The sequence below is a fragment of the Eurosta solidaginis genome, chromosome 2, assembly GCF_040869045.1.
Source record: "Eurosta solidaginis isolate ZX-2024a chromosome 2, ASM4086904v1, whole genome shotgun sequence".
Lineage (NCBI taxonomy): Eukaryota > Metazoa > Arthropoda > Insecta > Diptera > Tephritidae > Eurosta > Eurosta solidaginis.
This window is the reverse complement of record NC_090320.1, coordinates 19,024,435-19,168,613: the sequence shown is the minus strand read 5'-3', so window position 1 is coordinate 19,168,613 and position 144,179 is coordinate 19,024,435. Positions and strand designations below refer to the sequence as shown.

Sequence of the window (144,179 nt, the reverse complement as noted above, 5' to 3'; positions counted from 1 at the left end):
AGCTATTTTTGATGAGTTGTCTGTAGGATTGTGCACAGTGGTCCGTATCACTCTTAAAATTGATAAGTATATCCGTAGGAGTATTTATAATGTGCAACATTTCAGAATGAAGCGCTTATTATAATGGTTTTCTTTTTCTAATATCGCTATATTTTCTAAATCTGGATAATGTCCCGTGGTCCTACAATGTTGTGTTAAAGCCGTTTTGTTGTCATTAGGGTGGTCGCGATTTTTTAAATTCGATTTGTGAGCGGAAATACTTGTCTTTAATTTTCATTTAGTTGTCCCCACATATACCTTATTGCATACTTGGGACACGTCGCCATTGTATTTGATTTTATAAACTACGTCGGATATCTCGTATTTTTCGATTGTACTTTTTGTGTTGCTATATATATTTTTGCAGAGTATTGTCATATCTAAATGCTATTCTAACTTTTTCTTTGTCATACACATTAATAATGCTTCATTATGCTTGACAAGCCTGGTGCAAAGGTGACTGTCTTATATATTGTATTTGCCTCGTTTTTATTATTTTCTGTTTTAGCGAAGTGATTTTGTATGTATCTGTTCATAAGATGGGTTGGAATGTCATTAACCCAAGTTTTCGCTTAATGATTTCTATATTTTTCCCGTGATATATTTGATAAATTTCTGGCAATGTTTATAATAATTGCTTCACCGTGCTTGGAATAAAAATTTATTAACCTTCCAGACGCAGTCGGTTTTTTATACCACTCGAAGGTTGGGTGGTTATTTTTATTTATTACCAATACATCTAGGAACGGCAATCGTTCATCGCTCTCAACCCAAAGTGTAAATTTTATGAATTTATTGTACGAATTTAAGGTTGCCAGCATGTCTTCTATGGCATCTGTTTTAGCAATAGCAAACAAATCGTCAACGTACTTGGTTAGCAGACACGGCTTGTGTTTATATTCTTCTTCAAACTTTGATAGTAATTCTACCATTACTATATCCACTACTATATTACCAAAAAATTGCGACCAACCTAATGACAACAAAACAGCTTTAACACAACATTGTAGGACCACGGGACACTATCCAGATTTAGAAAATATAGCGATATTAGAAAAAAAAAACCATTATAATAAGCGCTTCATTCTGAAATGTTGCACATTATAAATACTCCTACGGATATACGTATCAATTTTAAGAGTGATACGGACCACTGTGCACAATCCTACAGACAACTCATCAAAAATAGCTACAAGCAAAACTGAGTTTCATTTGTTGTTCGTGGAGGTCGAAATATCGGCAACAATAAATATTGTATATGCAAAATCAAAAACGGTTTTTGAAATTTTGATGTGTGGCCTAGAGCTCGAATAAAACTGTAAATAATTTTCATTAAAAATCTAAATAAACCATTTTAAAGCGCAATCATTTCACTCACAAACTATCTAATTTTTTTCCGATGTTTTCTTGTTATCTCTTCATATATTTTATCCTAAATGTTTTATTTTATTAGTTTAATAATTTATTTATTTTGAATATGCACAGTTTGCTGATCCCGCCTAAATGGAGTTACTAAGTGCCTAAGGTGCTAAAAGTAGACTTCAAATTGGTGAAAAAAAAAATTTAGTTGGCCAATAAATTTGCAAACGTGATACACTTTGATGAACAATATCTCAAAGAGCAAAAAGAGCCTTCAAAAAAATAAAACTATCAGCACTTTCATGTAAAAAAAACTTAAATGCATAACTAATATAAAAATTCTGACACCGGATTCAGATTGAACATTCCGAAGGCATTTAAAAAAGTATTGGCGTACTTCTATACTTTCAAGTACAAATATCTCGAAAATCATAACCAATTTAAAAATTCTGACGCCGGATTCAGATTGAGAAAATTTTTTTTGAAAATAACCATGGTTACACTGTTGCAGGAAGAAAGTTTGTTGAACTATGTAATTTGAAGTAATTGTCACGATAAATTGTACAATTCTCTAACAGTTAGCTAAAAGCGAAAAATGAGGGAAATACTTATTTGTATGTATGGTGTGTGTGATTGCGAGTGGAACAATATCCGATTATTACAACAATACTAGGAGTCACGTCCGATTTCGAAAAAAGGCTATTTTCATTTTCAATTTAATCTAATCAAGAGAAGTTCGGTCTAAATATCTTCAAGAGGTGCAATGTATTTTTTTGTTTTTTAATGATTGATACCTGCGCTTAGGTATTTCGGCATTATTCTCGCTTAGGCTTAAAGCCTTGCTTTATTGATAGACCGAGTAAATTTTGCGAAATGACCAAACTTCTGAGCAAAAATTCCAACAGTAGTCTTTAATAGTCCAATTTTCATTTTTCTGACCACAACCTCAAAAATTATTTCTTGATGTGTGACATATCTGAGCTCATGATATGATTACTGGAAATATTCCAGTATGAGCATTAATTATTACAAAATACATTTCGTAATCGATTACTTCGTGTAAGAACTTTCATCTGTATCAAAAACGTGAGCACAGGATCGATAAGAATTTTGTTCAGATAGTGTTCGCCTATATACTTTTTCACTATTTCAAATGACCACGATGTCAATTGAAGTTATGGTATTAAAGTTAACTCTTTTTTTTTCTCAAGTGGCCATAAGGTCAGTTATTTAGTTTCGCACCTGCACCTTTTAAAATACGTATGTACGAATACTTGTATAAAAGCTCAAGTTTTTTGTTTTTGTGCTGATCTTAAATGGCTGTGATCTTTTCCGGAAATGTTCATAAGGTCAAACGGAAATTTCCTAAATGGCTATTAAGTCAAATTAGGAAAGGTCGTAAAGTCAGTTAACATTACGCGTGGTTATAATGTCAATTGACCTTGCGGGTGTTGATCTTATGTCACCCAAAATGGTCATAAGGTCAAATGAATATTTGAAGTGATCACAAGGCCAATTGGTCGTATGATCATTTTAAGTGGGCATAACGTCAATTGGCCTTTTGGCCTTTGAAATTATGTCACCCCAACGTATTTTCCATATTTCTGTAAAGAATCGGCCTCTTTTGGAAAATGTCGTTCAGAGGTAGCATAAAGTGGTTATAATGTCAACTGACCTTGTGTGTGTTGATCTTATGTCACCCAAAATGGTCATAAGGTCAAACGAAAATTTGAAGTGGTCACAAGGCCAATTGGTCAAACAACCATTTCAAGTGGTCGTGACGTCAGTTGGCCTTTTGACCTTTGACATTATGTCACCCCAACGTGTTTTCCATATTTCTATAAAGAATCGGCCTCTTTTGGAAAATGTCGTTCAGAGGTAGCATAAAGTCGTTGATTTCGTCACGAAAGCGCAAAAAGTTACAAGGACCTTGATTAAAAGTTCAATATTTTCGGAAGCTGGTGCTTGAAGTATAACTGTTTCCTTAACAGAAATTGTCCGATGCCAAGGTGTTAAGTCCAGACGTTATTATTAGCTTAAAAATTGGCAGGGGATTTGTATGCCTTACGGTGATCCATGTTGGAGCCGTGAAGCTTTGAAAATTCGTAGAGAAAACAGAAGAATAGAAATAGTGAAGGGAAGGAAGAGAGGACGTAGGAGAAAAATGAAGAATAAGAAAAGGTGGAGGAGGAGGAGGACAAAGAAGAGGAAGTTGAAGAGAAACGTGGAGATAGTAAGAGAGAAAGAGCAAGCAACAGATACTTCTTGAAATTCTTTTAAAGTTGTGCAAGTCAGCGAAGAGTCTGGGTATGTTTGGTTTGCTAGTGCACCAATAAATTCAATTTCAATTAATAAAATAGAAGTAAACGCAAAAAGCAAATGATATTGCAAATAGCATTAAGGTCGATTTTTTCATAACATTTGTTTGGAATTTCGTAAGTATTTAATGTAGCTAGCAATTTTCATTTGCTCTGCGGTCAAAGTACCACTTAGAATACAATTTTTAAAGTGGAAAATTATTAAGTTTTTCGAGCTCAAGGCCACGCATAAATAAAAACCAAATATTTTATATCTTTCAATAAATATACTTGTTTAATGTTAATCGATATTTCGACCTCAATATGAGATCATCCTCAGGACTGAAAGGATTACAAAACAATAAAAACATCAAAAAGTGCATTTTACGTACATCCTTATAACACAACTTACACTCTTGGCTATGCCTGATCGACTAATTTTAAAAGATTACATATTAAACGAATATAAACAATATAATGTAAACAAATAAATACCGTAAATATAAACAAATTTTGACAAAAACAACCATGTACAAATTTCTCCAACTGTATGTCGCGCTCAGCATACATATATATGTACATATATCAGCTACAGGTAAACTGTTGTTGTCTAACATTATAATACGAATATTGGTGGGACATTAAACTAACAAATTACTCTCAAAGCGCTTTTTTGTTTCTGCTGATTAGCTGCCTATAGGCCGAAACACAATTTTCCGTGTCTTTTTTAAAATTTATCCGTTTGTCGCTCTCTATATTAGCCGTGTTTTTTAACACGCGTATAGTCGTTTACGCTTAAACTTGATATGGACTGCTAATCGACAAACTTTAAATACACCTCTGAAATTGCTGCGCATAAATTTTGTCCTACTAAATTTCAATACGCATTATACTCAGATGTAACTGAAATATGTGTCTTTGTTTCACCCTGTACCCTAATTCTATGTATTCTATCTGTGTCCACAATTCATCGCAACTGATTCAGCTATATGTTATACCCTATGGCCATCAGAGCGTTGCGTCTCCGCTTTTCGGTACACCCTGTTGCTGTAGCTAGTTGTTTAACCACAGCCGCTAGATGGGTCTCCTAAGCATTATCTAAGCGAAGATAGGCGTTTTTTAACAGGCGCAAACGAAACGTATACGCGCGTGTTAAAAAACACGGCTATTGATAATATGAAGCATTTCAAGTATGTATCTCTTGTTATATTGCTTCTCTTGTTGCAAAAGTCTCACATTGTCTAAATCTGGACAATGTCCCGTAGCGCTACAATGATGTGTTAAGGCTGTTTTGTTATCGTTCAAATTATTTCTGTTTTTTATATTCGACTTGTGTCCGGAAATCCTTGTCTTAAGCTTAGATTTAGTTGTCCCCACATATACTTTATTGCATAAGTGGGACCCGTCACCATTGCAATTAATTTGGTATATTACGTTGGATTTCTCGTATTTTTCAATCCTGCTTTTTATGTTGCTGTATATTTGTCGTAGAGTGTTGTCGTACGTGAAAGCTATTTGGAACTTGTCCCAGTCATATATATTTGAGTTCTTCAGTCTGTTGGACAAGCCTGGAATGTATATGGCTGTCTTGAATATTTTCTTGGCATCCTGTCTGATCTCAGTAGTATTCGGTCTAGCGTAAAAAGCTCGTATGTAGCTATTGATTAAAGATAGAGGAAAATCGTTGTCTGTTAATATTTCCTTGATCACGGCAACATTTTCTTCATGGTAACATGCGTCGCTAATAGAGAGAACTTTTCTGACAAAGTTCTTTGCCGTGTTTACTATGATTCTTCTTTCATGCTTGGAATAAAAGTTTATTAATCTCCCAGACGCAGGGGTTTTTTGTACCATTTGAATGTAAGTTTATTGTTATGTCTTATTACCATCGTATCTAAGAATGGTAATTTTCCGTCAACTTCTATCTCTGACGTGAAATTTATAGACCATGTAGCTATTTAGAGTGGCCACCGTTTCTTGGACTTTATCTGTTTTGACGATAGCAAATATATCATCCACATATTTCGTTAACAAACGTGGTTTATGTGGAAAATCTTCCATGAATTTGTTCAGCAATTCCTCCATTACAATATCTGCAATGACTGGCGATGCTGGGGATCCCATAGGCATTCCATAGCGCTGTTCATATATTTTGTCTCTAAATTTAAAATACCTGTTGTCCTTTATGCAGAATCGTACTACCCCAAGAAATAAGTCCTTCGTTAACGAAGTGTGGCTTTTTATCAAATCCCACTTATTCTCAATAATTTTCTTCGCATGGTCTACTGGAAAGCTAGGGAAAAGAGATACCACATCAAAAGAAACTAGACTTTCATCGTCATATATATTTGATGTGGTATCTCTTTTCCCTAGCGTTCCAGTAGACCATGCGATGAAAATTATTGAGAATAAGTGGGATTTGATAAAAAGCCACACTTCGTTAACGAAGGACTTATTTCTTGGGGTAGTACGATTCTGCATAAAGGACAACAGGTATTTTAAATTTAGAGACAAAATATATGAACAGCGCTATGGAATGCCTATGGGATCCCCAGCATCGCCAGTCATATATATATATGACGATGAAAGTCTAGTTTCTTTTGATGTGGTATCTCTTTTCCCTAGCGTTCCAGTAGACCATGCGATGAAAATTATTGAGAATAAGTGGGATTTGATAAAAAGCCACACTTCGTTAACGAAGGACTTATTTCTTGGGGTAGTACGATTCTGCATAAAGGACAACAGGTATTTTAAATTTAGAGACAAAATATATGAACAGCGCTATGGAATGCCTATGGGATCCCCAGCATCGCCAGTCATTGCAGATATTGTAATGGAGGAATTGCTGAACAAATTCATGGAAGATTTTCCACATAAACCACGTTTTTTAACGAAATATGTGGATGATATATTTGCTATCGTCAAAACAGATAAAGTCCAAGAAACGGTGGCCACTCTAAATAGCTACATGGTCTATAAATTTCACGTCAGAGATAGAAGTTGACGGAAAATTACCATTCTTAGATACGATGGTAATAAGACATAACAATAAACTTACATTCAAATGGTACAAAAAACCCACTGCGTCTGGGAGATTAATAAACTTTTATTCCAAGCATGAAAGAAGAATCATAGTAAACACGGCAAAGAACTTTGTCAGAAAAGTTCTCTCTATTAGCGACGCATGTTACCATGAAGAAAATGTTGCCCTGATCAAGGAAATATTAACAGACAACGATTTTCCTCTATCTTTAATCAATACCTACATACGAGCTTTTTACGCTAGACCGAATACTACTGAGATCAGACAGGATGCCAAGAAAATATTCAAGACAGCCACATACATTCCAGGCTTGTCCAACAGACTGAAGAACTCAAATATATATGACCGGCACAAGTTCCAAATAGCTTTCACGTACGACAACACTCTACGACAAATATACAGCAACATGAAAAGCAGGATTGAAAAATACGAGAAATCCAATGTAATATACCAAATTAATTGCAATGGTGACGGGTCCCACTTATGCAATAAAGTATATGTGGGGACAACTAAATCTAAGCTTAAGACAAGGATTTCCGGACACAAGTCGAATATAAAAAACAGAAATAATTTGAACGATAACAAAACAGCCTTAACACATCATTGTAGCGCTACGGGACATTGTCCAGATTTAGACAATGTGAGAATTTTGCAACAAGAGAAGCAATATAACAAGAGATACATACTTGAAATGCTTCATATTATCAATATAGAGAGCGACAAACGGATAAATTTAAAAAAAGACACGGAAAATTGTGCTTCGGCCTATAGGCAGCTAATAAGCAGAAACAAAAAAGCGCTTTTGAGAGTAATTTGTTAGTTTAATGTCCCACCAATATTCGTATTATAATGTTAGACAACAACAGTTTACCTGTAGCTGATATATGTACATATATATGTATGCTGAGCGCGACATACAGTTGGAGAAATTTGTACATGGTTGTTTTTGTCAAAATTTGTTTATATTTACGGTATTTATTTGTTTACATTATATTGTTTATATTCGTTTAATATGTAATCTTTTAAAATTAGTCGATCAGGCACAGCCAAGAGTGTAAGTTGTGTTATAAGGATGTACGTAAAATGCACTTTTTGATGTTTTTATTGTTTTGTAATCTTTTCAGTCCTGAAGATGATCTCAGATTGAGGTCGAAATATCGATTAACATTAAACAAGTATATTTATTGAAAGATATAAAATATTTGGTTTTTATTTATGCGTGGCCTTGAGCTCGAAAAACTTAATAATTTAAATATTGAAGGCCGAAAAACAACAAATAAAGTGGAAAATTTAATAATGAAATTCTTGAAAAAAGAGACAGAAAATAAAAGCGAAAGAAGTGGTTATCAATTCAATTTTCTATTTTTCTCTTCACTTTTACATTTGCATTACAATTCCGCATGTCCGTCAGCTATCTAATGCATTTAAAGGGTCAATGGAGGAAAAACTAAAAAATAATACTGAGCCACTGACAATGCAAGAGGAAAAAATTTGATTATTTTGTTGAAAAGAGCAAAGGAGGTCAGTGGAATTAACTTAGCCTACTTGGGGATGAAGTAAAATAGTGATATGAAATGAATTTAAAACATTTTTGTGAAATTCGGGTGGTTAGCAAAATATGTATGTGTGAACTATAAGTTAAGTCGAGTAGTGTAGGTACTTACTTTATTTAGTAAGATTAAACAGAACTCAAAATAGCAGAGGTGAAGCTTTCCTAAACCTAAAAAAGTGAGAAGCCCTCTACGCCAATCCCGTAATCTCGGTAGTGGGCCGAGTTTTAAACCCATCACCTGAAAAGAATCTCTAAAGGAAACAAACCACAAAATATATTTGGATGTGAAAGACATCGATATAAACATAAGTGCTATATATTTTTTAATACAAAGCGCGCAGCGGGGTATTCGAATGGCTAAGCGGATCGAAGCATCTATCTTAGCATCACAATAAATGCAGGTATATTCGAGTTTAAAGCACATTTTGTTAAGATTATGGTCAAGATCGTTTTTAGAGGCGAAAAAAAGCGAGGAAACCCCGACGAAATCAGATTAAGAAAGACAAAGCTAACTCCCTACAAGATCAGATTAAACAAGACAAAGCTAACTCCCTACAATGTTAAACGCCGACTAGATACATTTTTTATAACAATAGAATATACGCCACAGAACCTAGTGTACATATATATAAAAATCCTGAAAAAAGATCGACAATTTTATTAAGATAAGTCATGATTTTTGTCTGGGCTAGTTGTTGTTGGGATTATGTATGGTAAGGGTTTGGTCGTGTTTGGAATAGCTGATTCAGAATAATGTACTTCGGGACCATGTTGGTATGGCATCCATCAAAACAGTGCAGAAGTTTCAAACCGTTATAGGTTTGTAAAAACGCACAACCCTTTCAAACGGATGCCGGCGCAATTTATAGCTTCTCCAACCCAAGTTTTAACCTCCCCAACCCGTGGCGAATGATGTTTCCATAGCAGTCGAGACTCTGGTGACCCCAAGTTCCTCATAGAACTAGAGGTGGGGCGGGATGGCCGAAAAGGCTCAATGTGGTCATATGATATTGTTCCCGAGATTGTTGGATTTAAGTATACCTTGATGGTGCTTGTTGCAGGATCGTATCGGTTCTATATCCTGCAAAAGACCAAGAACATCGATAACACTCCCCAAAACCTTCGGGGAGTGTCTTTATCGATACAACAACAACATAAAGGCCTGTCATGTAACAGTCAAAAAACGTGGACTGACTTGCAATATTTAAAATGTCTGTCAATTTCATTTATACCTGCGTTTAACAAAATTGTGCTTCACCTAATACGTAAATACGGTCACAAATCTGATTCAACTAATAAGTGTTGAACGCGGAAAAGGGAGTAATAATAAAGTACAACTGTCAACCTTCGCGCTGTTCGGACGTGTTTCTAAGCGCTCGCTTGTATTTTTGCAAATATCAATCATTATTGATTGTTTTTGTTTTACATGAAAAGCTAATCTAAAATTCCGTGTATTTGTGGAAATTGGGTCGATCGCGGTCAACCTAAAGTTCAAAACGCTAAGTGCATTGATTTTTTTCATTTGCAATGTACCGGTGTTTTACTGCTGATCTCGACTATTTGAGTGAAACTAATAGTGCTGTCATAAATTAATCTTAATTAACATTTCATAAATCGATCTTAATTAACATTTATATATGATTACTAGAAGACCCGGCAGACGTTATCCTGCCCTAAATTTGGCCTATCTGCATACATTTTAATAAGCTTTTCCGTCTGACTCTGCCCCCCCCCCCCCCCCCCCCCCTCCTCACTTTTTCCTAATCCTTTTATTCACTCCTCCCTCCGTCTTTTTCGCTTCATCTATCTCTATCTTCATTCTATCTCTTTCTCAATCTCCTTCTCTCTCTTCCCTTCTCTCTTTTCTCTTCTCTGAATTTCTTCTAATTCTTCTGCATCCCTTATTGCCTGCCCCAGAGGGTGGTATGTATTTTATTCCAGTCCCAGTCCCACTGGCCCACGTTTTGGCCTATATCTCGAGACCCTGGTCACCCGGGGGTATCAAAATTACCCTCTACACAACTAAAGACTCTCCTGAATTAAAAAAAATGTCATAGGACCTCTAAATAGCGGCCCCCAGAAACCCCCACCCCAGAAACTACCCCCCACCCCACCATCTCGGCGGGCCTGGTGATGTGCTATACTTAATAACATTCGCCATAATATTTTTAGTGATAAGCAGGTTGGTTAATTAAACACCAAGCAATTACACGGAAGTCTATCCGCACCACCTGAAAATATGAGTGCCACTGCGCATACGTAACGTTTTATTATTACGTATAAACAAATAAAAAAATTTGCAATAAAATAATATTGCGACTATAAATTGATATATACCCTATCCTATCTCTCAAGCTGGAGCAAACTACACACGGGGTGCAAAACAAATTCAAAATCGGTTCAGTAGTTTAGGAGTCCATCGCGGCCAAAAATATTGTGACACGTGTGTTTTATATATTAAAATTTTGTAATAACTATATTTATTTTATTTTTTTGTTATTTTAAACACTTTACCCAAACTTGCTAACTCGCACTTGATTCAAATTTCAAAATAAACCTTATTTTTATTGGCGTATTTCGAAATTGCCACAAGTTTAAAATTATTCTTGCTAAAAAAATTTTTTATTCTATTTATGTATGTACTAGCAGACCCGGCAGACGCTGTTCTGCCCTAAATTTGCATACATTTTAATAAGCTCTTTCCGTCTAACTCTGACCTCGCCCCTCTACACTTTTTCATAATCTTTGTATTCACTCCTCCTTCCGTATTTTTCGCTTCATCTATCTCCATTTTCGGCTCATTCTATCTCTTTCTCAGTCTGCTTCTCTCTTTTCTCTTCTCTCAAGTTTTTCTCATTCTTCTTCATATCTTATTGCCAGTCCCAAAGGGTGGTATGTATTTTGTTCCAGTCCCATTCAGAGTCTCAGTCCCAATCCCACCCTGAGTCTCAGTCTCAGTCTCAGTTCGAATATCACAATGAAAATTAATTTAAAGCTCTTATCAACAGTTTTCATTTGGTACCCATAATACACACACATTCTAGGGTGTCCGGGTCCACGTTTTGGCCTATATATCTCGAGACGCTAGTCACCCAGGGGCATGAAAATTTCCCTATACTAAAGCACTCATCAATAGCTTGCATTTGATATCCATATCCTATAAACACATTCTAGAAGTACCCGGGTCCACGTTTTGACCTATATCTCGCGACCCTAGTCACCCAGGGGTATGCAAATTACCCTCTACTAAAGCACTAATCAACAGCTTTCATTTGTTATCCATATTCTATAAACACATTCCAGGGGTACCGGGGTCCACGTTTTGGCCTATATCTCGAGACCTTAGTCACCCAGGCGTATGGAAATTACCCTCTACTAAAGCACTCATCAACAGTTTTCATTTGATATCCATATTCTATAAACACATTCTAGGGGTACCCGAGTCCACGTTTGGGCCTATATCTCGAAACCCTGTGCGTCCATCCTGAATTTTCTTTGCTATAAACCTCACGGAGCCCGAGACCTATCCAACGAATGCAAAGCCGTGGAAATTGGTTCGTTCGTTCTGGAGTTATAGCGTCAGGAAAAAAACCCGACTTTTTTTATATTATAGATATGCTTTTTTCGGAAAGAAATAGTTATTTGTTTTACAAATATAAAAAGTGACATTTAATTATCAAACTTTCTAATGAATTGAAAATTGTCGATTTGAGTTGTTTCAATGGTTTCCAAAATACAATTTGATTTAAGCGAATAAGAGATCTAATTTTGTTTATGGCATATTTATTAATATTTATTAAAATTACGAGTACCCATTTGTATATATATTTGTTATAAATTTTCCATTGTCATTAGTCAATTAAGTGATTTCGAAGGTATCCAGTAGCTTGCATCCTAACCACTACGTTCACGGGCTTGCCTGCAGGCTGCTAAGTTGCAGAAACGATGAGAATTGCCAGCACAGCCACGATATTGATAACGAACACAACGTCGTCCATCGAAACCCCATCTTACGCCAGCTTATCTACCGCTAACCCCTAACAATGGGGCTTTGGCAATTAGGACGTCCTGGAAGAAGATATTAAAAAATATATAACGAGTTTCATGAGGATCGATTAGTAGTTGCTTACTTGGTGTATTTGGAAATTAAGCTTGTGTCTGATCTAGGAAGAGGCATACAACCATCATGAAGAAAAGGGCAACGAGTTCATGTTGATAACGTCAATAAATTTAGCTTGAGTACTTTGTAAGTTGATATTGAGTTGTAAAAGCTTGAGCTGTGAATAATTTTCAAGTGCTAATCAAGGGGTTTTATGTGCAAATTTTTTTAAGGAAATTTAATTTGCGAATTTATAATATACATTGTTGCAGAAGTTCACATTGTTGAGATTTTTAAACGCTGGCGCAACAAAATCAATTGAATCAATTCAAATAATAAAAAAATTAAAACACCTCTTTTAAATTTTTTATTTTATTATTACAGTGAAACCCCTATATGTAATACTCCTATATTGCTAATAGAAAATGCTCGCAATGTGTTTTGAATTCGAGATCAAAACAAGACAGCCTATAAAGTTTTTGTGATTGTAACAGCATAAGTGTGACAAGAAAAAATTTAAATTTAGGTACATTCGATTATTGAATACAAAAACAAATACGTTTAAACAGCAATATATCAGCACTCTGATGTTTGGGAATGTACCTAGCTTTTTGTAGCAATATAGGAGTATTACATATAAGGTGAAACCTCTCTTGGGTGGACATTCACCTTTGGCCATTTTTTATCCGCCCAAGAGAGGAGCCCACTTAGGCAAGAGAGGTGTCGGCATAGCACAACAACTAGAAGTTTATTAGAGAGCAAATAAGCACTAGGAAGAATTTGGGGCAAGGGGAAGCTTTCAAACGTTATATGGCCGCCGTCATATAAGAAAAGATGGTAACAAAAAAGTGGATGAATTGGGAAAGGAGACAATATCTGCACATGATCAACCAAAAAGGAAAGGTGTGAAACCAAGCGTGGGTTTGCAAGGTGTCAAAAATAATTTCAAATCAACTTTTGAGGTTTAGAACAACCTAGTGGCATATGCCCTAGAAAACGTCTAGTATTTTCCAACAGGACGTACATAGTTATTTCATAGGTTATGGTTTTTGAGGAGGTTTTAATTTGGTCGTCGAATAAACTTCTGGTAAGGCTGTGGACACGTTCTGTTTGTATGAGGTCCTTACGGTCCGGCCAGTTCAACTTAACTTCAGGCAATCCGGCAATTAGGCAATCCTTAGTTTTGAATTACATGAAAGTGATACTTACTGGTGCGCTTTTTAACCTTCGAAATTTTACTAATGCAAATTTCATTTTATGCGAATCACACTATGACACTACTTAAACTAAATTTTTTTCGAACACAAAATCGGTTTTATTCGGAGAGTCCCTTTTTCATTTGGAAAATATGTACATATGTATGCAACCACATATATGATCACACTTTGCCCACTTAAGAGGAGTTTGCGTCCATCCAAAGGAGGTTTTCGATTGATTTGTTATGAAAACAGTTCTCAATGTCCGTCAATAATAGGTTCGCATTTGCTCAGTGGATTTTTTTATCCCATTTTATAGCAAATAACGGTCCGCCTAGAGCATGACCGCCTAGAGGATGACCGCCTAACGAAGGGCAATTTGTTCTTAAAACTGTACCCAAAACTTGGCGCATGAAAAGCTGCCCGTCCAAGAAAGGTGTCCGCCTAATAGAGCTGTACGTTAGGCGAGGCTTCTCTGTACTTGATTACTATTGATCAAATTTTACTTACCACTTCCTCTGTTATGCTTTTTTTATGAAATGAAGCATAAATATTTATATTTTACTATTAAGTTTTTGTTTAATTATTTAAGACGACTGCGTGACCTCTTTTAAAGACTTCTAGTGACCCGATTATGCACGATCGAATAAAGAATGTAGTAAGTCAATCAGTGCGAAATAGTTACACCCCTCTCTCTTTTGATAAAAATGAGAAATAATGCTTTTAAATAGAAACCTCGTCCTAGAAAGGCGTCCTTTCGGAGATAAGACGTGCTGTAACCGCTGGCGTGAAATATTTTATAAATAGTTTTGGAGCCCGAGCGGTCACGCGCCTTCTTCAGGGCAAAATCGAAAATCGCTATACCTGCGAAATAATATATAGACTTTAAATTCGACAGAGACGAAGTGGGGCAGGGGAAGAAGGGGAAATATGAACAGGAATATTAGAGGGAAAGGGAAACGGTGCTCGAATAAACAGAGGAAGGGATTAATAATAGTAACCAATATAAGGAGAGTAGGAGGATGAAGATGAAAGTTAAAAAGGAAAGGTAAAAGAGGAAAAACTAAAGATTAGAAATTGAGAGGGAAATATAGGAGAAGTGAGTGGCAGAAAGAAGAGGGAGATGAAGACAAAGAACTAGCTTGTGTGATAGAGGAGGTGAGATGGAGAACTGTCGAGCTACGCATACAAAAATGTAGGGTATTCCCGACCAAGTATCATACCCTTAATTTGAACTCATATGTCTTTTACCCGCTAGTGTAGGCCTTCCCCCGCAGAAGTCAGAAACCAGATGTTTAGCAGCCGAGGCTCTGGTGACCCTAAGTTCCTCATAAAACTAGGACGGAATGGCCTACAATGTTTAATATGGTCATATTAAATCGTTTCTGTTGTAAATAAGGTTGCCGATGATTTGGTCGGCGACAATGTCAGATATAGCAAGGCGAAAAAACTGGAGAGACCAGGAAGATGGCGGTATATTTTATTAGAAAGCCCATTGATGTGTGGGCCTGGGTCTGTGGTCATTATTGTGCAGTCATCGGCGTAGGAAACGAAAGTGATTCCTTCTGGTGGTGAAGGTAGCTTCTATATGTAGAAGTTAAACAGAAGTGGGAATAGGACACCACCCTGTGGTGCCCCCTATTTAATTCTTCTGGGTTTAAATGTTATGTTCCTGAATTGCATCGATGCTTGGCGACTAGACAGATAATTTGCAGTCCATCTTTTGAGACTTGGAGGAAGGGGGGACCCTTCCAGGTCTTGCAGTAAAGTGCCGTAGTTGACCGTATCAAAAGCTTTTGACAGGTGTAACGCAACGAGTACTGTCCTATGGTGGGGTTTTTCATTAAACGGCAATTTATTTGCGTGTTATTGGCATTTAGCGCGGTGGTAGTGCTTTGTAGTTTTCGAAAGCTATGCTGATGATTGGCAAGACGCAAATTTGCAGTGAAGTAGGGAAATAGAATAGCATCAAGTATCTCGGCTACTGGCGATAGGAGAGATATCGAACAGTAAGAATCTCCTATGTTGGCTCATGTTTCTCATCTTTAATTGCGGAACCACAATGGCCATTTTCCATTTTCCGGGGATGACGAAGGTGGACAGGGACAGGTTAAGGACATGCGCTAGATTATTAAATCCCTCTTTGCCTAGTTTTTTAAACACCGGCATGGCTACGCCGCCTAGGCCCGCTGCTTTAGGTGGTTTAGCATGATGTATTTATGCTTGTGTGCGCGTCTGTTGGCCCGGCGTCTGACTTTGTCAACCGTAGTATGCATTACATATTGTCGGCAAAAAGCAAACAGCGTTCGCGCATTTTTTCGTATTCGACAGTACTTTATCGCCAAAGGCGATGGAGATTTTGTCATTGTGCTTAGTCTGGTTCGATAGGGTCTTCACTGTGGACGATAGCTTACCTACACCAGCAGAGAGGTTACAACTCTTTAAGTGCTCCTCCCATTTCGCCCGATTGTTTTCATCCGCGCCAGCAATTTGATGCGTTGGTTTATATCCCTTATTTGGGGGCCTCGAGGTCGTGCAGTCTTATAAGGTCACGTTCTCTCGCTAGAGTTGCGGCCTCCGCTGGAAAATGTTGCCCGATTTCCGGGATTCTTCAGGCGGGAAAAAAACGAACCGAAGCTGAATCAATGACCTTGTGGAAAGCACACTCCCCTTGACGGGCATCAGTCGGGATAGAGAGGGCAGCAAAACGATTGTCCGTATAAGTTTTGTAATCTTCCCAATTTCTTTTCATGAAGTTAATGAAAGTGCGTTTCTCAATGGTGATAAGTAATGGTGGTAGGTGGTCGGATGCCAATTTCCCGTCGGCTGCCAGTTGGCGTAGTTTACTAGTCCTGCGCTCACGATTGATATATTGACGAACTGTAACACCTTCCTACCATACGAATGCGTTTATCGTGCAGAACGTCGTTTTTTCTATTTGGTCCGCCAAAATCTCGCCCCTGCTCTCCGCCTGTAAGTTAGATCGTGGTGGGCATTAAAGTCTCCTAAGATAACGCGATTATCGCCAGTGAGTAGTGCGCTGATGTCAAGGCAGTCTCCAAAAGGACAACAGGTGACAGGAGGGATGTAGATGTTGATGAATTCTAAATTTACATCGCCTGACCGGACAGATATGTATTGACATCTAGGAAAGTGCCACCGTCCAAGGCAGGAGCTGCATTGGGCAGATATCGCAAACATATATATTCTGTGCTGGCAAACGGTGCAAAAGGTGGTAAGGACTAAGACCCTGTTTCCCTGACCTACTCGAATGCTAGTGTTAAAAATAGGGGGAGAAGACGGGGACAGGGGCTGATGCTCGGCATCGCTACTCACCCTACTACGGAGATCGTAGTTATGGGAAGGATGTATTAGCTGGCGGCGTCGTGGGGCGCGAGCAGCAGTGGGTACTTGCTGTAGCTTGCTGAGCAGCGGAGCTGCTAGAGGGTAGTAGGCGCTGCAGCGCAGGCTACGGGACGCTCTTGGGCGTGAACAGCAAGGAGTCACAAAAGATTTGTAAATGTTAAGAGAACGTAGAGTTTAGCCAAGAACATCCCGTCTGGTGCACCCATCTCTTACAGGGGACACACTGACAAGAATGTGACCGTTCTAAAAATACTCCTTTCCGGCAAACGCAAAACCATTTCTCATTTCAGGAGAATAGGCGTAGTCCCGCTCCAAGTATTGTTTTTAAATAGTGGCACCGCTTTCCGAGGGTTTTCTAAAAAGCTCGATCAGTTGGACATCCAGCGACAACTATTGGCCAAGTAAAATCCTATTTTGGTAAAATATCGACTCTTTAAAGGCCCGGGTTAACTTGCCATATTCATAACGCCCAATTCGTAATCATATTTTCACTTAATCGTAGGTAAATATATATTGGCATCGCTTATTGGTGCCTTAATTTAAAAAATGTCTTCATAAAATAGAAAATACGAAAAATTTCAAAACGAAAAATAAAATCCCCAAAATGTGAATAAATTCGTCAACGCAAAAATTTTATAGATTATGGATATGGCAGAAAACCAAAACCTAATTGGTTGGCTATGGTATCGTTATGACTAAGGTGTTATTCAATGGCTTCAATAACCGATTAGATTGACTTCCATATAAATCGTTGGATCAGCTTTTTTACATGGAGTTTGCCAGGGACTTAAATTAGTCATTTCGCAATTTTGTTTTCATCTCATCATCTATTCACAGACGAGGGAACTTTAAAGTTGTGATAAAATTTTGGCCTCACAACTTAGTTCATTTAAATGCGTCACACTTTCATTGCATACAATAAAAAATATTTATTTACTTAAAATTATTACAATTTATTTCTACATGATATAAGAAAAAAATATCATCACTTCGACTGCTGAGGGGAATATCACCATAACTCAACTGCTGTTTCGAAAACGCCCTATTTCAAAATGTTTCGAAATTAGGCGCTCAGCCGAGTTATTCCAATCAACAATCAATTTATAATAACACAATTCAGTTACATATTGTCTGTTATAAATTTTCGAGCACTGCCATATGTTGTTACATCTATATATGCGCACTGGAAATTGACGTCGCTACACGTGTCTTGTGCCACCGCACAAAGTCGTCCATTCAGAACGCCTGCTGTTCCAGATTCTCCAAACCACTCGTTACGTTTAGTATAAATTATTAGTTTACGTCGTGAATTTGGATAATAACAGTCTTGTATTCGCATGGACTTAGTTTCGAGAAAAGAAGAAGCAGTTCTACTGTATCCAGGTAACGAAACCCATGCACTAATTTTCATCGTTGGGTCCGAAGGTAATTGACCATCGCAAAGTTCTATTTTATCTACTTTTGCATCATTCAGGTCGAAGGGTCTATCCACTTTAACCACAGCTAAATCAGCACAACTTATTTCTGATTGTTGACGATCATAATGTATTACCACCACTTTGCGTCGATGCCCTTCTTCTATGTATATGTCGGTTGCACCAGCTACAATGTCGAATTTGTTTTTAGGTGTAAGATATAAACAACGAGCACTTGTAACCACCGAATTTTCACTAACTATGGAACCAACACATACATAGGCTTCATCTTTAAGTATTGCAACTGTATGTGGGCTACCCTCTATAGTTATATATTCGCCATCTATAATACAAAAATGCCCAGGGCAGTTAATCAGCATAAACAGCATCGCGAGTTGATTTCGTAGTCATTTTTTTTTAATTTAAAACCTTTTCTACCAATTTTAAAGTATAAAGTATACCGAGGTAAATTTTGTGGGCGCTATTTATACCTAATTGAGTTGTGTAAATAAAAAATAAGATTTCAGGCATTTGAAATAACAAAATACATCTAAATTTAAGTTTACACAAGTTCAACCTTGTTATACTCAACGTGCTTTGCATACAGAGTGTACTAACTTCGGTAACATAACGGACATAAACGAATCGAGATAAATATAGAATTCCATATATCAAAATGCTGAGGAGGAAAAACGGAATTGATTTAGCCATGTCCATCCGTCCGTTCGTCTGTCTGTCATTGCACACGTTTGAAATATTGAGAATAAAATATTACACTTTTGTATAGGGGTTCCCGGCGCTCATCTCCCCTCGCTATTAAAAGTGACGGAAATCGGATGGTAACCACGCCCACTTTTTACATATATAACATTTTGGAAAACACATAAAACCTGATTATTTAGTAAATAATTCATCTAGAATGTTAAAATTTGATGTGTGCACTGATACTAAATTCTTGATTTTTTTTTTTTGATGATGGGCGCGGCACCGCCCATTTGTGGTAATATCATTTTAACAAATATTATTAACCATAAATCAAAAATCGTTAAACCTACCATAACAAAATTCGACAGAGAGGTTGCCTTTACTATAAAGAATGCTTTGTAGAAAAATTAAAGAGGTCAGTGAAGGACTACGCCTATTTTATACAAAAGTTTTTTAAAAGGGTCGTACGCTAGAATAATAAGCTATATCTGAGCGAAAAATAGTTTTGTATATATGTATTTTACTTACCAAGTTTATATCTAAGAGGGAATTAGGAGACATTTTTTTTAATGGGCGGTGCCATGCCCCTATTCCGATCAAACTAGACTTCTAGAGCCTCGAAAAAAAACTCCCTCGTAACACATTTCGAAAAAGCAATTCAAACTCACGCTGAGTATATAATATTCGGTTACATCCAAACTTAGACACCTTTACTTGTTTCTTGTTTGTTTTAATTAGCTGAACAAACAGATTTTGCATTATCAAAATAACAAATAAAATGTATTCATTGATATCCTAGCGAAATGAAATAACGCATTTTGCTATGTTTTTTCATAGCAAAATTTCCTTGCAATTGTTTGTGTATTTATGTGTGGGCCAATCCCAAAAAAGGTCCATCACGATTCGAAAATCAAAAGTGGCCAGACTCTATTTCTATCACTTGGGATTAAAGGCGAAATATGTGTGTGATGTCAAAACCAAAAATTTATTCTTTCCCCTCATCGTGGACAGAGAAACATGATTTAAACGAAAGGCTTCATCGGTTTTGCAAATTTCGATGTTTTACTAACAAAATATAACGTCCTTTCTTTATATTGTTGCGCTGTTAGACCCAGATATACATTTTTGCTTTTAATAAAATTTTGTCTAGATTTTTATTTAGTATTAAAACAACTTCGGAAAACAGAGATTTTATAAACTTATCCTGCCCTTATCCTCATTATTTTCCTAGTAAGCAAACCTCGACTTGAAATTAAAAAAGCTTTCAGATGTTAAATAGGTCTGTTTACTAAAATATTTCCGGAAAGTTCGGGTAACATTTCTTATTGGTGTCTAAAATTTGTGAAGTCCATTAGTTGATCCATATAATGACCTATAACTTTATTTCTCTTTAGCCAACGAACAAAACTTATATCTTGTCAGAAAGAGGGCATTTTGCGCTTTCAGCCGTGTATGAACTGTTAATTGATTCCTAGAGTGATGTTAGAGAAATCTTACAAAATATGACGAAAATTGAAATTGTTGTATCTCTTTTTTAATTTATATATACAGAGGATTATCTGAGGAAAATTTAAAATCAGTTCTGATTTCAACATGATATGAACTTTAACGTTTAATGTAGGTTTTTATTGGTTATTGGTGTATTCAACAATTTCATATGAAGACGAAAAGAAAGCATTTTTCTTGTGAATATATTTGTCGACTAGAAACGGTTAAATGGGAATATCTTATCCAAATTTTCATGGATTTATTATGGCCTCTTTAAATTTTGATTTATTTTGTACTTCTTTTCTATTCCCTCCATAAAATTTATCGAAGAATAAACACAGGGAAAGTTATATACCAGTATACGTCTCCGCTTATGGGCGTATTCGAAATTCCAGGTATGCAAATTTTTTTTTGTTTTTTTTTTTTTTTTAATGGACGTTGTGGCAGCGCGCTGCCCTCAAGTGGCCCAATGAAACCAGGCTAATCCTGTTCACGCGATCGATTTATATATATACAATAACTTTTTTTTTTCATTTTGCCGAGTCTTTGATGGGGAGCGGTTTGTCAAGCGTCGCGATCTGAGACTTCTCAGCTACAGAAGAAATTTCATCAGCCAAGCGTAATACTTAAAGAGAACAGAAGCAAACGTATTATACATTAATTAAGAGAGGTAAGAACACTCTTTTTCATAGAAAAAAGGTTGTCCGAGCTATCAAATATGTTTGAGTGAGAGTTATAATCTTGGCATAAACGCCGGAAAGGTTCGTTTTGTTCGAAATTCGTTCTACATTGTTTCAGCAGAAGAGGTTTGAAGTGTCTCGATGTCCGAGAGGGAACGGCAAAGTTCACTTCATTCAGAAGGAATGGGCTCGAAATTGATCCATTTAAAAGTTTTGTCATAAATATTACACCAAGCATTTCCCTTCGTCTAGCAAGAGTTGGAAGATTGATAAGTTTTAATCGATTAGTATAAGGTGGAAGATTAGTTAAAGAGTCCCATTGAAAATTTCTTAAGGCAAATAGTAAAAATTGTTTTTGTATTAATTCGAGACTGTCTGCATGGACTTGATAACGCGGATTCCAAATCATTGAGCCGTATTCTAATATTGGCCTAACTAATGTTGTAAAAAGTGTTTTAGCTATGTAAGGGTCGTTAAATTCTTTTGACCACCGTTTAACAAATGCCAAAATACCTTTGTCTTTATTCACTGTAGCATTAATATGAAGATTGAAACTAAGTTTGGAATCCATCATGACTCCCAAGTCAATAAAATGGTTTACAGTTTCTAGACTATAGTTGTTAATTGTATATGAAGCTGGTGGCGAAACTCTCCGAGAAAAACACATGAATTTACATTTTTTGAGATTGAGCGGCATATAATTTACATTGCACCAGGTAACCAAGTGATTTAAATCCATTTGAAGCAAGGAATGTTCCTCAAGTGAGGCACATGATTTGAAAAGTTTTACATCGTCTGCGTACATCAAGATTTTTGAGTATTTAATTGTACTAGATATATCGTTTATGAACAACAAGAACAGAATCGGACCAAGATGGAAGACCAGAAGAAACATTGATGACCCCAGAAAGTGTATTTTTAAAGATTACTTTTTGCGTACGATAACCAAGATACGAAGAAATCCAACATATAAGACGGGGTTGAAAACCGAGTTGACCGCGCTTATGAATAAGTAATGGGTGTGATACTTTGTCGAAAGCTTTACTGAAATCGGTGTAAATTACATCAGTGTGAAGGCCTTTTCTAAATCCATTAGAAACGTGGGTGGTAAATTCTAGTAAATTGGTGATAGGTGATTTGCCCTTTCAATTATGGGGGAAATAGAGAATGTTAGGTGGTGGGTAATAATAGCCTCAAATAACTCTGGGATAGCGGATAACTTTGCTATGCCCCGGTAGTTTTCCATTAAAGACCTGCTTCCATTTTTATAAAGCGGTATAAGAAAAGATTCCTTCCACATTGTTGGGAAAACTCCATAAATTAAAGACAAATTAAATAAATCTGTTAGCGGCTGATACATGTTTGCAGCATATTTTTTAAGAAAGTGTGTCGGGATCCAGTCTGGGCCGTATGTATATGATACTTTTAAAGTTTAAAAATAAGATAATACATCTTCTGAAGATATAAATGGAGCTCTGATTGAATAACATGAATCAATATGGTATGGGTATTCATTAGGTGAAACCTTGGTCTCAATAGCGTAATTTGATCATCGCTGGAAATATTATCTTTGAATTTCATGGATGATGGAAACCCTTTCACCCTGCGTTTAGAGTTTGCAAATCCATAAAATGCCTTCGGGTTGCAAGTTATATTTCTTTTCATTTTACAAAGATAAGCTTTGTAACACTTTTTGTTCAATTGAAAATACTTGCAGCGTAGAATCGAGTACTGTAAGTAATGGTTATGTAAACCCGTCTTTTTGAACAACTTGAACAATTTTGCTTACTCTACTCGACCTAAGACTTGATGTCTCGCAAGGAATATATTTTCAATATCATATAGTCATCAAGTTCTTATGTCGCGTGCGTAACCGTAGTTAAACATTTTTAAAGGATATTTCAAATTTCGAAAAATTACGCTCATTGGGTCTTTATTTCACCTTCTGTTCTTCCCTTCCTTCATTAATTTTTGCATACTTTCACAAGCATTAAAATTTGTTTTTATTTCTTGTCGCGTCCGAACCTTGTCAAATATATGTACTTAAATTTTTGAGGTACCCATAATTGTTGCTTTAAATATAATAAATAAGTAATGTTCGCTCAGTCCGCAGCTCTTGTTCTCTTCTATGCAGGTTGAAATGCGTGCGGCGCGCCCGTTACCATGGACTTGCCCATTTGTATTTGAAAATATGTTATTAAGTTGACATGTGTACAATGAACGTATTTTTAATGAGTTTTATCTGTTTTGAGACGTGTAAATAAAAAATACGATTTCAAGAATTTGAAATAACAAAAGTACCTCTAAATTTAAGTTAAAGCTACTCTTTTTATACTCAGCGAGCTTTGCACACAGAGTGTGTTAACTTTGGTAACATAACGGGCATAAACGAATCGAGATGAATATAGACTTCCATACATCAAAATGCTGGGGTTGAAAAAAGGAATTGATTTAGCCATGTCCGCCAATCCGTCCATCCATCCGTCCGTCTATCTGTCGGTGCACACGATAACTTGGGTAAATATTGAGAATAAAATATTGCAATTTCGTATATGGGGTCTTTGGCGCGCATCTCCCATCGCTATTAGAAGTTAGGGAAATCGGATGGTAACCACGCCCACTTTTACATATATAACATTTTGGAAAACACATAAAACCTGATTATTTAGTAAATAATTAATCTAGACTGTTAAAGTTTCATGTGTGCACTGATATAAAGATTCTTGATTATTTTATGAAAATGGGCGCGGCACCGCCCACATGTGGTAATTTCAATTTAACAAATATTATTAATCATAATTAAAAACTGTTAAACCTATCGTAACAAAATTCGACAGAGAGGTTGCCATTACTATAAAGAATGCTTCCACGAAAAATGTGTGAAATCGGTGAAGTACCACGCCCATTTTTATATAAAAGATTTTTAAAAGGGTCGTGGACGAATAAAATAAGCTATATCTTTGCAAAACAGAGCTTTGTATCAATGGTGTTTTATTTTGCAAGTGAAATTATAACAAGAAAAAACAAAAAAATTTTAATTTTTGAAAATGGGCTGTGCCACGTCCTTTTATGACCAAACAATTTTATATATTTCGGGAACAATAACTCGAAGAAAAATTAAAGGTTTTTAATGGGCGAAGCCACGCCCCTATTCCGATCAAGCATTACAAAACGTTTCTAGACCTTCAAAAATCCCTCGTAACGAAATTCGAAAAAGTAATTTATCTCAAATGAACTGTAAAGCTCAAACTCATGCTGAGTATATAATATTCGGTTATACCCAAACTTAGACACCCTTACTTGTTTTTGTTTATTTTAGTTCGCTGAACAAACTCTTTAATTTGCTGAATTAGCTCTACCTAAATAACAGAAATGTATTTATTGATATTCTAGCGAAATGCTATACTTTTGAAAACAAAAGTTTCTTTGCAATTGTTTGTTTATTTATAAATACGTGGACGAATCGCAAATAAGGTCCATCCGGAAATCAAAAGCGGTCACACTTTATTTCTATCATTTGGAATAAAAGACCAAATATGTGTATGATATTGAAATCAATTATTTTATTCTTTCCCCTAATCCTGGACAGAGAAACATGATTTCAAGGACAGGCTTCATCGGTTTTGCAAATTTGGATGTTTTACTAATAATATATAACGTCCGTTTGTGTTTAATACAATTTTGTCTAGACTTTTATTATACATTTCATGAAAATGAAATGGTATATTAACTTCGTCACGAATCTCATAATTGTAAGTCCTTAAAGGAAAATAGGTAGACCCACCATTAATTATACCGAAATTATCAGGATGAAGAGCTGAGTTGATTTAGCCATGTCCGCCTGTCCGTCTGTCTGTTTGTTTGTATGGAAGCTGGTCCCTAAAGTTTCGAGATATCTTGATAAAATTTTGTAAGCGGGTATATTTAGGTGTTCGATTAGACATTTGCCAGAACCGGCCGAATCGGACCACTATAGCATATATCTCCCATATAACCGACTTTTCAGAAAAGAGGATTTTTGTCATATCTTCCTTAATTTATCATATTGAAGCTTCAAACTTCACCATATGTTTTCGTATATTGCACATATTACTGTCTGAAAAAAATGATGAAATCGGTCGAATATATAGCATACGTTGAACACTAGGGGTGTACCTGAATGCGAATGGGGAATTATACTCGCGCCGGGTATGTATTCGGATAGGATTGGTACAACTTCCTTTCTATTAAATCAGGTTTTAATTAGCAATAATGACTTATGAACTGCCGATACTCCTTCCGACTTCCGCCCTATAAGTATATTGCCGGCTTTCTCCAAGGCTTTTGAAGCATTAATAGCCGACCAAATCACGAACCACACACAAAATAATCAGCTGCTGTCACCTCTTCAGACTGGTTGTAGGGCCAAGCATGGTTGCACTCACTTTGATGAAAACTTTGTAACTTTACTTTGTCTACTTGATTTTTCTAAGGCATTTGACTCCGTTGACCATCAGTTGCTTTGCGCTAAGCTAAAGGCTTACTTTGGATTTAGTGATGATTCATTGGCATTAATCAACAGCTATTTAACTAGCCGATATCAACGCGTAATGATCGTGTCCAAAATGTCATGCCTTAGCGAAGTAGTCTGCGGTGTACCACAAGGATCAATACTTGGCCTACTGTTATTTAGTTTATTCATCAATGATATTTTTACGTTCTGCGAATTCGTCAGTATGCATACTGATGCGGATGATGTTCAACTTTACCTGTCTAGACGCATTGATGAGGTTGATGATTTGTGTTCGAAACTTAATGCTGACCTTTCATCTATTTCCCTTTGGACTAATAATAACGGGCTGTGCCTCAAACCTAATAACACGTTTGTTCTGCCTATCTCAAAGAGAAAGTTGATTGAGATGAGAATTTCACCTCTCTACATAGGTACCACCTCTCTACATAGGCCCAAATTACGCTAGTGAATAAAATTACGAACTTTGGCCTTGTAATCAACTCAAGTTTAACAAATGTTGATTACGTTAACTTGCCATAGGTAAGGTATATGGTGCCCTGCGGAACTTGCGGCTATCGGCTATGTTTATTCCCTATAACATAAGGCATAAACTGGCTGTTCAGCTAATTCTACCTTATTAGACATACGTTGAATTGATCTACAATAAGCTAGATTCGCACTCTGCTCATAAAATGGGTGTGGCCTTTAACCATATTACACGTTACGCGTATGTATTGCAAAAGTTCGATCATATATCTCGTGTCTCGCTTTTGGGATGTAAAATTTCTGACTATCTTAAAGCCAGGAGCTGCATTTTCTTTTATCGACTAATTCTTAATAAAACGCCACTATACCTTTATATTAAGCTTACCTTCACAAGATCTGCTCGTACAAATGATCTAATCGTACTTACATTTAAATCAGTTTCGTCGACTAAACTAGTTTTCGTAAACACTATACGTACCTAGAATTCTATTCCCAATTCTATAAGAAATAATTTAAGTGTATGCAACTATAAGAATGTTATCTATAACTATTTCTCAGTTAATACTTAAGACATAGGCTGGCCATATATAATTTTATATAATTTTAAAATACCGACATTAAAACTAAATAGCTTTATTTTGAATAAGCCTCCGTTGTATACATACATACTTTTTAATACATGCTTATTAATATTTTGTAATTTTTTAATTTTATACCACTATTAATATTTTCCTGCTTTGTTGTACTATAAAAGATCAATAATCTTGCTATACTAATACTTCTTATCAATAAACATAAACATAAACTAATAATGCCTATATGACACTACTTTGTTTTCGTGTATTTTTTCTTGTATTTTTGCCTCAATTTTTTGTCGCACTCCCTCCTAATACGGTACGTTCCGGAAACAAACACCGTTAACGTAGAAGCCCGACTATCTCGGGAATATCAACATTGATAACACTCCCCAAAACTTTCGCGGAGTATCGTTATTGCTACAAGAACAAGAAAATTCAAAAACAAAGAATCTCAAAACGAAAATCCTGCGGCAATGTAAATGATAATCTTAAGGGATCACCTCTTCATCTTTTTGAATTGATTTCGTACTTTCTTGCAACCAATATGGATGAGTCATCGTTTCTCTGTCAACTTATTACCGATAACGAAATTGCCGTCGTGTTTTGGCTTTGTTATCACCATGTTATGCGTGTTATCGCCGAACCATCGACTAGTTGTTGGTTTCTTATCACTGCTTGTTATCGCCGGGTTATTGATTTTATGTTTGGGATTTATCAGTATCTGATTGATAACAATCGATAGCAAAAAGATAACTTGTCGAAAACCATTCGGTTAAACTCCAATAACAAATCTATAATTTTCGATAACAAACTGATAGCTTTTTTTAACGGTCCAATGCAATTTGTTATGGATTACAAATTGATATCTCATCTTTAGTTGATTACAAACCGATAATGGATAACACGCGCCTAGCTCGTCGATAACAAGCCGATAAGTCATCGATAAATTACATAAACGTTATCAAAGCGATAAAAATAAGTTGAAAGCGGGGTTCAAAGAATTTATATACGGTTTCCGGTTTGGAGACACTGTCAACTTGCTGCCGACATAGGGTCATATTCCAGTCAGCCGTCGATTATAAAAAGAAGGGAAGTTAGATAGATTGTTGTGATGTAATGCACTACGACCTTTGGGTCTATTGTGCCCTCATTCTATTCACAGCAACTTCTCCATGCCAAGCTCCCTGCGGAAATTCAGAGAGTGTATCTAGTGTTAGCGATCCAAGCATCCTTAGTATTCTTTTTGCGACGACATGACATTCGATAAAAATGTGTTCTTTAGCAGAAACGACAGAGGTTATTAGACCATATGCCTACTTTTTGCATTAAGCTTGCAGTGACTTGTGGGTATGTATTTTAAAATTCTTGGGCTGCTTTTTAGGAGGTTAAGCATGGCTATATATCATTTTGAGTTATATCCCTCTATCGGCGCCTTTGCCTGCAAGAGTCCTGAAATTCCACGCCAGTATCGTTCTCAGATTATGGTGTCATCGCCATGTTGTTGTTCTCGTTGTAGCAGTGCTTCACCCCATCCAATAGGTGATGGTTGGTGTCATTGGGGACACATTGCAAGCAGAACATATATTTTGTATGTCGGGCTTGATTCGAAATAGGTAAGAGCTTAACCTTTTACAGTATCCAGATCGAAGTTGAGCTAGATTGACGCGCGTTTCCCTAGGTAGAGTGCGTTCCTCCTCTGCTAGTTCTGGGTATTTTTCGTTGAGTACCGTATTTGCCGGGCAATTCCTGACAGAGGTCCGACGCCTGTTTGTGGATATCGCTGAGAACCTGCTTGTGCTTTTTTGCTTCATACGGCTGTATTTTCAGGTGCTATATTTCCTCGTAATGCTTACGGAGATGACCCCTTAATCCCGTACCTGTTCTGAGGGCGGTATTTTGGCAGGCCTGTGTTTTTTCCAATGAGTAACCTTTGGACCATATCGGGGACGTGTAGCATGCAATCGGCCGACCTGTAAGTGGTAATGAGTGTTTCTCCATCTTTACCCCAAGTGCTGCCGGCAAGAGTTTTGAGGATTTTATTACGGCTCTATGTTTTCTGTACAATTGCGTGCTCTCCAAAATGTTGATCCTGATCGAACGTCACACCCAAGATTTTAGGGTGTAAGACAGTCGGTAGCGTGGTGCCATCGACGTGGATATTCACTTTGGTCGACATTTGGCGCGTCCATGTTGTAAATAAGGTTGCCGATGATTTGGTCGGTGACAATGTCAGGTTTCGCGAGGCGAAAAAACTGGAGAGATCAGGGATATAGCTGTTTATTTTGTTACAAAGCTCATCGATCGGGCGTCAAGATGTGACCTGGCCCTATATGCTATTATTCTATTAAATAAATTGGGTTGTTATTATTTCTCAATTGTCATATACGGCTTTTAATTCGGTCACTAAAAATTTAAATTAGGTCACGCAAGCTTATTAAATTAATAACAGAAATTTTTAAAACATAAATACTTTGCAGGTACATAAATCAGATGCAGAACTTCAATTGTTCCAATTCATTCGATTGTGTTACAAAAGCGCTTAAACATTCACAACAATGTAAAATTATAAAAACAATTAATTTCAAGAATTCGCAAGTCCTAAAAGTTTCACATAAAACCCTTTAATTTAAACTAAATTACTACAACAATTATTAAACACCCAAGCTTCTACAACTCAATATCAACTCACAAACTACTTCAGCTAAATTTTTTAACTCCTTGAACATGAAATTCGTCGGTTTCATCTTCATCGTGGTTGTGCCTCTTCCTGGAGCAGGCACAAGCTCAGTGTCCAAATACACCAGCAAGTGTCTACTAATCAATCCTCATGAAACTCGTTATATGTTTTTTTAATATCTTCTTCCAGGTCGTCCTATTGCCAAATCCCATTGTTAGGGGTAATAGCGGTAGAGGCTGCCAAGCTGGCGTAAGGTGGGGTTTCGATGGACGACGTTGCCTTCGTTATCAATATCGTGGCTGTGCTGGGAATTCGAATCGTTTCTGTGACTTAGCAGCCTCTAGACGAACCTGTGAACGAAGTGGGTAGAGTAACAGCAATCGATACCTTCAACATCAGGGGAACTCAATAGGATATGTGACCACGGATATTTTTATTACAAATACGCAAACACATGAGTTCTTTTTTTTAATAAATAGCAACCGATTTGCAAGCAATTATAAAACGTCTCCTTTATTTGGTTTACATGTAATAATAATCTTTTTAGCTTTGGGAATCAACTTGGTTAGGGTACTCACCATCCAGTTGTAAACGTATGCATAAAACATCGATTGTTGAGGCGTAAATTGGACCTATGTATGTATACGTGCCAGTATCAATGCACGTTTATTTCATACGCAACAGAGTTCATGCATACTCTGTTACTCCCTTTGAACTAATTCTGTATGCATATGGTTGTATTAATGCCGAATGCATACAAAATCACTTTAAAAACATTGTAAGAGGAATTTATTGTGCATATATAATAACAATAACAATAACATTGATATGATGGAAGATTGGGTAACTTGGATTATATGAACCCCAACTACTTATGCATTCAAACCCCACAATTCTGAAAATTGGTTTCACAACAGTTCAGAGGCGGTAAAGCATTCTGAGCCAAACGGTGGGCGATCGTAATTAGTACTCGATATATTTCAAGTTTATTGCTCCAAGTTGCCCAATCTCTAATCAGTTATTCATGGCGTGGAGTTCTTTACGAAAAAAAAAAATTATTTCAAATACATACATGTAAGCTTTGTATTATTCTGTTTATAGGTATATGCGTACGCACCTTATGTAAAGCAACACGACGATACGAAGAAGTGGGAAGAGAATGGAAAAGAAAGGTGCTAGGACAAGTCAATGAGAGGAATACATTTTCTGAGTATATGAAAGTAAGCTGAGCACATGTGAATTGTGTAAATTATAATAAAATCTTCTATTTTAATTTAACATTGAAGTTATTATACTATTAAATATAATTTATTAATGAATACAAGTTGTGAATACTTTGCCGATCGAAATACTTAGTACTGGAAGTAAAAAACTTTAATTGCTGATTCTTCTGTTTTAGCATAGTTGATCACATGTGAATTGTGTAAATTTCAATAAAAACTTCTGCTTTAGATGAATGCAGTGATTACTCCTAAATTTCGACACATATTATAAATCAACAATTTTCTAAGTTTTGGATAAGTGGATAAAGTCAAGATTACAGCTTGAAATTGAATTGGTAGCAGATGAGGATCAAAAGAGTAACACCGTCGCCATCAAATCTCTTACTACTGAAGATGGAAAGAAATATCAGGTACCTCTAAATTATCAAACAGCTAAAAACCACCTCCAACTAAAGCTGGAGACATTGGTGCTTTATCGGTAACCGTATCGGTAACCTTATAACAGCTGATTCGACCAACCTTATGAGAATCAATGCAATCGATTATTGGTGCCGCTAAGGTCGTAACCGTATCGTAGCCAACCAATTGGGTTTTGGTTTACCGTCGTAACGATAAACAGCTGATTACGTTAGGGATACGGATACGGCGATACGACATACGGCACCAATGACTCCGGCTTAACAAAGCTACCAGAATTTCTAAAGGTAAAGAAGACTCTACAAAAACGAGGTCAGTTTAGGAATGTTTGGGTGTCTATGCCACATGAAGTTTTAGCTTTATATGTAGATGAGAGTGGGAATATTATGTTTAAAGATTACACTGGTTTACAGCCAAAACGCACCAGCGACGCCATTATGAAATGCCTATGTAAAATCACCCCCTGATTCCGAAAACCAAGGTTATCTTTAATTCTATGGTAACGTTTTTGAGATATTTACGAATAACCGTTTTTGTTTTTCAAAAAAAAAAAAAAAAAATGGGTCCACTTAATCATATACATATATCTCAAGAACGAATTTATCAATTCCAAAACGGTTTGAAGCTTTTAAAAGTTAAAAAAATTTGTTATAAACTGTGCATACAATACTTTTTGCTAGATTCAAAGATAACGACAAATCATTACGGAATTTTTCAATCTTTTTTGTAAAAATATAAAAAAATTTGTACTTTGCGAGGAAGGATCTCGAAAAATTTTTATTTTTTTGCAGATTTTTTTTCTCTAAGCTCTGTTTTATTACAAAAAACGTAAGTTTTCATAAGCAGTTATAAGCATTCAAATAAATACATCCATATAATAAAACTTAAGTACCCTACAAATAATAGCATATGTGCATATGATTCTGTCTTAACTCTATGATCTTATTTTATAATTGAAAAAGTTATATGTCTTGTTTTGACACTTATTTAGATTAGGATCGGTTTCTCTTATGAGAAACCAACAGTAGTCACCCATCATAGCGACATCCCAGAATCCTTGATACTCACTTTCAATCATTTTCATTTGCTGGTGAAACCTTTCGCCATGCTCGTCACTTTCGTCGCCAAGATTTTGCGGGAAAAAATTTATATGTGAGTGTAGAAAATGAATTTTTAAAGACATATTTACTCCTGAAAGAAAATAAAAAAGTAAATTAGATAAATACATAAGTGACACATTAGTATATAATTTTCTTAGGCTGGATTTATCTTTCAATTCAGAACAAATTTTTTGTTTACATTTTTCTCGTTCTTGTTTGTTCGGAACTGGACGATGAATTCAGATTTAGGGCTATATATTCTCATGTAAATTTAAAAATTTTCATATAAATTTTTTGTTTATTGGGCAGATAGGTTTTAAAATTAACGGAGAAAACGGTCTTAAATATGTTTTTTTATTTACCCATTTCCGCATAGTTTTTGATTAAGTCGTTCACTGTCATCTCGTAGTTAGGACTTTTGTGTTTGCCTAAAACGACCTTTTCAAAATAATCCCACGCTGCTGCCTCCACTGGTGACAATAATTCTTTGAAATGGTTATTGGTCATCATTTTCCTTATTTGCGGTCCCACAAAAATCCCTTGACAAAGTTTTTGATTAGGCCGAGCTTGATGTGGAGCGGAGGCAGAATTATTGTTTCCTTCTTTATAAGTGGGAAGTATTTTATATTATCCACCCCAACTTGAAACTCGATTCGTCCTGGCCAATACTTTATTATGTAGTGGTCTTGATGAGCTCGGCCATCCCATTTGCATAGAAAGCAACAGTATTTTGTGTATCCACTTTGTAGACCACATAACATTCCAACGACTTTAAGATAGGCACATTTTTTTCAATCATGTTCTTCGTATTTCATTAATTTTAGCAATTTTTGCATTATCTCATACGTTTCCTTCGTATCTACTGCATGCGCGATCGGGATAGATGGCTTTTGGTTGCCAATATGCAATAATACGGCCTTTAAACTTAATTTATTGCCGTCTATGAACAATCGCCACTCTTTTGAATCATATGGTTCACCAACTGTTTGAATAGACCAGCAATGTCTTTGCAGTAACAAACACTGTCCTCCTTCGTATAGTACTTGGAAAATTGTTCGTAACGAGTTCTATAATATGTTACCTTAACATCGAATGAAACAAATTTAAATTCTTGCATACGAGAGGCGTGTAGTTCGACCTTTTTCTTGGACAATTCCAAATCCCTTATCCAATCATTGAGTTGTGCTTGTGACAAAAGTTTCTTTCGTTTTCCGTTTGAAATCCAGTACAACATGATGTCGCGTAATCAGATACTGCCGTTGCCAATGAAACTGGAACCGGAACTAAAGGCAAATTTGATTCTGGCAATGTAGCTTATGTTGAATATAGTTTTGGTAATGACAATGTAGATACGCTCGCATAGGTTACTTTTCTTGACTTTCCAACTCCAAGTACTTTTGTACTACAAATATAGCAGTCCGTTGAATGGCAAGTTGGTTCCCGCCACTTCATTGGTGTAATAAATTTCATATGTCGCCTAAATAGATAGTTTCAGAAATTAGTCAATAAAAAAAAAATAAATGTAAGGCGCGATAACCTCCGAAGAGATCTAAGGCTGAGATTCTCTCCCAATTTGCATCGTGCTCCTCTTGATTTACCCTACAAATTGGCCGGACGGGACCTACATGTTTTATGCCGACTCCGAACGGCATCTGCAAGGCAGATGAGTTTTCACTGAGAGCTTTTCATGGCAGAAATACACTCGGAGCGCTTGCCAAACACTGCCGATGGGCGACCCCGCTTAGAAAACATTTTTTTCTAATTGAAAAACCTTATTTCTAAAATTTTGATGTTGCTTTGACCAGGGTGTGAACCCAGGGCATACGGTGTGGTAGGCGAAGCACGCTACCATCACACCACGGTGGCGTCAGAAATTAGTCAGCTATGCATTAAAAGGGAGCAAATTCCTAATTTTTACAACGCACCTTTTTGTTCCGGTTTCCGAAAAAATCAATTCGACTCGACATGTGGTGCACACAGTATACGGTGTCCATGGTTTTTAGGCTTAATTCCAAAATACTTATAGTATGTAACTTTCAAAGGATTTGAAAACACACGTCGCATCCTTTTAACGATAAATTGACCGCAGATGAAGCAGAACATATCTGAATCATTTGTACACTCAAACTCTCACGCCCTTTTATTCATATTATATTTTGAAGTAAATGACGGGTTATATCCTGCAATTATAAACTGAACAGTATCCGGCGAGCCTTGCAGATATTATGAAGGAACAAGGCGCATGTACTGTTATTTATACTTAGATCATATAAATTTAAGCCTACCTAGACAAAAAGGTTCCCTAGTTCCACAAAGAAAACGCTACCTGCCTTAAATGTACCTGGTTTTGAGAAAATGACACTAACAGTTTTTTGTATCTAATAAACCTTCGAAAATCTACCTGCTAACCAACTTATATACCAATACTAACACATATGTACCAAGAGGGTACTTAAGTATTAAATGGATATATTTATTTGAATGCTTATAACTTTTGTATTAGATCATCGATTTTGTTGAATGAAAGCTTATTTTTTTTGTAATAAAACAGAGCTTAGAGAGAGAAAAAAGGATCTGCAAAAAAATAAAAAGTTTTCGAGATTTGAAAAAATCCGTAATGATTGTTTGTTATCTTTGAATCTAGCAAAAAGTATTGTATGCACAGATTATAGCAAATTGTATTACCTTTTAAAAGCTTTAAACCTTTTGGAATTGCTGAATTCGTTCTTGAGATATATATGATTAAGTGGACCCAATTTTTTTATTGGAAAAAACCGTTATTCGTAAGTATCTCAAAAACGTTACCATAGAATTAAAAATAACTTCGATTTTCGGAATCAGGGGGTGATTTTACATAGGAATTTCATAATGACGTCTCTGTTGCCGGAATTTGTGATCCAGTGTTATTAAACAGCCCAAGCTTCTACAACTGAATATCAACTCACAAACTACTTCAGCTAAATTTTTTAACTCCTTCAACATGAAATTCATCGCCGTCTTCTTCATCGTGGTTGTATGGCTCTTCCTGGAGTAGGCACAAGCTCAGTATCCAAATACACCAAGTAAGTGTCTACTAATCGATCCTCATGAAACTCGTTATACATTTCTTTAATATCTTCTTCCAGGACGTCCTAATTGCCAAAGCCCCATTATTAGGGGTAATAGTGATAGAGGCTGCCAAGCTGGCGTAAGGTGGGGTTTCTATGGACGCCGTTGCGTTTGTTATCAATATCGTGGCTGTGCTGGCAATTCGAATCGTTTCTGCAACTTAGCAGCCTGTAGGCGAACCTGTGAACAAAGTGGGTAGAGTGACAGCAATCGATACCTTCAAAATCAGGGGAACTCAATAGGATATGTGACCACGGAAATTTTAATTACAAATATGTAAACATATGAGTACGTTTTTTAATAAATATTAATCGATTTGCAAGCAATTATAAAATGTCTCCTTTATTTGGCTTTAAGTTATAATAAGCTTTGGGAATCAACTTGGTTAGGGTGCTCACCATCCAGTTGGAAATGTATGCATAAAACATCGATAGTTGAGGCATGAATTGGACCCTATGTATGTATGCGTGCCAGTATCAATAAACGTTTATTTCTTATTAACACGTGTAGTTTCTCATTGATCATGCATACTCTATTATTCCCTTTATACTAATTCTGTATGCATGTGGTTGTATTAATGCCGTATGTATACAAAATCTCTTTAAAAACATTGCAAAAGGAATTTATTGTACATATATAATAACAATAACATTAATGTGATGGAAGATGGGGCAACATGAGGCCATTAACTTGGATTATATGAACCCAACTATGCACCCAACATTCTGAAAATTGGCTTCACAACAGTTCAACGGCGGTAAATCATTCTGAGCCAAACGGTGGGCGAACGTAATTAGTACTCGATATATTTCAAAAACACAAGGAAAGCTAGACGTCGAAAAGCTTAAATCACAACAGACTGCCAATGATTTCGCAACTCGACTCTCATACCTGCTCTCTGAGAGCACAACTCATCCTGAAGGAATACAGGAGCAGTGGGAGCATATCTCCAAAGCACTTCGTACTGCCGCCGAGGAAAAAATTGGTTACCGGCGGCCACGAAAAAACAACTGGTACGATGAAGAATGCCGCGTTGCAACCGAAAGAAAAGACGCTGCTTACAGGGCTACGTTAAAAGCGAGCGCGACAAGAGGAGTGTGTGAACGCTATCGTGAGTTGAAAAGGGAAGCGAGACGCCTTTTCAGGAAGAAAAAGCAGAAGCAGAAAGGCTTGAGTGCGAGGAGCTTGAGCTGCTAGCCACCAGGAATAACGCCCGAAAGTTCTACCAAAAAATACGGCGACAGACGGAAGGTTTTAGGACAGGGGCAAACTCCTGGAGGAATGAAAACGGCGACCTTGTAACTGATGTCCAGAGAGTGCTTAGATTATGTAGGGAATACTTCTCTGCTCTCCTAAATGGAGGCAGCAATTCACCGCGCAGAGATGAAGAACCCGATCCCGCAATCGATGATGATGGAATATATGTCCCCCGCCAGATTATGACGAAGTTAAAATAGCAATAACCAGATTGAAAAACAACAAGGCCGTGGGCGCTGATGGATTGCCTGCGGAGCTATTCAAGTTCGGTGGCGAGGAGTTGGTAAGACGCATGCAGCTTCTTTGCCCAGTCCACAAAAAGGGGGATAGTGCAAAATGCACCAACTATCGTGGAATCAGCCTTCTTGATATCGCATATGAGGTCCTTTCAAGTGTATTGTGCGAAAGATTGAAGCCCACTATAAAGGTTCATTGCACGTCGCAACGCACTCCACATAACACGTATTTGTTGTTTAAGTTCTTGTTCTTTTATTTATCAAAGCTTTTGTATAATAAATGTTCTTCATTTATTTGTATACTTCTTTATTTAGTTTTATTTCTAGTTTGTATTTAGTTTGATTTTAACTTTTTCACTTAATTCGTGTTTTACTTGTGTCGTCCAAAGTTTTTTTAAATGAATATCCAGAGCCGAATTGCTCTGTGTTCAAGTTGTTCCACACCCGTGGGTAGACAACGGGTGTTGCAGCAACTTGAACACAGGGTGACATTTTATTATGTATTAAGGCTCTCTTACATCATCCTTTTTGGGGAAAAGAAGAATTGACAAAGTGATCAATTTTGTCACATTCTTCTTTGGCCAAAAACTTATAAAAATTGTTGCGAACAAAGGAATATATATTTATATTAGGGTATACCTCCCCTTTTTAATTCGTTGGTTCGGAACCATTTTTATTAATAATTGAAAAAAGATTTTATACATCAAATAGTTAAATTTTGGTTACATTTTAATAGTTCATTGTAACTTAAATAAAAGGTATAAATATTAATAATATTTTGATTTACGACAAAATATGTTGAATGTTTTTTTTTATAAATATTTGTGCTTTACATATTCAATTTAAAGTTTTACATTTTGTATTATATATTAAGTATGTATTTTTGTGTTACGGACAATTTTATAAACAATTTTTTTTTTTGAATATACAAAATTTGTGTTATTTTCTCTTATTGCTTTTTGTTGTTTTAACAGTTTTTAAGCCTTCGTGGCTGCTTAAATGCTAGTAAGTAAATTTTGGATTTGTTTTTTAATCAAATTTAAAGTAAACGAATTGGAGTAATGTTAATTTACTTTACTTAGGCGGTTTTTATGTACTACTTTTTCTTTGTTTTTAACTTCATCGAAAATAGTTACGTTGGGTTCGTTAATTTTAGTTATAATAAACGGTCCTTGATAAATATTTTCGTGCTTATGATGTGGTTCTTTTTGTAAAAGTATTTTATATCCGATTTTTACAATTAGAGGTCGTGCCGTTTTACCGTACAGATTTTTACTTTGTAATTTATTTTTATTAATTATATTTTGTGCGTTTTCTGCATCCTAAACTTAACTTCTTTGGCATAGTTTTCGATGTTATAAATTGGGTAAATTTTTTCTTTTGTTAATTCATTAGGCAAAGTTGCCTTTTTCCCAAAGACTAACTCGTAAGGTGAAAATTGATTGTCGAAAACTGTGCTACTCGTAGTATTGTGTAGGAAAGTAAAGTATTTTAAATAAACATCCCAATCAGAAAAGGTGTCTTTTAAATATGCACGTAAGTATTCATTAAAAACTCTATGATTACGTTCAATCGTGCCAACAGTTTCATGATGGTATACAGTTGAAAAATTATGTTGAATATTTAAAAGCTTTGTTAATTCTTCGAATAATTCATTTTTAAATTCAGTACCTAAATGTGATTTTATGGCATTCATTGTGCCGTAAGTTAAAACGAATCCTTCAAAAATAGCTGAATCGATTGTTTTTGCCGATTTGTCTGGTACAGCGACTGTTACCAGGTATTTAGTCATGTCGCAAATCATGGTAAGTGCGAACTTGTTACCATATTTGGACTCAGGTAGGGGTCCTATTGTGTCAATTACTAGTATATCGAATGGTTTACAAGGAGTTGGTGTTAAAACAAGTTTTTCTTTTGTTTTAGGTTTAACCTTGTTTAAAAGACAATCATTGCAATTTTTGATAAAAATAAAAAAAAATAACACAAGTCATGTTCTTCCAATAAAATTTTGTTCGCAATTTTGAGTAAAGTCTTTTCATTCCGCAATGTCCACCAGAAATGGGATCATTATGGTAAATTTTCATTAGTTTTAATTTTGTATATTCATCTGTTACTGTCTCCACTGGATCTGTTAATATAATTTCTAATGATTTTAAAATTTTATTTCCAATATTTTTGAAATTTGTAATAGTATAATGTTCGAACATAATATCGTTTTTAGACCACTCAATTTTCTTAATTTTGCGTTTGCCTGCTTCTGATTCAAGCCTCGAAAATAATTTCTCTAAAGTCATTATTTCGTTAACAAGCTCAAAACTAAGTAACTCGAGTTTCTTATGTTTAATATCCGCAAAAATTCTTAAACTTGTTGTTTTATTACTTTTATCGTGCGTAATTGCAAATCTTATTCGTGGAACTTTTTTCGAAAAATGAAAATTTGTCGTAGACATGTAAAGTAAGTTGTTTTTCATCGTTTTTGTCTGTTTTCCTATGTAAATTTTTGTCGTTTGCCTTTTTTGTCATGGCTCTTGTCTGTACTGCCAAAATTTGTTTGTTAACTTCTTTAATCTCATCGATTGTTATACGCGATAGTGCATCAGCACAAACGTTTGATTTACCTTTTATATATACAATAGTAAAGTTATATTCAGATAGTTCCAGTCGTATTCTTGAAAGTTTTGAAGATGGGTCTTTCATATTGAATAAGTTTACTAGAGGTCTATGGTCTGATTTTACAATGAAATGGGTGCTATAAACGTATGGTCGAAATTGCTTGATTGCAAAGTAAATAGCTAAAATCTCTAATTCTATAATGGGTTTTTTCTGTTCGGCTTTACTAAATGCTTTAGAAGCGAAACAAATTGGTAAATCACTACCTTGTTGTTCTTGACTCAAAATAGCGTCACATCCAGTTGTGGAAGCATCAACTGTAATAATGAATTGTTTAGTAAAATCTGGATATTGAAGTAATTTTGGTGAAAGTAACGCTGCTTTCAAAGATAAAAATGACCTTTCGCACTCAACATCCCTTACAAATTCAACTCTTTTTCTGCTTAATCGGTTTAGAGGCGCTGCCAGAGACGCAAAATTAGGTATAAACCGTCTGTAATAGTTTGCAAACGCGACGAATCGTCGTACCGCGTCTTTATCAGTCGGTTTTGTATACTTTTTAATTGCATTTATTTTAGAGTCGTCTGGCAACAAACCTTTGGCTGAACATTTATGACCTAAAAATGTAACTTCTGGTCGTACAAAGTTGCATTTATTTGGGTTAAGTTTGAGATTAAAAGACCTACAAGTATCGAAAACTTTTGAAAGATTTTTAATGTGGTGTGCTTCACTACAACCTATGAAGATAATATCGTCGACGTACAAAAATGCGTCATTGGGTGGTATACCCGAAAAATCTATTGTCATCATTCGTGAGAATGAATTTGGTGCTATATTTAAGCCGAATGGAAGCACTTTCCATCTAAATGCGCCACGGTCAGTGCTGAAAGACGTAATGTCACGAGAGTCAGGATGCAAAGGGATTTGATGAAATCCTGAAAAAAGATCTAATGTGGAAAAATATTTTGCTCTACCAAGATTGTCTAAAATATCGTCAACTCTAGCTAGTGGGAATTTATCAGCAATGAGTTTTTTGTTTACTGCGCGAAAATCTACTCACATACGATAAGCTTGTTGACCATTTGTATCTTTCTTTGGGACTACAATCAAAGGACTATTGTAATTCGAATAACTGGGATCAATCAAATCATTGTCTAACAATTTATTTACTTGGCGATTTATTTCTTCGCGTTGAGAGTATGGCAATCTATAGTTTTTAACATATACCGGTTCGTTGTCTGTCAGTCTTAATTTTTGCTCGTAAAAGTTATTTAAAGTCATTTTGTCCGTGTCAAGAGCGAAAATGTCGGCATAATCTATGCAAAGGTCAATTAATTTACTATGAGCATGTTGAGGTATTTGATTTTTTAAAATCGAAGTTAGTTTTTTCGTACGTTTGTCTTCTGTTTTTGTCTTGTTAATTGTATAAACATTGTAGTTTGAAAGTTTTTCTGTCCGAATACTTTTTCTTTTTACGTACTTTACATCATCCGTGGTATTAATGACTTTGATTATTGGGTTACTGGAATTAACAATGCACCTAGCTGTGAAAACACCTTTTTCAATTTCCTGCGAGTCCACGAAAAGTGGTTCGGGTGAATCCCCTAAATCAAAAAGTCTGAATATTTCACATCTTGGTGGAATGATACAACTGTCGCTTTCTGTTCCGTGTAGGATTGGTATCGCGACTTTTTCATTACCTACCCAAAAGGAAATACTGTTTCTTTCATAATTAATAATGCATTTGTTAATTTTCAGAAAATCTTTACCTAATATGCCATCGGATGGAATATTAAAGTCTTCATTTACTACATGTAAAGTATGTTTAATAGAAAAGTTAGAAAAATTTTAATTTACTGTAATTTTACCTAAAGTCGAAACTGAATTTGAAGTGACACCGGTAATGTTAATAATGTCGTTCGTATTTAAGGAAATATTTCTGTCTAAAGAAATTTCCGCTTGAGTGTCTACTAGGAAAGAACCAAATTTTTGTGACTCGTTAAGTTGTAATTCAATGAAATATGAGTAATTTAAATTTAAACAATAGATGGCTATAGGTGAGGGAAGTTCGCTTACTCGCTTAATTCGTCCTCCTCAGTGTTTGCTCCTGAGGGGCGCTGGCGTTTAAAGCGCGAACGTTTGCGTTTCTACCTCTACCGTTGGATGATCTAGAATTGTTACCTCTATTGTTACCGCTGTTTGCATTTGAATTGGAATTTGGACGTATATTATTATTGTTGTTATTTTGGTATCTATTTCTGTTATCATAGCGATATCTCTGATTATTGTTACCGTTATAGTTACTATTATATGAAAATGAACTATTATTTCTATAACCAGTATAGCCGCGGTTTGGGTAAAAACCTCGATAACTACCACGTGAATTTCTGAATGTACTGTTACCACGTGATCGAAAAGCTAGAACCTGATGTTCAGTTACTTCGTTGTTTTGTTCTACAATTAATTTTGCTACTACGTCTTTCGGATCTGTAAATACCGTTGAGGCTAAAATGGTTTTTACTAAATTGGATTTTGCATTTAATCGACACACGTTAATAGTTTGTTCGACTGACATTTCATGGGCTTTCGTTTGAGTGATCCCTTCAATAATAAGAGACCGCTCAAGTGAGTCAGCTATATGTTCAACTTGTTTGGCAAAATCTGTATAATTGTTACCGCTAACGTGCAACGCTGCAATTCTCCCTGCTACAACTTTCGAGTTGTCTGGTTTGATCCTATTACGTAGAGCTGTTTTAATATCATTGACTGAAGTTACTTGTGTTGGTAGTGCTTCACGGGCTTTACCCTCTAATTTTGATTTTAAGAACGAACGCTATAAAAGTATCATTTAAGTCTGCAGTAGCGAATTGTTCCAATAATGCAATTTTGTCTATAAAAGAATCAAGTGCTAGAGGATCACCACTGTAGTTTTCTCTAATTGAATTAGCACATGTGCTAATAAAAATTCTCTTTTCCTCAAGTGTTGCCATGATTTGATCGTTAAGATCTGAAGCTGGATTAGAAGGTGAGGCAACGTTTGTACTAATTGGATCGCTAAGATCTGATTCTAAATTAGAAGAAGTTGAAGTTAATTTTTCACTATTTGAGTCGTTAAGATTTGAATGTAAATTAGGAGTTAAATTTTTAATGGAAGAATTTTCGAAGCCTGGAAAATCTGTTGACAAAGAAAATCTATTTTCCTGTTTGGTGACTTTATCGGTCGAAGATGAAGTTAAACTTTCGTAGCTTGAGGCTGATTTATCTGAATCGGATTCTGAATCTGAAGTTGTTTGCACTTGCTTACCACTTCTAAGGTTGTACATATGAAATTATCAGAATAGCACAGATAATTCAGTTCAAACTATGAAATTAATGAAGTATTTATTTGAATGTCTGAATTTATATTTAAGCTGAAATATTGAGCAAAAAGAAAAAAAAAATTGTAAAATTGAACTGATTTATAGGTGAATAGTCGCTAAAGAAATATTTAACAATTTATTTGAAGAATTAGTGAAAACTGCATTATACTTGTATAGAAAAATCTTTAAGAAGTAATTGAATTTAAACTTTGCACAAAAGTATATAGGTTAGTTGGTAAAAATCTCAAAATTGTTGTAACTTGTTCAAAAGATCCATTTATATTCACGCTTTGTTAAAAAAAGTTGTATATTTTCACGGACGCACCGCTTTATAAAAAAATCTCACTTGGCTTTTCACGGGACCTCCGTTTATATCAAAACAAATTTTAATTGGTTTTTAACGGAACCACCGCATGTATTAAAAAAAATTAATTGGTTTTTTCGAAAACCACCGTAATATCAAAATCCAAAATTTACACGTTACAACAGTCTTATATGGTGAAAATTAATATTATGTTGGAAAATGGGCGTATCTAAAAAAAATCCCTTTTACATGTAGCAAATAAAAGTCTAAAAAAAATGGAAAATCCGAAATTTGAAATTTTAAATAGGTTTGTGAAATGAATTGCAAATTCGAAGAATGGAAACTTGTAAATATGTGAATTTGTAAAATAGATTGATGAATTTTTAATTTAGAATTTTGAAAACATGAAAAATTTGAAGAAATTGGTGAAAACGTTGAAATTTATAAAATGCTTCGAAAATTTAAAAATTGTTGGAAACTGAAATAGTTAAACTGTGAACGCACCATATCGCATCACTTTATCGTTTTAGTAAAAAATCCAAAATGTATATATATTGTAACGCACCGCATAAAAGAAATTTTCTGTTTTCTATACATACATATATGTTTTATAAAAAACACGTAGGCAAAAATTTATTAATACATATATATATTATACTTATGACTGCTTCTGCTCCAACCGTAAATGCCTTCGCTGCCGACGGTAGTTGCTGCTGCTGGGATTTGCTGTTGATGTTCGCCGCTGCTGGTGTTCGCTGCCGCTGGCGGTGGTACAGTTTATAATGCCGTTATTGGAGTGGTGTGGGTTTTCGCATGCCGTTATTATATATGTTAGTTAAATAATTGGAAATTTTGAAGAAAGTAGAATTTATGTACAAGTTATTTTTATTAACTCCGTAGTTTTAGACAATTTGTTGCATTAGAAAATAGTACTTTGTAGACATTTTGTTATTTCCGAAGTTTAAAATTGTAAAATTGTATATTTTTATTATTTCCGCATTTTTGGTTTTTAGAAAATTGTTGTATTAAAAGACCATCACGGTCGCCATATAAAGGTTCATTGTATGAACCTTCGAAAAATGGACGTGCGCTTGCACGTCGCAACGCACTCCACATAACACGTATTTGTTGTTTAAGTTCTTGTTCTTTTATTTATCAAAGTTTTTGTATAATAAATGTTCTTCATTTATTTGTACACTTTACTTAGTTTTATTTCTAGTTTGTATTTAGTTTGGTTTTAACTTTTTCACTTAATTCGTGTTTTACTTGTGTCGTCCAAAGTTTTTTTAAATGAATATCCAGAGCCGAATTGCTCTGTGTTCAAGTTGTTCCACACCCGTGGGTAGATAACGGGTGTTGCAGCAACTTGAACACAGGGTGACATTTTATTATTTATTAAGGCTCTGTTACACCACCGTGAACCGGCTGATTGGACCTTATCAGTGCGGCTTCAGACCTGGTAAATCTACCATCGACCAGATTTTCACAATGCGCCAAATCTTGGAGAAAACCCGTGAAAAGAGAATCGACACACACCTCTTCGTCGACTTTAAAGCTGCCTTCGACAGCACGAAAAGGAGCTGCCTATATGCCGCTATGTCTGAATTTGGTTTCCCCGCAAAACTTATACGGCTGTGCAAAATGACCTTGAGCAACACCATCAGCTCAGTCAGAATTGGGAAGGACCTCTCCGAGCCGTTCGAAACTAAACGAGGTTTCAGACAGGGTGACCCCCTATCGTGCGATTTCTTTAATATGACGCTGGAGAAAATTATACTAGCTGCAGAACTTAACCGCACTGGAACAATATACTATAAAAGCGTGCAATTACTGGCATATGCTGATGACATTGATATCATCGGCCTAACACCCGCGCTGTTAGTTCTGCTTACTCCAAACTGGAAAAAGAAGCGGTAAAGATGGGTTTGATGATGAATGAGGACAAAACGAAGTACCTGCTGTCATCGAGCAAAGAGTCAGCGCATATGCGCCTTGGCAACCACGCTACTGTTGGCAGCCATAATTTCGAAATAGTAAAAGACTTCGTTTATTTGGGAACCAGCATCAACACTAGCAACAATATCAGCACTGAAATCCAGCGAAGAATCAATCTTGCCAATAAATGCTACTTTGTACTAGGTGGGCAATTGAAAAGTAAAGTTCTCTCTCGGCGAACGAAAATCATACTCTACAAGTCACTTATCGTACCCGTCCTGCTATATGGGGCAGAAGCATGGACCATGACAACAGCAGATGAAGCGGCTTTGGGAGTGTTCGAGAGAAAAGTTCTTCGAAAGATTTGTGGACCTCTACGCGTTGGCGATGGCGAGTACCGAAGAAGATTTAATGATGAGCTGTACGAGCTATACGCAGACATCAACATAGTCCAGCGAATTAAAACGCAGCGGCTGCGCTGGCTAGGCCATGTTATGCGAATGAAAGATGATGCTCCGGCCAAGAAAGTGTTTCTATCGGAACCCGCCTATGGAAGCAGAGGTAGAGGGCGGCCCCACTCCGTTGGAAGGACCAGGTGGAAAACGATTTTTTTTTGTATAAGTAAATATGTTTAGAATTCAACAAATTTGAATCTTACGTACTTTTTCATGTATTTAGCATGCATTCGTCCTGTGTGCATACAATTTATTTCAACTGGGCAGTTTTCTGTGCTCTATGTGAATATAAGAGAAAGGGCATCCGACTCCTTTGAATTTATCCTCAACCTGCGAGTAGTTGCAAGACTTTTTGCTTAGGCAGCACTATGTAGTAGGGTAAAATTTATCAGAGTTATGCTAAGCATAACGATCTCATTGAGAAGTACTTGTAACCGGTAGAAGTTACCATTAATATTAGTACACCGACTGTTATCAAACGAATAATTTTTTTAGTTTTAGTCAGCAGAACCTCATTAGACATTGAAAGCATTAGCTAGAGTCCGTCAAACGGATTGCTCTGGTTAGAATCGTTTGAATTGCTTTCACAATACCTTCTTTAGCGTCGAATGCGTATATTAATACTTGGTCTTATGTTTAGAACTAAATAGCATCCGCATATTGACCGATAAATCTAGGGATCTCACTGTGAAGGTGTTCAATATTTACCCAGTTTGAATTCAACAATGCTTAGATGGATAGAGCGCGTGTGACTGGCGTCGCTCTTAATTGTCTTGAACTATTTTCGTGTCCCTGGCCAAAAGAGAAAGATGCTATAAATCAAATTGAAGACGGAGTAGCATGAAAGGCGAAATTTCGCTGGCTACTTGCGGTATGGTGATGCAGAAAGCGAGACTGTTGTGACCAATTCTAAGCTAGATCTCTTTCATTGCTGATCGCTTGCGTTTCAAGACGCTTTGCTCAGTGGGAGTCCTGAAGAGTGCCTGAACATTAATTCTTCGGCAACTCTGAGGATATTGGAATGAGATTCAAGGGATTAATGAATATAACATATGGTTCTATCGTTTCGCAACTTTTCCAATACAATTGTCGGCCTCATCTAGTCGGGAAGCATTTTGTTACAGGCTTTTGTCATATTTAGCAGTCTACTCACTTGCGAGCACAAGTTCCTTGTAGAAGGAGGGCGAAAGATACGAAAAAAGGTTGAAAGTAAGAAGAGAAGGGGCGTTGTATCTCCGGGGGAAATTAAGACCGACTTCTCTACCAAATTGCTTCGTGCTTCTTTTTTTTTGAAATTTTACAAGAATTGGCAGGATGAGCTTACCTAGTCCTAGTTTCTGTTAACCAATCACTTTTTCGCCAAAAGCTTTTCATGGCCGAAATACACTTGGAGTGTTTCTGAAGTAGATTCATGTTATTTTTTTCAGTGATGGAATTCACGACTTCAGGTATGGGAGGCGCGCACGCTACCACTATACCGCGGCGACCGCCAGAAGGATTGAAGTGGTTTCACCAATTAGCACACCAGATAGATAAACTACGATCTTAAATGCGTAGGTAGGGAGCGTAGCATGTATAAATATATGCTCCAATTTACTATCATTACCAACAACAGTCTCCAAAACCTTCGGAAAGTGTCTTTATCGCTACTAAAACATTAAAGAGTACGAACTTCTGATCAATATACGGTTAGTGATCCAACTTTTGCGAGGTAAAGAAAAAAATATCTTAGATCGCTGTCTAATTTATTTAAGGTTTATATCACTTGTCCTGAACATATCGTTTCAATATCGCTACAATTTTCTTAGTGAGATTCCTTGTGTTGTAGCCCTACAAAAATTAAATAAATTTTTGTTAGGTGAACTTGCATGACCCTAAAATCTATATTCCCTCACGATCTTGGGGCTCAAAGTTCGGACATAAAGGTCAGACTTTATGAGCCAGAATCTTGTTAATAGTCTAATGAAAAATTGATTTCATAATACGTACATAAGTGCAATCTATCACATACTAGCAGCTGGCGCTGAGTATCAATGATATCTGTCCTTAAACTTAATTGTTGTGGATTAGTGCTGGATTTCCTTAGATGTTTGCTGGCGGGAAACTTTTTTTCTATTCTTGATACATCTTTTGCCTTCCTAAAGAAGAACTCATTTGTCTAGTACTACTGTTCACAGAACATAAGTAGGCTAATAGGAAATATATGCAGTTTAATCTAAACAACAGCCTAGATATTTGAATGATTGTGGTTTTTTTTTTGGGAGGAAGTCGGTTTCGGCTTAATGCCTTCTCCTGTGTCCTTTTCACTTAGGTTATAGAAAACATAAAAATGAAAGAACAATGTTCTCGTCAAATTCAAATACCTACTTCGGTTATGTTCATTGATTACTTAACAATGGATGACTTACATCTTCGTTGTTGTACTTGTTGTATTAACGATAAAGACATTCCCCGTAGGTTTTTGGATGTTATCGATGTTTGTGGTCCTTTTGCGGCTGCAGTTTCGGTACGTTACGGTAAAAAGTACCATTGAGGTACCAGCCCAACCATCTCGGGAACGATTAACATGACCACATTAAACCTTCTAGGTCATACCGCCGCCCCCTCCCCCTCCACTAATTCCACGAGGAACTTGGAATCGCCAGAGCCTCGCCTGCTAATCCCCTTTCACCTTCGACCTTCGACTTTGTGACCTGTGACTCGTATTACCATGTAGGATATCTAAATCCACTATCTCTCCACGCACAATTGACCGTTATTGTCCAATTTCCCATAATATGGTTTGTTTTAACCTAGTTCACCTAGTTCCAAGGAAGCCACTGAAGAAGAATGTACACTTAAAACTATAACACAGAGTTTTAAACTTTATTTTTAATATACATATGTATCACGATGGCATATCTACTTACGTTTGTCAGAGTTCCGAATAATTAATTAGACGCACGCTAGTTTATTTAATGTTAAATGAAGAAAGTATTATTATTAGAAATAATGAATATACACTTTAATGTAATTTAAGTGAATTATGATTTTGTTAAATACGACGTTTCGTTCTGAAGGTTCGAGACAGACTGCTTCGTCTCGCTCATTTCATTTCTCTCCTCAAATCGTCTTTTTTACTTAGTTAGAGTTGCCATGTCGGCTGACAATTCGGCCTTTCCTGACTCCAAATCGACCTCGATTTGATCAGGGTCGTCGTCGTCGTCGTATTCGTCGAGCTCGGGTGCACTGTGACACCAGGGCTTTATTTTGTCGGTACTAAATATTGAGCAGAATTTGCGATTTGTTATTTTTATACCAGGAATATCTTCTATGAGGTATCGGTCGTTTCCCAAGCTTCGGGTAATAACGTATGGACCGCGAAACTTGGGTTCCAGCTTTCTCGATTCGCCAGTTGCTGCTGGCTCGTTCTCAATAACAACGAGGTTACCTTCAGTGTATGTTGTCGGAGTACGGTGCTTATCGTCGAACCTACGTTTCCATTTCTCTCGTTCGTGGTTAATATTTTCAAGGGCTTGTTGCCGTTTTTCGTCGATTGGTAGCGGATTCGGATTATCGGTTGTATCGTGAATAGCTGCAATTAGCTTATTTTGTACGATATCGCGGAGACGAAAATTAAAAATTAGTTCGTTCGGCGAATAACCTGACGTATCGTTGCGCTGTGAGTTGACTGACCATTGCACGTTTCGTAGATGACAATCCCACTCTTTCGGTTTATCGGTCGATGTTCGAAGATAATTTAATATGGTTTGGTTAGCTCGCTCAACCTGGCCGTTGGCGCGAGGTGTACGTACGGCGTTTTTAATATGTTGGATCGAATTTTTTTCACAAAACTGTTCGAATTGCTTCGAGGTAAAACATGTACCTCTATCGGTGATGATTTTGACAGGCAGTCCAAAGTAGCTTGTCATATCGTTTAGTGCGTTGATTACCGCGGTGGTTTTCGTATTGCGTACTGGCTTCACTACCAGGTATTTGGAAAAACTATCGGATATTGCCAGAACGTAGCAATTTCCACGATTACTTTTGACGAAAGGTCCTAAGTGATCGACGTGAAGGATCCGAAATGGCATGGGATCAGGTTCACTATAATGCAGCCTACCTTCAGCCACACCGTGACGAGATTTGTTGTAGCAACAATCTGGACATGCTGCTAAATAATCTTTAACGTATTTGCGGATTTTAGGAAACCAAAAATGTGTCGAAATTCGTTGGATCGTTTTGTCGAGTGCAAAATGTCCCATTTCGTCATGGCAAGAATGCACTACTCTCCAACGAACTGATTTTGGTACAACGAATCGTAACCCATCTTTCGTACGGCGATATAATCGATGATCCTTAATTTCGTAGTCTTGTCGAATTTGGGCGTCTTGATCTGTTTTCTTCTCTTGCTTAAGTACTGATACTATCGATGATAACGTTGGGTCTTGCAACTGCATTGTCAAGAGCCAGTCTTCGGATGAAGTATTAACTTTCATTACCAACCCAGCCGGTTCTACGTCGTTTGGTGGCTGATCTGGTGCGCGACTCAAAGCATCGACATGAGCCATACGTGTGCCTTGGCGATGAATTATATCGAAATCAAATTCTAAAAGTTTCATCCACCAACGCGCGATACGAGATTTTAATTCTTTATTAGTTTTGACTTTAGCTATGGCAGAACAGTCCGTTACTAGTCGAAAATGCTTGCCTAGTACATACATTCGAAAGCGTTCGAGGGATTCGACTACGGCGAGTACCTCGAGTTCGTACGCATGATAATTACTTTCTGCACTCGTGCAATGCCTACTAAAATAAAATACTGGTTTCCACGTTTTATTGTCGTTTGACTGAAGTAGCACACCGGCAAGGCCAACACTACATGCGTCGGTGTGTACTTCATGCTCGGCCATCCTATCGTACAACGCGAGAATTGGAGCGTTGCTTAAACGTTCGATCAAGGTTTCGAATGCTTCTTGTTGTTCACGACCCCATACAAAAGATTCGTTTGATTTCGCGAGAAGTTTCGTTATTGGTTTCGAAATTAGCGCGTATTCCGGTACGAATTTCCGGAAGAACCCAGTTAAACCCAAAAATCGTCTAGTTTCCGTTATACTAGATGGTACTTTAAAGTTTTTGATAGCGATTATTTTCTTTTCTCCCGGTTTTATACCATTTTTATTTATTACGTGGCCTAAATAGTGTATTTCTTTAGCCAGATAATTACATTTTGAAAAACGTAGTGTTAAACCATTTTCTCGTAAGATATTTAAGAATTTTGTAAGACGTGATAAACCTTCTTTAACCGTTTTACTTGGAATTATGACGTCATCCAAGTATACGAGTATTTCACCCGCTCTCATTTTCGCAATTATTTTATTCATTACTTGTTGGAATACAGAAGGCGCATTTACCAGGCCAAATGGCATTCTATTGTATTCATAGTGACCATCCGTAGTCACGAAAGCAGTAAACTTTTTCGCACACTCTTCGATTTCTATTTGGTGATATCCCATCCGTAAGTCCAATGTCGTAAAATAACTATTTCCCGATAGTTGTGCGAAATATTCGTCGATTATTGGCATGGGATATGGTTGTTTCACCGTAACTTTATTTAGCGCTCTATAGTCCACGCATAATCGCGATTCCCCATTGGCTTTTTCAACTAACACGACCGGTGACGCGTAAGGTGATTCCGAATGACGAATTATTCGATTTGTTAATAGTTCAGATACAATATCAGATACTATTTTACGTTTAGCGAACGGCACTCTATATGGCTTTAAAGTTATTGGCTTATCGTTGGTTAATTCGATATTCATTTTCGAGACTGTGCATGTACCTAGGTCGGATACAGACTCAGAAAATATATCGCGGTTTGCTTCAATAATAGCTTTCAATTCCGATCGTTCATTCGTTGAGATATTCGACACGTTCTCTAATTTCTCGAAACTACACTTGTTGTTTTCTATAACCAGCCTATTTTTGTTATTACAAAACACATCTCTTCCGAGGAGTACATCTTCATCAATGTGATCATCGTTAACCACTAATAATACGGCTTGGTTATGATTTTTGTCAATTTCAAGTACAACTGAAATGTTTGCTTTACACATATATTCGCCTCCTGCGAATCCTCTTAAGACGCGTTTACATTCTACAAGTTTGCCCACTTTTTCGGCTATAGAATGACGGATTAGCGAACACGTACTACCAGAGTCGATGATAGCTTTTGTTTCGAAATCGTTTACTTTGATTACTTTTGTCAAGTTTGTATCTTGAATTACATCATTTATTTTATTCACCGTCGTATTTGGTTTAGGTTTTGCTTTCGCTTGTTTACAGTTTATTGCTTTATGACCTGTACGTTTACAAGTCTCACATCTTTCGACACGTTGTGGTTCTGAACAATTTATTGAAATATGTCCCGTTTTTAAACAATTATAGCATTTAACCGATTTAGGTGTTTCGCGTTCACCTACTTTAGCGTTTGCTGGTATTTCACGTTCACCAACATTTTTCGTTTGGCTTTTGGACGTAGCCGTATATTCGTCGATTTTCTGTTTATAGTTCAGCGGTTCGTATTTTATGTTATTGTACACCGAATAATTTTGAATATCGCGTAGCAACTTATTGCAATTTTCGTAATCGTTCGAGATCTTTTTACGGAGATCATGGTCGTTAATGCCGTTTATTATGTACCGCGCGATAGCAAATTCAGGAATTCCTCCTTTTGTACCCATCGACAACATTTTGTAATAATAGTCTTGCGGAGATTCGTTACGTTGGCGACGCGTTCGTCCCAATTTTATGTGTATATCCGCGACGTTTTCAACGGTTGCAAAATCAATACAAAATTTCGCGACGAATTCCGACCACGATTTAAAAATATTTTGACAATCAACCCAATATTTCGCATGCCCTTTTAATTTTTGCTGTACGGCGAATAATAACACTTGGTCACTCCACTGATATGCAGTACGTAGCATTTCGATTCTTCTTATAAATTGATTTGCACTTAGTGATGTTTCATTTGACGGGTCGAATTCGGGTAGAAGTGCTATCACTTCATTCACATTACTATACGGATTTTGTCGTATATTTACATTTGAAAATGGATGATTTTGTTGCATATGAGCATGAACACTATTCGACTGCATATTGCTTCTTATATTCGGTTCATTATAAAATCGCGTTTGCATGAAATTTTCGTCATAACACAACTGAGCATGCCCATTATAAACAGACATGGGTGGCATATAATTTAGATTGTGAATATTCTCACTATTCCAATAAGAATGCTCGTTGACTTGCATATACGGGTGCACGTCATTTGCTATTGATATATACGGTGGTTGAATATTTGTACTCATTCGCGATGAATGTGCGTGTGTATATGATACACTAATTGGCGGCACGCACGTAAGCGGTACCGAAACAAACGAATTTATGCAACTTGTAATTTGTTCGGACTGTGGTGACGAACCAACCGACGGACGAAATTCAGATACTACTTGAGTGCTTTTGCTTTGCGTTGGCATTTCACACTCACGTTGCGTTACACTCACTTGCAAATCGGTAATTGTTTTTTCTAATTCATTTATTCTTTGCATTAGCATCGTTTCATTTGCACTCATAAATGTATCATTTGCGTTCGCGTTCGCGGTTTTGTTTACATTTTCATATTCTTCGAGTCGTTCGATTAAAGTGTGTTTTTTTCCCGTCTTTGCAATTCCGCGCTCGCGACATCTGTTGCGCAGATCATTAACTGTCATACTACGAAAGTTCATGTTTTTGTCTAATTAGAAATTGAAAATGCGAGTTCAGCTTTTACGAGTTGAGAAGTTTTGCGATGTTTTAAAATGGTTGAAACGACGCTCTTGCATACAACATAAACACATATATGTTTTAGTATAGGAATATTTTCGCTATCCCTTTCGTTTTTATGATGAAACTCTAAAGTCGTAGAATTTTCAATTTAACCGACCGTTCGTTGCAAACTCGACGCGTTGCACGTTCGTATGTACATATAGACGCATGTACATTTATGTGTGTATGTATACTACCGTTTCTTTTAGTTTTTTTCGTGTTTTGCAATTTCACAATTTCGACGCAATTTTTCTACTTCGTTGTACGTTTTTCGACACGGTTGGACTTTTTTCCTCGTACATATGTACATATATGACCATTTACTATGCACGCTTTCGTTTTTCAATGCATTTTATCATTAACACAACACTTCCTTTTATTGTTGCAAAGATTTTTCACATTTGTTATAATATGCTCGAATTATTATTAACGCGACAAACCTTATGTGGCATAGGTTTCGCACACTTCTGATATTATCACGATGGCATATCTACTTACGTTTGTCAGAGTTCCGAATAATTAATTAGACGCACGCTAGTTTATTTAATGTTAAATGAAGAAAGTATTATTATTAGAAATAATGAATATACACTTTAATGTAATTTAAGTGAATTATGATTTTGTTAAATACGACGTTTCGTTCTGAAGGTTCGAGACAGACTGCTTCGTCTCGCTCATTTCATTTCTCTCCTCAAATCGTCTTTTTTACTTAGTTAGAGTTGCCATGTCGGCTGACATATGTATAAAATTATTTACGAAATACAAGCACGTTGACACAGTGCACGAGAGCAAAAGCGATTTGTATTTCCACCGCAACCCTCGTAGGTAAAAGCTAAACATCGCTTGGAGGTTGGATTGTACGCCCATCTGGTGCACGGAAAGCATCCTGGACCAGCTTTACCTGCATCAGCTGGATTGGTGCATGCAGCATTAGCTAAAAAAATAAATCGAAACAATTTACATAAAATAATTTGACATATTTACCAATTAAATTAGTTTATTTACCTAGTGGCCGACATGGCTGCGCGTATGTTCTTGAACTGAAGACAATGCAGATGAATGCAAATACTAAAAACAATTTTTTCCAAGACATCATAATCATGCTGCTCTGAGACTAAAAATTTTAAAAACAAATACTGTAAAAATCCAAACCAATGTTACTAAGCCTTCATAAGCGCACCTAAAATTATATCCACACTATTAGGAATAAACTACATACAGAGTGTATGTGCCTAAATGGTGAATAACAAGTAAAGGCAGGCCCGGCTAGAGAGGAGGGGGAATGAGGGGATTTCCCTCGGGCCCGGGGTTTCTCAGGGGTCCCACGATTTATAGGTACTAAGACATTTTTTTTTGTATTCAGGAGAGTCTTTAGTTGTTCCATGTGCAAATTTTAAGCTGAATTTCAAAAGCAACGAATATTGATAATGATTTTTTGCCTGGGCTTGAGGAGACAATAAAAACATCACACAAAAATGTACATATGTTTACATGAATCCGAAATCGTAAAGTTTTCGTGGTGACACTGATGAAAGTTCATCTTCAAAAAGTCTTCCAACTATACCATCAATTCTGTATCAAAGTCCAGATTATTTAAGCGACTTCGACATCGGTACCGTGAAAAATGAGTTTTTGCGATCTGAAGAAGTCAACGAAATAATTCGTCGAGGTCATCAGATATGTCCTGCTATTTTTCCACGTGATCGTCATGACGAGGCATTTCCTACCTCTTTGTTTAACAGAATCTTGCCAAATGAAGAGAAAATGGAGGGTGACTGCTTGGTGTGGAGTGAGAGTAGCAATGCTTTTTATTACCTACCATGTCGTCTGTTAAGCACCAATACTTTAAATCGAGCTAAAATTTGTTGTCCTGGCTGATATTCGAAACTCCAGGTATGCAAGAAGCTATACGGTAAACTGCCATCACACGAAAATACTCAAGATCACATTAAATGTTATATTCAATGGCGATCTTTACAAAATCTAATTCAAAAGTAGGCTACAACTGATACACTTATCAATAAACAGATAATCACTGAAACTCAAAGGTGGAAAAAAATTTTATATAAAATTTTGGACAATATTTTATTTTTGGGTGAAAGAGGCCTAGCTTTCAAAGACGAAAGTATACATCTTGGTGAAAGGAACAATGGAAATTTTTTGGGCATCTAAGATCTCATAAACCATTATGATCCCATACTTAGAGATCATTTGGAGAAAGTTAGGATTTCACAACAGCAGCATGAACGTTTACAAGTTCACTATCTTTCCCCAGACATTCAGAATGCAAGAAAGCTAAGAATTTTGCTATTATCGTTGATGCTATGTCTGATGCTAGTCACGTTGACTACGTTCATTTTGCGCTAACTCCATTTCAATTCGAAAGCAAAAAATTTTGCAATTCAAGAACGGTTTTTGGCTTTCGTGAGTTGTAACCAAAAAACGGGTCAGAAAATCGCTGATCTAACTTGCCATACTCTAGGTAAAAATGAAATCACATTAAAAGATTGTCGTGCACAAGGGTATGATAACGGCGCCAATATGAAAGGAGCTTACAACGGAGCACTACGTCACATTCTCGACAAAAATTCGAATGCTGATTACTCGCCTTGTGCAACCCGCAGTCTCAATTTATGTGGTGTTGATGCTGCAGGCTATTGTACGGCTGCAATTACTTTCTTCGGAGTTGTACAAAAATGTTTCACTATTTTCAGCAGCAGTCCCCAACGATGATGGGACATCCTCAAAAAAAATGTACCGAGCCCTCTTCATAGTCTTTCAGACAAAAGCAAAATTTGACTGTGCAAGCATTCGGAGATATTACCGGCATTCTCAAGTACATCAACAAGTTCGAATGTATCTTGCTGTCCTCAATTTGGTTCAAAATACTGACTACTATTAATGAAAGAAACGTGGTCCTCCAAGCTAGAGACGCCACCATAGACGTTGAGGTCCGACATCTAGATACCTTATTAGTTGATTTGAAGTTGATCAGGAACCAATCTGAAACAATTTTAATCGAATGCGTTACAGTTGCTGCTCAATTGAACATCTCGCCAAAGTTTGCGAACATTCGAAAAAGACGTTCTGAAGATAATTTAAATGAGATGATTATGGATGATTCAGAGTCTGATTTTAAAAACAATACATTTCTGGTGATCGTTGATTCGGTAGTGACTGGCATTACTGAACGATTTGCAGCTTTGAGAAATTTGAGCGAGACGTTTTCCTTTTTGTGGCAATTGGAAGACATGGATGAAACTACGGTTCGGGCGAGCGCAGCAAAATTTGTCCAAAGATACAAGTCGAACATTTCTGAAAGCTTAGAATGCGAAATAGTTCACTTGAAGCACTTTTACGAAGCAAATTTTTATAAAAGTCTGTCACCATTTGAATTGCTAAAAGCCGTCACTGTAGCTAGTGGAAAATGTTCCTTCAGCGTCCTTTCAAGAATCAAAAACTTTCATAGATCGTGTTCATCTCAAGAGCGAGTTTCAGGACTTGCCACGCTTTGTGTTGAATCCATTTTCGCAAGACTGTTAAATTTTGATAGAGAGTGTATTTATACGAGGCTTGTTGTTATATTTCATTGGAGTATGGTTTTACGTGGCGGCCCCAAGCCCAACGCACAACCCGCTCAGCGGGGGTGAAAATATTACTTGGCATGTTTATATAGCGAGTCGCTTGCTCCAAGACAGACGCCCGCTTGCAGCCGCACCTAGAGAGGTACAGACGCTGCCGATGAGATCTCCCTCCGCTAGCCCTTAAACCGATTATGTCCGAGTGGCCTAGCCAGGTTGTCGCCTGGATGTTTAGCGGCTACCCAGAGGATACTTGGCCGCAAGCGACCGGCAGTAGTGATCTGCTTGAACCGCATGCAAAAGAATCGCTCTGGCCATTCCCAGGTGAATGGCGGTCAGAAGCTTTCCCCACTTTCGTGGACTTCTACACACGGCTCCACCCTCCAAGCGTTTCTATCGGAACCCGCCTATGGAAGCAGAGGTAGAGGGCGGCCCCCACTCCGTTGGAAGGACCAGGTGGAAAACGATTTAAACTCCCTTGGTGTGACCAATTGGCGCCGGCTGGCAGAGAGAAGGAGCGACTGGCGCGCCTTGTTGGACGGCCATAACCGTTTAGACGGTTAAGCGCCAATTAAGTAAGTAAGTATTATTGTAAATAATTTTGCAGCGAAAACGCCACTCTTTAATATCCGAAACTTCGATATTGAATAATTAAAATTTATAATCGTCATTAAATTTATCAGAAATCTATTAAAATGTTACCAAATAACTACTTAGAAAAGATTATTTGAAGCAGTATGTGGCTGTTAAAAGAGAATTTTATTTCTACGTTACAATAAAACAGTATAAATAGTAAATATTCTGTGTTAATTTTATTTTCAGCCTTAGTCCAAAAATCATTTAGTTGATGAGGCAAAAATTTTTTTTGATGTAGTCCATCAATAATGATTAATGAAAGAGAGGTCATTAATTCAACTTCATCAAATGTATTAGTGGATTTTTTATAGGGGGCCCGTAAATTGTTTAGTCCCGGGCCCGGATTTTCTCTCTAAGGCCCTGAGTAAAGGTGTCTAAGTTCGGGTGTAACCGAACATTATATACTCAGCATGAGCTTCAATTGTACATTTCATTTCAGATAAATTACTTTTCTACATAACACGTGGCACCGCCCGTTTAAAAAAAATGTCTCCCCATTTCCTTTTACAATAAAACTTGATAAGTGAAATATTAATATGATTCAAAACTATTTTTTGCTAAGCTATAGCTTATTATTCTAATCTACGAACCTTTTAAACTTATTTTGTATCTAATTGCCGCGGTCTTTAACCGATCCCGGCCATTTTTACTAGAAATCTTTTCTGCTATAAGGAAAATATGTGTACAAAATTTCATTACGATCCGTTAATTTTTCTTCGAGTTATGGCTCCCGAAACATTGAAAATTGCTTTGTTATAAAAGGGGCGGTGCCACGCCCAGTTTTAAAAAATTTCAAGTTTTTCCTATTTATTGTTATAAATCCATTTGGGAAATGAAATACCATTGAAATAGAGCTCTTTTTTGCAAAGATATAGCTTATTTGATTCGTCCACGACCCCTTTAAAATTCTTTTATATAAAAGTAGGCGTGGTCTTTACCCGATATCGGTAATTTTTCTTCAAAGCATTCCTTATAGTAAAGGCAACCTCTCTGCCGCATTTTGTTACGATACGTTTAACGATTTTTGATTTATGATTAATTTTATTTGTAAAATTTACTTTATCACAAGTGGGCGGTGTCACGCCCATTTTAAAAATAATTTTTGCACTTTTATCAAGAGTCTCAGTATCAGTCCACACGTCAAATTTCAACTTTCTAGGTGTATTATTTAATAAATAAAAAGGTTTTTCCAAAATGCTATATACATAAAAAGTAGGCGTGGTTATCATCCGATTTCGCTCATTTTCAAAACCAATCTATCCTGGGTCCAGATAAGCTCGTGTACCAAATTTGGTGAAGATATCTCAATATTTACTCAAGTTATCGTGTGAACGGACAGACGGAAGGACGGACAGACAGACGGACGGACGAACATGGCTCAATCAAATTTTTTTTCGATACTGATGATTTTGGTATATGGAAGTCTATATCTATCTCGATTCCTTTATACATGTACAACCAACCGTTACCCAATCAAAGTTAATATACTCTGTGTGCAAAGCACTCTGAGTATAAAAAGGAATAGAAACAAAAAGGCAATTCTTAGAGACCAATTGTAAAGCGAGCAACGGGACATTCATATGGCTGAGTAGCTAAAGGCATCTGCACTGGTATGAATGTTGGAGATTCGAGTTCAATGCTCAGCTCCCGAAAAGCTAGCTGATGAAAAAGTGAAATTCAGAAACATGTCCTAGTAACTATCGCTGTTTGTAAACCTTACGATTTTTCTCTAATATTAAAGATTTGTGTTTTTGTGGATTTGTGAATTTTTAATATTCATTGTTACAAAAGTTCACATTGTTGAGATATTTTAAACGCTGGCGCAACAAAATCGACTGCATTGAATCAATTCAAATCATATAAAAAATTAAAACACCTCTTTTAAGTTTTGATTTTATTATTACAGTGAAACCTCTCTTGGGTGGACATTCACCTTTGGCCATTTGTTATTCATCCAAGAGAGGAGTCCGCTTAAGTAAGAGAGGTGTCGGCATAGCACAAGAACTAGAAGTGCATTAGAGAGCAAATAAGCACTTGGAAGAATTTGGGACAAGGGTTACAAACGTTATAGAGCCGACGTCGACTGCACCACCTTTTGTTTCGAGTGTCCTCTGTGACTAAATACTAACCGCGACGCCAGCGTCAACGCGTCGCCAACGAGCGAAATACTAATCGCGACAGCCAGCGCAATGCCAACGGCAGCAGAGCGTCATCAACGAGCGTCCTCAGTGACCACATACAGCCACGACAGCCAACGCAGCGACGAACGCCAGCGTCCCATAACCACGCGCTAACCGGACCGGGTGGACCGTTAGCCAATACAAAAGCATAGTAATAACAACGCATGGCTGAACGATACAAGGTGGCAGCATGGAACAGCTGATTATAAACTTTTTTATCTGATACATCAACTTCCGGCGCAGTACGATTTTGACATTTGTCCATCGAATTTACAAAAACAAAGTACATGGAACTTTTATTTATGTTAGTAGGTATGACACCATGCTGCCACCTTGTATCTTTCCGCCATGTAACAACGTAAGCAAGCGCGCCAGCAGGAACGCCAACGGGACTCGGGTGGACCGTTACCCACCAGGCCACGCCGACACCGAATACCAATAACGTTGAATAAAATTTAACTTAAAAGAAGTTTTACATATAATTTAGTTGTAAATAAATAAAGATAAATAAAGTACGACTTGGAAAAGACCCCACAGTATATATTTATTGTACGGAACCCTGGACACGGCGAGTATACCCCAGCAATTTATTAAGAAGCATCGGGGCTCAAGGAAAGCTTCGTTACAATATGATCAACCAAAAAGAAAAGGTGTGAAACGAAGCGTGGATTTGCAAGGTGTCAAAAATAATTTCAAATCAAGTTTTGAGGTTTAGAAAAACCTAGTGGCATAGGCCCTAGAAAACGTCTAGTATTTTCCAACAGGACGTACATAGCATGTAGTTTCTATGAGGTCTTTACGGACCGACCAGTTCAACTTAACTTAACTTCAGGCAATCCGGCAATCCTTAGTTTTCATTTACATGAAAGTGATACTTAGTGGTACGCTTTTTAAACTTCGAAATTTTACTAATGCAAATTTCATTTTATGCGCATCACACTATGACACTACTTAAACTACATTTTTTTCGAGCACAAAATCGGTTTTATTCGGAGATCCCCATTTTTCATTTGGAAAATATATACATATATATGTAACCACATATATGATCACACTTTGTCTGCTTACGAGGAGTTTGCGTCCATCCAAGACAGGTCTTCGATTGATTTGTTATGAAAACAGTTCTCAATGTCCGCCAATAATAGGTTCGCATCCGCTCAGTGGAGTTTTTTCATCCCATTTTATAGCAAATAACGGTCCGCATCCGGCCTAGAGGATGAGGGCCTAACGAAGGGCAATTTGCTCTAAAAATTGTACCTAAAACTTAGCGCATGAAAAACTGGCCGTCCAAGAAAGGTGTCCGCCTAATAGAGCTATACGTTAGGCGACGCTTCTATGTACTTGATTACTATTGAATACATTTTACTTACCACTTCCTCTATTATGCTTTTTTTAATCGTAACATTCAAGAACAGCTTTAACAGCTTTTGGAAAGGAATAATGTTATATGAAATGAAGCACTTGAATAAATATTTATATTTTACTATACAGTTTTTGCTAATTATTTAAGACGAATGCGTGACCTTATTTAAAGGCTTCTAGTGACCTGATTATGCACGATCGAATAAAGAATGTGTAAGCCAATCAGTGCGAAATAGTTACATCCTTCCTCATTTTGATACAAATGAGAAATAGTGCTTTTAAATAGAAACCTCAGACAAGGCGTCCTTTCGGAGATAAGACGTGCTGTGCTCGCTCGCGTGAAATATTTTTGGAAGTGTGAGCGGTCACGCGCCTTCTTCAGGGAAAAATCGAAAATCGCTATACCTGCGAAATAATATATTGTAACGAATCTACTGCAAATACTCTTATTTGCAACCTTCTGCTAAGTTCGAATCACTAAACTGTTGAATAAATAACTCCAATATTTAATAATGCAAAATCACAATAACACTGATTGTCGCGCCTTCACTGTTGCTGCCTTTTTATACTCTGTGATTTCTCATTCGCATCTTCTAGGCGCTTCCATTTCCAGAATCTACTAGTTGGCCATCAGCTGTAAAATTACTACGTTTTTAGCTTCTCATATGCGCGTGTATGTGTGAACACAATTATAATTGCATACTTTTGGGAGCATCTCAGAGAAGATATCTGCATGTGTTTGTATGTGTAAGCGACACTTGCACAATCATTGCATACTTTCGCGAGTATCTCAGATTTATGCATGTGGTTGTGCGTTGCTTCTCCGCTGCGTGTATGTACATATGTATAGACATAATGATTGAATTATTGATGTGCATATAAGTCACTGCTTAGCATCGGCTTAGAGATGATAGCATCCCTTAGTGCTGCTAATATTTGTTACAATATAGAGACTTTAAATTCGACCGAGACGAATTGGGGCAGGGGAAAAAGGGGAAATAGGAATGAATATAAAAATAAAAATAATAACAATATAACAGGAATATGAGAGGGAAAGGAAAAAGCTGATCGAATAAACAGAGGAAGGAATTAATAATAGTAACCAAACTATGGAGAGTAGGAGTGTGAAGAAACGGAAGACGAAGATTAAAGTTAAAAAGAAAAGGTAAAGGAGGAAAAACTAAAGATTATAAGTTTAGAGAGAAATATAGGAAGAAGTGAGTGTCAGAAAGAGGAGGAATATGAGGACAGAAAAGTAGCTTGAGTGAGAGAGGAGGTAAGACGGAGAGCTGTCGAGCTACGCAGACAAAAATGTTGGGTATTCCTGACCAAGCTTCATACCCTTAATTTGAACGCATATGTGTTTTAACCGCGAGTGTAGTTCTTCCTCCCGCAGAAGTCAGAAACCTGTTTTTTTTAGCAGCCGAGGCTCTGGTGACCCTAAGTTCCTCACAAAACTAGGGCGGAATGGATTAGGATGTTTAATGTGGTCATATTAAATCGTTTCTTTTATGAGTTAACCGGGGATTGCCCGTATCGCTTTAAATGTATGGAAACATTTATTTCAAGCAATTTTTCATTTTATAATTTTTTTAATAATTTGGGAAAAATTTAAACAACGTGACATCAGGACGGACAAGGCGACAGCTGTTTCGATTATACCCTGTAAAGCCTTTCTGTTGTAAATAAGGTCGCCGATGATTTGGTCGGTGACAATGTCAGATATCTCAAGGCGAAAAAACTGGAGAAACTAGGGAGATAGCTGTTTATTTTATTAGAAAGCTCATCGATGTGTGGGCCTGGGTCTGTGGCAATTATTGTGCAGTCATCGAGGTAGGAAACGAAAGTGACTTCTTCTGGTGGTGAATCTAGCTTCGATATGTAGAAGTTAAACCGAAGTGGGATAGGATACCACCCTGTGGTACCCCCTGTTTAATTCTTCTGGGTTTAAATGTTATGTTCCTGAATTGCATCGATGCTTGCCGACCAGACAGATAACTTGCAGCCCAACTTTTGAGACTTGGAGGAAGTGAGGACCCTTTCAGGTCTTGCAGTAAAGTGCTGTTGTTGACCGTATCAAAAGCTTTTGACAGGTCTAACGCAACGAGTACTGTCCTATGGTGGGGTTTTTCATTTAATCCGCAATTTATTTGCGTGTTAATGGCGTTTAGCGCGGTGGTGGTGATGTAGTTTTCAAAGCCATGGTGATGATTTGCAAGACGCAAACTTGCATTGAAATAGGGAAGCAGAATGGCTCCAAGTGTCTTGGCTACTGGCGATAGCAGAGATATCGAACAATAAGAGTCTCCTATGTTAGATGGTTCCTCGGGATTTAATAGCGGAACCACCATGGCCATTTTCCATTTTTCGGGGATGACGAAGGTGGACAGGGACAGGTTAAAGACATGCGCTAGATAACTAAATCCCTCTTTGCCTAGTTTTTAAGCACCCGCATGGCTATATCGCCTGGGCCTACTGCTTTGATGTATTTATGCTTGTGTGCGCGTCTGTTGGCTCGCTTTCCAACCATAGAATGCATTACAATTGTCCTCAAAAAGCGTTACCGGATTTTTTCGTATTTGACGGAACTTTATCGCCCAAGGCGATGGAGATTTTGTCATTGTGCTTAGTCGGGTTCGATAGGGATTTCACTGTGGACGGTAGCTTACCTACACCAGCAGAGAGGTTACAACTCTTTAAGTGCTCCTCCCATTTCGCCCACTTGTGTTCATTTACTAGCATTCTGATGCGTTGGTTTATATCCCTTATTTGGGGATCGCCGGGTCGTGCTGTCTTATAAGGTCACGTTCTCTCGCTAAAGTTGCGGCCTCCGCTGGAAAATATGGCCCGTTTTCCGGGATGTTTCAGGCGGGAATAAAACGAGCCGAAGCTCCTTGTGGGAAGCACATTCCCCTTGATGGGCATCAGTCAGGATAGGGAGGGCAGCAAAACGATTGTCAGTATAAGTTTTGTAATCTTCCCACTTTATTTTCATAAAGTTAAGGAAAGTGCGTTTCTCAATGGTGATAAAGACAGCAGATCTCTCGAGCGAAAGGAGTATGGGTAGGTGGCCGGATGCCAATGTTACCAGTTGGCGCAGTTTACTAGTCCTGCGCTCACGATTGATATATCTGACGAACTGTGGCACCTTCCTACCATACGAATGCCTTTATCGTGAAGAACGTCGTTCATTCTATTTGGTCCGCCAACATCTCGCCTGTGCTATCCGCCTGTAAGTTAGATCGTGGTGGGCATTGAAATCGCCTAAAATAACGCGATTATCGCCAGTGAGTAGTGCGCTGATGTTAGGGCAGTATCCACGGAGGCAACAGGTGACGGGAGGGATGTAGATGTTGATGATTTCTAAATTTACATCGCCTGACCGGACAGATATGCCTTGACGTTCCAGTACAAAGTTCCAGTGGCCGATGTCGGGATCAAATAGATTATATTGCACTGAGTCGTGGGTGATAAACGCGAGACCGCCTCCATTTCCGCTGTCGCGATTGTGGACGTTATACCCAGGCAGGTCTACAAAGGAGATCTTGCCGTGAGTTTAGTCTCTTGGATCGCAGTAATGCGGATGTTATGCCGATTCATAAAATCAACTATCTCCGTGTCCTTCCCAGTTAACTCATTACAGTTTAACTGTAATATTCAGAAGTGCAACGGACAAGACGTCGTCACTCTGGGGGTAAGTGACGGTTGACTTCGCTTGAGTTGAGGGAGGCCAGGGCGCAAGTGCTGTTGTGGCACTGGGACTGGAAGTCTCTGGATAAGCATTGGAGTACCCGGTGTGGTTGGGTATGCGACCTGTCAGCATGGCGCGATGAAGCTCGTCGGGGGGGTTGCCGTCGCTGAGACCAGTAAATCTAGGAAAGTGCCACCGTCCAAGGCAGGAGCTGCATTGGGCAGATATCGCAAACATATATATTATGTGCTGGCAAACGGTGCAAAAGGTGGTATGAACTAAGAGTCTATTTCCCTGACCTACTCGAATGCTAGTGTCGGAAATAGGGGGAGGAGAAGACGGGGACAGGAGCTGCTGCTCGGCATTTCTACCCACTCTACTACGGAGATTGTAGTTATGAGTAGGAGCGGCCGTATGAGCAGCGGAGCTACTAGAGAGTAGTAGGGGGGGGGGGGGGGGGGGGCTACAGCGCAGGCTACGGGACGCTCTTGGGCGTGAACAGCAAGGAGCCACAAAAGATTTGTAAATGTTACGGGGACGTAGGGCTTAGCCAAGAACATCCCGTCTGGTGTAACCATCCCTTACACGGGACACACTGACAAGAGTGTGACCGTTCTCAAAAGATCCTTTTCAGTGCGACATCCAGCGACACCTATTGCCAAAGTAAAATTCTATTTTGGTAAAATATCGACTCTTTAAAGGCCCTTGAAAATTTGCCATATACATAACACCCAATCCGTAATCATATTTTGATTTAATCATAGATAAATGTATATTGGCATCGCTTATTGGTGCCTTAATTTAAAAAATGTCATGACTTCATAAAATAGAAAATACGAAAAATTTCAAAACGAAAAATATAATCCCCAAATACGTCAACACATATATAGATTATAGAAAACCAAAACCCAATTGTTTGGCTTCAATAACCGATTAGATTTACTTCCATAGAATTCGTTAGATCAGCTGTTTTACACGGAGTTTGCCAGGGCCTTAAAGTAGTCATTACGCAATTTTGTTTTCATCTCATGATCTATTCATATACGAGGGAACTTTAAAGTTGTGATCAAAGTTTGGTCTCACAACTTAATTCATTTAAATGCATCACACTTTCATTGCATACAATAAAAAATAATTATTTATTCAAAATTATTACGATTTATTTCTACATGATATAAGAAAAAAACAACATGACTTCGACTGCTGAGCGGAATATCCCCACATCTCAAAATGTTTCGAAATTCGCCGCTCTGTCGAGTAAGGGTGATCTTGCAATCAACAGCCAATCATGGAATTTATAAAACATTTAGCTGTTGGATTTGTTATATTTATATATACGCAGGGGTAATCGGCGCCTCTACATTTTTCTTGTGCCACCGCACAAAGTCTTTTTTTTTTAACGCCTGCTGTTCCAGGTTCTCCAAACCACTCATTATCTTTAGTATCAATGTTTAATTTTCGTGAATCTAAACCATAAAACTTTGCTATTTTCACGCGCTTAGTTTCGAGAAAAGCAGCAGCAAATGTAATGGATCCAGGTAACGAAGCCCATGCACTAATTTTCATCGTTGAGTCCTTAGTTAATTCATCATCGCAAAGTTCTATTTTTTTTACTGTTACTTTATTCAGGTCAAAATGTCTATCCACTTGAACCACAGCTAAATCATAAGCAGTTACTTCTGGAAATGGTACTTCATAATATATTGCCAACACTGAGCGTCGTTGCCCTTCTTCCATGTATATATGGGTTGCACCAGCTACAATTTCGTATATGTTTTTAGGTTCATCAAATACGCAATGAGCCACTGTAACCACCAAATTAGCACTGATTATGGAACCAACACATACATAGGCTCTATTTTTAAGTATTGCAACTGTATGTGGGCTTCTCCTTATATCCTCGCCATCTATAATATGAAATTGTGAAGGACAGCTAAGCAGCACAAATAGCAGCGCAAATTGATTTCGTAGAGCCATTTTTTTAATTTAAAACCTTTTCTTTTTAATTTAAAACCTTTTCTACCACTTTTAAAGTAAAAAGTATACCGAGATAAATTTTGTGGATGCTATTTATACCTAATTGAGTTGTGTAAATAAAAAATAAGATTTCAGAAATTTGAAATAACAAAAATACATCTAAATTTAAGCTAAAGCTATACAACCTCAAATTTGTTATACTCAGCGTGCTTTGAAACAGAGTGTGTTAACTTTGGTAACATAACGGACATAAACGAATCGAGATAAATATAGACTTCCATATATCAAAATGCTGAGGAGGAAAAAAGGAATTGATTTAGCCATGTCCGTCCATCCGTCTGTCTATCTGTCGGTGCATATGATAACTTGAGTAAATATTGAAAATAAAATATTGCAATTGGGTATATGGGTTCCTTGACGCTCACTTCCCATCGCTACTAAAAATGAAGGAAATCGGATGGTAACCACGCCCACTTTTTACATATATAACATTTTGGAAAACACATAAAACCTGATTATTTAATAAATAATCCATCTAGAATGTTAAAATTTGTTGTGTGTACTAAAATCAGCACTCTTGATTTTTTTGAAAATGGGCGTGGCAGCGCCAACTTGTGGTAATATCAATTTTACAAATGTTATTAATCATAAATCAAAAACCGTTCAACCTAAAAATAAAAAAAAAACCAATTAAGGAAGGTTAAGTTCGGGTGTAACCGAACATTACATACTCAGTTGAGAGCTATGGTGACAACATAAGGGAAAATAACCATGTAGGAAAATGAACCGAGGGTAACCCTGGAATGTCTTTGTATGACATGTGTATCAAATGAAAGGGATTAAAGAGTATTTTATGAGGGAGTGGGCCATAGTTCTATAGGTGGACGCCATTTAGGGATATCGCCATAAAGGTGGACCAGGGGTGACTCTATAATGTGTTTGCACGATATGGGTATCAAATGAAAGGGGTTAATGAACATTGTAAAAGGGAGTGGGCCTTAGTTCTATAGGTGGACGCCTTTTCGAGATATCGCCATAAAGGTGGACCAGGGCTGACTCTAGAATTTGTTTGTACGATATGGGTATCAAATGAAAGGGGTTAATGAACATTTTAAAAGGGAGCGGGCCTTAGTTCTATAGGTAGACGCCTTTTCGAGATATCGCCATAAAGGTGGACCAGGGGTGACCCTAGAATGCGTTTGTACAATATGGGTATCAAACGAAAGGTGTTAATGAGTATTTTAAAAGGGCGTGGGCCTTAGTTCTATAGGTGGACGCTTTTCGAGATATCGCCATAAAGGTTGACCAGGGGTGACTCTAGAATGTGTTTGTACATTATGGGTATCAAACGAAAGGTGCTAATGAGTATTTTAAAAGGGCGTGGGCCTTAGTTCTATAGGTGGATGCCTTTTCGAGATATCGCCATAAAGGTGGACCAGGGGTGACTCTAGAATTTGTTTGTACGATATGGGTATCAAATTGAAGGTATTAATGAGGGTTTTAAACGGGAGTGGTGGTAGTTGTATAGGTAGTCGCCTTTTCGAGATATCGGCATAAAGGTGGACCAGGGGTGACTCTAGAATGCGTTTGTACAATATGGGTATCAAAGGAAAGGTGCTAATGAGTATTTTAAAAGGGCGTGGGCCTTAGTTCTATAGGTGGACGGCCTTTCGAGATATCGCCATAAAGGTGGACCAGGGGTGAGTCTAGAATGTGTTTGTACGATATAGATATCAAATTAAAGGTATTAATGAGGGTTTTAAACGGGAGTGGTGGTAGTTGTATAGGTGGTCGCCTTTTCGAGATATCGGCATAAAGGTGGACCAGGGGTGACTCTAGAATGCGTTTGTACAATATGGGTATCAAACGAAAGGTGCTAATGAGTATTTTAAAAGGGAGTGGGCCTTAGTTCTATAGGTGGACGCCTTATCGAGATATCGCCATAAAGGTGGACCAGGGGTGACTCTAGAATGTGTTTGTATTATATGGGTATCAAATTAAAGGTATTAATGAGGGTTTTAAAAGGGAGTGGTGGTAGTTGTATAGGTGGTCACCTTTTCGAGATATCGGCATAAAGGTGGACCAGGGGTGAAACTAGAATTTGTTTGTACGATATGGGTATCAAATGACAGGTGTTAATGAGTATTTTAAAAGGGAGTGATTCTTAGTTCCATAGGTGGACGCCGTTTCGGAATATCGCCATAAAGGTGGACCAGGGGTGAACCTAGAATTTGTTTGAAAGGGGTTAATGAGCATTTTAAAAGGGAGTAGGCTTTAGTTCTATAGGTGGACGCATTTTCGAGATATCGCCATAAAGGTGGACCAGCGGTGACTCTATAATGTTTTTGTACGACATGGGTATCAAATTAAAGGTATTAATGAGGGTTTTAAAAGGGAGTGGAGGTAGTTGTATATGTGAAGGCATTTTTGGGATATCGACGAAAATGTGAATTGAATTGAACAGTATTCCTGCCAAGATTTCAAGGGTTTTTATTTCGCCCTGCAGAACTTTTTCATTTCATTCTACTTAATATGGTAGGTGTCACACCCATTTTACAAAGCTTTTTTCTAAAGTTATATTTTGCGTCAATAAACCAATCCAAATACCATGTTTCATCCCTTTTTTTGTATTTGGTATAGAATTATGGCATTTTTTCGTTTTTGGTAATTTTCGATATGGAAAAAGTGGGCGTGGTCATAGTCGGATTTCGGCCATTTTTTATACCAATACAAAGTAAGTTCAGATAAGTACGTGAACAGAGTTTAGTAAAGATATATACATTTTTGGTCAAGTTATCGTGTTAGCGGCCGAGCGGAAGGACAGAGTGTCGACTGTGTATAAAAACTGGGCGTAGCTTCAACCGATTTCGCACTTTTTCACACAAATAAGTTATCGTCCCAGAATCTAAGCCCCTACCAAATTTCACAAGGAGTGGTAAATGTTCAACTTATGGCAATAAAAGTATCCTAAACAAATTAAATGAAAAAGGGCGGAGCCACGCCCATTTTGAAAATTTCTTTTATTTTTGCATTTTGTTGCACCATATCATTACTGGAGTTGAATGTTGACATAATTTACTTATATACCGTAAAGACATTAAATTTTTTGTTAAAATTTGACTTAAAAAAAGTTTCTTTTTAAAAGTGGGCGTAGTCCTTCTCCGATTTGCTAATTTTTATTAAGCATATATATAGTAATAAGAGTAACGCTCCTGCCGAACTTCATCATGATATCATCAACGACTGCCAAATTACAGCTTGCAAAAGTTTTAAATTACCTTCTTTTAAAAGTGGGCGGTGCCACGCCCATTGTCCAAATTTTACTAATTTGCTATTCTGCGTTATAAGTTCAACTCACCTACCAAGTTTCATAGCTTTATCCATATTTGGTAATGAATTATGAAACTTTTACGGTTTTTCGAAATTTTCGATATCGAAAAAGTGGGCGTGGTTATAGTCCGATTTTGTTCATTTTAAATGGCGATCTGAGATGAGTGCTCAGGAACCTATGTACCAAATTTCATCAGCATACCTCAAAATGTACTCAAGTTATCGTGTTAACGGACGGACGGACGGACGTTCATGGCTCAATCAAATTTTTTTTCGATCTTGATGATTTTGATATATGGAAGTCTATATCTATCTCGATTCCTTTATACCTGCACAACCAACCGTTATCCAATCAAATTTAATGTAATATGTGAGCTCTGCTCAACTGAGTATAATAAATGTAAGGCGCGATAACCTCCGAAGAGATCTAAGGCCGCGCTTCTCTTCCAATTTGCGTCGTGCTCCTCTTGATTTTCCCTACAAATTGGCCGGACGGGACCTACATGTTTTATGCCGACCCCGAACGGCATCTGCAAGGCAGATGAGTTTTCCCTGAGAGCTTTTCATGGCAAAAATACACCCGGAGCGCTTGCCAAACACTGCCGAGGGGTTACCCCGCTTAGAAAAATTTTCTTCTAATTGAAAAACCTTATTTCTAAAATTTTGATGTTGATTTGCCCGGGGTGCGAACCCAGCGCATACGGTGTGGTAGGCGGAGCACGGTACCATCACACCACGGTGGCCGCCAACCTATCATAACAAAATTCGACGGAGAGGTTGCCTTTACTATAAAGAATACCTCTAAGAAAAATTAACGAAATCAATGAAGGACCGCGCCCATTTTTATATAAAACTAGCAGAACCGCCAGACGTTGTTCTGCCCTATATTTTTGGTCTATCTACATACATTTTAATCAGCTTTTTCCGTTTAACTCTGCCCTCGCCCCTCTACACTTTTTCCTAATCTTTGTATTCACTCCTCCCTCCGTATTTTTCGCTTCATCTATCACCATCTTCGTCTCATTCTTTCTCTTTCTCAGTATTTGCCTTCTCTCTTTTCTCTTCTCTCAAGTTTTTCTCATTCTTGGTGGTATGTATTTTGTTCCAGCCCCATTCCGAGTCTCAGTCCCAGTCCCACTCCGGGTCTCAGTCTCAGCCTCAGTCCCAGTCCTAGTCCTGATCACAGTCCCAGTCCGTCTGTGGTCTACTTCCCGGAAAAAAGCATCGTAAATACTAATATAGGCAAATTTATATACCAAATTTCAGGCAAATCGAATAGGACGTATGTAAATAGGTATTTGGATATTATTAATTCATGTCTTTATTTCGGCTTCGCATGTATATTTATCAGTTTTGCCAGGTTGATGCGACTAAATCGAATATCACAATGAAAATTACTTTAAAGCTCTCAGCAACACCTTTCATTTGATATCCATAATACACACACATTCTAGGCGTATCCGGGTCCATGTTTTGGCCTATATATCGAGACCCTAGTCACCCAGCGGCATAAAACTCACTCTGTACTAAAGTACACATCAACAGCTTCAATTTGATATCCATAATTTAAAAACACATCGTAGTGTTACCCTTATCCACGTTTCTGCATATATCTCGAGACCCTAGTCACAAATAGGTATGAAAACTACCCTGTACTAAAGCACTCATCAACAGATTTCATTTGATATCCATATTATATAAACACATTCTAGGGGTGCCCGGTCCACGTTTTGGCCTATATCTCGAGACCCTAGTCATCCAGGGGTACGAAAAATACCCAGTATCAAAGTACTCATAAACAGCTTCCATTTGACACCCATACTCTACAAACATATCCCAGGATTACCCAGGTCCACGTTTTGATCTCAAGATCCTAGCCAGAACGGGATAAAAAGTATCCAATGTCCGTTCCCTGGTTCTGAGCTACCTCTCCACCAATTTTCAGCCAAATCGGTTAATCCATTCTTGAGTTATGCGTAGTGTAACTAACACCACTTTCTTTTATATACATATTTGAATTTTTTCTAAAAAAAAACCATAACTCAAGAATGGCTAAACCGATTTAGGATTTCAAAATCAACTGACCATCATCTCTCCCTCCAGTATCTTACCTAAAAATTTCATGGCAATCTTTCTATCCGTTCTCGAGTTATGGAGTGGCAATATATATATAGATATTTTTAAAGGGGTCGTGGACGAATAAAGTAAGTTATATCTTTGCTTTATATCAATGGTGTTTCATTTTCAAGTGAAATTATAAAAAGAAAAAGGAAAAAATCATAATTCTTGAAAATGGGCGTGGCACCAGCCTTTTTATGACCAAACAATTTTCTATGTTTCGGGAGCCATAACTCGAAGAAAAATTAAAGGATCGTAATGAGATTACGTATATATATATATTTATAGGAAAAGTGGACGAGATCGGCTAAAAACCACGCCCACTTTTATATAATAGGTGTTTGAAAGGGTCGTAGAATAGAAAAATAACCTATATCTTAGCGAAAAGTAGTTTTGTATCAATGATATTTCTCTGATCAAGTTTCATTGTAAGGGGAAATTAGGAAATATTTTTTTAATGGGCGGTGCCACGCCCCTATTCCGATCAAGCATTACAAAACATTACTAGAGCTCCAAAAAAAAACTCACGCTGAGTATATAATATTCGGTTACACCCAAACAAAGCCACCCTTACTTGTTTTTGTTTATTTTTATTCGCTGAACAAACTCTTTAATTAGCTGAATTAGCTCTACCAAAATAACAAATCAAATGTCGTTATTGATATTGTAGGGAAATGAAATTACGCATTTTGCTATACTTTTTAAAAACAAGATTTGTTTGCAATTGTTAGTTTATTTATATGTGGGCGATTCCCAAATAAGGTCCATCACAAACCGGAAATCAAAAGTGGTCAGACTACCAAAATATAACGTCCTTTTGCTTTTAATAAAATTTTGTCTAGACTTTTATTTAGCATTAAAAAATCTTTAGAAAACGGAGGATTTATAAATTGATCCTACCCTTATCCTTATAATTTTCTAGTACTTGAAATTAAAAAAAGCTTTCAGATGTTAAATAGGTCTGTTTACCAAAATTTTTCCGTAAAGTTCGGGTAACATTTCTTATTGGTGTCTAAAATTTGTCAAGTCCATTAGTTGATCCATATAATGGCCAATAACTTTATTTCTCTTTAGGCAACGAACAAAACTTATATCTTGTCAGAAAGAGGGCATTTTGCGCTTTCAGCAGTGTATAAACTGTTAATTGATTCCTTGATTGATGTTAGAGAAATCTTACAAAATATGACGAAAATTGAAATTGTTGTATCTCTTTTTTAATTTATATATATAGAGGATTATCTAAGGAAAATCTTAAATCAGTTCTGATTTCAAAAATATATGAATTATAAAGTTAAATGTAGATGTTATTGGTTATTCAACAATTTCATATGAAGGCACAAAAGAAAGCAATACAAAATAGCTTGCATTTTTCTTGTGAATATATTTGTCGACTAGAAACGGTTAAATGGGAATATCTTATCCAAATTGCAATGGATTTATTATGGCCTCTTTAGATTTTAATTTATTTTATAGTTTTGTTCTATTTCATCCATAAAACTAACATTTGTACATCGTTAGAAGCACAAGAACGTGCTCTATTAATGGCCTAAAAATTTATTGAAGAATAAACACAGCGATAGTTATATTCCAGTATACGTATCCGCTTATGAAAAGGGGGGTTTGGGCCCTTAGCCCGGACTAAGGGCGTATTCGAAATTCCAAGTATGCAGATTTTGTTTACTCTACTAGACCTAAAACTTGATGTCTCGCAAAGAATATATTTTCAATGTCATATAGTGTAATTAATTGAGAAAAAATTGTCGCCTCCGTAACCGTACTTAAGTTTATATCCCGCGTTTTGAAAAGATATTTCAGATTTCGAAAAATTACGAGCATTGGGTCCTTATTTCACCTTCTGTTCTTCCCTTCTCTTCTTTAAGTTTTGCATACTTTCACAAGCATTAAAAAATTACTTCTATTTATTGTCGTGTCATCATATATGGTCATATTTATGTATGTACTTAAATTTTTGAGGTACCCACAACTGTTGCTTTAAATATAATAAATAACTAATATCCGCTCAGTCCGCTGCTTATGTTCTCTTTTATGCAGGTTGAAATGCGAGCGTTACCATGGAGTTGCCCATATGTATTTGTAAAGTGTGTTATTGTGTACGATGAATGTATTTTTTAATTAAAAGTACAATGGGTACACGTACACTTGTATCTGTTTTGAGACATGTAAATAAAAAATAAAATTTCAAGAATTTGAAATAACAAAAGTTCCTCTAAATTTAGATAAACGCTACTATTGCTATACTCAGCGTGCTTTGCATACAGAGTGTATTAACTTTGGTAACATAACGGGCATAAACGAATCGAGATGAATATAGACTTCCATATATAAAAATGCTGAGAATGAAAAAAGGAATTGATTTAGCCATGCACGTCCATCTGTCCGTCCATTTGCAACCGATAACTTGAGTAAATATTGAGAGTAAAATATTGCAATTTGGTAAATGGGTTCTTTGGCGCCCATCTCCCATCGTTATTAAAAATTAGGGAAATCGTATGATAACCACGCCTACTTTTTACATACATAACACTTTGGAAAACATCTAAAACATGATTATTTGTTAAAGGTACATCTAGAATGTCAAAATCTGATGTATGGACTGATATAAAGACTCTTGATTTTTTTTGAAAATAGGCGTGGCACCGCCCACGTGTGATAAAATCAATTTTACAAATATTATTAATCATAAATCAAAAACCGTTAAACATATCATAACAAAATTCGACAGAGAGGTTATCTTTACTATAAAGAATGCTTCGAAGGAAAATAAACGAAATCGGCGAAGGATCACGTCCATTTTTATATAAAAGGTTTTATAAAAGGTTCGTCGTGGAGGAATAAAATATGCTATATCTATATATATATATCGCCCATCGCTATTAAAAGTTAAGAAAATCGGATGGTAATCACGCCCACTTTTTACATACATAACATTTTGGAAAACACATAAAACCTGATTATTTAATACATAATTCATCTAGAATGTTAAAATTTGATGTGTGCACTGATATTAAGACACTTGATTTTTTTTTGAAAATGGGCGTGGCACTTCCAACTTGTGGTAATACCAATTTTACAAATATTATTAATCATAAATCAAAAATCGTTAAACTTATCATAACAAAATTCGACAGAGAGGTTGCCTTTACTATAGAGAATACTTCGAAGAAAAATTAACGAAATCAATGAAAGACCACTCCCATTTTTATATAAAAGATTTTTAAAAGGGTCGTGGACGAACAAAATAAGCAATATCTTTGCTGTATATCCATGGTGTTTCAGTTTCCAAGTGAAATTATAACAAGAAAAAGGAAAACATTTTAATTTTTGAAAATGGTTGTGGCACCGCCCCTTTTATGACCGAACAATTTTCTATGTTTCGAGAGCCATAACTCTAAGAAAAATTAAAGGATCGTAATTAGATTGGGTACACATATTTTCCTTATAAAAAAAATAAATGCAAGGCGCGATAACCTCCGAAGAGATCTAAGGCCGAGGTTCTCCTTTTCCTTATAGCAGGAAATATTTCTAGGAAAAATGGATGGGATCGATTAAAGACCACGCCCATTTTTATATAGAAGATATTTAAAATGGTCGTAGAATAGAAAAATAACCGATAACTTAGCGTAAAGTAGTTTTGTTTCAATGATATTTCACTGTCAAGTTTTATTGTAAGGAGAAATTAGGAGACATTTTTTTAATGGGCGGTGCAACACCCCTATTCCAATCAAGCATTACAAAACATTTATAGAGCCCCCAAAAACAATCCCTAGTAACGAAATTCGAAAAAGTAATTTATATGAAATGAACTGTACAATTCAAACTCACGCTGAGTATATAATGCTCGGTTACACCCAAACTTATTACCCTTACTTGTTTTTGTTTATTTTAGTTAGCTGAACGAGCTGTTTAATTAGCTGAATTAGCTCTACCAAAATAACAAATCAAATGTTTTTATCGATATTCTAGCGAAATGAAATTAAGCATTTTGCTATACTTTGTCAAAACAAAATTTCTTTGCAATTGTTTGTTTATTTATAAGTACGTGGAGGAATCCCAAGTAAGGTCCATCACAAACCGGAAATCAAAAGTGGTCACACTTTATTTCTATCACTTGGGATTAAAGGTCAAATGTGTGCATGATATTGAAATCAATTACTTTATTCTTTCCACTCATCCTGGACAGAGAGACATGATTTCAAGAAAAGACTTCATCGGTTTTGCAAATTTGGATGTTTTACTAATAAAATATAACGTCCTTTTGTGTTTAATACAATTTTGTCTAGTCTTTTATTATACCTTTCATGAAAATGGAATGCTATATTAACTTCGTTACGAATCTCAAAATTGTAAGTGCTTAAAGGAAAATAGATAGACCCAGCATTAAGAATATCGAAATTATCAGGATGAAGAGCTGAGTTGATTTAGCCATATCCGCCTGTCCGTCTGTCTGTTTGTATGCAAACTGGTCCCTCAATTTTTGAGATATATTGATAAAATTGGTGAGCGGGTATATTTAGGTGTCCGATTAGACATTTTTCGGAACCGGCCGGATCGGGCCACTATTGTATATATCCCCCATATAACCGGTTTTTCAGAAAAGATAATTTTTGTCATATCTTCCTCAATTTATCATATTGAAGCTTCAAACTTCACCACATGCCTTCGCATATTGCACATATTATTGTTTGAAAAAAAGGATGAGATCGGTCGTATATATAGCATATTTGGAACACTAGGGGTGTGCCTGAATGCTAAAGGGGGGTTATTCTCACGCCGGGTATGTATTCCGATATGATTGGTACAACTTCTTCTCTATTAATTCACGTTTTAATTAACAATAATGACTTATGAACTAATAGCGAAGATGTAACAAAAGATATTTCGAGTAAATCAAACTACAATAATGAAATTTAAAACTATACAACTATCGACTTGAAATGTTCGAATTCATGAATAAGTAACACTGTATGCAAATTAGAAAATATGAACGATGAGTGATGCTGCCGTGTATAGCTACATATATATTGTAACGAATTTGCTGCAAATCCTCTTATTTGCAATATTCTGCTAACGTTCGTATCGCTAAACTGTTGAATAAATAACTCCAATATTGAATAATGGAAAAATGGCCTTTATTAAAGTACTTCACAATAACACTTATACTTTGCAACTAGCTGGCGTAATAATCAAACTGATTGATAGCTTAAATGAAACTCTACTATTGCCCGCCAGATTGCGTGCTTAATCAATAACTGCTTGATAGCTCAACCCAAACTGAATTTCAGCGCCTCTACATTTGCTGCCTTTTATACTCTCTGATTTCAACGTTGCATCTTCTAGGCGCTTCCATTTCCAGAATCTTCTAGTCCATCAGCTCTCAAACTTCTCAGCTGTAACTACAATTGCACGATTTTATAGCTTATCTCATTGCATACTTTCAGGAGTATCTCAGATATATGCATGTGTTTGTGCATTGACTCTCCGCTGCTCGTATACGTACATGGTACATATGTGTAGACGCAATTATTGTTTCGTTTATGTAGATACATAATGATTGAATTATTGATGTGAATTCACGTCACTGCTTAGCATCGGCTTAGAGATAGCAGCACCCCTTAGTTTTGCTAATATTCGTAACACTGCCCTCCACCTAAGTCTGATCGACCCAATCAGACAAATCTCTCGATCTAAACACTGCTAGCCTCTCCAAATGAACCACTTTCATTTTGGTTCGTAGTTTGGTAATGGTTTGTGTGCGGTACACTACATCGTTGATCCATTTTACAACTTTGTATGGGCCTTCCCAGTTACACGGCAATTTCGGGAACAAACCTTTTTTTCGTTGTGGGATGTATAGCAGCACCAAATCTCCTTCCTGAAAACCTTCCGAATTAATTGCTTTATCGTATCTGGCTTTCATCTTGTCACTCATAATCTTTGTTCGTTGCCTTATCAGATCGTGTATTTCTCAGCTCTTCTTCCAAATCACCAGTGGATTTCTTGACATTTCTCTCCGCATCGGCATCTATCCCAAACTTCAAATCAGCTGACAGTCGAAGGTAATTGCCAAAAATTACTTTTGCAGGGGTTTGACCCGTTGTCTCATGCACTGCTGATCGGTAAGACATCAAGAATAATGGTATTCGGGTATCCCACTCTTTATGGAACTTGTCCACTACTTTCCTTAAGTGCTCCTCCAATGTTCTATTGAATCGTTCCACCATACCATCGGACTGAGGATGCAATGCAGTTGTCCGTGTTTTTTGAATAACCAATGATTTACACATTTCCTGGAACACAGCTGATTCGAAATTCCTGCCTTGGTCAGAATGTAACTCCATTGGTACACCATGCCTTGCAACCCAATTGTTTATAAACACTTCTGCTACAGTTTCCGCTCCTTGATTTGGGATTGGGTATATCTCTGGCCATTTGCTGAAATAATCCATAACCACCAGTACATATGTGTTTCCGCAGTTGCTAGTAGGAAATGGACCTGCGACATCCATATCGATCCTTTCAAATGGCGCACTTGAGTTATATTGCTTCATCTGGCCATGGCTTCGGGTTTTGGGCCCTTTCGCTCTGCTGCAAATCTCGCAGTTCGCAATCTACTCAGTGACCGAGTGACGGCAACCAACCCAATATAATTTGTGTTTAATCCTCTCGAGCGTCTTCGTGATTCCAAGATGACCTCCGCTTGGACCATTATGCAGCTCACTGAGCACGTCAGGAATCCTCTTTCTGGAAACAACTATCAATTTCTTTTTTCTTTGACCATCCTCACTCTCCCATACTCGATGCAAGCAACCGGATATCAATTCTAAACTGTTTCACTGTGCCCAATAAGACTTCGCAATGGGACTCTCTGCTGACATCTCTAATATGTTTGGTCTTTCGTTTCGTTCGAGCCCTTGCATAACACGTGACAGATCTGTATCTCCTAGCTGACACTTTCTTAGTTGTTCCTTGTCCCATTCATCTGTACATGTTATAGTCATTAGCCCGACATCTATAATGTTTTCTTTAGCCTCGGCCTTTGAACAGTGCTTGCATTACAAACTACATGGCCTTCGTGACATTGCATCAGCATTTCCATGGGTACTACCTTTTCGATACTCAATGGAAAAGTTATAGCTTTGTAGTCGCTCGATCCACCGTGCTAATTGTCCTTCTGGATTACGGAACTGCAGAAGCCATTTTAACGCTGCGTGATCTGTCCTGACGTGGAATCGCTGGCGTTAGAGGTATTTGTGGAAATGTTTAATGCACTCTACCAATGTCAACAGCTCTCTCCGCGTAACGCAATAGTTCCTCTCTGGTTTTCCAATTGAACGGCTGTAATATGCAACTACCTTCTCCTGTCCATCGACCAGTTGTGATAAAATGCCTCCTATAGCATATCCGCTCGCATCTGTATCTAGAATAAACGTTGGTCCTGGAATCGGATAAGCCAACTTTGGGGCAGTGCACAAACGCTCTTTCAATGTTTGGAAAGCTACTTCTTGCTCCTTCTCTCATTCAAAAACTTCATTTTTTCTTGTTAGCTCGTGGAGACTATGGGCTACGCTGGCAAAATTTGGTACAAATCGGCGGTAATATGTGCACAGCCCAAGGAAACTTCTCAATTCATGCAGATTCTGTGGTCTTGGCCAATCCTTTACTGCCTCTATCTTTTCATTCGCTGTACGGATACCTTCTGTCGTTACCTTGTGACCCAAATAATTTACTTCCTTTCTAAACAGCGCACACTTTTTGGGACTTAGTTTCAGACCAGCCCCAGCTATTCTCTGGAAAACTTCCTCCAAGTTTTTAAGATGTTCATCGAAGTTCTTGTCCAATACGATGATGTCGTCCAGGTACACCTGTCCAGGTGCAGTCCTTTCAATACCTGATCCATGAGTCTCTTAAAAGTAGCTGGTACATTACAAAGTCCAAAAGGCATTACTGTAAATTGCCAAAGACCATCTCTGACGCTAAAGGCTGTTTTTCTTTGTCTTCCTCCTTCACCTCCACTTGCCAGTAGTCACTTTTTAAGTCCAATGTGGAAAACCATTTCGTACCAGAGAGCGAGTCCAGAGTGTCGTCAATTCTTGGCAATTCACGTCAATTCACGCAAAATCTCATTTTCCCCTCCTTCTTCTTCACAAGTACCACCGGTGAGCTCCATGGACTAGCTCATGGTTCGATGACGCCGCTGTCGCTCATTTCTTGTATGATTTGACTCACAACTTCCCGCTTCGCCAGTGGAACACTACGTGGAGCTTGACGTATCGGCCTCGCGTCTCCAGTGTCAATTTGATGTTTCACAACATTGGTGCGGCCTGGGTTGGAACCATCCTGATCAAATATGTTTGCGTACTTTAGTAGCAGTTGCTTCTCCTTTCTCTGATAATCTTGATCTAGCCCCTCCGTCCATGCCTTGATGTCATTTGAAAGATCAGTATTACTAGATGAAACGTGTTCCTGGAGCTGATCACAGTTAATAATTACTTCAGCCTCTTGGCATCTTCCCAAAATAGCTCCATTGGTCAGTTTGAGTGGTGACTTGAACTCATTGAGTACTCTTACCGGAATACGTCCATCTTGTTTTGTCATAGCCAGGGTTTTTCCTACAAGTATATTCGGTGCTGATTTGTTTGCTGCCTCGACAACCCATAATTTGTTTGTCCCACAATCACCATCAACCTTTGCCCAGATGACTGCTTCTGATTTTGGTGGTATTTGCTGACTCTCTTCCACCAGCACTCGTTTACTGCTGTAGCCTCTCTCCTAGCCGAAATTAAGTGGCACGTCCATGTTCTTATATCTTATCGTCTTGCTTTGGATGTCGATCTTGACGCCTTGGTCGATTAAGATTATAAAAATATATAAAATTGTGTGTACTACCGTGACGTTCCCAATTGTGACTTCACATGATACTTCTCTTAGAACCGTGGTGTCTTTCTTCAGTAGCTGTACGCAATCTTGCTCCATGCAATGGTCTTATTATCTCGTTGACTAAATCCGCTCGAATGATGAAATGAGATGCCCCCGTATCTACAGTCAGTAAACGTTCCTTTCCATCCACATGTCCTCCGACAGTAAGATTGTTTGACCTTCTTCCAATTTGTGAGATAGATATTATGGGACATTCAATTGAGGGAGCCAGCTGTCGCCCCTTGCGGCTGACTCGCTTTAGTTTAACGATTGAGTGGACTTGGAGATTTCCTCATCTCCTCCAACTCTACGTTTATGGCCACCCACATTGCTGGAGCTATTGGGACAGGTGCTGAAATGTCGTGCAATATGACCTGGATTGCCGCACTTGAAGCATTTAATAACTCCGGCATTCTTCTGTTGTGATCCCTTCAGTGCTTCCAAAATTGTGTCTACCCAGTCTGGTCTTTCCACTTCCACACAATGAGCTTTGTATGCTGGTTTACTCAATAGTGAGGCAGTTTCCTGAGTCAATGCATGTGATACCGTTTCTGCAAATTTTGGCTTTGGGTTTGCGTATGTGGCTCGCTTCGTTTCGACGTCCCGTATGCCATTTATAAAGCTCTGAATTTCTACCCTTTCGGTGTATTCCACGGGTGCGTCGGCATTCGCCAAATGTGCAACCCTTTCGACATCTGACGCAAACTCCTGCAAAGTCTCATTAGCTTTTTGGTAGCGGTTTTGCAACTCTATTTGGTGTATTTGCTTCCTGTGTTCGCTTCCGTATCGCCTCTCTAGAGCGCTTATCAATGTTTCGTAGTTGTTCCGCTCTCCCTCGGGAATAGTCTTTAGGATTTCAGCAGCAGACCCTTTCAATGCCACGAATAGTGCAGCAACTTTATCTTAAGCACTCCAGTTGTTCACTGCTGGGGTCTTCTGAAACTGAATCTGAAACACCAGGAAAGGAACAGAACTGTCAAAGGATGGTGTTTTTACCTTTAAATTGCTTGCTGAAACAGCTGGGCGATTTAGTTGTAACTGCTCCATACGACCCTTTAAATCATCTACTTCTGCCTGAAATTGAGCCATTTTTGCATCCTGCACTTCCAGTTTTGATGATACCTGTTCCAAAATTTCTGCCGACATTTCAGATATACGTGCCTCTTGCGCTTCCAATTGAGATGCCATATATGTCTTTTGGTCTTCCAGTTGAGATGACACTTGCGACGTCATTTGTGAAATACGTGCCTCCTGTGATTCCAGTTGGGATGCCATATATGTCTTCTGTTCTTCGAGCTGTGTTTCCATCTTGGAGATAACATCTGTGTCGACATTTCTGACATACGTGTCTTCTGTTCTTAAAGTTGAGATGACATTTGCGACGACATTGATGTTACTTTAGATGTTTGTGCAGATATTGCAGTCAAAATCATGTTCAAGTCTGTGCTCGTAACTGTCTGCGATGTTTCGTTTTTCTCTTCAATTTTTGTTGTTGTCTCGTCCCCATCAGGATAAAATACATACTCGTCCAAATCGATTCCTTGCGACTCCATTACCTCTCGTAGCCGTGCTTGAAGTTCGATCTTATTGCCGGTTGTATTCAATTCACGGTTCTCCAACTCTTTTTTCAGTTGCTGGATCCTCAATTCACTCAACTTTGCCATGTCCAAGTTGTATTCCCAATCTTCGGAATTTATTCAACAATTCCTCTTCTGACACCAATTGTAACGAATTTACTGCAAATCCTCTTATTTGCCCTTTTGCTAAGTTCGACCACTAAACTGTTGAATAAATAACTCCAATATTTAATAATGCAAAATGGCCTTTATTAAAGTACTTCACAATAAATAACTCTACTATTTTCAAATAATACTGCTATTGCTCGCTAGATAGCGTCTTAATCGAAACTGCTCGTGGCGCCTCTTTCGCTGGTGCTTTTATACTCTGTGATTTCCTCGTGGCATCTTCTAGGCGCTTCCAGAATTTACTTAGTTACCGCCATATAATTATAACTACAGATGTACGTATATAGCTTCTCATATGCGTGTATTTGTGAGCGACACTTCCACAATTACAATTGCATACTTTTGGGAGCATCTCAGATAAGATATATGCATGTGTTTGTGCACTGTTTCTCCCTGCGTGTACGTACATATGTGTAGACATAATTTATTGATTCGTTTGTGTAGATACATAATGATTGATTTATGGATGTGCATGCAAGTCACTGTTTAGCATCGGCTTAGAGATGGCAGTACCCCTTAGTGTTGCTAATATTCGTAACAATAATTTAGAAGAAAGGCTTCGTCGGTTTTGAAATTTCGGATGTTTTACTAAAAAAAATATAATATCCTTTTGCTTTTGATAAAATTTTGTCTAGTCTTTTATTTAGCATTAAAAAAACTTTGGAAAACGTAGGTTTTATAAATTGATCCTGGGCTTATTCCCCATATTTTCCTAGGAAGCAAACGTCGACTTGAAATTCAAAAAGCTTTCAGATGATAAATAAGTCTGTTTAATAAATTTTTTCCGGAAAGTTCGCGTAACATATCTTATTGGTGTTTAATATTTGTCAAGTTTTTTTGCAAACGAACAAAACTTATATGTTGTCAGAAAGAGCGCATTTTGCGCTTTCAGCAATGTATAAACTGTTAATTCATTCTTGGAGATGTTAGAGAAATCTTACAAAATATGATGAACATTTAAATTGTTGTATCTCTTTTTTAATTAATATACACAAAGGATTATATAGGGAAAATCTAAAATCAGTTATGATTTCAACAAGATATGAGTTTTAAATATTAATGTCGGTTTTATTGGTGTATTTAATAATTCCATATGAAGACATAAAAGAAAAAGTACTAGCTAATTTCCAATTTTCTTGTGAACCTTATCTGCTTGAAAAAAATATATATACATCTGTCGACTAGAAATGGTTAAATGGGAATATCTTATCCAAATTTCAATTGATGTATTATGGCCTCTTTAAATTTTGTTTTATTTTGTACTATGGTTCTATTTCTTCTATAAAATTAACATTTGATGACTAACAATTTATCGAAGAATAAACAGAGGGAAAGTTATATACATGTATACGTCTCCGCTTATGAAAAGGGTGTTTTGGGCCCTTAGCCCGGACTTTGAGGGCGTATTCGAAATGCGTGCATTAAGCCAAATAATGCTACATAAATATTTGAGTGATTAAATAAGAATGCATAGAGGAAGCGAAATTAAATTATGTAATAATCAGTAATAAGCCTAAATTATGTAATAGTTATTTAATAATCCTCAATATGAGTAGGAAGTGTGGCTATTGTGGGAAGATGTTCTTATCGTTATTTGCTGCTCTTAACTTACGAATTTGAGATTTTGCTTTTAAGAGATCACTCGATGATTTATTGTGGCTCCCAAGGAATGAAATTTCGTGAAGCCATTGCACTGTTTATCAAATATTTTGTATGGCAGAACTAAGAAGCTTGGTGTTGGAATAATTCACCCTAGAGTAGTGAATTGCGCCAAGAAATGAAGTAGTTTTCCTACATAAACCAAGTTTATCACATGAAAACCCAAAACAACCTTAATAACCTAGAAATGGATCTACAGGGCAATGAGTTTTTATGTCCTAATAGGGCATTGACTAATTATGCCAACGGTGGCCACCGTGGTGTGATGGTAGCGTGCTCCGCCTACCATACCGTATACCCTGGGTTCACACCACGGGCAAACCAGCATCCAAATTTTAGAAATAAGGTTTTTCAATTAGAAGAAAATTTTTCTAAGCGGAGTCGCCCCTCGGCAGTGTTTGGCAAGCGCTCCGGGTGTATTTCTGCCATGAAAAGCTCAATCAATTTGTAGGAAAATTTAAAAGGAGCATGGCGCAAATTGGAAGAGAAGCTCTTCCTAAAATCTCTTGGGAGGTTATAGCACCTTACATTTATTTTTTATTTTATTTTCAATTCAGTTTATATGCGCTCTGTTTGTACAACCTGGCATCCTTAATTGAAAAAAACCTTTGTGTTGTTGCGGTAGCTGCCTCCATCATCAGGAACCGGACTTGATTTTAGTAAGAAGCCGTTAGTAGACAGATGGGTTCATTTCCTAATAGCTGGGGCTTTTAATCAATTGCAATAAGTTTCCAATTAAAACTAGGTGTGCCTAAAATTATGCAATATTGAGTGTTACGTCTACCATATAGTAACGGTCTTATAAAGCTGGGCACACAATGCTTCAATTTGATTACACTACTCGACAAAAAAAATTTCCAAAAATAAAATAGGCATTTCCTAAAGTAAAATTTTCTCCTGATTCCGAATATGACTTCCAGTTTCCTGTGGCAGATCTAGTTTCCGAGATATCAGCAAAAATATGAAAATTCCCATTTTTGCAGAACACTATTTCATATAGGTAGGGCAAAAATTTGTAGTTTTCATTTTTTCGTTTTAAACTGTTGAATTGTACATTACACTAATTCCCATAAACATTTGTTGCCTTCGCCTCCTTTCAGTATCTTCAGTAGTTTGGCCACTATGCCGAAAAACGTTGAAAAAATTTTGAGAAAAAAAGAAATTTTTTACAAAATTTCAGATTTAACCACTTTAAAATCGGAAAAATTCTATGGACGAAAAAAAGTTCGCCCTCCTATGTTGTAGGTCATTTTAATACGAAAATTTTAAGCATACCGGTACAACAATCGGACGTGCCGTTGAGACTATAGCCCCGTTAACTTGCAAGCGTCTATCCTACAATTTTTTATAGAGACAATTTTTATTCAAATTACGTTTTTATTTTTTTATAACGTTGTATTATAGACATATGTTTGCACGTTAAACTGAATTCAATTGAGTAACATGAGTATAAATCAGCAATTCAGTAAAAAACAACAACGACAACAACATTAAATACATACATATCTACATCAAAAAAAGTCAAATTGAGCGATTTTAACGTGGTGGTCAAAAGTGAGGGACGTGGGTACTTTTAACTACCCGTTCATAATTTTCTGGGTTTGTCTCCCGTATTATTGTCCAGCAATAATCTCCCATCATTCCTTCATTCCAAAAACCTTGGTAACGCTTTTCAAAAATCATGACGTTTTGGTGAAACCTTTCCCCCTTTCAGCACCTAGGTTTGCGGCAAAATTATCCAAAAGTGAATGCAAAAAATGCATTTTGAGGGACATGTTGCATTTCGTAGCACTGTAGTTTTTCAACGAGGCTTTGACCATCTCTCTATAGTTGGAATCTTTGTTGTTGCCAAGAAATCCACTAACGACTTGCTTAAAACTGTCCCAAGCCGCTGCTGCAGAATGTACAACTGGTATTGACGGTAACGAATTTCCTTTATGGAGTAATGCTGCTTTTAAACTATGCTTTGAACTGTCTATAAACAAGCGCCAATAATCCACTTTATTTTCTAATTTTAGTGCTTCAAATAAACCTTGAACATCATTGCAGTAGCAAATATTTTCACTTTTAGTAAAAAAAAAAGAGAAAGTCTTGTGTCTATTTCGTTGGAAGTACTTGTCGAAGGGCCCAGGCTGCCCCATTGCTGCAAACGAGATCCTAGAACTTAGCTATCAGATTTCGATAATTTCAAATCTCTGGCCAAGCCATTAAGTTCGGCTTGTGAGACTCGATGTGGGATCTCTCCTTCTTGTTCACTGTCTGAATTATCTGCTTCGGAGTCACTTTCGCTTGAGGCTTCAAAACTTGTAGGCGGTCTAGGTATGGGTAAGGTATGGTCATGTAGTTTTGGTTTTTTAGCTGATGCCACATTTGGATAACTTATTAATTTCCTCTTTTTTTCTCGTTTTACCTTTAAGGTCTATCACGCAAAAATAGCACTGGTCGTGGTTAAAGGGTTCAGTCCACATCATTGGAACAGCAAACTTCATGTTATGACCTTTACCCGATACCTATCCCATTAAAGTTAATCTACAGGAGGCGCAAATAAAATGAGGTGTCCAAGATTTATCGAGATTTTTTACACGGAAACCGAAATAATAAAAGTATGCATCTTTGACAGAATTAGTTATTTTCCGAGCTGAGTTTTCGAAAATATAATGTTCGCAAATAAAGCAAAAATCATCCGGATTATTTTCACATTTAAAATCTCTTTTGCAGCAAGCCAGTTCGTAAACGCATCTACCGATATAGTAGATATGTATAAATTTGCACTACAATTTGCAAAACAAACTACAACAAACAGTAGTGACAATTAAATATTTGATGTCTTTTTAAATTTATTATTTTTTTTTTTTTTTATACCCTTAGGTAGAGTGACCAAATGAAATGTCTCGCCAATTTTATCAAAGTAATACTAAAATTTTAGGATAGACGCTTGCAAGTAAACGGGGCTATAGTCTCAACGGCATCCGATTGTTTTACTGGTATGCTTAAAATTTTCTTAGTTAAATTACCTACAACATAGGAGAGCTAACTTTTTTTCGTCCATAGAATTTTTCCGATTTTAAAGTGGTTAAATCTGAAATTTTGTAAACAATTTCTTTTTTTTTTTTCTCAAAATTCTGTCAACGTTTTTTGGCATAGTAGCCAAACTACTGAAGATACTGAAAGGAGGTGAAGGCAAGAAATGTTTATGGGAATTAGTATAATGTATAATTCAACAGTTTAAAACGAAACATCTGCCACAGGAAAATGGAAGTCATATTCGCAATCAGGAGAAAATTTTACTTTAGAAAAGGCCTATTTTATTCTTGGAGACTAAAGTTGATCAAAATTTGTTGAGTAGTGTTATTTCTGAGTTCTTATTTATAAATTCTGTCGAGTAAATTCTCGACACAATTTTCCACCACGTTTGCAATTGTGTGTCACAGCTGATGATTGGAGCTTAATGCTAGTTTATTTCCCATCACAGTCTCATTACCGAGGAATATTTATTAATTTTTTTTTTCAAATATTTAACTTCTTTGAAGCTGTAAATTGCAACATATTGCATTTCATGCTGTCACGAGCAATGCAGTCTCTATTCAATGTGACACTAAACAAAATAAAAGTGAAAGCAGAAAGCCTCACACGCTACACCATACAACAAAACTTTAAGAAAGCGCACACATTTGGCTTGGAATTTATATCATTAGAAGCCCTGTCAACGATTGTGTAGCATCAGCAGCGACAATAACAATATCAACAATGGCAAGCGAGTATTGGTGGCAACAATTGTTATTGCTATGGCATTTGCAGTAGCAAAATGTCACTATATGGGGTCACCATGCCACCAACAGCGATATACTTATGCGCATTTTATTTATTGTGAAAGCGTGATTAGCAAGCGCAAGAATTTAAATTGCCTACTTTCAGGCGAACAAAACTCTCTCTCGCTCTTTTTATTTTTATTTCTTTTATATTAGGCCGCATTTTCAATACAAATCTTGCAATCGATTTTCAAGTAACTTCTAATTGAGCTACAAACGTGAAACTTCACATATAGATTAAGACACCGAGACAGTGCACCAAAAGTAGAAAAAATTGCTCTAGATAGCGCACCGTTCGAAATAATTAGATACCAATTTGCCAATGCAACAAACCGAAAAAAATGACATTAGGATGTGTACGGTTCGAAATAATAGATAAGAATTTGGAGCGCAATTAATTGACTATACATTTTTCCAATACAAGTAATGTGCGCTCCACTCTTATACTTTTATTTCTCATAAATATTTTTACAATTTCTATGTCAAAATTTTAAAATCAAAGTTGAACCAGAATATGTCTTTATATAACGACACAGTTTTCGCTTATTTTGATTTATATAAATGAAATGCTTATAACTTTATTATTTTCTTTTTATTGTAATATTGACTTCACATGGCTGGTTTGTTGCGTCATGACCTAACCAAAACGAAATTTTCGCTGTCACCTATTACTTCAGTATTTAGCTCGGCATTGATTTGAAATATAGATGAGGACACGTTTTCCTCCTAATGCTAGTCAAATAGTGTGCTAACATTTTGCTCACTTTCACTCTTTAACATTTTTTTGTTGTAAATTTTCACTTACAAATTTTGATTATTACAAACGAGAAACTGGTTTTGCAACTACCAATATTTCGGCAAAACTTTTGACTATTTTGCAAACCTTTGTATAGCACTGAGCGAGAGTGATCATGTCCTACAAATAATCGATAACTCTGACAGCATCGCATTTCAAATGTTTCCCAAATAGTTCTCTAACCGAACTCTAACCTAGTTCTCTAATCTAGTTCACTTGCAGCGAAATAGAAAAGCAGAATGGCATCAAGTGTCTTGGGTACTGGCGATAAGAGAGATATCGGGCAATAAGAATCTCCTATGTTAGTTGGTTTCTCAGGCTTTAATAGCGGAAACACCCTGGCCATATTCCATTTTTCGGGGATAGCGCAGGTGGAAAGGGACAGGTTGAAGACATGTGCTAGATAATTAAATGTCTCTTTGCCTAGTTTCTAAACATCGGCATGGCTATGCTGTCTCGTTCTACTGTCTTAGATGGTTTAGCATGAAGAATGGCATCTTTAACCTCTTTGGCGGTGATGGTAATTGAGGAGGCGCTGTGCTTATGCTTGTGTGCACGTCTTTTAGCCGTCTGGCTTTTCCAACGGTAGAATGCATTACATAGTGTCGGAAAAAAGCTTTCGCGCATTTTTTGGCTCCGACCGCACTTAGTCGCCAAAGGCGATGGAGGTTTTGTCATTGTGCTGGAAGCGATGCTGGGATGGTAGTAGCGTGATCCACCAAACACATTAAAGGTCATGGGTGTCCCTCGCAAAGCAACATCAACAACTAAGAAAAAAGTTGTTTCAATTGGAAAAAAGTTCTTCTAAGCGGGATACCCTCTAAGCAGCGGTTATGCAAACACCCCGGGTGTATTTCTGTCGGCATTATACATGTAGGTTCCGCCCTCCAATTTATAGGAGAAACTAAAAAGAAGCACAATGCAAATTGGATGTGAAGTTTAGGCTTAGGAGGTAAAACGTGCCAAGTATTTTTTTTAATACAGGCACCCCTTTCCGAGGGTTACCTAAAAAGTTCGATCAGTGCGACATCCAGCGACACCTATTGCCAAAGTAAAATCCTATTTTGGTAAATTATCGACTCTTTAAAGGCCCTGGAAAATTTGAAATATTCATAACGCCCAATTCGTAACCATGTTTTCACTTAACAAAAAAATTAAATGTCCCCGATGGGCTCCCGGAAAAGTAACAAAAAAATCTCGAAATTACCCCTACGGCATCACGGACGGATCCAGAAATGACCTCGGAAGGGTCCCCAAATGATCCCAAAATGGTCCCGAAATGACCCTGATGGATCCGGCAAACCATCAAAAAATGATGCCGGAAGGCCCCCCAAATAATGCCGAAATAATACAGAAAATGTCATGAAATTACCCCTAAAGGGTCCCCAAATGATCCCGAAATAGTCCCGAAATTACCCCGATGGATTCCCGTACGGATCCCGAAAGCTATCCAGAAATGATGCCGAAAAGGTCCTCAAACGATCCCCCTAATAGTCCCGAAATGACCCTGACGGGATCTGGGACGGATCCCAAAAACCATCCAGAAATGATGCCGAAAGGATACTCGAGCGATCCCTTATCAGTCGAGAAAATTCCCGAAATGACCCCAACGGCATCCCGGACGGATCCCGAATACTGTCCAGAAATGATGCCGGAAAGTTCCCCAAATGATGCCATAATATACCCGGGATGACCCTGATGGGATCCCGTACGGATCCCGAAGACCATCCAGAAATAATGCCGGAAAATACCCCAAATGATCCCGAAATAGTCCAGAAAAAGTCCCGAAACGACCCCTTCGGGATCCCGGACGGATCCCCAAAACTATCCAGAAATCATGCCGGAAAGGTTGTCAAATGATCCCCTAATAGTCCTGAAATGACCCTGACGGGATTCCGGATGGATCCCGAAAACCATTCAGAAATGATGCCGGTATGTACCTCAAATGATCCCGAAATAGTCCAGAAATGATCCCGGAAGAGTCTCAGAATGATCCCGAAGTAGTCCCGAAAAAGTCCCGAAATGATTCCGGTGGGATCCCGGACGGATCCCGAAAACCATCCAGAAATGATCCCGGAAGGGTCTCTATATGATCCTAACGTGATTAGAAATAAGGTGAAGCTAACTATAAAACCATGTTAATAAGGAAGCAGGCGCGTTGGAGTGAATGAAAAGTTACAAAGAAACATACAGGTACCTAATAAAAGCGTGCTAATAAAACCAATTGATGGAGGGCGGATGGCGGGAGGAGACGGAGAGCACCACCGATCGTTTTTCCAAAATTGTTTAGATCTCGATCTCTATGAGCCCGATACCAAAAATTATTGATTTAGGAGAACATTTATATTGAGTTATAACAATTTATAGATTTTACATCAGATGGGGTGAGAACGGGGAGAGGGGGACGGAGGGTGTCACTGCTCATTTTGTAAGCCCTCGACTTATTTGACCCATTGAGTTGTAATATTGGTGAAGGTCAGTAAAGGTAAAACTATAATGTGTAAAAATTATTAAAAAGTAGTTTTTCGAAGGGGTCGTGGGACCCGGACCCCCCTTTCCATGTTCGAAAAAACTTTCGCCAGTTAATTACGACATCACATTATCCTTCACATATAATCCTTCCTCTTCAATCACTCTATCTATTAAACAAGTAATGAAGGCTAAGTTCCGGTGTAACCGAACATTACATACTCACTTGAGAGCTTTGGAAACAAAATAAGGGAAAATCACCATGTAGGAAAATGGACCTAGGGTAACCCTGGAATGTGTTAGTATGACATGGGTATCAAATGGAAGGTATTAAAGAGTATTTTAGAAGAGAGTGGGCCATAGTTCTATAGGTGGACGCCTTTATGAGATATCGGCATAAAGGTGGACCAGGGGTGACTCTACAATGTGTTTGTACGATATGGGTATCAAATGAATGCTGGTAATGAGTATTTTAAAAGGGAGTGATCCTTAGTTCTATAGGTGGACGCCTTTTCGAGATATCGCGATAAAGGTGGACCAGGGGTGACTCTAGAATAGTAGCGTAAACAGCCAACAATTTCAGTGCCAAATAAGTAAACCAGTTAATATGCTCCCCTGTAACAAAGAGAGTCTAAATTTTCATCAACACAAAAGGGGCATTTGCTAATTGTTGCTGACAGACCAATTCACACGATTTAATACAGGTGTGTGTACAACGCTCAACTAAACCAAATTTGCATTCCGGCAAATTTGCTGACATTGCAATTCTCACAGAAGTCACAGCTCAACACAGATGTGTAGGTACGTATTTTGTGTCGAGTTGTATGTAGGTATGTAAGTATGTATGCTTAAAGTAAATATGTATGTAAGAATATGTTTAGAACAGGAATGCACATTAACGTTAAGCTAATCGTTTATCAAAAAATTTCCACCGTTTCCGTTGAAACACTTCGAAATATTATCGATAAAGAAATTATCAAGATAAATTGTATCTCGTTTTTAACCGAAACGAAAAGCTTTCGTTAACGTTAAAAACGTTAACAAAAACGTGATACTTTATGTTTGAATTGTGCTGGCAATGCTATAGCCATGGTGAAGCCGTAAGGTGGCAACAACGAGCGCACATACACACACAAACTCTATGTAATTTGTTTGTGTAATTCGTTGGTGGTAATGTCAAAAATACTCTGAGAAATGTTTGTACTGTCAAAATTCATGAGAAAAGTTGCAATCAGCTTGGCTAATGCTTTCACCTTTAATGACTCCGCCATCAATCAGCTTTGCCAGCATAGTTTGAAATTAATAATCAACATAAACGATTTGATTTCGTTTTGATATGGCAGAAAACGAAACGAAATCATTTCGTTAATTTGACGATCTTAACGTTAATAAACGAAACGAAATGACTTCGTTTCGTTTATTAACGTTGATTATCGTAACGAAATGATATCGTTTCGTTGGTTAAGCATGCCTGGTTTAGAATAATTTAGTATAAATAAGCTGACAATATTTGAATAAAGAAGCATTCGCTCATTGCCACTCACAAAACCGACTACTCCTTTATTAACCTTTTACATGGCGATCCTGCCTTATTATTGGCATCCTGCCTTATTATTGGCATCTTGCCTTATTATTGGCATCCTAGTTTAATTATTTTATACCAAACAGGATATGCCATATTACTTGGCGATCCTGCCATACTGCCTAAATCGGCATCCTACTGCCTAAATTGGCACCCTACTGCCTAAATCGATATCCTACTGCCTAAATTGGCATTCTACCAACGATCCTGCCAGCCCTGCTTAATTTAGCAGGACTGATTTCATTTTTATACCAAGCAGTATACTTTCTGCAAAGGAGTTCAAGGCATCAACTTTGCAACGGCGAATGGTATAATCAATGCAAATGGACGGATCACAGCGACAGTGACAACAAGGGTGCAGGACAAATTTTAAAAATTCTTGAATACCACAAAGGAAAGTAGTAAAAATATTTTTTTCGGATACTGCAAGACCACTACCACCACCAAAACGACCACCACCGACGCATAGCGAAGTGGAATAAAAACAGGATCCCGCAAAAAAGGAGAACAAGGAGAAAGCCAAAACGAATGAAAACGAATTGAAAACTATGAATAGAGGTAAAGACAACTGAGAAAACGCACAAAAAAACGGAGTGGAATAAAACAAGATCGTGGCATAAGAAACAAGGACAACGAGGACCAGCTAAGAAAAAATTTGGGATTAGTTAAGTTATTATACTCAGTTGAGCAGAGCCCACAGAGTATATTAACTTTGATTGGATAACGGTTGGTTGTACAGGTATAAAGGAATCGAGATAGATATAGACTTCCATATATCAAAATCATCAATATCGAAAAAAAAACTCGATTGAGCCATGTCCGTCCGTCCGTTAACACGATAACTTGAGTAAATTTTGAGGTATCTTGATGAAATTTGGTATGTAGGTTTCTGGGCACACATCTCAGATCGCTATTTAAAATGAACAAAATCGGACTATAACCACGCCCACTTTTTCGATATTGGAAATTTCGAAAAATTGAAAAAATTCGACAATTCATTACCAAATACGGATAAAGCAATGAAACTTGGTAGGTGAGTTGAACTTATGACGCAGAATAGAAAATTAGTAAAATTTTGGACAATGGGCGTGGCACCGCCCACTTTTAAAAGAAGGTAATTTAGAAGTTTTGCAAGCTGTAATTCGTCGTTGAAGATATCATGATGAAATTTGGCAGGAACGTTACTCTTATTACTATATGTATGCTTAATAAAAATTAGCAAAATCGGAGAACGACCATGCCCACTTTTTAAAAAAAAATTGTTAAGTCAAATTTTAAAAGGAAAGGCAATATCTTTACAGTATATAAGTAAATTATGTCAATATTCAACTCCAGTAATGGTATGGTGCAACAAAATACAAAACAACGCTTTATCCGTCTTTGGTAATGAATTATCGCACTTTTTCTGTTTTTCGAAAATTTCGATATCGAAAAAGCGGGCGTGGTTATAGTCCGATTTCGTTCATTTTAAATAGCGATCTGAGATGAGTGCCCTGGAGCTCACATACCAAATTTCATTAAAATGCCTCAAATTGTACTCAAGTCATCGTGTTTACGGACGGAATTTGGGAACATTTTTAACATAGTGACATCAGGACAGACAAGGCGACATCTGTTTCGAGTACCCTTGTAAATCTCTTCAAAGATTTTTCTCCCGGGAGTGTGGTTTGAACCCGCACTCCTACGATGCTTCAAGTGTTACAAACGCATTCAGCCACGTTATGACTTATTTGTTGTAAACTTTATCCCAATTGCCTTCCTTGCATAGTTTATTGTTTTTGCACAGTACATACTTTGTTTGTAATCATGTGTTAAAGTTATGCTTTATGTTAGTGGCGGTTTCTGAATGCGTTTGTAACACTGTTTCGGAATACACCCTTCCCCCGCTCACCCGGACCGGCCGACGTGCTCGAGCTGATGCAACGCCGTCTCCAGACCGACACCTACGAAGTAGCGTGCAAATGCTGGAGGCGGCAGTGTGAAGCGACGAAGCCAGTACTTTTGGTAAGCTGGCCGGAGAGGATGCCCTAGGGCATATGTCACACCTCGCTTTGCCTGGACGACGGGCGGTGCCTTCGCGCTACTTTTCTCCCCGTCACCTGGTGAGGATTGTCCTGCCGCCCAAATAACTACAATACTCCCTCTCCTCAGCTCTGGCTTCGGCCGTGAACCGTTGCGTGCGCACAAGTGGTTACCGCTGCGATTTTAAGGTGCACTTCCCCTCCGCCCACGGATCGATCCCCGGTGTCACGGCTGGTGGAGTCTCGCCCTCCTTGAGCACCTTCTATCTAGCGTGAAAATATGGAGGTGGGGTGTCCAGTGGTGGAGCCAGCACTAACTGAGTCCTCGCAGTCTTTTGCAGGTCACCGACCCGTTCGATTCGACCCGCGTATACCGCCGACGACTACCCCTGAAGGAACAACCGGCCGCCGCAAAGGTAAAACCAGTTACCGGTATCCATCTCCTTCAGCCTACGCCCTGGTATGAGCTACGTAGCCCACTGCTGCCGCCACTGCTACCATACCGCCGTACATGTCCGATTCTGCCTATACGACCGACGACTACCCCTGCAGGAACAACCGGCCACCGCAAAGGTAAAACACCGGTATTCAACCCCTTCCGCCTACGCCCTGGTACGCGCTCCATAGCCCATTACCGCCGCTGTCAAATCGCCGCCCATCTGGAGCCGCCACTGCTTCCATACCACCGTACTGATCCCTCCCCTGTTACGACGACCATTGGCCGTCCACTACCCTCCCGTTTGCTGACCGTTGGCCGTCCGCTACCCTTCCGCCGTTCAGTAGCCGTGCTGATCCCACCAGTGCTACGACAACCGCTGGCCGTCCGCTACCCTACAACCGTTCAACAGCCCTGCCGTTCCTTCCTCTGCTACGACAACCGTTAGCCGCCGCGCTCCTTCCTTCCCCACCATCTTGGTACGGAAAGCTGCTGTCCTCCTAACACCTCCAGCCGTGTGTGCGTGTGTTCGTAACCATAAATACAGTGTTTTTATTCAGTAGGGGTTTGTGGGATCTTTACTTGACTCTGAATTGACTGAGCGTTACCTCAGTCTTCGACAAAACCCACCTCATAGTATGATGGAAACAACTGTCGCCTTGTCCGTCCTGATGTCACGTTGTTTAAAATGTTTCCCAAATTATTAAATCTGTTATTATTTAAGTCAATTATAGTTCAGCAGGTATCTTATGTGTGGCAAAATATTTTGTTTGCGTTCGCGTGTTTGAAAAAATGACAAAAATATTTACGTAGATATTCCGCCATTATAACGTTTACGCTGTTACCTCTTTTGTTAACTGAAATGTTGGTAGCATACAAAGCCAATTCAACAGCTGTGATAAAAAGTAGTCTGCTTTTGGGCGCAAAATAAGGGGAAATTCTAAAAAGCCTTTGAGAATGTATGATATAAGTATTTAATTGCTTCAATAAGCGCTGCTTGTATGAGTAGAAATCATTTATAGGATATTTGCATGGGAGAAAAGGGGAAATTAAATTTTTTAAACAACACCTATTACAAATGACTGCTTCATTTTGATTTTGTGTCGCAAACTCAAAACATTCTAGCTTTTACTATAATTTATAAGACTGAGTGTACCATATAGCGCTTTCAGGCATTTTAGTAAAGGGGGTTAAGAATATGTTTGTTGTATACAAAAAGAACAAGTAAGAACGGGACTGTCTTCGGCTTTGCCGAAGACTTCATACCTTTCATGAATGGGGCTGAACAATAATCTTATCCCGTTCGTAATCTCCGAATAATCGGATGTATAAGATAAGAAATATATAGTGAACAGATATACATACCTTAACGATTTTTAAGATAAATATAAAATAAAAAATAGGTAGGTAATCTGTGTGAGGATGCAAAGCTTCACGTATTTTGTGGTCTGCATGTAAAAACTATGACTACGAATCACGTATTTCAAAAATATATGACGTAAACGTAACTATTTGATGAAATTTGATGAATTTTGAAGCTTCTAGCCGTAAAAAAGGGGTCAAAATGACAGTTTATATGAAGTATATAATATATATACCACCGATCTCTATGATTTTTTCAGACAACAATATATGCTATATACGTAAGCATTTTGTGAAATTTGAAGCTTCTAGCTGTTAAAACGGGGCAGAAATTGCGCAAAGTTTCTTATCTGAACAATCGGTTGTATGAGATATATACTATGTATACCACCGATCTCAATGATTTTTTCAGACATCAATATATGCTATACACGTAAGCAGTTGGTGAAATTTGAAGCTTCTAGCTGTTAAAATGGGGCCGACATCGTAAAAAATATATATATATACTATATATACCATCATATATATATTATATATATCACCGATCTCTATGATTTTTTGACACAACAATACATACTATATACGTAAGCAATCGGTGAAATTTGAAGCTTATAACTGTTAAAATGGGGTAGAAATTGCGAAAAGTTTCTTATCTGAACAATCGGTTGTATGAGATATATACTATATATACAACCGATCTTTATGATTTTTTCAGACACCAATATATGCTATATACGTAAGCATTCGTTGAAATTTGAAGCCTCTAGCTCTTAAAATAGGGCAGTAATTACGAAAAGTTCCTTATCTGAACAATCTGTTGTGGGGGAATATACTATATATACGACCGATCTCATAAATTTTTTCAGGCAACAATATGTGCAATATACGAAAGTATATGGTGAAGTTTGAAGCTTCAATCTGTTAAATTGGGTAAGATATTACAAAAATCCTCTTTTTCTGAAAAATCGGTTGTATGGAGGATATATGCTATAGTGGTCGGTACCGACAAATGTCTAATCGGACACCCAAATACACCCGCTCACCAAATTTTATCAAGATATCTCAAAAATTGAGGGACTACACGTAAGCATTTGGTGAAATTTGAAGCTTCTAGCTGTTAAAATGGGGAAGAAATTGCGCAAAGTTTCTTATCTGAACAACCGGTTGTATGAGATATATACTATATATACCACCGGTGTCTGTGATTTTCTCAGACAACAATATATGCTATACACGTAAGCATTTGGTGAAATTTGAACATATCTAAACGATTTTTAAGATAAATATAAAATAAAAAATAGGTAGTTAATCTGTGTGGGGATGCAAAGCTTCACGTTTTTTGTGGTCTGTATGTAAAAACTATGACTACGAATCACGTCTTTCAAAAATACATGACGTTAACGTAACTATTTGATGAAATTTGATGAATTTTGAAGCTTCTAGCCGTAAAAAAGGGGCAAAAATGACAGTTTATATGAAGTATATAATATATATACCACCGATCTCTATGATTTTTTCAGACAACAATATATGCTATATACGTAAGCATTTTGTGAAATTTGAAGCTTCTAGCTGTTAAAACGGGGCAGAAATTGCGCAAAGTTTCTTATCTGAACAATCGGTTGTATGAGATATATACTATGTATACCACCGATCTCAATGATTTTTTCAGACATCAATATATGCTATACACGTAAGCATTTGGTGAAATTTGAAGCTTATAGCTGTTAAAATGAGGCAGAAATCGCAAAAAAAAATATATATACTATATATATATATACTATATATACCATCATATATATATTATATATATCACCGATCTCTATGATTTTTTGACACAACAATACATACTATATACGTAAGCAATCGGTGAAATTTGAAGCTTATAGCTGTTAAAATGGGGTAGAAATTGCGAAAAGTTTCTTATCTGAACAATCGGTTGTATGAGATATATACTATATATACAACCGATCTCTATGATTTTTTCAGACAACAATGTATGCTATATACGTAAGCAATCGGTGAAATTTGAAGCTTATAGCTGTTAAAATGGGGTAGAAATTGCGAAAAGTTTCTTATCTGAACAATCGGTTGTATGAGATATATACTACATATACAACCGATCTCTATGATTTTTTTAGACAACAATATATGCTATATACGTAAGCAATCGGTGAAATTTGAAGCTTATAGCTGTTAAAATGGGGTAGAAATTGCGAAAAGTTTCTTATCTGAACAATCGGTTGTATGAGATATATACTATATATACAACCGATCTCTATGATTTTTTCAGAAAACAATAAATGCTATATACGTAAGTATTCTGTGAAATTTGAAGCTTCTAGCTGTTAAAATGGGGCTAAAATTTGCAAAAATATATATATATATATACTATATATATATACTATATATACCATCATATATAAACTATATATACCACCGATCTTTATGATTTTTTCAGACAACAATATATGCTATATACGTAAGCTTTCGTTGAAATTTGAAGCCTCTAGCTCTTAAAATAGGGCATTAATTACGAAAAGTTCCTTATCTGAACAATCGGTTGTATGGGATATATACTATATATACGACCGATCTCATCAATTTTTTCAGGCAACAATACAAGCAATATACGAAAGTATATGGTGAAGTTTATAGCTTCAATCTGTTAAATTGGGTAAGATATTACAAAAATCCTCTTTTTCTGAAAAATCGGTTGTATGGAGGATATATGCTATAGTGGTCCGATCCGGTCGGTTCCGACAAATGTCTAATCGGACACCCAAATACACCCGCTCACCAAATTTTATCAAGATATCTCAAAAATTGAGGGACTAGTTTGCATACAAACAGACAGACGGACAGACGGACAGACGGACATGGCTAAATCAACTCAGCTCTTCAACCTGATTATTTCGGTATACTTAATGGTGGGTCTATCTATTTTCCTTTAATGACTTACAATTTTCGGTTTCGTGACGAAATTAATATACCATTTCATTTTCATGAAAGGTATAAAAATGGGTTGTTAGAAGTAAGGCGGTAGTCTGTATTTTATCCTTTTATATTAGTTTCTTGTACGTTAGTGTATATACTTAAATAGAAACATATTACATACAGAAAAATGGGTTTGATAAAACTAAAAGTGAACTAAGCAAAAAGAATCAGCTGTGTAAGCAACGATAGCAAAAAGCAAACACTTAGAATCTAAGCTTTTTTTCTTGAGTCAAAAAACTTATTATAGCTTTACTTGCCTTGACTAAAATGAGGTAATCAATCTAAATAATGAGACTGTTTGTGTTTAAGTATCAATCAATGGTGATGGAATGGCGAATGAGTTAGCTAAAAAGGGAGCATCCCTCGAATCCTGTACTGTAGATGTCCCAATCAGATTGGGAGAGATTGAAGGAAGGCGAGAGTTGCGTATGATTGACTAAGCAGTATAGGCAAGGAACCAGGCACAGGGCTGTAAGGTATCATGTGCAGGTCTTACAGCCTTAGAATAACAAATTTACCCTTATCATTGAAAAGTGTTGACTGTAGGTTAATTATTAGTATTCTGACTGGACACTGTCTTCTGGTGTCACTTGATTTGAAGTAAGAAAGTGTGGCTTTAAGCATGAAACGATCAAGAACGTTTTGTGCCCGTGGCATGCAGTAGCTCCGTTCTACAAAAACTTCTAGCTTTTGCAAAAGTCACGGAAATATTTTATAATATAGGTCATGATTCCTTTTAGGATTTTTCAGTTTGGTCGTTGAGCAAAAGTTAAGGTGGCGCTTTCATTTCATGTTCCCAACTCCTCTAGTATCCGTTAGAAGGCATTTACTCAGATGGCCAAGTAGTCTAATGGCGCTGAACTCCCCCATTACTTCCTTCAACTGCAAGAGGTCGCTTCAAGCCGCAGTTAACTTTGAAAATATAACTCTAATATTGCTTTGCAAAGACAGCGGTACTGTTCAACGCGGAGGCGGTCGAGATGCAACGTCCATGCACAGTACTCCTCGGACACCTGCAGGATAACAAAGAAATTTTGACCAACTTACGATGGTAGGAGAACAGAGGACCTGTTAGTCATGTTAGGAAAAAAAGTATTTAGGATCACTGTCACAATCACCGGAAACTGACCGCATGGCCTACATGCTGAGAGAATTAGGATCCCTCTTAACAGCATTTGGAGGAGCTGTAATGTGGAGTGCAGCAAAGAAAGAATCGCGCCTTATTATTGCGAATTTTCAACTGTAGCACACACTACGCTTAAAACTATGAGCAATTACATGCTGTCGGAACTTCAAGAAAGTGTATCAACATGGCACCACGTGCGCTTTTTAGACTCAGGTCTTTAGCATTCAGGCAGCGTAACAACCAAACAACCAACCAACGGTATCGCATGGATTCAACTGAACCGGTTATAGGACTGTAGGGAATTTGTAGCTTACCGCTTATGCTCTGCTCTTATACAGCCAGCTAATAAAAGCTGGGCGGACATTGCTTCTTTAAGTGTAGCGGATCTAAACATAATACATTCGAATATGTTTCGTTAATTGCCTGGTATATGGAGCGGTGTATACCAATTGTTAGAAGCGAAAACCCATGAACGAGTAACTCCAATCGATGTGTCTTTGATTAGTCTCACCTCGTAAACCACGTTAACGAAGACTTTATTGGCGACCGTTCCAAGTCTGATGAAGTGCAAAAGAGATCTTGCATGGAACTATAAAAAATAAATGTAAGGCGCGATAACCTCCGAAGAGATCTAAGACCGAGTTTCTCTTCCAATTTGGGTCGTGCTCCTCTTGATTTTCCCTATAAATTGGCCGGACGGTACCTACATGTTTTGTGCCGACTCCGAACGGCATCTGCAGAGCAGATGAGTTTTCACTGAGAGATTTTCATGGCAGAAATACACCCGGAGCGCTTGACAAACACTGCCGAGGGGCGACAGCGCTTAGAAAAATTGTCTTCTTATTGAAAAACTTTATTTCTAAAATTTTGAAGTTGCTTTGCCCGGAGTAGGAACCCGGGGCATACGGTGTGGTAGGCGGAGCACATTACCATCACACCACGGTGGCCGCCATGGAACTGTTTTAATTTAATTTTGGTATAATTATTTTTGATGTGCAGTCATTTGGACAGGAAAGCGAGGTAGCTTCTGCTGGTGGGTAAGGGTTTTTGGGAAAAAATCTCATGGCCATAGAACACCACCTTTGGCACGCCTCTTTTGTTATTTTTATTTTCGGAGTTACGTTCCTTAATTGCACAGACGCCTGGCTACCACCGATTTGCTCCCAAATCAAACTTGAAAAGGATATCGGAAAATCATTCCAATTCACATCAATCTACGTAAAAAAACATCGTATCATCCTTATTCGATTGTGGAGTAACTGTGAGTTTAATTCAATTTAAATGAATCCATTTCAATGGAACTTAGTGGAACTTATTTGCTCTAATCTAAATCCTCGCATTTGTTGTTTTATTAACAAACTTTTTATGTGAAATTTCAAAGCCATTTGTCAAATTTATCATTTTAGCAGTTATACAAATATTTTTCAAATTTATTTAATAAAAATAAAAATTTACACAAATTCAAACTCGAACTAATCCCCATGTCTACACAATGTCAATAAACAAAGTCAAAACAGTCCATGCCAATTTGTAATCAAAGTAAGCTCGCGTAAAAATTCTATCAAATTACTGACCAGCTGAAACAAGGGTGCAAATGTAAATTTAGTAGTGATATATTTTTTTTTAAATCCAAGCATTTTTTTTTTATAAATCACAGCAAATAAATGTTTAAACTTTTCCGCTGTAGTTGCTAGTATTCACTCTTGATTTTGACTTGAATATTTTAATATTGGAAAATAAATAAGAGCCAGTTTGTAGTGCATCTAACAAAAATGCAACACAACAATTTGAAAAATACATAAATAACAACTAAGGGTGTATAAGTTCGGACGTAACCGAACATTATATACTCAGCGTGAGTTTCAATTGTACAGTGCATTTCAGATAAATTACTTTTTCGAAATTTGTTACGAGGGATTTATTTTTTAGGTTCTGTTGTGTAATGCTTGATCGGAAAGGGGCGTGGCACCGCCCACAAAAAAATGTTTCCCAATTTCGCCTTACAATAAACACCACGGACTCATTCAGTTTATGTGAGGTCCTCACGGACCGGTCAGTTCAACCTCCTCTTACAATAAAACGTGGTAAGTTGAAATATCATTGATACAAAACTATTTTTCGCTAAGATATTGCTTATTATTCTAGTCTACGATCCTTTTAAACATCCTTTTTATAATGACCACGCCATTAAACGATCACGTCCATTTTTACTAGAAATATTTCCAGCTATAAGGAAAATATGTGTACCCAATTTTATAGGATACTAGAAGACCCAGCAGACGTTGTCCTGCCCTAAATTTGGCCTATCTGCATACATTTTAATAAGCTTTTTCCGTCTGACTCTACCCTCCTCCCTCTTCACTTTTTCCTAATCCTTTTATTCACTCTTCCCTCCGTCTTGTCCGCTTCATCTATCTCCATCTTCCTCTCATTCTATCTCTTTCTCAATCTCCTTCTCTCTTTTCTCTTCTCTCAATTCCTTATCATTCTTCTGCATACCTTCTTGCCTGTCCCAGAGGGTGGTATGTATTTTATTCCAGTCCCGGTCCCAGCCCCACTCCGAGTCACAGTCCCAGTCCTAGTCCTAATCCCAGTCCCAGTCCGTCTCTGGATAATATATTACTCTGTACCAAAGCACTCATCAACAGCTTTCATTTGATATCCATATTGTGTAAACACTGTCTAGGCATTCACTGGCCCACGTTTTGGCCTATATCTCGATTTTAGCCTTTCTTTTTATATACATAGATTTTTATTTTTCACACTTCACTATAATATTAAAACGAAATGCAGATTTTCGTTGCTTTTGAAATTCGACTTAAAAATTCCACATGGAACAACTAAAGACTCTCCTGAATTAAAGAAATGTCTTAGTACCTCAAATCGCGGGCCCCCTCAGAAACCCCAGGCCCCCTCTCGCCGGCCCCCCTCTCGCCGGCCCTGGTGATGTGCTATATATATATATATATTATACTTATGTATGTAAAGTCAAATAAGCACGTGCACAAACATATCCATACCGATTGAAAAGAGGTTAACCACTGCGTATACGTAACATTTTAATATTACGTATAAACAAATAAAAAAAATTGCAACAAAATAATATTGCGACTATAAACTGAGATATAGCCTATCCTATATTTCAAGTTAGATCAAACTTCACACGTGGTGCAAAACAAATTCAAAATCGGTTCAGTAGTTTAGGAGTCCATTGGCCTCAAACCTGTGACACGTGTTTTTTATATATTAAGATGTTAAACAGTGACACACCCATTTTCAAAAATTTTGCTACGGTGCTACACCCATTTTCAAAAATTTTCATTCTTTCTTTTTTTCGTTATAATTCCAATTGGGAAATAAAACACAATTGATATAAAGCTCTTTTTTGCAAAGATATAGCTTATTTTATTCGTCCACGATCCTTTAAAAAATCTTTTATATAAAAGTGGGCGCGGTCCTTAATCATAGGTTTAACGGTTTTTGATTTATGATTAATAATATTTGTAAAGTTGATTTTATCACAAGTGGGCGCTGCCACGCCCATTATAGGTGTATTATTTACTAAATAATCAAGTTTTTTGTGTTTTCCAAAATGTTATATATGTAATACCTGGGAGTGGTTATCATTCGTTCATTTTAAATAGCGACGGAAGATGAGTGCCTAGGAGCTCATATAGCAAATTTCAATAAGATAACACAAATTATTGTGCGCTTAGACAGACGAACGGAATGACATCAATTCCTTTTTTCGTCCTGAGCGTTTTGATATATTGAAGTCTATCCTGAACCATATGGTTCACATTGTTGTTGCATTTGCATATTAAATCTCTTTCCGTATCTGGTTCATGTTTCATTGGAGCACGAGGTATATTTAACTCGACTCGTTTATGCCGTTACGTTCAATCGTTATGCTACCAAAGTTAATATACTCTGTGTGCAAAGCACGCTGAGTATAAAAATAACCATAATAGTAGCTATGTGCAACAAAAAATGCCAATGGACTCTTGGGATTTTTTAATAACACTCTGCAACAGCTATTTTTAAACAAAGTAATGCTGGTATTTTTCGGAAAAGTGGCATCGTAGAGATACATTTTTCTGAACAAACTTATGCTCCAGCTCGTCTAATTTACTTCTAATTTGCTTTTAAAGCTTAAACTGATCACAAGGTGTGCTTTGGTTATGTGTGCAGAATCCTGAAGTGCTTGAACTTTCGTTTCTAAGAAATATGTAAAATAGGTAACATTTCATTCTAAGACTTGGAAACACCATTATTTCTCCTTCCACAACTTTTTAACATTTTTTCTGAAGGCATCAGGTAGTTGCTACAACATGTTGCTAATGTTGCTGATGCAACATGTTGTTAAAGACTTACTCGGCACTTTTACACTTCAGAGGTAAAAATAGAAATTACAGCAAACTATAGTGTAGTGGAGAATTGAAGTGTTAGTATAAAATATTAATTTGTATAGGAGGAAATATTTTCTAGAACACCAAAGTTGTAAATCATTCAGATTTGTGGAACATTGAACATAGGTCCTTTGTGACCCCTTAATCTTTGATTGCAAAAAATTAAAAAAAATATAATAAGACCACATAAGCAGACAAAATTAAAAAAAAAAACTCTAGAACCAGACATGAGCTAATACTTTATTAAAGGTCTTCGGCACGCCAAATCACCATATCGCGTCCAATTTACACTTTAGTTTTTGTTTTTGAGATATTCTTACATAAAGGTATGAAAATCACGCTTTTCGGTTGCCTTAAATACGAAATTTTTCCACTGTAAATAATTGTTTCTTTGTAGTTATCATCAAAATTTCAAAAACCGATTTTGATTTTGCATATACAATATTTATTGTTGTCGATATTTCGACCTCAATTTGAAGTCATCTTCAGGTCTGGAAATTAAGATAAATATTACACTGAAAACATTAAATGTACATAAAAATTAACAACTTACACATATAATTGTTGCTTACCGACTAATTTTAAACATAAAGTAAAACAATATAAAAAGCACCTAAGACCAGATGTAAACAATTAAAGAACCGTAATGGTAAACAAAATTTAACAATAACAACTATATATGAACTAATAAACTGTAAGCGACGCTCAAAACATATTTATCACCAACAGGTTAGTTGTTGTTGTATGGCGAGAGAACATACAAAAGTCGTAGGAGAGAACACAAACAACAAATGAAACTCAGCATTGCTTGTAGCTATTTTTGATGAGTTGTCTGTAGGATTGTGCACAGTGGTCCGTATCACTCTTAAAATTGATAAGTATATCCGTAGGAGTATTTATAATGTGCAACATTTCAGAATGAAGCGCTTATTATAATGGTTTTCTTTTTCTAATATCGCTATATTTTCTAAATCTGGATAATGTCCCGTGGTCCTACAATGTTGTGTTAAAGCCGTTTTGTTGTCATTAGGGTGGTCGCGATTTTTTAAATTCGATTTGTGAGCGGAAATACTTGTCTTTAATTTTCATTTAGTTGTCCCCACATATACCTTATTGCATACTTGGGACACGTCGCCATTGTATTTGATTTTATAAACTACGTCGGATATCTCGTATTTTTCGATTGTACTTTTTGTGTTGCTATATATATTTTTGCAGAGTATTGTCATATCTAAATGCTATTCTAACTTTTTCTTTGTCATACACATTAATAATGCTTCATTATGCTTGACAAGCCTGGTGCAAAGGTGACTGTCTTATATATTGTATTTGCCTCGTTTTTATTATTTTCTGTTTTAGCGAAGTGATTTTGTATGTATCTGTTCATAAGATGGGTTGGAATGTCATTAACCCAAGTTTTCGCTTAATGATTTCTATATTTTTCCCGTGATATATTTGATAAATTTCTGGCAATGTTTATAATAATTGCTTCACCGTGCTTGGAATAAAAATTTATTAACCTTCCAGACGCAGTCGGTTTTTTATACCACTCGAAGGTTGGGTGGTTATTTTTATTTATTACCAATACATCTAGGAACGGCAATCGTCCATCGCTCTCAACCCAAAGTGTAAATTTTATGAATTTATTGTACGAATTTAAGGTTGCCAGCATGTCTTCTATGGCATCTGTTTTGGCAATAGCAAACAAATCGTCAACGTACTTCGTTAGCAGACACGGCTTGTGTTTATATTCTTCTTCAAACTTTGATAGTAATTCTACCATTACTATATCCACTACTATATTACCAAAAAATTGCGACCAACCTAATGACAACAAAACAGCTTTAACACAACATTGTAGGACCACGGGACACTATCCAGATTTAGAAAATATAGCGATATTAGAAAAAAAAACCATTATAATAAGCGCTTCATTCTGAAATGTTGCACATTATAAATACTCCTACGGATATACGTATCAATTTTAAGAGTGATACGGACCACTGTGCACAATCCTACAGACAACTCATCAAAAATAGCTACAAGCAATGCTGAGTTTCATTTGTTGTTCGTGGAGGTCGAAATATCGGCAACAATAAATATTGTATATGCAAAATCAAAAACGGTTTTTGAAATTTTGATGTGTGGCCTAGAGCTCGAATAAAACTGTAAATAATTTTCATTAAAAATCTAAATAAACCATTTTAAAGCGCAATCATTTCACTCACAAACTATCTAATTTTTTTCCGATGTTTTCTTGTTATCTCTTCATATATTTTATCCTAAATGTTTTATTTTATTAGTTTAATAATTTATTTATTTTGAATATGCACAGTTTGCTGATCCCGCCTAAATGGAGTTACTAAGTGCCTAAGGTGCTAAAAGTAGACTTCAAATTGGTGAAAAAAAAAATTTAGTTGGCCAATAAATTTGCAAACGTGATACACTTTGATGAACAATATCTCAAAGAGCAAAAAGAGCCTTCAAAAAAATAAAACTATCAGCACTTTCATGTAAAAAAAAACTTAAATGCATAACTAATATAAAAATTCTGACACCGGATTCAGATTGAACATTCCGAAGGCATTTAAAAAAGTATTGGCGTACTTCTATACTTTCAAGTACAAATATCTCGAAAATCATAACCAATTTAAAAATTCTGACGCCGGATTCAGATTGAGAAAATTTTTTTTGAAAATAACCATGGTTACACTGTTGCAGGAAGAAAGTTTGTTGAACTATGTAATTTGAAGTAATTGTTACGATAAATTGTACAATTCTCTAACAGTTAGCTAAAAGCGAAAAATGAGGGAAATACTTATTTGTATGTATGGTGTGTGTGATTGCGAGTGGAACAATATCCGATTATTACAACAATACTAGGAGTCACGTCCGATTTCGAAAAAAGGCTATTTTCATTTTCAATTTAATCTAATCAAGAGAAGTTCGGTCTAAATATCTTCAAGAGGTGCAATGTATTTTTTTGTTTTTTAATGATTGATACCTGCGCTTAGGTATTTCGGCATTATTCTCGCTTAGGCTTAAAGCCTTGCTTTATTGATAGACCGAGTAAATTTTGCGAAATGACCAAACTTCTGAGCAAAAATTCCAACAGTAGTCTTTAATAGTCCAATTTTCATTTTTCTGACCACAACCTCAAAAATTATTTCTTGATGTGTGACATATCTGAGCTCATGATATGATTACTGGAAATATTCCAGTATGAGCATTAATTATTACAAAATACATTTCGTAATCGATTACTTCGTGTAAGAACTTTCATCTGTATCAAAAACGTGAGCACAGGATCGATAAGAATTTTGTTCAGATAGTGTTCGCCTATATACTTTTTCACTATTTCAAATGACCACGATGTCAATTGAAGTTATGGTATTAAAGTTAACTCTTTTTTTTTCTCAAGTGGCCATAAGGTCAGTTATTTAGTTTCGCACCTGCACCTTTTAAAATACGTATGTACGAATACTTGTATAAAAGCTTAAGTTTTTTGTTTTTGTGCTGATCTTAAATGGCTGTGATCTTTTCCGGAAATGTTCATAAGGTCAAACGGAAATTTCCTAAATGGCTATTAAGTCAAATTAGGAAAGGTCGTAAAGTCAGTTAACATTACGCGTGGTTATAATGTCAATTGACCTTGCGGGTGTTGATCTTATGTCACCCAAAATGGTCATAAGGTCAAATGAATATTTGAAGTGATCACAAGGCCAATTGGTCGTATGATCATTTTAAGTGGGCATAACGTCAATTGGCCTTTTGGCCTTTGAAATTATGTCACCCCAACGTATTTTCCATATTTCTGTAAAGAATCGGCCTCTTTTGGAAAATGTCGTTCAGAGGTAGCATAAAGTGGTTATAATGTCAACTGACCTTGTGTGTGTTGATCTTATGTCACCCAAAATGGTCATAAGGTCAAACGAAAATTTGAAGTGGTCACAAGGCCAATTGGTCAAACAACCATTTCAAGTGGTCGTGACGTCAGTTGGCCTTTTGACCTTTGACATTATGTCACCCCAACGTGTTTTCCATATTTCTATAAAGAATCGGCCTCTTTTGGAAAATGTCGTTCAGAGGTAGCATAAAGTCGTTGATTTCGTCACGAAAGCGCAAAAAGTTACAAGGACCTTGATTAAAAGTTCAATATTTTCGGAAGCTGGTGCTTGAAGTATAACTGTTTCCTTAACAGAAATTGTCCGATGCCAAGGTGTTAAGTCCAGACGTTATTATTAGCTTAAAAATTGGCAGGGGATTTGTATGCCTTACGGTGATCCATGTTGGAGCCGTGAAGCTTTGAAAATTCGTAGAGAAAACAGAAGAATAGAAATAGTGAAGGGAAGGAAGAGAGGACGTAGGAGAAAAATGAAGAATAAGAAAAGGTGGAGGAGGAGGAGGACAAAGAAGAGGAAGTTGAAGAGAAACGTGGAGATAGTAAGAGAGAAAGAGCAAGCAACAGATACTTCTTGAAATTCTTTTAAAGTTGTGCAAGTCAGCGAAGAGTCTGGGTATGTTTGGTTTGCTAGTGCACCAATAAATTCAATTTCAATTAATAAAATAGAAGTAAACGCAAAAAGCAAATGATATTGCAAATAGCATTAAGGTCGATTTTTTCATAACATTTGTTTGGAATTTCGTAAGTATTTAATGTAGCTAGCAATTTTCATTTGCTCTGCGGTCAAAGTACCACTTAGAATACAATTTTTAAAGTGGAAAATTATTAAGTTTTTCGAGCTCAAGGCCACGCATAAATAAAAACCAAATATTTTATATCTTTCAATAAATATACTTGTTTAATGTTAATCGATATTTCGACCTCAATCTGAGATCATCCTCAGGACTGAAAAGATTACAAAACAATAAAAACATAAAAAAGTGCATTTTACGTACATCCTTATAACACAACTTACACCCTTGGCTATGCCTGATCGACTAATTTTAAAAGATTACATATTAAACGAATATAAACAATATAATGTAAACAAATAAATACCGTAAATATAAACAAATTTTGACAAAAACAACCATGTACAAATTTCTCCAACTGTATGTCGCGCTCAGCATACATATATATGTACATATATCAGCTACAGGTAAACTGTTGTTGTCTAACATTATAATACGAATATTGGTGGGACATTAAACTAACAAATTACTCTCAAAGCGCTTTTTTGTTTCTGCTGATTAGCTGCCTATAGGCCGAAACACAATTTTCCGTGTCTTTTTTAAAATTTATCCGTTTGTCGCTCTCTATATTGATAATATGAAGCATTTCAAGTATGTATCTCTTGTTATATTGCTTCTCTTGTTGCAAAAGTCTCACATTGTCTAAATCTGGACAATGTCCCGTAGCGCTACAATGATGTGTTAAGGCTGTTTTGTTATCGTTCAAATTATTTCTGTTTTTTATATTCGACTTGTGTCCGGAAATCCTTGTCTTAAGCTTAGATTTAGTTGTCCCCACATATACTTTATTGCATAAGTGGGACCCGTCACCATTGCAATTAATTTGGTATATTACGTTGGATTTCTCGTATTTTTCAATCCTGCTTTTTATGTTGCTGTATATTTGTCGTAGAGTGTTGTCGTACGTGAAAGCTATTTGGAACTTGTCCCAGTCATATATATTTGAGTTCTTCAGTCTGTTGGACAAGCCTGGAATGTATATGGCTGTCTTGAATATTTTCTTGGCATCCTGTCTGATCTCAGTAGTATTCGGTCTAGCGTAAAAAGCTCGTATGTAGCTATTGATTAAAGATAGAGGAAAATCGTTGTCTGTTAATATTTCCTTGATCACGGCAACATTTTCTTCATGGTAACATGCGTCGCTAATAGAGAGAACTTTTCTGACAAAGTTCTTTGCCGTGTTTACTATGATTCTTCTTTCATGCTTGGAATAAAAGTTTATTAATCTCCCAGACGCAGGGGGTTTTTTGTACCATTTGAATGTAAGTTTATTGTTATGTCTTATTACCATCGTATCTAAGAATGGTAATTTTCCGTCAACTTCTATCTCTGACGTGAAATTTATAGACCATGTAGCTATTTAGAGTGGCCACCGTTTCTTGGACTTTATCTGTTTTGACGATAGCAAATATATCATCCACATATTTCGTTAACAAACGTGGTTTATGTGGAAAATCTTCCATGAATTTGTTCAGCAATTCCTCCATTACAATATCTGCAATGACTGGCGATGCTGGGGATCCCATAGGCATTCCATAGCGCTGTTCATATATTTTGTCTCTAAATTTAAAATACCTGTTGTCCTTTATGCAGAATCGTACTACCCCAAGAAATAAGTCCTTCGTTAACGAAGTGTGGCTTTTTATCAAATCCCACTTATTCTCAATAATTTTCTTCGCATGGTCTACTGGAACGCTAGGGAAAAGAGATACCACATCAAAAGAAACTAGACTTTCATCGTCATATATATTTGATGTGGTATCTCTTTTCCCTAGCGTTCCAGTAGACCATGCGATGAAAATTATTGAGAATAAGTGGGATTTGATAAAAAGCCACACTTCGTTAACGAAGGACTTATTTCTTGGGGTAGTACGATTCTGCATAAAGGACAACAGGTATTTTAAATTTAGAGACAAAATATATGAACAGCGCTATGGAATGCCTATGGGATCCCCAGCATCGCCAGTCATATATATATATGACGATGAAAGTCTAGTTTCTTTTGATGTGGTATCTCTTTTCCCTAGCGTTCCAGTAGACCATGCGATGAAAATTATTGAGAATAAGTGGGATTTGATAAAAAGCCACACTTCGTTAACGAAGGACTTATTTCTTGGGGTAGTACGATTCTGCATAAAGGACAACAGGTATTTTAAATTTAGAGACAAAATATATGAACAGCGCTATGGAATGCCTATGGGATCCCCAGCATCGCCAGTCATTGCAGATATTGTAATGGAGGAATTGCTGAACAAATTCATGGAAGATTTTCCACATAAACCACGTTTTTTAACGAAATATGTGGATGATATATTTGCTATCGTCAAAACAGATAAAGTCCAAGAAACGGTGGCCACTCTAAATAGCTACATGGTCTATAAATTTCACGTCAGAGATAGAAGTTGACGGAAAATTACCATTCTTAGATACGATGGTAATAAGACATAACAATAAACTTACATTCAAATGGTACAAAAAACCCCCTGCGTCTGGGAGATTAATAAACTTTTATTCCAAGCATGAAAGAAGAATCATAGTAAACACGGCAAAGAACTTTGTCAGAAAAGTTCTCTCTATTAGCGACGCATGTTACCATGAAGAAAATGTTGCCCTGATCAAGGAAATATTAACAGACAACGATTTTCCTCTATCTTTAATCAATAGCTACATACGAGCTTTTTACGCTAGACCAAATACTACTGAGATCAGACAGGATGCCAAGAAAATATTCAAGACAGCCACATACATTCCAGGCTTGTCCAACAGACTGAAGAACTCAAATATATATGACCGGGACAAGTTCCAAATAGCTTTCACGTACGACAACACTCTACGACAAATATACAGCAACATGAAAAGCAGGATTGAAAAATACGAGAAATCCAATGTAATATACCAAATTAATTGCAATGGTGACGGGTCCCACTTATGCAATAAAGTATATGTGGGGACAACTAAATCTAAGCTTAAGACAAGGATTTCCGGACACAAGTCGAATATAAAAAACAGAAATAATTTGAACGATAACAAAACAGCCTTAACACATCATTGTAGCGCTACGGGACATTGTCCAGATTTAGACAATGTGAGAATTTTGCAACAAGAGAAGCAATATAACAAGAGATACATACTTGAAATGCTTCATATTATCAATATAGAGAGCGACAAACGGATAAATTTAAAAAAAGACACGGAAAATTGTGCTTCGGCCTATAGGCAGCTAATAAGCAGAAACAAAAAAGCGCTTTTGAGAGTAATTTGTTAGTTTAATGTCCCACCAATATTCGTATTATAATGTTAGACAACAACAGTTTACCTGTAGCTGATATATGTACATATATATGTATGCTGAGCGCGACATACAGTTGGAGAAATTTGTACATGGTTGTTTTTGTCAAAATTTGTTTATATTTACGGTATTTATTTGTTTACATTATATTGTTTATATTCGTTTAATATGTAATCTTTTAAAATTAGTCGATCAGGCACAGCCAAGAGTGTAAGTTGTGTTATAAGGATGTACGTAAAATGCACTTTTTGATGTTTTTATTGTTTTGTAATCTTTTCAGTCCTGAAGATGATCTCAGATTGAGGTCGAAATATCGATTAACATTAAACAAGTATATTTATTGAAAGATATAAAATATTTGGTTTTTATTTATGCGTGGCCTTGAGCTCGAAAAACTTAATAATTTAAATATTGAAGGCCGAAAAACAACAAATAAAGTGGAAAATTTAATAATGAAATTCTTGAAAAAAGAGACAGAAAATAAAAGCGAAAGAAGTGGTTATCAATTCAATTTTCTATTTTTCTCTTCACTTTTACATTTGCATTACAATTCCGCATGTCCGTCGGCTATCTAATGCATTTAAAGGGTCAATGGAGGAAAAACTAAAAAATAATACTGAGCCACTGACAATGCAAGAGGAAATAATTTGATTATTTTGTTGAAAAGAGCAAAGGAGGTCAGTGGAATTAACTTAGCCTACTTGGGGATGAAGTAAAATAGTGATATGAAATGAATTTAAAACATTTTTGTGAGATTCGGGTGGTTAGCAAAATATGTATGTGTGAACTATAAGTTAAGTCGAGTAGTGTAGGTACTTACTTTATTTAGTAAGATTAAACAGAACTCAAAATAGCAGAGGTGAAGCTTTCCTAAACCTAAAAAAGTGAGAAGCCCTCTACGCCAATCCCGTAATCTCGGTAGTGGGCCGAGTTTTAAACCCATCACCTGAAAAGAATCTCTAAAGGAAACAAACCACAAAATATATTTGGATGTGAAAGACATCGATATAAACATAAGTGCTATATATTTTTTAATACAAAGCGCGCAGCGGGGCATTCGAATGGCTAAGCGGATCGAAGCATCTATCTTAGCATCACAATAAATGCAGGTATATTCGAGTTTAAAGCACATTTTGTTAAGATTATGGTCAAGATCGTTTTTAGAGGCGAAAAAAAGCGAGGAAACCCCGACGAAATCAGATTAAGAAAGACAAAGCTAACTCCCTACAAGATCAGATTAAACAAGACAAAGCTAACTCCCTACAATGTTAAACGCCGACTAGATACATTTTTTATAACAATAGAATATACGCCACAGAACCTAGTGTACATATATATAAAAATCCTGAAAAAAGATCGACAATTTTATTAAGATAAGTCATGATTTTTGTCTGGGCTAGTTGTTGTTGGGATTATGTATGGTAAGGGTTTGGTCGTGTTTCGAATAGCTGATTCAGAATAATGTACTTCGGGACCATGTTGGGATGGCATCCATCAAAACAGTGCAGAAGTTTCAAGACCGTTATAGGTTTGTAAAAACGCACAACCCTTTCAAACGGATGCCGGCGCAATTTATAGCTTCTCCAACCCAATTTTTAACCTCCCCAACCCGTGGCGAATGATGTTTCCATAGCAGTCGAGACTCTGGTGACCCCAAGTTCCTCATAGAACTAGAGGTGGGGCGGGATGGCCGAAAAGGCTCAATGTGGTCATATGATATTGTTCCCGAGATTGTTGGATTTAAGTATACCTTGATGGTGCTTGTTGCAGGATCGTATCGGTTCTATATCCTGCAAAAGACCAAGAACATCGATAACACTCCCCAAAACCTTCGGGGAGTGTCTTTATCGATACAACAACAACATAAAGGCCTGTCATGTAACAGTCAAAAAACGTGGACTGACTTGCAATATTTAAAATGCCTGTCAATTTCATTTATACCTGCGTTTAACAAAACTGTGCTTCACCTAATACGTAAATACGGTCACAAATCTGATTCAACTAATAAGTGTTGAACGCGGAAAAGGGAGTAATAATAAAGTACAACTGTCAACCTTCGCGCTGTTCGGACGTGTTTCTAAGCGCTCGCTTGTATTTTTGCAAATATCAATCATTATTGATTGTTTTTGTTTTACTTGAAAAGCTAATCTAAAATTCCGTGTATTTGTGGAAATTGGGTCGATCGCGGTCAACCTAAAGTTCAAAACGCTAAGTGCATTGATTTTTTTCATTTGCAATGTACCGGTGTTTTACTGCTGATCTCGACTATTTGAGTGAAACTAATAGTGCTGTCATAAATTAATCTTAATTAACATTTCATAAATCGATCTTAATTAACATTTATATATGATTACTAGAAGACCCGGCAGACGTTATCCTGCCCTAAATTTGGCCTATCTGCATACATTTTAATAAGTTTTTCCGTCTGACTCTGCCCCCCCCCCCCCTCCTCACTTTTTCCTAATCCTTTTATTCACTCCTCCCTCCGTCTTTTTCGCTTCATCTATCTCTATCTTCATTCTATCTCTTTCTCAATCTCCTTCTCTCTCTTCCCTTCTCTCTTTTCTCTTCTCTGAATTTCTTCTAATTCTTCTGCATCCCTTATTGCCTGCCCCAGAGGGTGGTATGTATTTTATTCCAGTCCCAGTCCCACTGGCCCACGTTTTGGCCTATATCTCGAGACCCTGGTCACCCGGGGGTATCAAAATTACCCTCTACACAACTAAAGACTCTCCTGAATTAAAAAAAATGTCATAGGACCTCTAAATAGCGGCCCCCAGAAACCCCCACCCCAGAAACTACCCCCCCACCCCACCATCTCGGCGGGCCTGGTGATGTGCTATACTTAATATCATTCGCCATAATATTTTTTATTGATAAGCAGGTTGTTTAATTAAACACCAAGCAATTACACGGAAGTCTATCCGCACCACCTGAAAATATGAGTGCCACTGCGCATACGTAACGTTTTATTATTACGTATAAACAAATAAAAAAATTTGCAATAAAATAATATTGCGACTATAAATTGATATATACCCTATCCTATCTCTCAAGCTGGAGCAAACTACACACGGGGTGCAAACCAAATTCAAAATCGGTTCAGTAGTTTAGGAGTCCATCGCGGCCAAAAATATTGTGACACGTGTGTTTTATATATTAAAATTTTGTAATAACTATATTTATTTTATTTTTTTGTTATTTTACACACTTTACCCAAACTTGCTAACTCGCACTTGATTCAAATTTCAAAATAAACCTTATTTTTATTGGCGTATTTCGAAATTGCCACAAGTTTAAAATTATTCTTGCTAAAAAAAATTTTTATTCTATTTATGTATGTACTAGCAGACCCGGCAGACGCTGTTCTGCCCTAAATTTGCATACATTTTAATAAGCTCTTTCCGTCTAACTCTGACCTCGCCCCTCTACACTTTTTCATAATCTTTGTATTCACTCCTCCTTCCGTATTTTTCGCTTCATCTATCTCCATTTTCGTATCATTCTATCTCTTTCTCAGTCTCCTTCTCTCTTTTCTCTTCTCTCAAGTTTTTCTCATTCTTCTTCATATCTTATTGCCAGTCCCAGAGGGTGGTATGTATTTTGTTCCAGTCCCATTCAGAGTCTCAGTCCCAATCCCACCCCGAGTCTCGGTCTCAGTCTCAGTTCTAGTCCTAGTCTTAATCCCAGTCCTAGTCCGTCTCTGGTCTAATTCCCGGAAAAAGGCATCGTAAATACTAATACAGGCAAATTTATATACCAAATTTCAGGCAAATCGAGTAGGACATATGTAAGTAGGTATGTGGGTATTATTAATTCATGTCTTTATTTCGGCTTCGCATGCATATTTATCAGTTTTGCAAGGTTGATGCGACTAAATCGAATATCACAATGAAAATTAATTTAAAGCTCTCACCAACAGCTTTCATTTGGTACCCATAATACACACACATTCTAGGGTGTCCTGGTCCACGTTTTGGCCTATATATCTCGAGACCCAAGTCACCCAGGGGTACGAAAATTACCCTCTACTAAAGCACTCATCAACAGTTTTCATTTGATATCCATATTCTATAAACACATTCTAGGGGTACCCGAGTCCACGTTTGGGCCTATATCTCGAAACCCTGTGCGTCCATCCTGAATTTTCTTTGCTATAAACCTCACGGAGCCCGAGACCTATACAACGAATGCAAAGCCGTGGAAATTGGTTCGTTCGTTCTGGAGTTATAGCGTCAGGAAAAAAAACCCGACTTTTTTTATATTATAGATATGCTTTTTTCGGAAAGAAATAGTTATTTGTTTTACAAATATAAAAAGTGACATTTAATTATCAAACTTTCTAATGAATTGAAAATTGTCGATTTGAGTTGTTTCAATGGTTTCCAAAATACAATTTGATTTAAGCGAATAAGAGATCTAATTTTGTTTATGGCATATTTATTAATATTTATTAAAATTACGAGTACCCATTTGTATATATATTTGTTATAAATTTTCCATTGTCATTAGTCAATTAAGTGATTTCGAAGGTATCCAGTAGCTTGCATCCTAACCACTACGTTCACGGGCTTGCCTGCAGGCTGCTAAGTTGCAGAAACGATGAGAATTGCCAGCACAGCCACGATATTGATAACGAACACAACGTCGTCCATCGAAACCCCATCTTACGCCAGCTTATCTACCGCTAACCCCTAACAATGGGGCTTTGGCAATTAGGACGTCTTGGAAGAAGATATTAAAAAATATATAACGAGTTTCATGAGGATCGATTAGTAGTTGCTTACTTGGTGTATTTGGAAATTAAGCTTGTGTCTGATCTAGGAAGAGGCATACAACCATCATGTAGAAAAGGGCAACGAGTTCATGTTGATAACGTCAATAAATTTAGCTTGAGTACTTTGTAAGTTGATATTGAGTTGTAAAAGCTTGAGCTGTGAATAATTTTCAAGTGCTAATCAAGGGGTTTTATGTGCAAATTTTTTTAAGGAAATTTAATTTGCGAATTTATAATATACATTGTTGCAGAAGTTCACATTGTTGAGATTTTTAAACGCTGGCGCAACAAAATCAATTGAATCAATTCAAATAATAAAAAAATTAAAACACCTCTTTTAAATTTTTTATTTTATTATTACAGTGAAACCCCTATATGTAATACTCCTATATTGCTAATAGAAAATGCTCGCAATGTGTTTTGAATTCGAGATCAAAACAAGACAGCCTATAAAGTTTTTGTGATTGTAACAGCATAAGTGTGACAAGAAAAAATTTAAATTTAGTCCATTCGATTATTGAATACAAAAACAAATACGTTTAAACAGCAATATATCAGCACTCTGATGTTTGGGAATGTACCTAGCTTTTTGTAGCAATATAGGAGTATTACATATATGGTGAAACCTCTCTTGGGTGGACATTCACCTTTGGCCATTTTTTATCCGCCCAAGAGAGGAGCCCACTTAGGCAAGAGAGGTGTCGGCATAGCACAACAACTAGAAGTTTATTAGAGAGCAAATAAGCACTAGGAAGAATTTGGGGCAAGGGGAAGCTTTCAAACGTTATATGGCCGCCGTCATATAAGAAAAGATGGTAACAAAAAAGTGGATGAATTGGGAAACGAGACAATATCTGCACATGATCAACCAAAAAGGAAAGGTGTGAAACCAAGCGTGGGTTTGCAAGGTGTCAAAAATAATTTCAAATCAACTTTTGAGGTTTAGAACAACCTAGTGGCATATGCCCTAGAAAACGTCTAGTATTTTCCAACAGGACGTACATAGTTATTTCATAGGTTATGGTTTTTGAGGAGGTTTTAATTTGGTCGTCGAATAAACTTCTGGTAAGGCTGTGGACACGTTCTGTTTGTATGAGGTCCTTACGGTCCGGCCAGTTCAACTTAACTTCAGGCAATCCGGCAATTAGGCAATCCTTAGTTTTGAATTACATGAAAGTGATACTTACTGGTGCGCTTTTTAACCTTCGAAATTTTACTAATGCAAATTTCATTTTATGCGAATCACACTATGACACTACTTAAACTAAATTTTTTTCGAACACAAAATCGGTTTTATTCGGAGAGTCCCTTTTTCATTTGGAAAATATGTACATATGTATGCAACCACATATATGATCACACTTTGCCCACTTAAGAGGAGTTTGCGTCCATCCAAAGGAGGTTTTCGATTGATTTGTTATGAAAACAGTTCTCAATGTCCGTCAATAATAGGTTCGCATTTGCTCAGTGGATTTTTTTATCCCATTTTATAGCAAATAACGGTCCGCCTAGAGCATGACCGCCTAGAGGATGACCGCCCAACGAAGGGCAATTTGTTCTTAAAACTGTACCCAAAACTTGGCGCATGAAAAGCTGCCCGTCCAAGAAAGGTGTCCGCCTAATAGAGCTGTACGTTAGGCGAGGCTTCTCTGTACTTGATTACTATTGATCAAATTTTACTTACCACTTCCTCTGTTATGCTTTTTTTATGAAATGAAGCATAAATATTTATATTTTACTATTAAGTTTTTGTTTAATTATTTAAGACGACTGCGTGACCTCTTTTAAAGACTTCTAGTGACCCGATTATGCACGATCGAATAAAGAATGTAGTAAGTCAATCAGTGCGAAATAGTTACACCCCTCTCTCTTTTGATAAAAATGAGAAATAATGCTTTTAAATAGAAACCTCGTCCTAGAAAGGCGTCCTTTCGGAGATAAGACGTGCTGTAACCGCTGGCGTGAAATATTTTATAAATAGTTTTGGAGCCCGAGCGGTCACGCGCCTTCTTCAGGGCAAAATCGAAAATCGCTATACCTGCGAAATAATATATAGACTTTAAATTCGACAGAGACGAAGTGGGGCAGGGGAAGAAGGGGAAATATGAACAGGAATATTAGAGGGAAAGGGAAACGGTGCTCGAATAAACAGAGGAAGGGATTAATAATAGTAACCAAAATAAGGAGAGTAGGAGGATGAAGATGAAAGTTAAAAAGGAAAGGTAAAAGAGGAAAAACTAAAGATTAGAAATTGAGAGGGAAATATAGGAGAAGTGAGTGGCAGAAAGAAGAGGGAGATGAAGACAAAGAACTAGCTTGTGTGATAGAGGAGGTGAGATGGAGAACTGTCGAGCTACGCATACAAAAATGTAGGGTATTCCCGACCAAGCATCATACCCTTAATTTGAACTCATATGTCTTTTACCCGCTAGTGTAGGCCTTCCCCCGCAGAAGTCAGAAACCAGATGTTTAGCAGCCGAGGCTCTGGTGACCCTAAGTTCCTCATAAAACTAGGACGGAATGGCCTACAATGTTTAATATGGTCATATTAAATCGTTTCTGTTGTAAATAAGGTTGCCGATGATTTGGTCGGCGACAATGTCAGATATAGCAAGGCGAAAAAACTGGAGAGACCAGGAAGATGGCGGTATATTTTATTAGAAAGCCCATTGATGTGTGGGCCTGGGTCTGTGGTCATTATTGTGCAGTCATCGGCGTAGGAAACGAAAGTGATTCCTTCTGGTGGTGAAGGTAGCTTCTATATGTAGAAGTTAAACAGAAGTGGGGATAGGACACCACCCTGTGGTGCCCCCTATTTAATTCTTCTGGGTTTAAATGTTATGTTCCTGAATTGCATCGATGCTTGGCGACTAGACAGATAATTTGCAGTCCATCTTTTGAGACTTGGAGGAAGGGGGGACCCTTCCAGGTCTTGCAGTAAAGTGCCGTAGTTGACCGTATCAAAAGCTTTTGACAGGTGTAACGCAACGAGTACTGTCCTATGGTGGGGTTTTTCATTAAACGGCAATTTATTTGCGTGTTATTGGCGTTTAGCGCGGTGGTAGTGCTTTGTAGTTTTCGAAAGCTATGCTGATGATTGGCAAGACGCAAATTTGCAGTGAAGTAGGGAAATAGAATAGCATCAAGTATCTCGGCTACTGGCGATAGGAGAGATATCGAACAGTAAGAATCTCCTATGTTGGCTCATGTTTCTCATCTTTAATTGCGGAACCACAATGGCCATTTTCCATTTTCCGGGGATGACGAAGGTGGACAGGGACAGGTTAAGGACATGCGCTAGATTATTAAATCCCTCTTTGCCTAGTTTTTTAAACACCGGCATGGCTACGCCGCCTAGGCCCGCTGCTTTAGGTGGTTTAGCATGATGTATTTATGCTTGTGTGCGCGTCTGTTGGCCCGGCGTCTGACTTTGTCAACCGTAGTATGCATTACATATTGTCGGCAAAAAGCAAACAGCGTTCGCGCATTTTTTCGTATTCGACAGTACTTTATCGCCAAAGGCGATGGAGATTTTGTCATTGTGCTTAGTCTGGTTCGATAGGGTCTTCACTGTGGACGATAGCTTACCTACACCAGCAGAGAGGTTACAACTCTTTAAGTGCTCCTCCCATTTCGCCCGATTGTTTTCATCCGCGCCAGCAATTTGATGCGTTGGTTTATATCCCTTATTTGAGGGCCTCGAGGTCGTGCAGTCTTATAAGGTCACGTTCTCTCGCTAGAGTTGCGGCCTCCGCTGGAAAATGTTGCCCGATTTCCGGGATTCTTCAGGCGGGAAAAAAACGAACCGAAGCTGAATCAATGACCTTGTGGAAAGCACACTCCCCTTGACGGGCATCAGTCGGGATAGAGAGGGCAGCAAAACGATTGTCCGTATAAGTTTTGTAATCTTCCCAATTTCTTTTCATGAAGTTAATGAAAGTGCGTTTCTCAATGGTGATAAGTAATGGTGGTAGGTGGTCGGATGCCAATTTCCCGTCGGCTGCCAGTTGGCGTAGTTTACTAGTCCTGCGCTCACGATTGATATATTGACGAACTGTAACACCTTCCTACCATACGAATGCGTTTATCGTGCAGAACGTCGTTTTTTCTATTTGGTCCGCCAAAATCTCGCCCCTGCTCTCCGCCTGTAAGTTAGATCGTGGTGGGCATTAAAGTCTCCTAAGATAACGCGATTATCGCCAGTGAGTAGTGCGCTGATGTCAAGGCAGTCTCCAAAAGGACAACAGGTGACAGGAGGGATGTAGATGTTGATGAATTCTAAATTTACATCGCCTGACCGGACAGATATGTATTGACATCTAGGAAAGTGCCACCGTCCAAGGCAGGAGCTGCATTGGGCAGATATCGCAAACATATATATTCTGTGCTGGCAAACGGTGCAAAAGGTGGTAAGGACTAAGACCCTGTTTCCCTGACCTACTCGAATGCTAGTGTTAAAAATAGGGGGAGGAGAAGACGGGGACAGGGGCTGATGCTCGGCATCGCTACTCACCCTACTACGGAGATCGTAGTTATGGGTAGGATGTATTAGCTGGCGGCGTCGTGGGGCGCGAGCAGCAGTGGGTACTTGCTGTAGCTTGCTGAGCAGCGGAGCTGCTAGAGGGTAGTAGGCGCTGCAGCGCAGGCTACGGGACTCTCTTGGGCGTGAACAGCAAGGAGTCACAAAAGATTTGTAAATGTTAAGAGAACGTAGAGTTTAGCCAAGAACATCCCGTCTGGTGCACCCATCTCTTACAGGGGACACACTGACAAGAATGTGACCATTCTAAAAATACTCCTTTCCGGCAAACGCAAAACCATTTCTCATTTCAGGAGAATAGGCGTAGTCCCACTCCAAGTATTGTTTTTAAATAGTGGCACCGCTTTCCGAGGGTTTTCTAAAAAGCTCGATCAGTTGGACATCCAGCGACAACTATTGGCCAAGTAAAATCCTATTTTGGTAAAATATCGACTCTTTAAAGGCCCGGGTTAACTTGCCATATTCATAATGCCCAATTCGTAATCATATTTTCACTTAATCGTAGGTAAATATATATTGGCATCGCTTATTGGTGCCTTAATTTAAAAAATGTCTTCATAAAATAGAAAATACGAAAAATTTCAAAACGAAAAATAAAATCCCCAAAATGTGAATAAATTCGTCAACGCAAAAATTTTATAGATTATGGATATGGCAGAAAACCAAAACCTAATTGGTTGGCTATGGTATCGTTATGACTAAGGTGTTATTCAATGGCTTCAATAACCGATTAGATTGACTTCCATATAAATCGTTGGATCAGCTTTTTTACATGGAGTTTGCCAGGGACTTAAATTAGTCATTTCGCAATTTTGTTTTCATCTCATCATCTATTCACAGACGAGGGAACTTTAAAGTTGTGATAAAATTTTGGCCTCACAACTTAGTTCATTTAAATGCGTCACACTTTCATTGCATACAATAAAAAATATTTATTTACTTAAAATTATTACAATTTATTTCTACATGATATAAGAAAAAAATATCATCACTTCGACTGCTGAGGGGAATATCACCATAACTCAACTGCTGTTTCGAAAACGCCCTATTTCAAAATGTTTCGAAATTAGGCGCTCAGCCGAGTTATTCCAATCAACAGTCAATTTATAATAACACAATTCAGTTACATATTGTCTGTTATAAATTTTCGAGCACTGCCATATGTTACATCTATATATACGCACTGGAAATTTACGTCGCTACACGTGTCTTGTGCCACCGCACAAAGTCGTCCATTCAGAACGCCTGCTGTTCCAGATTCTCCAAACCACTCGTTACGTTTAGTATAAATTATTAGTTTACGTCGTGAATTTGGATAATAACAGTCTTGTATTCGCATGGACTTAGTTTCGAGAAAAGAAGAAGCAGTTCTACTGTATCCAGGTAACGAAACCCATGCACTAATTTTCATCGTTGGGTCCGAAGGTAATTGACCATCGCAAAGTTCTATTTTATCTACTTTTGCATCATTCAGGTCGAAGGGTCTATCCACTTTAACCACAGCTAAATCAGCACAACTTACTTCTGATTGTTGACGATCATAATGTATTACCACCACTTTGCGTCGATGCCCTTCTTCTATGTATATGTCGGTTGCACCAGCTACAATGTCGAATTTGTTTTTAGGTGTAAGATATAAACAACGAGCACTTGTAACCACCGAATTTTCACTAACTATGGAACCAACACATACATAGGCTTCATCTTTAAGTATTGCAACTGTATGTGGGCTACCCTCTATAGTTATATATTCGCCATCTATAATACAAAAATGCCCAGGGCAGTTAATCAGCATAAACAGCATCGCGAGTTGATTTCGTAGAGTCATTTTTTTTTTAATTTAAAACCTTTTCTACCAATTTTAAAGTATAAAGTATACCGAGGTAAATTTTGTGGGCGCTATTTATACCTAATTGAGTTGTGTAAATAAAAAATAAGATTTCAGGCATTTGAAATAACAAAATACATCTAAATTTAAGTTTACACAAGTTCAACCTTGTTATACTCAACGTGCTTTGCATACAGAGTGTACTAACTTCGGTAACATAACGGACATAAACGAATCGAGATAAATATAGAATTCCATATATCAAAATGCTGAGGAGGAAAAAAGGAATTGATTTAGCCATGTCCATCCGTCCGTTCGTCTGTCTGTCATTGCACACGTTTGAAATATTGAGAATAAAATATTACACTTTTGTATAGGGGTTCCCGGCGCTCATCTCCCCTCGCTATTAAAAGTGACGGAAATCGGATGGTAACCACGCCCACTTTTTACATATATAACATTTTGGAAAACACATAAAACCTGATTATTTAGTAAATAATTCATCTAGAATGTTAAAATTTGATGTGTGCACTGATACTAAATTCTTGATTTTTTTTTTTGATGATGGGCGCGGCACCGCCCATTTGTGGTAATATCATTTTAACAAATATTATTAACCATAAATCAAAAATCGTTAAACCTACCATAACAAAATTCGACAGAGAGGTTGCCTTTACTATAAAGAATGCTTTGTAGAAAAATTAAAGAGGTCAGTGAAGGACTACGCCTATTTCATACAAAAGTTTTTTAAAAGGGTCGTACGCTAGAATAATAAGCTATATCTTAGCGAAAAATAGTTTTGTATATATGTATTTTACTTACCAAGTTTATATCTAAGAGGGAATTAGGAGACATTTTTTTTAATGGGCGGTGCCATGCCCCTATTCCGATCAAACTAGACTTCTAGAGCCTCGAAAAAAAACTCCCTCGTAACACATTTCGAAAAAGCAATTCAAACTCACGCTGAGTATATAATATTCGGTTACATCCAAACTTAGACACCTTTACTTGTTTCTTGTTTGTTTTAATTAGCTGAACAAACAGATTTTGCATTATCAAAATAACAAATAAAATGTATTCATTGATATCCTAGCGAAATGAAATAACGCATTTTGCTATGTTTTTTCATAGCAAAATTTCCTTGCAATTGTTTGTGTATTTATGTGTGGGCCAATCCCAAAAAAGGTCCATCACGATTCGAAAATCAAAAGTGGCCAGACTCTATTTCTATCACTTGGGATTAAAGGCGAAATATGTGTGTGATGTCAAAACCAAAAATTTATTCTTTCCCCTCATCGTGGACATGTTTCTCTTTTAAACGAAAGGCTTCATCGGTTTTGCAAATTTCGATGTTTTACTAACAAAATATAACGTCCTTTCTTTATATTGTTGCGCTGTTAAACCCAGATATACATTTTTGCTTTTAATAAAATTTTGTCTAGATTTTTATTTAGTATTAAAACAACTTCGGAAAACGGAGATTTTATAAACTTATCCTGCCCTTATCCTCATTATTTTCCTAGTAAGCAAACCTCGACTTGAAATTAAAAAAGCTTTCAGATGTTAAATAGGTCTGTTTACTAAAATATTTCCGGAAAGTTCGGGTAACATTTCTTATTGGTGTCTAAAATTTGTGAAGTCCATTAGTTGATCCATATAATGACCTATAACTTTATTTCTCTTTAGCCAACGAACAAAATTTATATCTTGTCAGAAAGGGGGCATTTTGCGCTTTCAGCCGTGTATGAACTGTTAATTGATTCCTAGAGTGATGTTAGAGAAATCTTACAAAATATGACGAAAATTGAAATTGTTGTATCTCTTTTTTAATTTATATATACAGAGGATTATCTGAGGAAAATCTAAAATCAGTTCTGATTTCAACATGATATGAACTTTAACGTTTAATGTAGGTTTTTATTGGTTATTGGTGTATTCAACAATTTCATATGAAGACGAAAAGAAAGCATTTTTCTTGTGAATATATTTGTCGACTAGAAACGGTTAAATGGGAATATCTTATCCAAATTTCCATGGATTTATTATGGCCTCTTTAAATTTTGATTTATTTTGTACTTCTTTTCTATTCCCTCCATAAAATTTATCGAAGAATAAACACAGGGAAAGTTATATACCAGTATACGTCTCCGCTTATGGGCGTATTCGAAATTCCAGGTATGCAAATTTTTTTTTGTTTTTTTTTTTTTAATGGACGTTGTGGCAGCGCGCTGCCCTCAAGTGGCCCAATGAAACCAGGCTAATCCTGTTCACGCGATCGATTTATATATATACAATAACTTTTTTTTTTTCATTTTGCCGAGTCTTTGATGGGGAGCGGTTTGTCAAGCGTCGCGATCTGAGACTTCTCAGCTACAGAAGAAATTTCATCAGCCAAGCGTAATACTTAAAGAGAACAGAAGCAAACGTATTATACATTAATTAAGAGAGGTAAGAACACTCTTTTTCATAGAAAAAAGGTTGTCCGAGCTATCAAATATGTTTGAGTGAGAGTTATAATCTTGGCATAAACGCCGGAAAGGTTCGTTTTGTTCGAAATTCGTTCTACATTGTTTCAGCAGAAGAGGTTTGAAGTGTCTCGATGTCCGAGAGGGAACGGCAAAGTTCACTTCATTCAGAAGGAATGGGCTCGAAATTGATCCATTTAAAAGTTTTGTCATAAATATTACACCAAGCATTTCCCTTCGTCTAGCAAGAGTTGGAAGATTGATAAGTTTTAATCGATTAGTATAAGGTGGAAGATTAGTTAAAGAGTCCCATTGAAAATTTCTTAAGGCAAATAGTAAAAATTGTTTTTGTATTAATTCGAGACTGTCTGCATGGACTTGATAACGCGGATTCCAAATTATTGAGCCGTATTCTAATATTGGCCTAACTAATGTTGTAAAAAGTGCTTTAGCTATGTAAGGGTCGTTAAATTCTTTTGACCACCGTTTAACAAATGCCAAAACACCTTTGTCTTTATTCACTGTAGCATTAATATGAAGATTGAAACTAAGTTTGGAATCCATCATGACTCCCAAGTCAATAAAATGATTAACAGTTTCTAGACTATAGTTGTTAATTGTATATGAAGCTGGTGGCGAAACTCTCCGAGAAAAACACATGAATTTACATTTTTTGAGATTGAGCGGCATATAATTTACATTGCACCAGGTAACCAAGTGATTTAAATCCATTTGAAGCAAGGAATGTTCCTCAAGTGAGGCACATGATTTGAAAAGTTTTACATCGTCTGCGTACATCAAGATTTTTGAGTATTTAATTGTACTAGATATATCGTTTATGAACAACAAGAACAGAATCGGACCAAGATGGAAGACCAGAAGAAACATTGATGACCCCAGAAAGTGTATTTTTAAAGATTACTTTTTGCGTACGATAACCAAGATACGAAGAAATCCAACATATAAGACGGGGTTGAAAACCGAGTTGACCGCGCTTATGAATAAGTAATGGGTGTGATACTTTGTCGAAAGCTTTACTGAAATCGGTGTAAATTACATCAGTGTGAAGGCCTTTTCTAAATCCATTAGAAACGTGGGTGGTAAATTCTAGTAAATTGGTGATAGGTGATTTGCCCTTTCAATTATGGGGGAAATAGAGAATGTTAGGTGGTGGGTAATAATAGCCTCAAATAACTCTGGGATAGCGGATAACTTTGCTATGCCCCGGTAGTTTTCCATTAAAGACCTGCTTCCATTTTTATGAAGCGGTATAAGAAAAGATTCCTTCCACATTGTTGGGAAAACTCCATAAATTAAAGACAAATTAAATAAATCTGTTAGCGGCTGATACATGTTTGCAGCATATTTTTTAAGAAAGTGTGTCGGGATCCAGTCTGGGCCGTATGTATATGATACTTTTAAAGTTTAAAAATAAGATAATACATCTTCTGAAGATATAAATGGAGCTCTGATTGAATAACATGAATCAATATGGTATGGGTATTCATTAGGTGAAACCTTGGTCTCAATAGCGTAATTTGATCATCGCTGGAAATATTATCTTTGAATTTCATGGATGATGGAAACCCTTTCACCCTGCGTTTAGAGTTTGCAGATCCATAAAATGCCTTCGGGTTGCAAGTTATATTTCTTTTCATTTTACAAAGATAAGCTTTGTAACACTTTTTGTTCAATTGAAAATACTTGCAGCGTAGAATCGAGTACTGTAAGTAATGGTTATGTAAACCCGTATTTTTGAACAACTTGAACAATTTTGCTTACTCTACTCGACCTAAGACTTGATGTCTCGCAAGGAATATATTTTCAATATCATATAGTCAACAAGTTCTTATGTCGCGTGCGTAACCGTAGTTAAACATTTTTAAAGGATATTTCAAATTTCGAAAAATTACGCTCATTGGGTCTTTATTTCACCTTCTGTTCTTCCCTTCCTTCATTAATTTTTGCATACTTTCACAAGCATTAAAATTTGTTTTTATTTCTTGTCGCGTCCGAACCTTGTCAAATATATGTACTTAAATTTTTGAGGTACCCATAATTGTTGCTTTAAATATAATAAATAAGTAATGTTCGCTCAGTCCGCAGCTCTTGTTCTCTTCTATGCAGGTTGAAATGCGTGCGGCGCGCCCGTTACCATGGACTTGCCCATTTGTATTTGAAAATATGTTATTAAGTTGACATGTGTACAATGAACGTATTTTTAATGAGTTTTATCTGTTTTGAGACGTGTAAATAAAAAATACGATTTCAAGAATTTGAAATAACAAAAGTACCTTTAAATTTAAGTTAAAGCTACTCTTTTTATACTCAGCGAGCTTTGCACACAGAGTGTGTTAACTTTGGTAACATAACGGGCATAAACGAATCGAGATGAATATAGACTTCCATACATCAAAATGCTGGGGTTGAAAAAAGGAATTGATTTAGCCATGTCCGCCAATCCGTCCATCCATCCGTCCGTCTATCTGTCGGTGCACACGATAACTTGGGTAAATATTGAGAATAAAATATTGCAATTTCGTATATGGGGTCTTTGGCGCGCATCTCCCATCGCTATTAGAAGTTAGGGAAATCGGATGGTAACCACGCCCACTTTTACATATATAACATTTTGGAAAACACATAAAACCTGATTATTTAGTAAATAATTAATCTAGACTGTTAAAGTTTCATGTGTGCACTGATATAAAGATTCTTGATTATTTTATGAAAATGGGCGCGGCACCGCCCACATGTGGTAATTTCAATTTAACAAATATTATTAATCATAATTAAAAACTGTTAAACCTATCGTAACAAAATTCGACAGAGAGGTTGCCATTACTATAAAGAATGCTTCCACGAAAAATGTGTGAAATCGGTGAAGTACCACGCCCATTTTTATATAAAAGATTTTTAAAAGGGTCGTGGACGAATAAAATAAGCTATATCTTTGCAAAACAGAGCTTTGTATCAATGGTGTTTTATTTTGCAAGTGAAATTATAACAAGAAAAAACAAAAAAAATTTTAATTTTTGAAAATGGGCTGTGCCACGTCCTTTTATGACCAAACAATTTTATATATTTCGGGAACAATAACTCGAAGAAAAATTAAAGGTTTTTAATGGGCGAAGCCACGCCCCTATTCCGATCAAGCATTACAAAACGTTTCTAGACCTTCAAAAATCCCTCGTAACGAAATTCGAAAAAGTAATTTATCTCAAATGAACTGTACAGCTCAAACTCATGCTGAGTATATAATATTCGGTTATACCCAAACTTAGACACCCTTACTTGTTTTTATTTATTTTAGTTCGCTGAACAAACTCTTTAATTTGCTGAATTAGCTCTACCTAAATAACAGAAATGTATTTATTGATATTCTAGCGAAATGCTATACTTTTGAAAACAAAAGTTTCTTTGCAATTGTTTGTTTATTTATAAATACGTGGACGAATCGCAAATAAGGTCCATCCGGAAATCAAAAGCGGTCACACTTTATTTCTATCATTTGGAATAAAAGACCAAATATGTGTATGATATTGAAATCAATTATTTTATTCTTTCCCCTAATCCTGGACAGAGAAACATGATTTCAAGGACAGGCTTCATCGGTTTTGCAAATTTGGATGTTTTACTAATAAAATAAAACGTCCGTTTGTGTTTAATACAATTTTGTCTAGACTTTTATTATACATTTCATGAAAATGAAATGGTATATTAACTTCGTCACGAATCTCATAATTGTAAGTCCTTAAAGGAAAATAGGTAGACCCACCATTAATTATACCGAAATTATCAGGATGAAGAGCTGAGTTGATTTAGCCATGTCCGCCTGTCCGTCTGTCTGTTTGTTTGTATGGAAGCTGGTCCCTAAAGTTTCGAGATATCTTGATAAAATTTTGTAAGCGGGTATATTTAGGTGTTCGATTAGACATTTGCCAGAACCGGCCGAATCGGACCACTATAGCATATATCTCCCATATAACCGACTTTTCAGAAAAGAGGATTTTTGTCATATCTTCCTTAATTTATCATATTGAAGCTTCAAACTTCACCATATGTTTTCGTATATTGCACATATTACTGTCTGAAAAAAATGATGAAATCGGTCGAATATATAGCATACGTTGAACACTAGGGGTGTACCTGAATGCGAATGGGGAATTATACTCGCGCCGGGTATGTATTCGGATAGGATTGGTACAACTTCCTTTCTATTAAATCAGGTTTTAATTAGCAATAATGACTTATGAACTGCCGATACTCCTTCCGACTTCCGCCCTATAAGTATATTGCCGGCTTTCTCCAAGGCTTTTGAAGCATTAATAGCCGACCAAATCACGAACCACACACAAAATAATCAGCTGCTGTCACCTCTTCAGACTGGTTGTAGGGCCAAGCATGGTTGCACTCACTTTGATGAAAACTTTGTAACTTTACTTTGTCTACTTGATTTTTCTAAGGCATTTGACTCCGTTGACCATCAGTTGCTTTGCGCTAAGCTAAAGGCTTACTTTGGATTTAGTGATGATTCATTGGCATTAATCAACAGCTATTTAACTAGCCGATATCAGCGCGTAATGATCGGGTCCAAAATGTCATGCCTTAGCGAAGTAGTCTGCGGTGTACCACAAGGATCAATACTTGGCCTACTGTTATTTAGTTTATTCATCAATGATATTTTTACGTTCTGCGAATTCGTCAGTATGCATACTGATGCGGATGATGTTCAACTTTACCTGTCTAGACGCATTGATGAGGTTGATGATTTGTGTTCGAAACTTAATGCTGACCTTTCATCTATTTCCCTTTGGACTAATAATAACGGGCTGTGCCTCAAACCTAATAACACGTTTGTTCTGCCTATCTCAAAGAGAAAGTTGATTGAGATGAGAATTTCACCTCTCTACATAGGTACCACCTCTCTACATAGGCCCAAATTACGCTAGTGAATAAAATTACGAACTTTGGCCTTGTAATCAACTCAAGTTTAACAAATGTTGATTACGTTAACTTGCCATAGGTAAGGTATATGGTGCCCTGCGGAACTTGCGGCTATCGGCTATGTTTATTCCCTATAACATAAGGCATAAACTGGCTGTTCAGCTAATTCTACCTTATTAGACATACGTTGAATTGATCTACAATAAGCTAGATTCGCACTCTGCTCATAAAATGGGTGTGGCCTTTAACCATATTACACGTTACGCGTATGTATTGCAAAAGTTCGATCATATATCTCGTGTCTCGCTTTTGGGATGTAAAATTTCTGACTATCTTAAAGCCAGGAGCTGCATTTTCTTTTATCGACTAATTCTTAATAAAACGCCACTATACCTTTATATTAAGCTTACCTTCACAAGATCTGCTCGTACAAATGATCTAATCGTACTTACATTTAAATCAGTTTCGTCGACTAAACTAGTTTTCGTAAACACTATACGTACCTAGAATTCTATTCCCAATTCTATAAGAAATAATTTAAGTGTATGCAACTATAAGAATGTTATCTATAACTATTTCTCAGTTAATACTTAAGACATAGGCTGGCCATATATAATTTTATATAATTTTAAAATACCGACATTAAAACTAAATAGCTTTATTTTGAATAAGCCTCCGTTGTATACATACATACTTTTTAATACATGCTTATTAATATTTTGTAATTTTTTAATTCTATACCACTATTAATATTTTCCTGCTTTGTTGTACTATAAAAGATCAATAATCTTGCTATACTAATACTTCTTATCAATAAACATAAACATAAACTAATAATGCCTATATGACACTACTTTGTTTTCGTGTATTTTTTCTTGTATTTTTGCCTCAATTTTTTGTCGCACTCCCTCCTAATACGGTACGTTCCGGAAACAAACACCGTTAACGTAGAAGCCCGACTATCTCGGGAATATCAACATTGATAACACTCCCCAAAACTTTCGCGGAGTATCGTTATTGCTACAAGAACAAGAAAATTCAAAAACAAAGAATCTCAAAACGAAAATCCTGCGGCAATGTAAATGATAATCTTAAGGGATCACCTCTTCATCTTTTTGAATTGATTTCGTACTTTCTTGCAACCAATATGGATGAGTCATCGTTTCTCTGTCAACTTATTACCGATAACGAAATTGCCGTCGTGTTTTGGCTTTGTTATCACCATGTTATGCGTGTTATCGCCGAACCATCGACTAGTTGTTGGTTTCTTATCACTGCTTGTTATCGCCGGGTTATTGATTTTATGTTTGGGATTTATCAGTATCTGATTGATAACAATCAATAGCAAAAAGATAACTTGTCGAAAACTATTCGGTTAAACTCCAATAACAAATCTATAATTTTCGATAACAAACTGATAGCTTTTTTAACGGTCCAATGCAATTTGTTATGGATTACAAATTGATATCTCTTAGTTGATTACAAACCGATAATGGATAACACGCGCCTAGCTCGTCGATAACAAGCCGATAAGTCATCGACAAATTACATAAACGTTATCAAAGCGATAAAAATAAGTTGAAAGCGGGGTTCAAAGAATTTATATACGGTTTCCGGTTTGGAGACACTGTCAACTTGCTGCCGACATAGGGTCATATTCCAGTCAGCCGTCGATTATAAAAAGAAGGGAAGTTAGATAGATTGTTGTGATGTAATGCACTACGACCTTTGGGTCTATTGTGCCCTCATTCTATTCACAGCAACTTCTCCATGCCAAGCTCCCTGCGGAAATTCAGAGAGTGTATGAGTTTACTATCTAGTCTTAGCGATCCAAGCATCCTTAGTATTCTTTTTGCGACGACATGACATTCGATAAAAATGTGTTCTTTAGCAGAAACGACAGAGGTTATTAGACCATATGCCTACTTTTTGCATTAAGCTTGCAGTGACTTGTGGGTATGTATTTTAAAATTCTTGGGCTGCTTTTTAGGAGGTTAAGCATGGCTATATATCATTTTGAGTTATATCCCTCTATCGGCGCCTTTGCCTGCAAGAGTCCTGAAATTCCACGCCAGTATCGTTCTCAGATTATGGTGTCATCCCCATGTTGTTGTTCTCGTTGTAGCAGTGCTTCACCCCATCCAATAGGTGATGGTTGGTGTCATTGGGGACACATTGCAAGCAGAACATATATTTTGTATGTCGGGCTTGATTCGAAATAGGTAAGAGCTTAACCTTTTACAGTATCCAGATCGAAGTTGAGCTAGATTGACGCGCGTTTCCCTAGGTAGAGTGCGTTCCTCCTCTGCTAGTTCTGGGTATTTTTCGTTGAGTACCGTATTTGCCGGGCAATTCCTGACAGAGGTCCGACGCCTGTTTGTGGATATCGCTGAGAACCTGCTTGTGCTTTTTTGCTTCATACGGCTGTATTTTCAGGTGCTATATTTCCTCGTAATGCTTACGGAGATGACCCCTTAATCCCGTACCTGTTCTGAGGGTTGTATTTTGGCAGGCCTGTGTTTTTTCCAATGAGTAACCTTTGGACCATATCGGGGACGTGTAGCATGCAATCGGCCGACCTGTAAGTGGTAATGAGTGTTTCTCCATCTTTACCCCAAGTGCTGCCGGCAAGAGTTTTGAGGATTTTATTACGGCTCTATGTTTTCTGTACAATTGCGTGCTCTCCAAAATGTTGATCCTGATCGAACGTCACACCCAAGATTTTAGGGTGTAAGACAGTCGGTAGCGTGGTGCCATCGACGTGGATATTCACTTTGGTCGACATTTGGCGCGTCCATGTTGTAAATAAGGTTGCCGATGATTTGGTCGGTGACAATGTCAGGTTTCGCGAGGCGAAAAAACTGGAGAGATCAGGGATATAGCTGTTTATTTTGTTACAAAGCTCATCGATCGGGCGTCAAGATGTGACCTGGCCCTATATGCTATTATTCTATTAAATAAATTGGGTTGTTATTATTTCTCAATTGTCATATACGGCTTTTAATTCGGTCACTAAAAATTTAAATTAGGTCACGCAAGCTTATTAAATTAATAACAGAAATTTTTAAAACATAAATACTTTGCAGGTACATAAATCAGATGCAGAACTTCAATTGTTCCAATTCATTCGATTGTGTTACAAAAGCGCTTAAACATTCACAACAATGTAAAATTATAAAAACAATTAATTTCAAGAATTCGCAAGTCCTAAAAGTTTCACATAAAACCCTTTAATTTAAACTAAATTACTACAACAATTATTAAACACCCAAGCTTCTACAACTCAATATCAACTCACAAACTACTTCAGCTAAATTTTTTAACTCCTTGAACATGAAATTCGTCGGTTTCATCTTCATCGTGGTTGTGCCTCTTCCTGGAGCAGGCACAAGCTCAGTGTCCAAATACACCAGCAAGTGTCTACTAATCAATCCTCATGAAACTCGTTATATGTTTTTTTAATATCTTCTTCCAGGTCGTCCTATTGCCAAATCCCATTGTTAGGGGTAATAGCGGTAGAGGCTGCCAAGCTGGCGTAAGGTGGGGTTTCGATGGACGACGTTGCCTTCGTTATCAATATCGTGGCTGTGCTGGGAATTCGAATCGTTTCTGTGACTTAGCAGCCTCTAGACGAACCTGTGAACGAAGTGGGTAGAGTAACAGCAATCGATACCTTCAACATCAGGGGAACTCAATAGGATATGTGACCACGGATATTTTTATTACAAATACGCAAACACATGAGTTCTTTTTTTTAATAAATAGCAACCGATTTGCAAGCAATTATAAAACGTCTCCTTTATTTGGTTTAAATGTAATAATAATCTTTTTAGCTTTGGGAATCAACTTGGTTAGGGTACTCACCATCCAGTTGTAAACGTATGCATAAAACATCGATTGTTGAGGCGTAAATTGGACCTATGTATGTATACGTGCCAGTATCAATGCACGTTTATTTCATACGCAACAGAGTTCATGCATACTCTGTTACTCCCTTTGAACTAATTCTGTATGCATATGGTTGTATTAATGCCGAATGCATACAAAATCACTTTAAAAACATTGTAAGAGGAATTTATTGTGCATATATAATAACAATAACAATAACATTGATATGATGGAAGATTGGGTAACTTGGATTATATGAACCCCAACTACTTATGCATTCAAACCCCACAATTCTGAAAATTGGTTTCACAACAGTTCAGAGGCGGTAAAGCATTCTGAGCCAAACGGTGGGCGATCGTAATTAGTACTCGATATATTTCAAGTTTATTGCTCCAAGTTGCCCAATCTCTAATCAGTTATTCATGGCGTGGAGTTCTTTACGAAAAAAAAAATTATTTCAAATACATACATGTAAGCTTTGTATTATTCTGTTTATAGGTATATGCGTACGCACCTTATGTAAAGCAACACGACGATACGAAGAAGTGGGAAGAGAATGGAAAAGAAAGGTGCTAGGACAAGTCAATGAGAGGAATACATTTTCTGAGTATATGAAAGTAAGCTGAGCACATGTGAATTGTGTAAATTATAATAAAATCTTCTATTTTAATTTAACATTGAAGTTATTATACTATTAAATATAATTTATTAATGAATACAAGTTGTGAATACTTTGCCGATCGAAATACTTAGTACTGGAAGTAAAAAACTTTAATTGCTGATTCTTCTGTTTTAGCATAGTTGATCACATGTGAATTGTGTAAATTTCAATAAAAACTTCTGCTTTAGATGAATGCAGTGATTACTCCTAAATTTCGACACATATTATAAATCAACAATTTTCTAAGTTTTGGATAAGTGGATAAAGTCAAGATTACAGCTTGAAATTGAATTGGTAGCAGATGAGGATCAAAAGAGTAACACCGTCGCCATCAAATCTCTTACTACTGAAGATGGAAAGAAATATCAGGTACCTCTAAATTATCAAACAGCTAAAAACCACCTCCAACTAAAGCTGGAGACATTGGTGCTTTATCGGTAACCGTATCGGTAACCTTATAACAGCTGATTCGACCAACCTTATGAGAATCAATGCAATCGATTATTGGTGCCGCTAAGGTCGTAACCGTATCGTAGCCAACCAATTGGGTTTTGGTTTACCGTCGTAACGATAAACAGCTGATTACGTTAGGGATACGGATACAGCGATACGACATACGGCACCAATGACTCCGGCTTAACAAAGCTACCAGAATTTCTAAAGGTAAAGAAGACTCTACAAAAACGAGGTCAGTTTAGGAATGTTTGGGTGTCTATGCCACATGAAGTTTTAGCTTTATATGTAGATGAGAGTGGGAATATTATGTTTAAAGATTACACTGGTTTACAGCCAAAACGCACCAGCGACGCCATTATGAAATGCCTATGTAAAATCACCCCCTGATTCCGAAAACCAAGGTTATCTTTAATTCTATGGTAACGTTTTTGAGATATTTACGAATAACCGTTTTTGTTTTTCAAAAAAAAAAAAAAAAAAAATGGGTCCACTTAATCATATACATATATCTCAAGAACGAATTTATCAATTCCAAAACGGTTTGAAGCTTTTAAAAGTTAAAAAAATTTGTTATAAACTGTGCATACAATACTTTTTGCTAGATTCAAAGATAACGACAAATCATTACGGAATTTTTCAATCTTTTTTGTAAAAATATAAAAAAATTTGTACTTTGCGAGGAAGGATCTCGAAAAATTTTTATTTTTTTGCAGATTTTTTTTCTCTAAGCTCTGTTTTATTACAAAAAACGTAAGTTTTCATAAGCAGTTATAAGCATTCAAATAAATACATCCATATAATAAAACTTAAGTACCCTACAAATAATAGCATATGTGCATATGATTCTGTCTTAACTCTATGATCTTATTTTATAATTGAAAAAGTTATATGTCTTGTTTTGACACTTATTTAGATTAGGATCGGTTTCTCTTATTAGAAACCAACAGTAGTCACCCATCATAGCGACATCCCAGAATCCTTGATACTCACTTTCAATCATTTTCATTTGCTGGTGAAACCTTTCGCCATGCTCGTCACTTTCGTCGCCAAGATTTTGCGGGAAAAAATTTATATGTGAGTGTAGAAAATGAATTTTTAAAGACATATTTACTCCTGAAAGAAAATAAAAAAGTAAATTAGATAAATACATAAGTGACACATTAGTATATAATTTTCTTAGGCTGGATTTATCTTTCAATTCAGAACAAATTTTTTGTTTACATTTTTCTCGTTCTTGTTTGTTCGGAACTGGACGATGAATTCAGATTTAGGGCTATATATTCTCATGTAAATTTAAAAATTTTCATATAAATTTTTTGTTTATTGGGCAGATAGGTTTTAAAATTAACGGAGAAAACGGTCTTAAATATGTTTTTTTATTTACCCATTTCCGCATAGTTTTTGATTAAGTCGTTCACTGTCATCTCGTAGTTAGGACTTTTGTGTTTGCCTAAAACGACCTTTTCAAAATAATCCCACGCTGCTGCCTCCACTGGTGACAATAATTCTTTGAAATGGTTATTGGTCATCATTTTCCTTATTTGCGGTCCCACAAAAATCCCTTGACAAAGTTTTTGATTAGGCCGAGCTTGATGTGGAGCGGAGGCAGAATTATTTTTTCCTTCTTTATAAGTGGGAAGTATTTTATATTATCCACCCCAACTTGAAACTCGATTCATCCTGGCCAATACTTTATTATGTAGTGGTCTTGACGAGCTCGGCCATCCCATTTGCATAGAAAGCAACAGTATTTTGTGTATCCACTTTGTAGACCACATAACATTCCAACGACTTTAAGATAGGCACATTTTTTTCAATCATGTTCTTCGTATTTCATTAATTTTAGCAATTTTTGCATTATCTCATACGTTTCCTTCGTATCTACTGCATGCGCGATCGGGATAGATGGCTTTTGGTTGCCAATATGCAATAATACGGCCTTTAAACTTAATTTATTGCCGTCTATGAACAATCGCCACTCTTTTGAATCATATGGTTCACCAACTGTTTGAATAGACCAGCAATGTCTTTGCAGTAACAAACACTGTCCTCCTTCGTATAGTACTTGGAAAATTGTTCGTAACGAGTTCTATAATATGTTACCTTAACATCGAATGAAACAAATTTAAATTCTTGCATACGAGAGGCGTGTAGTTCGACCTTTTTCTTGGACAATTCCAAATCCCTTATCCAATCATTGAGTTGTGCTTGTGACAAAAGTTTCTTTCGTTTTCCGTTTGAAATCCAGTACAACATGATGTCGCGTAATCAGATACTGCCGTTGCCAATGAAACTGGAACCGGAACTAAAGGCAAATTTGATTCTGGCAATGTAGCTTATGTTGAATATAGTTTTGGTAATGACAATGTAGATACGCTCGCATAGGTTACTTTTCTTGACTTTCCAACTCCAAGTACTTTTGTACTACAAATATAGCAGTCCGTTGAATGGCAAGTTGGTTCCCGCCACTTCATTGGTGTAATAAATTTCATATGTCGCCTAAATAGATAGTTTCAGAAATTAGTCAATAAAAAAAAAATAAATGTAAGGCGCGATAACCTCCGAAGAGATCTAAGGCTGAGATTCTCTCCCAATTTGCATCGTGCTCCTCTTGATTTACCCTACAAATTGGCCGGACGGGACCTACATGTTTTATGCCGACTCCGAACGGCATCTGCAAGGCAGATGAGTTTTCACTGAGAGCTTTTCATGGCAGAAATACACTCGGAGCGCTTGCCAAACACTGCCGATGGGCGACCCCGCTTAGAAAACATTTTTTTCTAATTGAAAAACCTTATTTCTAAAATTTTGATGTTGCTTTGACCAGGGTGTGAACCCAGGGCATACGGTGTGGTAGGCGAAGCACGCTACCATCACACCACGGTGGCGTCAGAAATTAGTCAGCTATGCATTAAAAGGGAGCAAATTCCTAATTTTTACAACGCACCTTTTTGTTCCGGTTTCCGAAAAAATCAATTCGACTCGACATGTGGTGCACACAGTATACGGTGTCCATGGTTTTTAGGCTTAATTCCAAAATACTTATAGTATGTAACTTTCAAAGGATTTGAAAACACACGTCGCATCCTTTTAACGATAAATTGACCGCAGATGAAGCAGAACATATCTGAATCATTTGTACACTCAAACTCTCACGCCCTTTTATTCATATTATATTTTGAAGTAAATGACGGGTTATATCCTGCAATTATAAACTGAACAGTATCCGGCGAGCCTTGCAGATATTATGAAGGAACAAGGCGCATGTACTGTTATTTATACTTAGATCATATAAATTTAAGCCTACCTAGACAAAAAGGTTCCCTAGTTCCACAAAGAAAACGCTACCTGCCTTAAATGTACCTGGTTTTGAGAAAATGACACTAACAGTTTTTTGTATCTAATAAACCTTCGAAAATCTACCTGCTAACCAACTTATATACCAATACTAACACATATGTACCAAGAGGGTACTTAAGTATTAAATGGATATATTTATTTGAATGCTTATAACTTTTGTATTAGATCATCGATTTTGTTGAATGAAAGCTTATTTTTTTTGTAATAAAACAGAGCTTAGAGAGAGAAAAAAGGATCTGCAAAAAAATAAAAAGTTTTCGAGATTTGAAAAAATCCGTAATGATTGTTTGTTATCTTTGAATCTAGCAAAAAGTATTGTATGCACAGATTATAGCAAATTGTATTACCTTTTAAAAGCTTTAAACCTTTTGGAATTGCTGAATTCGTTCTTGAGATATATATGATTAAGTGGACCCAATTTTTTTATTGGAAAAAACCGTTATTCGTAAGTATCTCAAAAACGTTACCATAGAATTAAAAATAACTTCGATTTTCGGAATCAGGGGGTGATTTTACATAGGAATTTCATAATGACATCTCTGTTGCCGGAATTTGTGATCCAGTGTTATTAAACAGCCCAAGCTTCTACAACTGAATATCAACTCACAAACTACTTCAGCTAAATTTTTTAACTCCTTCAACATGAAATTCATCGCCGTCTTCTTCATCGTGGTTGTATGGCTCTTCCTGGAGTAGGCACAAGCTCAGTATCCAAATACACCAAGTAAGTGTCTACTAATCGATCCTCATGAAACTCGTTATACATTTCTTTAATATCTTCTTCCAGGACGTCCTAATTGCCAAAGCCCCATTATTAGGGGTAATAGTGGTAGAGGCTGCTAAGCTGGCGTAAGGTGGGGTTTCTATGGACGCCGTTGCGTTTGTTATCAATATCGTGGCTGTGCTGGCAATTCGAATCGTTTCTGCAACTTAGCAGCCTGTAGGCGAACCTGTGAACAAAGTGGGTAGAGTGACAGCAATCGATACCTTCAAAATCAGGGGAACTCAATAGGATATGTGACCACGGAAATTTTAATTACAAATATGTAAACATATGAGTACGTTTTTTAATAAATATTAATCGATTTGCAAGCAATTATAAAATGTCTCCTTTATTTGGCTTTAAGTTATAATAAGCTTTGGGAATCAACTTGGTTAGGGTGCTCACCATCCAGTTGTAAATGTATGCATAAAACATCGATAGTTGAGGCATGAATTGGACCATATGTATGTATGCGTGCCAGTATCAATACACGTTTATTTCTTATTAACACGTGTAGTTTCTCATTGATCATGCATACTCTATTATTCCCTTTATACTAATTCTGTATGCATGTGGTTGTATTAATGCCGTATGTATACAAAATCTCTTTAAAAACATTGCAAAAGGAATTTATTGTACATATATAATAACAATAACATTAATGTGATGGAAGATGGGGCAACATGAGGCCATTAACTTGGATTATATGAACCCAACTATGCACCCAACATTCTGAAAATTGGCTTCACAACAGTTCAACGGCGGTAAATCATTCCGAGCCAAACGGTGGGCGAAAGTAATTAGTACTCGATATATTTCAAAAACACAAGGAAAGCTAGACGTCGAAAAGCTTAAATCACAACAGACTGCCAATGATTTCGCAACTCGACTCTCATACCTGCTCTCTGAGAGCACAACTCATCCTGAAGGAATACAGGAGCAGTGGGAGCATATCTCCAAAGAACTTCGTACTGCCGCCGAGGAAAAAATTGGTTACCGGCGGCCACGAAAAAACAACTGGTACGATGAAGAATGCCGCGTTGCAACCGAAAGAAAAGACGCTGCTTACAGGGCTACGTTAAAAGCGAGCGCGACAAGAGGAGTGTGTGAACGCTATCGTGAGTTGAAAAGGGAAGCGAGACGCCTTTTCAGGAAGAAAAAGCAGAAGCAAAAAGGCTTGAGTGCGAGGAGCTTGAGCTGCTAGCCACCAGGAATAACGGCCGAAAGTTCTACCAAAAAATACGGCGACAGACGGAAGGTTTTAGGACAGGGGCAAACTCCTGTAGGAATGAAAACGGCGACCTTGTAACTGATGTCCAGAGAGTGCTTAGATTATGTAGGGAATACTTCTCTGCTCTCCTAAATGGAGGCAGCAATTCACCGCGCAGAGATGAAGAACCCGATCCCGCAATCGATGATGATGGAATATATGTCCCCCGCCAGATTATGACGAAGTTAAAATAGCAATAACCAGATTGAAAAACAACAAGGCCGTGGGCGCTGATGGATTGCCTGCGGAGCTATTCAAGTTCGGTGGCGAGGAGTTGGTAAGACGCATGCAGCTTCTTTGCCCAGTCCACAAAAAGGGGGATAGTGCAAAATGCACCAACTATCGTGGAATCAGCCTTCTTAATATCGCATATGAGGTCCTTTCAAGTGTATTGTGCGAAAGATTGAAGCCCACTATAAAGGTTCATTGCACGTCGCAACGCACTCCACATAACACGTATTTGTTGTTTAAGTTCTTGTTCTTTTATTTATCAAAGTTTTTGTATAATAAATGTTCTTCATTTATTTGTACACTTCTGTATTTAGTTTTATTTCTAGTTTGTATTTAGTTTGATTTTAACTTTTTCACTTAATTCGTGTTTTACTTGTGTCGTCCAAAGTTTTTTTAAATGAATATCCAGAGCCGAATTGCTCTGTGTTCAAGTTGTTCCACACCCGTGGGTAGACAACGGGTGTTGCAGCAACTTGAACACAGGGTGACATTTTATTATGTATTAAGGCTCTCTTACATCATCCTTTTTGGGGAAAAGAAGAATTGACAAAGTGATCAATTTTGTCACATTCTTCTTTGGCCAAAAACTTATAAAAATTGTTGCGAACAAAGAAATATATATTTATATTAGGGTATACCTCCCCTTTTTAATTCGTTGGTTCGGAACCATTTTTATTAATAATTGAAAAAAGATTTTATACATCAAATAGTTAAATTTTGGTTACATTTTAATAGTTCATTGTAACTTAAATAAAAGGTATAAATATTAATAATATTTTGATTTACGACAAAATATGTTGAATGTTTTTTTTTATAAATATTTGTGCTTTACATATTCAATTTAAAGTTTTACATTTTGTATTATATATTAAGTATGTATTTTTGTGTTACGGACAATTTTATAAACAATTTTTTTTTTGAATATACAAAATTGTGCCTTCGTGGCTGCTTAAATGCTAGTAAGTAAATTTTGGATTTGTTTTTTAATCAAATTTAAAGTAAACGAATTGGAGTAATGTTAATTTACTTTACTTAGGCGGTTTTTATGTACTACTTTTTCTTTGTTTTTAACTTCATCGAAAATAGTTACGTTGGGTTCGTTAATTTTAGTTATAATAAACGGTCCTTGATAAATATTTTCGTGCTTATGATGTGGTTCTTTTTGTAAAAGTATTTTATATCCGATTTTTACAATTAGAGGTCGTGCCATTTTACCGTACAGATTTTTACTTTGTAATTTATTTTTATTAATTAGATTTTGTGCGTTTTCTGCATCCTAAACTTAACTTCTTTGGCATAGTTTTCGATGTTATAAATTGGGTAAATTTTTTCTTTTGTTAATTCATTAGGCAAAGTTGCCTTTTTCCCAAAGACTAACTCGTAAGGTGAAAATTGATTGTCGAAAACTGTGCTACTCGTAGTATTGTGTAGGAAAGTAAAGTATTTTAAATAAACATCCCAA

At 36.9% G+C, this 144,179-nt stretch overlaps 3 long non-coding RNA genes across 6 annotated transcripts in view; 2 read left to right on the top strand and 1 right to left on the bottom strand.

The window, feature by feature from the left end:
- LOC137239361 (uncharacterized) overlaps nucleotides 1-35,573 on the top strand; it is a 72,054-nt gene extending 36,481 nt beyond the window's left edge. For all 3 annotated transcript variants that reach the window (XR_010949341.1, XR_010949339.1, XR_010949340.1), the window contains 4 exons: nucleotides 30,574-30,692; nucleotides 30,925-31,105; nucleotides 35,247-35,274; nucleotides 35,338-35,573. This is a non-coding gene — a long non-coding RNA (uncharacterized lncRNA). The remainder of the gene's footprint in view (nucleotides 1-30,573; nucleotides 30,693-30,924; nucleotides 31,106-35,246; nucleotides 35,275-35,337) is intronic.
- Nucleotides 35,574-103,103: 67,530 nt separating this feature from the next.
- Nucleotides 103,104-141,476, top strand: LOC137239360 (uncharacterized). Of its 2 annotated transcripts, XR_010949337.1 has the most exons (6): nucleotides 113,714-113,741; nucleotides 113,812-114,208; nucleotides 136,475-136,593; nucleotides 136,826-137,006; nucleotides 141,150-141,177; nucleotides 141,241-141,476. It is a non-coding gene; the product is annotated as an uncharacterized lncRNA (long non-coding RNA). The 2 variants fall into 2 exon arrangements; XR_010949338.1 differs by lacking the exons at nucleotides 113,714-113,741; nucleotides 113,812-114,208 and adding an exon at nucleotides 103,104-103,222.
- LOC137242012 (uncharacterized) lies at nucleotides 105,764-106,177 on the bottom strand. Its single transcript, XR_010950054.1, has 2 exons — nucleotides 106,101-106,177; nucleotides 105,764-106,038 (listed from the first exon to the last, which is right to left on the bottom strand). It is a non-coding gene; the product is annotated as an uncharacterized lncRNA (long non-coding RNA).
- Nucleotides 141,477-144,179: the final 2,703 nt, after the last annotated feature.